This window comes from Fringilla coelebs (assembly GCF_963513975.1).
Source record: "Fringilla coelebs genome assembly, chromosome: 8".
Taxonomy (NCBI): domain Eukaryota; kingdom Metazoa; phylum Chordata; class Aves; order Passeriformes; family Fringillidae; genus Fringilla; species Fringilla coelebs.
In genome coordinates this window covers 20,119,475-20,250,407 of record NC_140066.1, presented here as the reverse complement: position 1 = coordinate 20,250,407, position 130,933 = coordinate 20,119,475, and the positions used below count along the sequence as shown (strand labels likewise).

At 39.6% G+C, this 130,933-nt stretch overlaps 2 protein-coding genes across 6 annotated transcripts; one reads left to right on the top strand and one right to left on the bottom strand.

The window, feature by feature from the left end:
- Positions 1–34,856: 34,856 nt before the first annotated feature.
- On the bottom strand, positions 34,857–78,792 carry KIF20B (kinesin family member 20B). The gene is made up of 33 exons (XM_084210568.1): positions 78,733–78,792; positions 64,876–65,032; positions 64,321–64,407; positions 64,079–64,195; positions 63,751–63,889; positions 63,215–63,399; positions 61,224–61,272; positions 60,378–60,572; positions 59,389–59,500; positions 58,861–58,932; positions 58,285–58,431; positions 57,683–57,845; positions 56,484–56,738; positions 54,560–54,699; positions 53,810–53,960; positions 52,641–52,866; positions 52,005–52,066; positions 51,708–51,827; positions 50,007–50,172; positions 45,887–47,075; positions 44,411–44,549; positions 44,023–44,145; positions 43,495–43,555; positions 42,791–42,916; positions 42,393–42,529; positions 41,270–41,425; positions 40,215–40,391; positions 39,487–39,651; positions 38,623–38,826; positions 38,167–38,244; positions 37,290–37,437; positions 35,798–35,940; positions 34,857–34,994 (listed from the first exon to the last, which is right to left on the bottom strand). The coding sequence occupies exons 2-33, from the start codon at positions 65,029–65,031 to the stop codon at positions 34,917–34,919; spliced, it is 5,466 nt and encodes a 1,821-aa protein (XP_084066694.1). The 5' UTR covers position 65,032; positions 78,733–78,792; the 3' UTR covers positions 34,857–34,916.
- Positions 78,793–78,974: 182 nt separating this feature from the next.
- On the top strand, positions 78,975–109,546 carry PANK1 (pantothenate kinase 1). 5 transcript variants are annotated; one of them, XM_084209998.1, is made up of 8 exons: positions 78,975–79,009; positions 79,122–79,234; positions 91,569–91,921; positions 100,215–100,468; positions 102,003–102,179; positions 102,584–102,707; positions 107,306–107,431; positions 108,046–109,546. In XM_084209998.1, exons 3-8 carry the CDS (start codon positions 91,586–91,588, stop codon positions 108,103–108,105), a joined length of 1,077 nt encoding a protein of 358 aa, XP_084066124.1. In that variant the 5' UTR covers positions 78,975–79,009; positions 79,122–79,234; positions 91,569–91,585; the 3' UTR covers positions 108,106–109,546. The 5 variants fall into 5 exon arrangements, with proteins under 5 accessions (XP_084066124.1, XP_084066125.1, XP_084066122.1 ...); XM_084209996.1 differs by lacking the exons at positions 78,975–79,009; positions 79,122–79,234 and adding an exon at positions 83,767–84,140 and having other exon boundaries at positions 108,046–108,145; positions 109,352–109,546; XM_084209999.1 differs by lacking the exon at positions 78,975–79,009 and having other exon boundaries at positions 79,071–79,234.
- The last annotated feature ends 21,387 nt before the right edge of the window (positions 109,547–130,933 follow it).

Sequence of the window (130,933 nt, the reverse complement as noted above, 5' to 3'; positions counted from 1 at the left end):
TGTAAGGAATTTATGTACTTGAGTATACAACCATGGCAAAGATTCATTACTTTTAATTTACACCAAGTAGTATTTTAGGAACAAAATAGTGCAGCCAATTTCAGCTGCCTGAAGGCAAAATGAGAAGCATCCCTTTGACCCTGGTTATTCATATGGTTCATTTCAAAACCTGTGTCTTCTGGACTCCAGGACAGGTGGTCCAAGAAGGACCATGGCTTGGAAGAAGTCCACAAAGTTTGCAAAAACACCATATATTTGGAAATGTAACTTCAGTGTTAACACAGTTGGGACTGGCTCTCAGGCATCAGTCCTGCACACACCTGTAGGCACTCAGCTGGTCCTGTTACCAACTGTGCAGCCACATCTCACTACTGTGCAGAAAAACAAGCAAATAAAGACAGGAAGACACAAACTGGGCTGAGTCCTGACTATTGAAGTCCATCTCCATATCCATGTTCATCATCACAGTCATTATCAATGTAGTAAACATGCCACATTAACTTAGCATACATTTGCATTAGTTAAGAGCTTCCAGTACCTAGATGAAAATTAAATTACTGCCCATCTTCCTTCTACTTCAGTAAATTCAAAGGCACCTGCCTGCCTTTTTCTGGAGAGGAGAAATATAAAAACACATTCAGCTTTTCTAATAGATAGCAACTGGTAGCAAATTTTTAACCAATAATAGCAGGGTCTACACACTTCCATTAGCACTGAAGAGATGTTGCCATCTGAGGTTCTGGCCAATATTCTCTTCACTAAGGTATAGTCACTACTGCCTTAGACAGATAATTATTATTTTAAAAATTTATCCTATTTAAGCCCTAAATATCAAAATATGTAGGCATGATGTCACAAACCAAGAGGCTTCCCCAAACAATTTTGTTTTTCCATATGCACAATATGCACTTCATTAATATTTTTTAAGACTTCAAAATCCAAGCAATCTAAAGGTAGTTCTTATTTTCAGGAACCTTGCTGAACTTTTCCAGTAAGGATACTTTTAAGAACACATCGTGATTTGAAAACTGTCTCAGAGGAACATTCAGGTTTTTATGAAACAGCTTCATGAGATTTTGAAATTTTTATGTAGTTATATATGTGTGTTCATCATACACACATAAGATAGAAATTAGAGTAATAAATAAGTTATATGGTTTATAGATTTATTATATATATATTAAATAGTTATAAAATACTGCGCTATCTTAGCAATGCATTGCTTCATAACGTGTAAAACTTCAAAAATTAATGAGGAGGTTAGAGAAGGATGTAGAAATTCCTTGGGTGATCTAAGCTGGTGGCAGTCATAGGTCACCTTTGCAGTCTTGGGTCATTCTGTCAGTACCTCAGAATGGTTTCAAGTGGTTTAGGGTGTGTCTCAGTTGGAACCACGCTTCACATTCTCCTGCCACCTTTATCCCTTCAGCAGCCATTCAGATGGCTGTGTGCAAAACTGACACTTAAAACAGGTAACAAAAAGGTTGGAGAATGGATGAGAACCTGCTTCTGTTCATTGGGCATGATTGCTCGTGCTGATGGATAGGAAGTAAGAAGAAAACACACTTTTAGAAACCCTTAAAACTTTTTAAGGATGGCAGCAAAGCCGTTCTCCCTGCATTAAAAACTTGGCTTTCCTTAAGAGAGATTTTCACCGAGCATAACTCCACTTCCCCTGCTTTAGTACCAACATTATGCATTGTTAACACAGCAATTACACTTTCCACTTCACCAGGCAGCCTGTCATCATCTGGAGCCCCGTGCCATCTGCGGGGCCAGCTGACAGCAGGGTCCCCAAGGACGGGGACCGAGCCCCAGCCGCGCGGCTCGCGCGCCGCAGCCGAGAAGCCAACGGCAAATCCTCTCAGGCACGTTCTTAGTGCCTTGCACTGAAAACAAATTTTGTCAATTAAAAGAGAATGATGAATGCTCATTCATTTAAAACAGGAAATGAATTATTCATGCTTCGAACATTCCTTTTTCCAGGCGCTTTGTCTCTTCTCATCTCGGATGGTTGGAAGCAGCCTCAACTCCCAAGTGAAACGTGGCCTTGTATGTAGTTATTCTTTCGGTATTCCTCATGGAAAAGAAGATTTTTGAAATTACCTGCTTGATTGAGGAACAGAAACCACATCTGAAATTGAAATAGGCGCACTCTGGGTTATTATGTTCCTTGTCAGAAACAGTTCTAGGAAAGAATAATGCATCAAAAAAGTTATGCCCTACCTTGAATCCCTCCCCAACTTGGCAATTTTCATGTCAATAACCAAAAATTAATGTACTGAGAAGTTTTGAATCCTGTTGTAAGACGGTTTGACATTTCTGTATTTTTAATAACCGAAAGAAAAATTATCATCATAGCTACTTCCCAGTAGGATAAATCAATTAGTAACTAAAAATACAAAATCAGATTCAGAATTTATCAACTGATGCCTCTGTGGAACCCACACGCTCTGCAGCATCAGCTGTTATTATGCATGTTCTGGTAAAGCAACTTGATTCCTCTGCATATGCTTCAGCTGACAACATACCTTCTTTTTTATGTCCTCCTATACAAGTTGTGCATAAGACTTAAAAAAATTACACTGTGAATAGCTTTCAGCTGGCAAATTCTCTGATGTGTGAAGAAAACATTGTTCAACCTTAGGTTGCCCCTAGTTCACAACAAAATTTATATTTCAGATTTTTTCAAAATGATGCTATGACTGCATCTCATCAGAGCAAGCCGAGAAATCTGTTATGACACTCTTGGGCAATGCCACTGGAGATTTATGCTTTATCTAAAAGCCATTACAGCATAGGAACAATCACCTTCCTAAACACTGAAGACTGAATACTGCAATAAATTCATCTCAGAGCCACCAAAGCGACTTAGTTCGAACCATAACTGCTCCTATACCTTTACAGTTTCTATCTGTACTGTAGAAGTACTGTTTGTACTTAAAATAGCTGTGCACAGTGATTCTTTGTCCCAGACTTCTTCCAACTGATTAACATCAGTAAAACTACTCTTACTTTTCAAGCTTTATTGCAGACTAGTTATTTTATTCATCTCAGTAAGTTCTGGGCTCTTCTAAAAGCCTGCAAAATATCTCAATTCTGACTGTGCAACTTAAACAAATACCAGGAACTATCACAACAAATTAAGTGTTTGTAAAAGCAATATTTCAGAACCAGGAAGGTTGGAATTACATTACAGAGAGAGTTCCATACTGGGACAGGACTAGTGCAATATTAAATTGAGGGGAATATAAAGGAAGTGGCAGAGGCTTGCTTAGTAAAAGTAAACCACCAAGAAGAAGCCAAGCTATGGTAATCACAGTTTGGTCTGCATACTTGCAGCTTCATTAGGAGTTCTGTGAGCGTGACAATATTGCTCATGATGTAGTGTTTCCCATAGGGAGCAGAAATTAAAGATTAGAGCATCATTTCTCTCCCAGTGTCATTCACATGTGCAGATAGCTCTCTTGCCTGAAGGGATAGCTGTTGCTGCACACCTCACTGCAGCAGTTTCATGAAAGGATACCTGCTGACCTCTTGCACTCCCCTCTGGGTCTCAGTGAGATGTCCTAAGAACTTCTTCAGCCCTGAGCTCTGAGACCCCAAGGCCAAGCAAGAGATGAAACCTGTATCTGGTTTATACAACAGCCCTGCAAAACAGAGCTTGCACTGTTTTCAAGGAATATTTCAACCTTTACAAAGCTGTGTGGATAAAGTTTCTGCAAATGATTTAATTTCTTAGCATATGGATTTCCTTTCCCAGCACAATACTGTGATTCAAGTTCCTTTAAAAACCCAACAAAAAAGCACCACCCCCAAAAATTCAAACAAACAAACCCACATTATATAAAGGCAGTGAGCTGTGTCAAGGGAGGTTTAGATCAGATGCTATAACAAATTTCTTTTCCCAGAGGGTGGTTGGACAGTGGAACAGGATCCACAGGGAAGAGCAGCACCAAGTCTGCCAGAGCTGAAGGAGCTTTTGGAAAACCCTGAGGTGTATGGTGTGATTCTGGGGGCTGTCCTCTGCTGGGCTTCTACCATCTCTGCTGCTCCTTCCAACTCAGGATTGGATTCATCTCACCACCAGCCCCATTTCTCAGTCTGCCTTCCATCATGTACTCAAATCACAACTTTAATAACCTGCTGGAAAGTGAGCTGATGCCTGCAGTACACTCTGCCTGGCACATCCATGGCTGACTGCTCCTGGAACAGCCTTAGGGAACTGCAGGCTCCTCTGATCCAAGCCCACACTGCTACACCAAGAGCTTTCTTTAACAGCAAGAAGTTTTCATTTAAGTAGTTATTATCCCAGAAATGTTTCTGTTCAATGACTCCCTTGCATACTGGAGGTGATAGCTAAAACTTTTTAACCTGAAGTTTTCACTCCAAGAAAAATTGTTCAATCTGTAATGTAGGGGGGGAAAGGACCACTATAATGCATGAACACATGGTGACTAATTTTTGCTCTTTTTTTTTTTATATTAAGGGGTTTATAGTGAGATGGATACTTCAGGAAGTGAAGATTGTAAAGGCAATCTAATGATGTTGCCAAATACCAACCTCTTTATTGCAGACTTACTCTAAGAGTCTCAACCATGAGGCAATGTTCAGAAACACCCAGTTACAGTGTGATAGGAAAGAAACAAGGAGTAAAATTTGGAGACCCCAGTCTTCCAATATATTCACTAATATTGACATGTTCCATAATATTTGTTCCACCAGCACAGGGCTTGCTTTCCCAATAAATAGCTGTTGTGTTCCTAATCTTTCTTTGGTACCATATTCAGACAAACAAGAGTGCTCTGTATAAACAGAGTGGGCTGCAGTCTTTGGCAGCAAGTAATCACTATATTAAACATTTGCTCAATATTCAAATCAAGAATAAGGGATATAACAAGGCAAGTGTCAAAGAAGCATGAAATACCAATAAAGTTTTAAAAAAATTCCTTAGAAGTCATTGATATCTGGCCTCTTACTGTGTAAGTGAAAAATCTAAATTGTTCATTGACCTTGACTGGTCTGGCACAGATGGATTAAGAATATCCACATAAATTAGGTGTGGTTAATTTTTATCACTGACAACTGTGGTGAGGAGAGATTACTGGGGAGATTTAGAAGTGGGGAGATGCTCTGAAAAAGCCATTAGATTTTTTCATAGATTACCTTTTACATTGTAAATAAAGTCTTCCCAATGCCAAGTTCCACAGGAAAATCACATTACTGCCAGGTCCACAAATTCCATTAATTGAGACAGTCATTACTTTACATTAGTAGTCCTTTTTCAGAGAAATAAGCACTTGGATAATGGATGAGAACAGCCTTAAATTATACTAAAGGTTTTTTTATATAGCTGTGATTTGCAATAGTAATTAAATTTTAAAGAAAAACACCCTACATTTTACAACAACTAGATGGCACTGTCCAAATAAACTGTTCTGTTCATGCTCATTTATCTGCTCATTAGACTGAGTTTTCTGTTTAAGCAATTAGTTATATTTAGAATAACAATTGCCAATATTCACAAGAAGAATTTAAAATAGGGTTTGCTTTTTGTAAAAAGAGATCCTATGCTAAACCAAAGCCTCAAACAAATTTTCTCTAATTTCAAGAATTGACAGAAATCCCAGCCTGACAGAACTCAATGGCAAAATTCCCAGGTGACTCAGGAAAATGTGGGGTTTGACTCATGATGCCAGCATTCATTAGTGGGATTATATAAGTTTCCTCAAACTCTGGCTTCTTTTAGTGCCTCTCCCCACCATACTAACACAAATAAATAATGATAATATGCAGAGCAAGGAAATTATTGATATTGCCCACAGCACAGGGGAGACTGATCATGTTCTCCTTCCAGCAGAAGTAGGCAAGGGTTTCAGGTGCTTTGCTGGCAGTGATTCCCAGCATTATGGGAACTGATTGTTAGCAAGAGAGAAGAAAACATAAGGAATGGACCACCAGAGTCACTTTTCCAAAGCCTTCAAGCAGTGATGTGTACAATGGGATGGAATAAAGAAAAGCTGGCACTTCTGAAAGGGCTGAAGTTAGCTCACGTTAGAGGTATTTTTGAATAAGGATTTTCTATTATTTTTCATGCTTTGCTTCTGATTTATATACATATGCACTTATGCATCATCTCAATTATTGCCTAGTGAGTAATGCAGCTGATATAAAGGAGAGCATTTGGTGCCTGTGCACAGGATTTGGGAGAGCATTCAAGAGTAGATGGTGCTCCTCAGAGGCAGGCTGGCTTGTTTAGTGTCCATCCTGTTAAACTGGCTACTTATACCCTTTATTAACTTATGTGCTTCAAACCACAAAATGCACATGAGACAACTTGTCTCGTGTATTACAACTGCTGACATGCTAAAAAAGTTAAGCTCCAGTTTAAATTAAAAAAAAACAAAACAAAACAAATGAATAAAAAAAACCCAGCACAAAGCCTGTGCAGGTAAGTAATGGCCTTGATCCAGTCTGTGTTGCTTTCTTAACTTCATCTCCTGCCACGAGGCTGCTGCAGGGGTGCACAAGGCAGGTTTCCAGAACAAGAGACAAAGAAATGGGCTTTGCTGAGAGCCCTGGCTTTCAGGCACAGGGAGAACCCCTGCAGCAGCAGGGAGGTGCCCATTGCACACAGTGACAACCCTTGTAGGAGAACGTGGGGACAAAGTGCACCCAATCCAGTGAGATAAAGCAAGCAGGGAAAAACGCACAAGGGGTTATACTGGTACTGTTCTAATTGTGTGGTAAATTCATTTGCTCCACAGACAGATATGTTTAAGTGATTTTGAGGTAGGCAGTGGTCAGTTTTGAGCAGACAGACCTTGCTCACCATAATCCTGCACTGGTCACTGCCCCAAACACGTGGGGCTGCTTTTTCCAAGGAGGACATCAGGAACAGTGCTATCCCCAGGTGCAGGGAGGTCCACTGAGTGAGGCTGTCATGCATTACTGACAGAAGCACAAGCTCAGTTCCTTCCTGCATTTGGCTGGATTTTGTCCCACACCTTGCTTATCCCAGAAACACCCTGATTGCAGGAATGCAGTGAGGTGTCCTGGCAAAGTATCTTTTCAGTATCAATGCTTTCCTTTTGTGCTTGCTTAGCTTCTCCAAACATACACAATATAGTTTAATGAGAAGTGTTTCTCCTGTACACAAGCCAAGGTCTGTAGAGAAAGAATGAAATAAGTAATAAAATTACTGGAGCAGAGAATAAAAGCTCTGTGTCCTAGCTGAAGAGCACATCCTTGCCGGCAGGCTGGAAAGTTATTCTTTTCTTCTTCCATCTGATTGCATATTTAATTTTTTTGTATAAGATAGGACAGGTCTAACAGGAAGGTAGGGCATCCTCCCAGGCAGTGGAAGAACACGACTTCAAATCTCCCACTTGTCAGGCAGTCACCTTCACTACCAGATGATTATAAAACACAGCAGCCCGTTCCTCCAGCATAACAAACACAGATTTTAGTTGTCTTTTCTTGCAAATGCAACAACATAAATTGTCCCACATGCTATAAAATGTGTTTTTCACACCAGCTCCAGACACATTCATAGGTTGTTTAAAATCTATTTTGAGTGAATGCCTTTGGTTCCTTTTTCTTCACCCCACAACAGACCTAGGGGTGGTGATGGGATTGGAAAAGAAATGAATTTATTCCCATGCACGCACTGACAGGACCTAAAGAGATTTCCCAGCTGGGTCTGCTGAGGTCTCCCAGGAGTGCTGCGAGCCAAGGACTCCAAGCACAGTGAATACAATTTTATGTGAAAGAACAGGCACAAGCCTGTGAGCTAAAAAGTTCTGTCCACACAGAGGCTACACAAAGGCTCACAGAAGCAGCTTGCCCTCTACCAGACAAACCATGTCACCCTGCTGTGGTTCACTAATCCTTTTACACACCACGAGCTTTCAAATGCAAACAGGGAATGCTTTAGGGGAACTTTGCTAGGAGTATCCATAAACTGAATACTTCAAAATATTATGCAGATTGCAAATTACTTGCATTCTGATTGACTAATCAGCTTCCTGAATAAGAGCCCTCTATATGCCATGATTACTGTCTTGATTGGAATTCAGCTTTGCCAACCTCCCCTATTTTAGCAAATCCATACATTTATCTTCATTAACAAAGATCCTGGAGCTTTTTCTTTTGTCTTGATTGCTGTGATTTTTCTTCCTTTAAACTCAGTTTAAAAAAAACCCAAACGTTGTCCAAGATCAGTAAAACTTTTATGTGATTGTGTTTAAAAAGAAACATGGTCATATTGAGACTGACAACTCCTGCAACACATTCACAGTTTGGAAAGCATCTGAAAGATTTTATTTAAGAAGAGTAAATTTTCACTCCTTGCTTGCTTCTGCTCACAGCCTGATTCTGAAGCTCAGCTGAGGCTCTTTGGCTCAGCTCTTCTCAGAAGAAATAGAGTGTTAATCTAGAAGAACTGTTGTTTTCAAATTACTTTCTCTCCTTCTTGAAAAACAGGCAAAGCTAACAAGACTGAAATTTCAGAGTTCCCCCCTGCTCCTGCTTCCTTTTATTTTTGGGAAACACTGAAAAACACAGGCAGATATATAAGAAATATGGAGTATTATCAAAATATATATATACTCAGATCAATTCTCCCTGTGTCACCTGTTTAAAGTCACATTACAAATGCTTCATTTTCTGCACCACAGCCACACCACATTTGAGGTAGAAAGACAAAAGTTAGAAAGTTATATTCTAGGACACAGTTCAAAAGGGGAAAATATACACATGTAAGGAAAGACCAAATAAGGAAAAACTGGGAAAAACAGAAAAATGGTCCATGCTCAGCAATCTGAAATATTACATATGAGACTAAAGAAATTATCCACAGAATTAAAATTACATTTTTTTGTTTCAAAAGAGCTTTTAAAAACCATCACAACCATCTGTTGTCATCATGCGATCACTTAAGCTGTAGAAAACACTTCCAGAATAGTTTTGCTACATGGAAGTTAAATTCTAGATGCTATTTTGACAGAATATCTGGATTCTAACAGGAATGAAGATGCCACTGAACTCATTTGTGTTTGGGTTTTTTGTTTGTTTCCTCTGCTTTTAGTTTCTCTATTAACATTTAAGTCTGTTCCCTTCCAAAAATTGATAAAAGTTTTCATAACATTTACTCAACAGGTCTGCAAAAGACCATGGCAAATTAAGTACAAAAAGCCTTTTTGGATGACACAGAACAAAGCAGCCAAGAAGGCAAACAGAACACTGATTGTGGGAGTGTAACTTGTGTGAACAAAATGACAGACTCGTATTTATTAACTCTTGTCTGCCCTTGGAATCTTATCAGAATAGTTATTCCAGTAAAACAGCTTTGATTGAAAAATGACTGCTCCAGAATAGCTACCAAGAGGTTTTATTCAGCATTGGAACTAGTTTAGCATGATAAAGGAGATACACCTTTAAAAGTGTATTTTCTTTTTAATGCAGCGAATGTGTTCACACATCTCCCAGTGCATGATCCCCATTCTATCACAGCCTAATTCTGTCCTAAAATGCACCATGGTCAGTGGTGGGACTCTGCTGGGCACAGGGTCAGAGCATGGCAGCCAAGAACTGCACACCTTCTGGACTAACACTTTATGGCAGAATCCAGACAAAGCCAAGGGAGGGACCAGGCAAGCAAAGGTTCCACAGTAAATGAATCTGAGCCCTGAAGAGGCAGGTGAAGAGAAAAGAGTAGCAGAAACTTGGGGTTCATCTGTCTAGGCTGGAAATCCTGGCTTGTTATCAGAGCCAAACAAAGCATATTGAAATGGCCCTTGGGGAATGTCACCTGTGTGAGGAGTCATCAGCTCTGTCACAACTTGCCTGCAGCTCCTATGTCTGCTCCCAGAAAAGGGTCCAGGCACCCATCTGGGATTCCATAATTGATGTCAGAAACAGCAAGAGGAGGAAGGCAAAATTGCATCAACAAATCTCAGAATATCCATGAATCATTTAGAATTTCAAAATTATTTAATCAGAAATATAAGCCTACTTAATAGATTTACAGATCCAGTAGAGCTTCTGTCTTGTCCTCACTGAGGTCTTGACCTACTTTTAATACAAATATTCAGTTCCAGTCCAGTGACAGGAGGCAGGCAGGTTATTTCAGGCTTCAAGGCCAGGCTGAATTTGTCTGGGGCACTGGTGAAAGCCAGCTGGCAATCTCCCTTGCCTATTGTCGTGCTTCCCTTTGCAGCTCCCCTTCACAGAGGGGGATGTCACTACAGGACACAAAATAACACGGCACAGACAAGCAGCTCTCTCAAGGGTAACAAGAGAATTTTTAATTTCTGACTCCAACATGTATAGATTTCCAAAAGTGACAGTGCATTGGAGGGTGACAGTGCCACCTCTCCAATGACACTGGACAAACCAACAGTCCATCAAATTTCTCCTCCTCCATAAAAGAATGCAAAACAATAAGTTATTTACATAAAGTGTGTGAGAAAGCTCGTTACAAGAAAGTAAACATCAGAAAGCTCACAAAAAAAAAAAAAGTAGGAAAGGTATGCTCATAGACTAATCAAGTATCTTGCCTTTGCTTCCCTCCAAAGCAGTGAATTACAAAAAATTCGAGACCAGTGTGACTGGAACAGACCAACCCTCACCCAGCAAACAGTGCCCTGAGTAGCTGGGGCCACTGCTGCTGAAAGCAGAAAGAAGCACAGGCAGAGTGCCCATAAATGCTGGAGCATCTCTGATTTTGTGTGCCCATTTGTTTTGTTCACATCTAAGGCTGCTCTAACTCTTAGAAAATTTTGTCCGGGTAGAGCCCACACATTTTGGAGCTGCAGCCTTGGGGAGGTGTGAAGCTCTGTGCAGCTGGGGTAGAAAAACAGAACCAAATCTCCCAGCAACAAAAGCAGAAATAATCTGCAGTTATGTCAGGGCAAAGTTCAAAATGGAAAAGCAACAAGAGATGCTTTATTTTTGCAGTGGCAACAGAAGTATTTGAACAGTACCATAGAAAATACATTCTCAGGAATGTAACAAAAACATTAGAAAACTAAAAAGCTCATAAGAAAATATTTATTTGATAAAGCATAGCTATGAAAAGTAGTTAAAAAAATTTAGAACTAAGACACAAGTGAAAGTATTTTGTAAGAGTGGAGTATTTTGAGGGAAAGGGCATGATTTGGGTGAGCAATGTAAAAATATACATTTCATCCCATTTTTGCCCTCTCACATTCACTTAGCTACATTGTCTCTGTAGTTCTCTTTAAAGGTAAACTTCTATTCAAGTCTAATTACATTTTTGCTGCCTCTTACTGTTACTTTTCATTTCTACTCCAAGAGTGGCGAGGCATCAACCACAAACAGAACTATTGTGCAAGGCATCACAGACAGAGCAGCAGGTAATATTTAAGTGCTCTCAGTACCAGCATATGGGAGCAATAGGGTGGAAAGAAAGGAACTCAGAGCAACAAATACAGTGAAAAATGTCACATGCAGGACTGGAGTTTGCTAGGGGCTAGATGTGGCTGAGAGGGATAATAGTCATGGGAAATGAATACAACTGGGTGGAAATGGGGAGCCAGGGAAGCACAAAGTGAAACCAAGGGGAGATGTTCAACTCCTGGCAGTTCTTCAGCTCATAAACATAGAGGCTGTAAAACTGCAAATAGTGGCTATAAAACTTGATTGCATACAGAAGCTAAATCTCAGTTGATCCAGAGTCCACATTAATCTCATGTCACTCCACATCTCTGTGAACCCACCTCTGCTGAGCAGCCACTGAGAGTCCACTGATGTGTTTATCCACAGCATCTATGATTGCCTGGTAAATTTGTTCAAACTAGGAGTCTTTGAGAACAAATTTAAACAGCAATCTAGCAATTATTTTTGCTAGAATTTCCACAGCTTTTTCCCTTATGAAGACTGTTTTGTTATCTGACGTGAACTGCTGGCCTCCCGGTGTTACAGCTGTAGAACTGTAAACAGGTTATAGCCTATAGTACTAAATAGAGACAAAGAATCATTTGTGCCTAAATTCTGAAAGCCCAAACATTGTTTTGCTGTCTTTGCTGAGAACGATATAAAATAAAGAATGAAAATTAAAAACCCTACACACGCACAAGAGCTAGAGAATGGAAATGGTGATTAAAGTATTTTCTATGCCAATTTTAAAGCTTGAATGAGAATGGTAAAAAATTCTTCCTGCAATCAACCTGCTATTCTACAGCTCCCGGTGGAGGGACTGGAATAATCCAACTAGTTTCACATCTGTGAGCAAGACCTGCTTCCCTTTAGCCTTTCCTCAGAAATAACAGTTATCAGACAAGTCAGGAAAAAGTCATCTAAGGACATAAGTTTTGCTCTGCCTACTTGGTACATAAATTATTCTGTTTGGTGCTTCCTATTTCAAAGGAATGCCATCTACATGAAGTTACTGTCCACCTGTTGGAGGAGGGAAGTTTTATAGTTTATCAGGGTTAACTGCTCTTCACACACCTGCACAAAAACGAGTAAGAGGAAAAGGCCAGATCATTCTCATGCAGAACACACTAAAGCTGGAACATAAATCAAGGAAGCAAAAGAGAAAGCAAAACATCAAGCTACTTTTTGAACCAAAGAAATAATTTGAAAGACCAGATTTGCAACAGCTAACTCTGAAACTTGTCTCTCTTGCTTTAAACAAACCAGACCCAGCCAGGTTTACCTTACTAAGGTCCACAAACTCAGCTGAAGCCTTCAGAGTTTTGCTGTTTGCTTTGGTATTGGGTTATTTTGTTTGACTGATTTAGGTTTTATTGCTGCTGTTGTTTTTACATATGCATTATTTATGTATCATTAAAATACCAAAGATATATATCCATGTCCAAATCCTCTAAGTCTACAACCACGAAAAGTCAATTTCTTCACAATCAAAAGCGTGAACAAATGGTGTTCCAAATGCCTCAGCTGAATCTGACTTAATCAGAAAACTCACTCAGTAATAGCCCTATGTAATAGAGTTTGAGATTATCAATTAATTTCACTGAGATTCAGTAGAAAACTTGAACCAGAAAAGGAAGAATAATTTTCCAGTGAGTTGCATAGATTAGTGCATATCCTGACCAGCAACAGCCAGGCATGATAGCAAGTGATATTTGCTATTGCAATCTCATCTCCTCAGAGAGAATTCCAATAGAGCAGAAAATAACTTATTCCAAGTGAATCTTATTTAGGCAATGCAGGTTAACTTTAACTACTAATTAATCCTCCAAGAACCTTCCTTCTTCTGCTCCATGAATTGCTAATCTGTCATCATTTATAATTTTTCACTTGAACAAATGAAAGGCTTATTATAAACCAGGGGGAAATACTTCATGTCAGATTTTTTCCAAGACTGTATGATTGAAAATGTTGATTATGAAGTTTAAATTTGTAATCCTATTTTTCAGTTTTGTAATATTTTTGAGGGTTTTTTGACAATTTTATGAAATTTTAAAGTCAGCCATTTTACAGCTTGCCATACTCTTGCCTTGCCACAGAACAATTACTTAGAAAGTGTTTGAAAGTTGATAATATTCTAAAATCTATAATAATTATGATATAATAAATTCAAATTAATTGTTTTGTTTGTTTTTTAAACAGTATTACTACTGATTGTCTCTATTTTTAGATGCTCTGGTGTTCAACCTGAAGCTTTCCTTAACATCATTTTGTCTTGATGAACATCTGCTATTACTTTTTATATATTCATTTTGCAAATTGCAAAGCCTTATATACATGGACAGCTTTTGTCCTCAAACAGGGGAAAAGCAAAGGCCACATCCAGCCCCATGAAGTCTTTTCATTTACATCAGGAAGCCCAGTTGTAGATGCTTTTTTGTTAAATAAAAACAAAGTGAAGCAAAATAAAACCAAAACCACCATACTAAATCACACACCCTGAATGGAAAAGCCAACAAAATAATTCCAAATCTGTGAAATTTCTACCCAGGACAAACACATAATTAGTCTTCACATTCAAGGGTAGAAAATACATCCCTGCACAGAGCTAAGAATCAGGTCCCAGGAAAAAAAAAATGGTCTATAGATTATAATCCCCTTTATTTTATTCTTCAAATTCTTTATGTAGGTTTGACTCATTCTCCCAATGTTTCCAAAGCACTTTCTCCTGCATTGTTGGAAGGGATATAATTGTGAAACCATTTGTTCAGCTCAGCTGTGTGCAAATCTATTGTATTTCATTGGCTGTTTTCAGCTACAGAAATATTCTGTGTTTGTCTTCATACCTCCAGATAAGAGGCTGGGAAGTGTTTGGCAAAGAATATTTGTCAGGATGATGACAAGCATAGCATGATCTTTTTCCACCTCCCAACTCCTGAGCATTAAGCTTTCATCTGCTATCACAGATGATGAAAATCTTCAGTGTATTTCCCATTTACTTCCAAAGGAAAAACTCCATTTGCTAAAACATTCTGAGCCATCAAGTTTAACTCATCAGAGGGTACAACCTGACACTTCCAGGTGACTGTAGTCATCTCACACTAGGATATCTGAGGTAAATGTAACATCATATTTCTGCACAAATTGTTTGAAAATTCAGAGTTAAAGACAAAAGAGGAGATTAGAGCAGAAATAGTTTTAATTTCTCTGCCTCCTGAAAAGGTGTCTTTCTATGCCTGCTTTAAATATAAATACTGAAAAAGTGAAACTATTAAGTTTGTCACATTCTTCTGTGCTTTCAGCTATTGTTTCCAAGGAAACATAAAACTAACTGTCCAGGTAAATAATGTCTCACTCAGAACTACAAAAATGCAACAAGGGAGAGTTAGCAATGGCAAAAGTAAAAGCAGCTTGTCTCATAGAATCACAGAATATTCTGGGTGGGAGACAATCCTCACCAAGAGACTAAGGGTGGAGAACAGGAGGGGAGAGGTGGAAGAACAGGTGACAGAACCCAACAACTGAGAAGGCAAAGGAGATGCCATAATGTGAAAAATGGGGCTGGCACAGAGGGGGAGCAATAAGACTGATCCCCAAAGGCAATTGTATGACCATTTCCACCTCACTGGAACTCCACAAATTTGCTGAAGGCAGGCAGGAGAACATTAGCAGACCCTCTATTTTAAGATGGAATACTGAGACACCCAATAGTGCCTGTTGTATATGAAGCTCCATTAGTTAAATGTTTTCCTTCTCATATTTAATTTTTCCATTCATCATGTGATTTTTTTAAAAAATAATCTCTGTAACTAGAAAACTTAATAAAAGCTCAGCCCTCATATCTGTGTCATATGCTTGGGAAAAAGGGTCCATATTCCCCACAACAGAGACATGACTTCCCTGAACTCAGGCAGCACAGAGAGGTACACCATTCCCTTTAATTTCTCAGGGGAATCAGAGAGTCAGAGGTTTGACCACTGCACCAGAAAGCTTTTCCCCTGTTATTATTAGTATTCTGGTTCCTACCTATTTACATTACAATTCTAGCAGGCAGAGCCAGCTGGCTTTGGACTTGTCTACAGCAGAAAAAATTCTGTAGTAGCTTCCTATTATCTCAGAGTGATTACTCACACAAGTTTTGGCCCTATTATTTTACTCATCTTTGATAGTATTCTTCTACCTAATTATTTTGCACTCATTTTCCCATTTTCATATATGTGGTCTGTTTGTCCTTGAAGTGATAGAGCTGTACCAAAGAGTTAACTCTCACTGCCAGCATTTAAGACTTAAAATAATGAGATGTGTAGGAGGGAGCTGAAAAAAAGGGAGTCTGGAACAGCAATATGACAAATGCTTTAGAACATCTTAGTGCAATTGATACTTAAAAATTATTAAAAATAGGTAACACAACAACTTATTTTCATTTCTACTTTTTATAGGTATGTACAAAAATGGAAGTTTTTAGGTTATGATTTTATGACTTATTTATTGAGTCACAGAACCCCTCTAATAAGTGCTTTAGAACAAGCTGAAAGAACAAAATAAATGAGTATTCACATTTAATGGTAATTATGCAAGTTGGCTCTTTGTGCTATTATCTCCTACACAAAGATGAAGCAGAGGTGGTGGAAATTTCTGTTAAGGTTAAGAATGGAAAACATTGACAGAGTGGCAAAATGTTGAAATTTCTGCATGCTGAGTGTCACATCTTGGTGCCAACAGCGTCACATCCCCGTAGTCTCTTGACGGGGCATTGGCAGCACAGGAGCAGCTTGCCCCATGCAGGTGGGGAAATGTGGTGGATCAAATTACTCCGAGGTAAAAGAGCTTTGAAAAGGATATTTTTAGGCTATTTTTCCCCCCCTGTTCTTTTCTTTCTCAGAGAAGTTGAAAACAAAGCTCAGCAAGAAATGTACAAACCTAGCAGCCCGCTGGAAATGGCCACAGAGGCACAGGCTGAGTCAGAGCTCTGTTTGCAGTGTTACTTCTTCAGCTTGTGGGTCTTGCAGAGTAAAGTAAACAGCAATAATTTTATTGGCATGACAAAGGCACGAGTCATTACAGGGCTAAGGAAAAAAAAACCAAAGAGGACTCCAGCGCTTCATCTTACAAATGCAAATTGTTGCATTTGCTGTCTGAATAGCATAAAATTTACATACAGTAGTAGTAACTCATCATTTACAGTCTCCTGGCTGGGGCTAACATTCTGACCCCTTGCCATGGCATGGGAGCAATGGATTTAAAGGCGAGTTTCAGACTGATAAACACAGGATTGTGAGTAATGCTCAATACAGCAAAGGCTGGGTATAAATAGGGGAAGACAGAATAGAAATTCCAGGCCAAAAGAAAATTGAAGCACCATGTTATAAATTGGTATTACTTGGCTGACAGAGCTGCTTTTACTCAACAGGGCTAAAATCCAGAGCTACGATAGGAAATTACTTAATTGAAAGCTTGCCATGAGTCAAGTTAATATGTTAGACAATTATACAGAGCACCCTTCACAGGAAGAGGAGATGAATATCACTGCAGAATCCCTGGGTATGACATGTCTGGAGACCAAGGATTGTAAGAAAACACTTGGTACTGGCAGGCAAAGCAGCACTTCCTCACACATGCAGGGGTCCTAAGTTTAAGAATGCCTGGAAATAGCAGAGCAGAACTTTGGTGAGACAAACATCCAAGGAAGTGAGCTCTGGACCCTGACAGGGAACATGGGGTCATCATTTTACCTAACTCTACAGCCTCAGCCCTTCAGCTTCTTCCCTTTTCACCAGCCCATCACTTTCTCCTGATATGCACAGGATCTTCAGCAGAAGTCCCTAAGGATATGGGTAAAGCTATTCCTGGCATGAAACAAAAAGGAAGTGTTTTATTTCATCACTCGCTTTCATAAGACCAAAATTCCACGCTGTTTAATAATAATTAATAAAAAATGAACCAAGTAAGACCCAGTTGAAAATATGTGGTGATTGAGTTTAAGGCTAAAGTATTTATTGCATAAACTACTGTTGTGCAAAACTGCCAGCTATGCTCCAAATTTCATTGGGAGCTTTTATTTTTTTCTTCAGCAGTTTCCATGACACACCCCAAATTATTATTTTTTCATAACCAGTTAAATTATTATACATTGAGTACAAGGTGGTTTCATTTTATTTTATATTACATTTTATTAATGAAAATGAAAACCAGCTGTGTTGCTTACACCAGATCCGTTGGGGAACAGAACATTACTGAGGAGGAAGAACACAAAGAACAACCGGAGTTTTTGCCAGCCTCTAGATCAGAAATATGTAAAGCTGATAAAACTCAGTTTTGAGAGTTAAATTTCATGGGAAGAACGAATGTCCAGTGAGGAAGTTTCCAGGGCAGCAGAGAGTTGTCAACACCTCAGAGGCTGGCAGACCAAGCCTCTCAGTAGAAAGGTGCTGCTGCAGGAGGAGCAGGGGCAGAATTACAGTGGTGGAGCACTTACAAATTCTTCCACAGACTAATGCACATGTGCTGTCACCTTTGATGTTGAGAGGACCAGGAGATGATGGCAAGACACGAGCAGGAGAAGCAAAGCAACGCCCTCTTCCCCTCTGCATTGCTCCTCCTCATTGGGAAAGGTTCAGTCTTGGTCCATCTTAGATTTTTTACTACCTGGCCACCACCAGCTGCTTGGCATTCTGGCTCCCTGTACCTCACACAGCCAACAAACTTTGTAGCTTCTTCACCAGTTTTATTGCAAATGGTGTTAGTGATGAAAAGTGAGTGCTCTTACACAGTACTAATTTGCAGACAGAAAGAGGCAAGAGAGGGGTTACTGATATGGATGTGAGCAGCTCCATCCCAAGAGGAAACCCAATCAATATAATTCAATTTCTTCAACTTAATTAGATTAATTTAGTGTTTAGTAGTAATATTTTTAAAGTGCACCTGCTTAATTCTCACTACCAATCCCCCAGCAAAACCATACCAACATTAAATACATACATTGTGAGAACCAGAAAGTTAAAGTCCTGTGTCTTCCACCCTACCAGCACACTTGAAGACATCTTTCTTTAGCCCATCAGTCATTTTAGCCCTCCTGTCACACACATTTAGATGCTCATGGGTATCCAGGTGAGGAGGAAAGGACATAGGCTGAGAGCTCAGGCTAACTGCAATGTTAAAAAAAATCCAAACCCGAGCCAAACCAGAAACATTAACTTTAGGAGTCAATGAGAAGTATAAATGATAAGTAGCAGCAGTAAGGTCAAGCATCCTTCAGAATCAGAGCTGTGAGTACTGCAGTTACCTAGGCAACATCTGCTTCTTCTGTTTAGAATTTCAGCCATGTACAGGAAATACAAATGAGAGTTTTCAGAAATGATTCAGGTCCCTTTAATTAAAGCCATAATATAAGTGTGACTACGTGGCTATGAGTAAGGTGTTGTCTTAAGGGGCAAGTGTCAGATTTTACACATGAAAATAGGATTTAAAAACCCTCAAACAATATTTCATGTATTAAGAATGACAAAATGTTTAAGGCACCTGAAATTAATGCCTGGGCCAAAATAGGCATCACAATTGTTTCAATACAGTGAATAACATTTGAATGGTTTATGTCTTGTATGCCTAAAGCCAGTTGGTGAATGAGTTTTATTCATGTCAGCATCTTAGATTTCTCTGAAAACAAAGAAAACTCAAAACAAGAAATAAAATTCCCCCATCATGAAAACCTGTTAAGAGCCTTGAGGAGCTTGTCAAATTGATGGGGACTATTCAGCTTAAAAATCCAATGGAGTGTGCACTGAAATATTTCAGTGTTAATGGAAGAGTTAAATCAATCACCTCTTGCAACTTGTGTAATGGAGTACTCCAGGCAGAGAAATAATATGATTGAATTTGGATTCCTTCAACACTAATATTTACTACTGTTAAAATCCTTCAGCCTAAAAAGAAAATCCTCAAAGGAAAATCTGTATCCAGGAAGACAAATTGCTGCATTAACGAAATTCACTAATTCGCTCTTGCTGCAAAATGAAAATAGAAGTTATCAGATTGGAGAACAGAACAAAATGACATTTCTGAGACATTAATCTTTACAAGATGTTAAATTACTTGTAAAAATCTCAAGAAAAACAAAGGAATTAGTCAGACTATCATTTTCTCAAGAAATGAGAGTGGCAGAGCTAATTGGATCGTGTAACACTGAGGACATAATTCTTCACTAAGTTTGGAGAGTTAGTCAGTGAGGTTCAGTAAGGACAGCTGACTTGCCATGGACAAGCAATGAAAATAAAAATCAGAAGGCTTTTGTCACCTGTTAATTTTGCCTTTTTTACTTGAAACCTGGTCTTGAGCAAGACCTTGTGACCCTGAAGAAAATATTAATGGGACAGTGTATAGGCTTTTGGAGCCAGGTGAGAGAAAGGTTTGACTACTTAAACTTTCTAGGAAAGTCTCCCTAATTATGTGGAAAATGGAAGCAGATAATTCCACTGATACTGAAAATGGATAAAAACTTGTCTCATACCTATTGGTCATGCCTTGGGATGACCTGTACCTGGTCATATCAATTTATCTGAATGATCATTGCGCTCCAGCTAAATCCCAGATAACCAAATTCATTGTCTGGCTCTCTGCCTAAACCTTAGTTATTTAGAACATTCAGACTAAAGCCTATTAAAATCTTCACCCCATCACTGTGATCTGTTTTTATTTTGCCATTATGAAGGGATGACACTCCTACCCTGTCTGACTCTTTCAGAAGCTACCTACTTTGTTACTACTCAAATGCACACTATAGCTTTGAAACTGGCTTGTAATCATTTTCCAGGAGTCCTGCTCCACTTTGCTGAATGTTGAATGATTTTTCTCGTTGCCTTTTTTTGGGGGTTCTTGGGTAGCCTTTTCTCAGCAGGTCTGTTTTTTCCTTGAGACCTTTTGTTAAGAATTTCCCTCTGGTGATGCTGTCACCCCTAGCCACAGCAGAGGGCTCTGAGAGGAAACTGGTGGCTGTAGCAGTGGACTGGAGAGTGGAGGTAGAGAGGGACAATTTTCCCAAGTGACCAAAATCCTGTGTACAAGGAAAGCTGAGCCAGGTGGTGAAGGTGTCACAGCTGACAGCACAACCCCCCCTCCCAAGCACAGCTGTGGCTGAAGTCAGACACTTGGTGCCTTTCCTAACCCTCCTTGCCACTCTGCTTTGTTCCCTAGCCTTCAAAACTCTGTCATGCCAGCCTCCATGGTGATTTCCACAGAAAACTCACTGCTCCAACTTGGGGAAAATTGTTAACATTTCAGAGACACAAATTATGTCTACACAGCCCAAATGCCAGCTCTCAAATTGCAACTGCATCTAAAATGCTTTGTGCTTGCAGAGAAAATTCTTTGGCCCTTGAGAACACAGCAGGCAGCCCTCAGGGCCAGCAGGCACAGTGCACATTACAGGGCAGTGTAGCCATTAAATAAGAATGTGCAATTGCCACCACAGAGGAGAGGTGGTGTCAGGCTCTTCAGTTAGAGAGGAAAATGTGCATGAGCAAGGTGGGATATTTATGAATCACATAAAACCCACATGCTAACCTTTGCATTTTAAACTCACACAGAGCAATGATTTACTGGATGGATTTTCTTAGAAGAGCTTAAGATCTTATACTTTTCAGGGAAAAAAAAAAAGTAGTTTAAAAGGTATCTAAACAGCTTTATTAACTGAAAATTAAGGGTGCCAAATGATTTTTAGGATTGCTCCAGGATGGCAACTTAAGCAGTATGTGAGTAGAAAAACCACATTTCCCTCTCTGAACTCTGGTCTCTTCCAGCAACATCTGACATTTCTAGTGCCCACGTCCCCCCACCCACAGAAATAAGCCTCTGTACAATAAACTTCAGAGTTCTCTTGGTTCCCACAGTGCCATCAGCCCACTTTGTAGTAATTGCCTGTCATTACCTCTGAAGTCCCACTGATCCCCCCTTTCCCAGCTGAAGAACATCTGCAGGAGGTTCACCTCCACATCTCTGCAGAGAGGAGCTGCAGCTGGTCCTTGAGCAAAGCCAGCTGGGTCTTCTCAGGTGCAAAGCACAGGAGCACAGAACCAGCAAGCTGAGACCCTGAGGCACCTCACTTTGGGCAACTCTGCAGCACTTCCATCCAGCCCCAAGTGATCTGACAGCACAGTTACAGCCAATGCACCCAGAATGACCTGCAGGCATCCTCTTTGGCTGCCATCACCTCAGAGTGCTGGTAAAGTTGTGCAAATCCCTGCATATGGTTGCATTTTCAGATGTCTGGTTCTTGCTGAAACCAGTATTGTGAATAAAGTTAAGCTTTTACCAAACCATTACTGCATTTAATGACAGAATTAAAATTGATGTGAGCAAACAACAAAGCCTTTTGTACTGACCTGTAGGTAGAAACCACCTACAGGCAAAAACACCCTTCTGCCAGAATCAGTTCTGTCCCTCCACAGGGAGACAGGGATTTCAGGGAAAATGCAAAGAATCAGTTCTGTCCCTCCACAGGGAGACAGGGATTTCAGGGAAAATGCAAAGAATCAGTTCTGTCCCTCCACAGGGAGACAGGGATTTCAGGGAAAATGCTACTGCTCATGGCTGTGCTTCCTCCTCTTGGTACCACTCAACATTCCAGGCAGTTTTTGCTTTAACCACCTGCTGAAAGTACCACCCACAGGTGTCACAAATGAAACACAGCTAACAAAGATCAGAATCCAAGGAGAAACACCTGATTTTGTATTGGCAGGGCCCAAACTGGCATAAACCAGACCTCTAGAAAGCAACCATGGCTTATTGAACACAGCTGATTTCCATGGAGTTATCCTTCCCTCCCCACCCACCAAAGGCTTTGATTCCAGTTCTTTGCTGTTTGTTCTTTTACAATTGAGATCTTATGACAATTAATGAAGAATTGTGAGAGGAATCATACTCTTCATGAAAACTCTCCCTGCTCTGGCTAACAACTTGGTATTTCAGACTGTCACATTCCAAGAGAGCCTGTTGTTACTCCCAGCCTGGGCTGCTTGCAATGAGAGTCAAAAGAATTACAAAAATCAAGCATGCTTGACAGGACTCTTACCAGAAAAGCACATTCAAAGTCAGCTATGAAACCTCAAACCCCCAAATCATTTAAACACCCTGCAGTTGTTTCACGCATTCCTCTTCAGGAGAGCATTTGTTTCAGGTGTGTTACTACAATTTGTTTTTCATACAAGTAAAGACATGAAGTGATTTGTCTGCTCAAGCTCACCACAAGGCTGGTCAGCAAAACTCTGGGTTTCCAGTCACAGTTAAGTGATAAAAAGAGAAACAAATACTTCTGTTTAATACTTAGTTACATTCAAATGCTTTATGCCTTAACAGCACCATAACGTTTACCTACACATTTATTTAAAAATCTGCTAGCTAAAATACAGAAAAACCCAACATACTGCACTTTTGAAAGCTCAAAGATTATCAAAAATTTAATGGAATTCTTAGTAGAGTATTCACTTCTCCAGCACTGAACAGACAGCCCAAGACACCAGAAAAAGCACAATCTTTTCAACTGCTCAGAAATAACTGTTCTTTAAAACATTTACTTCGGTTCTTATGTAAGCACAACAACACTCTTTGAAGTGAAATAATGTACAACAAAACACAGGCTAAATCAAGATCAGAGAATCTGAAACATCTTCAGTATTTTTATCTCTTTCTGCAGCACAGAAGATAAAGCCTACATCAGAAGCCTTCCTCAATGACCTCTCAAACAGCAGAAACACTTTTCAGATGAGGAAAAGCATTAACCTCTTTGGATTCAATAAAAGATGGAAAGAAGAACATAAACATCCAGCTCTTACCTGTCAGAGCACTGAAGCTACAGGATTTTGCTCCATGGCTTCAGCAGGGCAGAGCAGCACCTGCTCCTCAAAGCCCTCCAGTGCCACGTACTTCCCAGCACACATCCCTTCTCTCCAGCCCCAGAACAGCTCTCTCCCTACTGCTTCCAGCTGTCCTTAATACATCTCATGATCACCAATGCCTGAACAACTCCTCAGGCAGCAAATTACCCCTGCAGAGATCCCTGTGAGCCCTCACACCTTGAATCAATTTACCTCAGTATATAACTCTGCTGACAGTCAAGGAGTGGTAGTAGTCCCTAGCTCTTACATTTCCCCCTAGAAATTTGTGACATGAAAGGGACTTTTTCAACTTTATGTGATTTTCTGTGGTCAACACTGCTCCACAGACACTAAGATATTTGACTTTCCAGTCCTCAGCCTGAGCAAACCAGCAACCATCAATGGCTGGGGAGAGGGGATCTCCAGCAGGGCCAGGGCTCTTCAGTTGTCCTTTCCCCAGCCCCAGCCAGCAACTGGTGCAATCAAGGAGAAGCAAAAGCTGTAACCAGGAGGAAAAAGGGGTGCCTATCCCATCCCCAAAAACTGCATTTGAGGGAAAGGCTTTCATTGCAGAATTTAGTGCAATTTCTCCCTCTTTTTGCATTGCTGTGGTGAAGGAAGCACAAGAGAAAGCTCTCGATTTATGGCCAGGGTAAATCTATGAAGGGACCAATGATGGGCTGCACAGAAACTGATTTCTCTGGGAGCCCCAGAAGGGTTTGCTAAACACTGGGAGTTCAGCACTTCTCACTTACCCCAGAGACAAGAATGTGCCTTCAGCACTGATAAATACTCAGAGACTATCAGCTGCTGGCTGCTTGCTGTGTTTTCACAGAACTGCTCAGATTATCTCCATAGGGAGGCTGAGAGGGACAGAAGCTTAAGCTGTGTGAATTCTGAGACTGCAGCAAACCACAGGTTCAGAAATTCTGTGAGACTTCTCCCCAAAAGGAGAGAGTTATAAAGGGCAGTACAAATGCTGTACTCCCATAATAAACTGTCTGAAGCTATTCAGAGGTATTCTTTACTACAAATCTAGCTCTCATTGTTTCACAATTACATTCCTGTTTCTAGTGTTTCTATAACCTATCAATGCATCAGTGTCTACCTGAAGATTGTGAGTGCACGTGCTGTTGTGTACCTCCACCTCCAAAAGAGCATTGCAGTTCCAAGTATGCCACAAGCATATTAGCTCTTCAGAAACGTTAATTTATTAACCATTTCTGCACTTTAGCATCCTGTTAGGATTGTTTTCCATAACATCTGAGGTGCCAAGGGCACAACTAGCCATCTACCACCAAGAAATTAGGAGCAAAAAAGTTTATTGCCTTTTTCATGTGAAACTGGTACTGAAATTCTAATGTGAGTCAATTCAGATATCGAGATTGAGACATGAAGAGAGAAAAATAAATCCAAGAATTTAAATCAAGCTAAGCAAAAGGTGAAAGGGCAGGCATAATGGGACAGTCTTATAATAGCTTTTCAGAGCAATATTCTTCCCACTACGTTTGATACACCATGCTAAGAAAAGTCTGGTGACACTAGAGGGGCATATTAGTTTTTACTGAAAACATGACTGGTACAGGGTGATCCCCACATTCCCCCTCATCTCTGGCTTTTTCATCCTCTTTGCATTTCACACCACTTGCTCCCCCAACAGAGTGGATGAATTCGGCCGGATGTGCCTCTGACTAGAGCGGTCTCTGTGAAATGCCAGCCTTGTTCAAAAAGTGAGCACATTCCTACCAGACACTAGAAGACATGCCTGCCATCCATCCATCCACCCATCCATCCACCCATCCATCCATCCATCCATCCATCCATCCATCCATCCATCCACCCATCCATCCACCCACCCACCCACCCATCCACCCACCCATCCATCCATCCATCCATCCACCCACCCATCCATCCATCCATCCATCCATCCATCCATCCACCCATCCATCCATCCACCCACCCACCCATCCATCCATCCACCCATCCATCCATCCATCCATCCATCCATCCATCCATCCATCCATCCATCCATCCATCCATCCATCCATCCATCCACCCATCCATCCACCCATCCATCCATCCATCCATCCATCCATCCATCCATCCATCCATCCATCCATCCATCCATCCATCCACCTACCTGCCCATCCATCCATCCATCCATCCATCCATCCATCCATCCATCCATCCATCCATCCATCCATCCATCCATCCACCCACCCATCCATCCATCCATCCATCCCTGCACCCACTGCTGCATCCCTGTGTTCTCAAATCCCCTGTGGGCCCTGCACCACCTGAGCCTCCTCCCTAACTCAGCAGGACCCCCTTCCTGCAGCAGTGCCCACAGCAGCCCTGAGATGAACCCTCCTGGATCTCAGGACAAACCAGGATTTGCTCTGGAGGACACCCTGCAGCTGCTGAGACACTTCCATAGTTAGCTCATTCTGTGTCTGAAACAAGAATCTTGTAAAGCTGCTCCACCACTTGTCTTCAGCTGTTCACTGAGGTGGAATATTGTGGATAAGGACTGACATTAGTAAGACAAGTGACTGGAACTATAATTAATAGAATAACCTTGCTCTGTCCTAGAGGAGTCTGATGACAGCCTTTCCTGACAATTGATCTTTTTTCCCTGATGAAAAAATTTACCTTAAGTTTTATGTGCCAACACGGGAAAACTACAGGTGGAGCACATCTTGCAACAATTCTTTTTTATTCTCTCTACAGAGCAAAATTATGGTCCAGTTTACACAAAGTAAAAATCCATCTCTTGATAGAGAGAATTTTTATGTTCATTTATGTATTTTATTTATTGTTATTTATCCCTGGAGAGCCTGAAGTCTCATAGTTAAAAGCGGATGAAAATTACTTTGTTAGCTTTTTCCTTACAAGCACATAAATCTCATTACATATAGCAAATATTTGTCTCTAGAGAAAACAGATTTAAACCTCCCCCGAGATTATAAAAGCTCCACTAAAGCAAGAAGCTACACAGAGCCAAAATGACATCTAAGCTAAATGACATCTACCCCAGTCCTCTGTGAAGTGGCCAATTCTCCCCACGCCCTCCAGGTCTGGGCAGTGTCCCTGCAGGGCAAGACAGTGACTGCCCCAGGGGCACAGACCTGACCCTGCTGAGCCCTTCTAGCCCAGCACATCAGGGTCACACAGGGCTGGCAGCCACCTCCAAATCAGCCTCCAGCCAGAGCCAGGCAGCTCTGGGGAGGCAGGGGGAGCTGGGCAGGAGGGAGACCAGGAGAACCCCCCCAACAAAAGGAGAGAGCAGGGAATGAGCAGACATCTGGGATATGTGGCCTCTCAAGAAAGCCTGAACATCACAGAGCACAAGAGATGATCTTTAAATGCACTGAAGGGGTTCTAGAGGGGTTGTATCCTGGGAGGACAGAACAAGGAATAGTGAGCTGATATTGCAGCAGAGAGTTCCAGAGGGCAGGGAAACCTGAGGGTAAGGAGTTCTAGGACTAGATTTCCAGAAGGGTCTGGTCTCCAGCTTTGAAGGGCTTTGATACCAAATTGGGCTACTGTCTGCTATGGGTGCAGCAGAGAGACCTGATTAATGAAAAACCCATCTGATCCAACCCTATTCCAGTCTCTCATTCCTATAGCTTTTTTTTTTTTTGTCTCCTTTATTCAAGACATTTTGATTCCTCTCACTGATCCTTTCCCTAACTTTTTGTGGAGGTAATCCACCTTATTTTCCCCTTAATTTTCTGTTGCAAATCTTACTGAAATAGTAAAAATAAATTTTTAAAAAAAAGTACATAAAAGGCATTTGAAGTCTGCAAGATCAAAACAAATGTGAAATGTTTATGCCTGGATATTTTCTGAAGCTTATATCATTTAAAAGGGAAAAATAAATCTCACAGGGATATGCAATGTAGGGCATTTTCTGAGGATTGTTTCCCACAAAAGTTGAGTGCAGCTACTGTTGAAATTAAGAATTAGCTCTATCCTTTCCAGAGATGTGTTATTGTTTTGTGCTTTTGTTGTACCCCTCTACCAGAGACATCACCTGACAGCCTGTAGGCACTGCTAAACTCTATTACAGGAAAATTGCATCACTGACTCTAGAAAGTCTTTTTGCTGATGGGCAACTTAGATAAATACCATCTCAGATGTACAGCCTCACATTTTTATCTTTCCTAGCTTCATGGATAAATTCACAGCTTTCAGGGAATGTTTTTTGACAGAATTCAGATCAAACTGGGGAGAAGTGGAAATTCAGATTTCTGCCATGATGGTTTTTGTTCTCACTGGCTGCTGCTGGAGCTCTGTGAGGTTTCTCTGCTCCCAAAGGCACCGACACCATAACTGTATGCAAGAGAAGGTTGATGCTGAATTGTGGTGACAGACTTGCAGAACTGCTTTTTGTCAAAGGTTTGGGGTGTTCACTAAGGGCAGAAGGCTAGAAATGTGGCAGCTTTATTTGTTTGGTTTTCATCCCTTCATTGTTTGGAGTTTTACAAGGAAGCACTGCAGAGACAAAGCATCATCAATGAAAAACTATTTAAAAGATCTGAGGTAGTCTAAGCTTTATGCTTCTGCTGGTTTGAGGCTCTGCTCTTCATAGCAGCTGCCAACAGCTTCTCCAGCCCCTGTTTAAATAAAATCACTTTGTCAGCCCTTGCCTGTCATGAATCTCTGATAACACCAGCAAGTAATTGAGTACTTCAGGAGTTTTTTTTTTTATCAGCACCCATGAAACTGTAAATTTTTGTTATTTTGGCATATTCCAAGCCACAATTTTTTTACTTTTCATTCAGAACTCTTAGGCTGTGTCTCCTAAAGAATTTTCTTCTTACTACAATCCCTCATGAAACCACAGGGATAAATTCTGCTTTCAGGCAAACATTCATGGAAGCCAAGCCAACCACATAAACTTGCACTGAAGCACAGATTTTGGCACTGTGAGAAGTCAGTCAGGACAGCTGGAATAATATAGCAGCTAAAACAGACATTTCATTTACCACACAGGCAAATTGTTCCCATTTGATTTACAAATTAAATCAATTTCCAGGCTGGGATAGGATTTTCTAACAAGAAGGGATGTATGTTCCCAACACAATGATGTGGTCTCCTCTTTCTGCTTTAGTCCTTAGTGTGTGCACTCGTGAATGGCAGCAGTGGAAAGCAAAGTTGTGAGGTATGAAGGAATGATTCCTTTATCTAAAGTTTTACAATTGCTACATTCTCATATCAGTGCTCTCTGCCAACCCAGGGTGCTTGGCTGACATCCAAGGACCGAGGATATCCAAGTACACGTCAGAAGACGCAACAAGCAGAAACTGATGCTCAGGCTGTTCCACCTAAATAGGAAAAAGAACTTTTTTACTGTGCAGACAGATTGCCTAGAGAGGGTGTGGTTTCTCCCTCGCTGGAGATATTCAAGAACCATCTGGACACAATCCTGTGCTGTGTACTCTGGGATGGACACAGGGAGGGGGTGGCCCACTGTGGTCCTTTCCAAGCTGATCCATGCTGTGATTCTGTCCTAACTGGTGGTCTCAGTTCTGGAGTTCTGGAATGTCAGCTCTGATTGTAGTTTTAGTGGGCTGTCCAACACTGCATATATCATGACCTGCTCCCAACATTTGTGCTTAGTTTTAGTATTTCCTGTGCCTTTAGTTAATGCGAGAAAAAAAACCTGACAGCAACCAAGAGAAAAATATGTCTAAAGAAAGAAAAAGTAAAAGGTAGCTTTGAAGTTCTCTGCCTACTCTTTTAATTCAATTCAGTGCAGTGCATGTGGTAATAAATTAATCAGCTTTCAGTCATTTGTGTGTTGACTTTAAAAAATACTATTTAAGGGCTCATTGGATCTGGAACCCAGTTTTGGAATTAAACAATAAGACAATTTCATTAACTAAGAGAATCTTCAAAATCTCAAACATTAGATGTTAAAAAAAAGCGAGAGGTGTTATTATGCTTTAGCAATAAAATCTCTCTCAGTAAAGTTAAAAACAAAACCAAGACTGATATTTTGATTCTGCACGTAGGCTGGGAGAAAAGGAGTGAAGTGAAATAAAGTTAGATCAAAAGGGAACTGAGAATATTCAGCCCATTCCAACCGTAGTAAAATGGACCCTCAAGTGCTCTTTTACTGTAGATGATACTTTATTGAACTGTAAAACCAAAATACTGATAAAGAACATAAATCTTCCTGAGAGAACAGATAAACAGCACAATAACACTGCCTCTATTTCAAACGCTGCGACAGAAACGAGCAAGGGAGGAGAGGAAAGAGGGGTAGGGGAGATGTCCACTGAGACTTGTGTGCTCTCAGGATGGCACAACTCCAGCACTTCACAGGCATCTACGAGAGCAGGAGAACCTCAGCATGGAGTGAGCCAGCCTGTGCAGCGATTTCAGGTGCCAGGCAGGAACACCAGCCCGGGCTGAGAGCTGTGCTGGTGACACACTGAGCCTGATCCCGGGACAGCTCTGCCGCAGAGGCTCGGCTCAGCTCGGCTCAGCTCGGCTCAGCTCAGCTCAGCTCAGCTCAGCTCAGCCCAGCCATGGCCTTACTCAGATCAGCCAGGCTCAGGGCTCCAGGGCACAGCTGCCCCCCAGAGCAGACAGCAGCACTGCTCACAGGCACAGCTCAGCAGTGCAGCCATAGCCCGGCTGAATGGGGCTGCTCCTCTGATGCTCCAAAATCAGCCCTGCGATCTCACGAACCAAAGGTTCACCTGGCAAAGCTTCAGCTGCTGACCATGCTGTAGCAGATGTAATTTGCACTTTGCCTAGGAGCTATAATGCTAAGCAATGAAGAGGTGAGAAAGGTCATTTTAATCAGGTTTTTGAAAATTCCTTTGTAACTAAACATGAAATCCCAACATCTTTTGTCGCTCTAGGACACAAAATAAAATGATGCGGACACTGGAATCTCCGAGGTAAAAAAGGGACCTGTATTTTTCTGACTCCAACATTTATAGATTTCCAAAAGTGACACTGGATTGGAGGGTGACAGTGCCACCTCTCCAATGACACTGGACAAACCAACAGTCCATCAAATTTCTCCTCCTCCATAAAAGAATGCAAAACAATGAGTTATTTACATAAAGTGTGTGAGAAAGTATGTAAATATCAGTATGTAAATATCAGTATGTAAATATCAGAAGGCTTAGAAAATCTCAAAAAATCAGGGCGACAATCTTTGAGGATTAAATATTATGAATGTGTTTGAATCAAGCAGGACATTCAATGCCTGTAAATCACAAATGATAAGCAAATACAGCTTGCATGAAGTATGGCTTGCATTTCTTTTACTGGAGCAGAGATTTCTACCTCCCACAAGACTGAAATGTTTAAGTTACGAAGAACTTTGTATTTTGGCAATATCTGTATAACAGATATTTCTTTCATCAGTTATGTTTACTGCATTAGTAAACAAGAGTTACTCCTTAAGGGAAATTCAACTCCAGGATTTTTCTTTCAAAAGCTGTCATGAGAATCAAAGAGACTGACTGTACTTGCTATTTAATTTTTTATTACTTATTTGCATCACTAGACTCTGACTCTGTTTTTGAAATTTAATCTACAAGGAAGAGAAAACTTTGTGTGAGACTGTCCGAGTGATTTCCTGCTGGGAAATCAGTGCTCAGCTTTGCATAAGCAGTGTCAGCAGGAGTCAGCATTTCACTGGGTGTTTGTTCATAAGCAAGATGTTAAACAGTCAATAGTCATTAGACATGAGAACATTTATCTGATCACCTTGACATTACCAAGAGATGCTAGTGGAAATAAATGCCATGTGGTATTTCACACATGGACATGATATGCTTAAAAAGATGAAATAAATTAAGCTCAAAGCATAAACTCCCTTTTTTTTTTTCCAAAACAGTAGAAATTGTTGTTTGGAAAGCAAGGATCATTCACATTTATTATTTGGATAATAGGTTTTAGCTGAATAAACCACTTGTAAAGAAAGACCTCCAGAACATCTTGCTCACAGTTTCCACAAAGCCTTCACTTTCCTAATTTCAAAATTCTTCTTTGAACCACCTAAAGCAAGCAGCCCCAGACTGTTTTTTGGTGGCTGCAGAAAGCCCAGTGCTCTGCAATCTAAATGCTGGGGGATTTGCACTTCAGAACAGGAAATCATAAATGGGTGACTGAAAGAGAGAGTCTTTCTCCTGACCTCTCAGCACAAGTAAGGAAAGAGAAACATTTTAACAAGTGAAGCGTTTCCTGGGGCATCCAACAGGCACAGCTGTGTGCTTTTCCAAAGAGAAACACATCTTCTTCAAGTACCCACAGGAGCAGCACATTTAATGCTATCAGATCAGGCCTAGTGACATTCTTCCCTGCCATAAGAGGAATAAGTGACTTTTTCAAATACCTGTGAGCAGAGAGGTGTCTCTGTACGACCACTTTCCTCAGGAATTAAGTTACTGCCTCTACTTCAAAACCCAGAAATGCTCAAAGCATAAGATTCCTTCAAAGCCACTTTTCAAAGACTTTCCTATTACAGAAGCAGCATGCTCCTGTAGAGAGTAAATGCATGGTCCTTTTTATCTCTTCCTCATGAAGATCTTAAATCCCAGATACAAAGATAGAGATAAAACAAGTCCAAATCATCATGGTGATAAAGCCAGAGCTTCTTGGGGGAGGAAGGGAGAATGTCAACCTGTGCAGCAGCATCTCAACAATCACTGGAACCTCATTTCCCATGGATGATCATAAAAAGTTTCTTCCAATCAGGAAATACTTGGACCATGATTGCAATATTTCTTTCAAAGAAGGAAGCTGGGACCTCGTGTGTGTTGAGCAAAGCCTGAGACCTCCAAAAACTTCTCGCAAAATCTCAGTTCCAATGAAATCATGGTCTAAATAATTCATCAAAACCTGAAAAGTAACATCATGTTAAATGTTAAAAGGCTGATGTATCTGGGAATAAATGTGGGTAATTTTATTCCACTTATCATAGGGCAATAGAGAGCTCAGAGACTTTGTAGAAATGACAAGCCAGGCAGTTTATCTGATCCTTAGCCAACTGCTTTGCAGTGCCACAGCCTGGCTCTGGCTGAGAACCCTGCAGCAGCCCAGGGGGCTGGAGAGAGAGAGGAGCCAGTACTGTTGTTTGCTAGGGACTGCTGCTACCAAAAGAGCAGTGCTGAAATGAATTTGTGTAGTGATGATGTCTCTTGCTCTCATCACCTCCCAAAGAGTCAGCCTCAACGGAACTCCCTGAACACAGGGTCTCCCAAAATTGCCAATAACTTTGGATGATACCCTATTGTCACAGCAGTTAAGAGTCACAGGGTGTCAGACTGATAAAACTGCTTTGTTAAATGTTCTGTTAGTCTTTTAAGGGAAGGAACTTATCTTCCTTGCCAGTTGTGCATTATGAAAATGCACACAAATAAGTCTGATAATCACCGAACACTGATGTTTTTAAAAGGTCAATTTTGTAGCAGCAGAGCATAAGCTAACGCACTATGGGGGGAGGGGGGGGGGAGGAGAGGTGTTACACAGTGAAAAAGAGTAATTAGGCTGTTCTTATGAAAACATGGTTAAAAAAAAAGCTCTTCTGTGATATATTCACATATAAATATTAGATAGAGGTGAAACCCAACTAGCATGTCTTGTTTTAGATTGTTCACTACTATGCTCCTGCCTCCAATGTCACATAGTCAATAACTTTCAGATTTCTGGAATGGAAAAATCAGCTTAAGTAGTTCACAGAGTGCAGTTAATCAGTCAGTTTCAATGGCCTTGTGATCACTTTAAGTTAGTGTTTGATTTTGCAATCTGCTCCTGAGTCACACTGCTGGCTCCTGGAAGCATTTGTCCAGGTCTCACTAACTCTGGAAGGAGATAACTTTTATGTGATCAGATTATTTTTTTCTAGATATTTTTGCCTCCCATGTTAGTATTTTTCCCCCCTTTTCAGCGCTGTCCTAAAACCCAAATCAAAATAAAGTAATAGATGCAGCACACACTTTTCACAGTGGAATAAAACACTGATGCATCCTCTTACAGTATTCAAACTTCTGAAATCTGCTTCTCACAAAGTTCAAACAGTGTTATATTGTAACTGTCATATGTGGAACAGGTTAAAAAACCCTCCAGGATGGCTAATTTCAAATGCACCTACTTCTATAAATTCCTTGCTCTAGTACTTGCGTAGTAGCTGCCTGTCTCTCCTGAGAACATCATTCCATGGTCCCTCTTGAGATCAGTACCAACTTCCACATTGGCATCTGCATGCAGAAGTATCTGATTAACACCAAGCAGTTAAACTTAATGAGGTATTTAATTATAAATTTATCTTCTTTTTTCACCAATCCTTTTTCCTTAGAACACAAACCCTGATATCACAAATCTACAAGCAAGGAAAAACTAACTTGTACAGCAACTGTGATTCTCTTTTCTTCAGAAAATAAAACCATATTCTATTTGCAGCTGCTTTTAAGGCTTCTGTCAAGCACTCTCAAGTAACTTGCTCATGTCAGCTTACTTCCATGCTTCTATTCTTTAAGAAATTGAATCTGGAGGAGATTAAACAGGAACATGTTGCCAGCCAAGAACCTTTTAACTGGCTCATCTGACTACAGCCAAAGCGTTAAAAGTCGCTGAGGGGAGGATTAGTGTTTGGTGTTTTGCACAGAGCCAGTGCAGTCATTTCTGGTGCTGCTTTGAGGCACAGCAGCCGGCAGAGCAGGAGCTGTTTAAGGGATATTGACCAAAACCCCCGGTGCCAGGCCCTCTGTGCCCACGGCTGCCGGCAGGAGCGGGGACAAGGACTTGGCTAAGAGAACACAGCCCTGCGAGGCCCCGCTCTGAAGCCTCTTTAGGAAGCTCGGCGGAACGGGAGCAGAGGGGCTAACGCAAAGCGCAGCCCGCCCGCAGCCCGTCCCTGCGGCTGCCGCCCGTGCGCGGGCTCCCGGCGCCACCTCCCGGGCACGGACCCGCGGCCGCCTCCGGGTAAAGCATTGTGGTGGTTCCTCTCCCACGGCACCGATCAGGTTTCAAACGTGGTGAAGTATCTGCATTATCTACGGAAAGCTGTCCTATCACTGAACGATCATCCCGAAAATATTCTGCTCCCTTTTTCACACTTGAACTCAAGAAAGTCACCCCCTCTCCGATCAAATGGTACCACTGTTCCTTTCTTCTTTAGCCAAAGATAAAGGTTTGACCTCTATGAAATAGCGTCCTCACATTTTCCTTCCAGAAGCCTCCACTTCGTCTGTAACAGGAGTGCCAAAAGGATCAAAAAAAAAGTTCACCAAAAAGGAGCTGAAGTTGAGGCAAGCAAGTTTTTCAATATTTTAGAAGAATTTAAGGATATACAAGTATCAATGTCTACTAATTTCTTTCCACTCAAAGTCAAGGTAGATAGGCTGCCTTAAAAAAAGCAATTCCACTATTCCACACAGGCATAGCTCTTACTGCTCAGTGATTAAGTTATGAACACTTCCAAAGACACTGTTTCAAGTAAACAAAAAAAGTTTCACACACAAGGCTTTTTGAACTTCATCATTTTAATGGATTCAGAACAATTCTATACAACTATATACAGATTTTGAAGCATGACTACATATCTATTGCTTCCTACATAGAACAAGCTGGAATAATACAATGGGAATAGGCCCTAGCTAAGAAAACAAATACACTTTTGCAAGGTTATTTTGCTATTCTTGATCGCAGCCGTCGCTTGATGATTAGATGATCACTTTCTTTCTCTTTTTGTTCTACAAGGATCTGAAAAAGATGGATTAAAGGATGGTTATTCAGCATTTCTTCAGAGACAAATAACATTCACCTTTTAGACTTGTGTGCCCAACAGAATAGTTTTTCCCAGAATTTGTTTCCAGAGTTTTGCCTGAGTCACTTTGGTGAAATTTACCCATTCACTGAGAGGATGGTCAGTCAGTAGAAAAGGCTGGCCAGGGAAGTGGTGTAAACACCATTTCTGGAAGTGTTCAAAAAAATGTGTGGATGTAGCCCTTGGGAATATGGCTTTGAGGAGTCAACCCAGTGATGCTGGGTTAATATTTATTGTGTTTCAATCATGTCATTCCAAATCTGTGGATTCTTTCCTGGTCTCTATTTCTATTCTCCCTCTATGCTACTTATTTATATACATATATATATACACACACAATCATATATACGATAATACATACATATTTTTTATTACACACTTAGATGAACTGCAACTACTGGAAAAACAAATTAACTCCACTGCTGTAGCAGAGGAAAAGTCATCCTGCACACACTGAAAAATATCTGTGAATTCAGGTGTGAAGGTATCTCTATGGTTGCTGTATCACCTATACAGTCAGTCAGCAGTCAAAAAAAGGTGAGAAAACAAAAAAATTAGTAAAACAGCAGAAAGAAAAGATCAAAAGGAAGGGTTAGGTAGAAAAAAATATATAAATTGGTATTTTCAAACCACTTCTGCAACTTGATTAGACCTTCAGATTTGTCTTTTTCCCCTAATAGTTAATTTAAGATTACAAAAAAACACTACAGTGGAGAAAACAGGAATCTCAATCACTTACTGAAGAACTAGGGATATCCAGAGGGCAAGAAATGTCAGTTGTATACAGCTTTCTCTTAGCTCGTTTTGGCTTGAGCTCATTTTCTTTGACATTTTCTTGTTCTGTAGACTTGGGAGAGCTTATTGTCTCAATAAGCTTCTTTGCTAGAAGAAAAAATTTATCATAAATACATGTCATGGTTTTGTGAGCCTCAAAATTAATGAATAAAGTAGGCTTTATTAAAAGAGTTTAAAAATTAAACCAGTGTAGACCAAAGTTCAAGTATAAAAATTCAGAACTGGTATTTGACTACCAGTGTTCTGTAGCTGGAAGCAATTTTCTGTAGCTTCAGGTGCAAAAGCTTAAAGGACACATTTAAATAGCACATTAAAAATCAATTAGGATTCAGATCTCACTTAAAGACTACTAAGTTGAACAACAGGCTTAACTTTTGTGCTGACACAAGCACAGTGTACAGTCAATTTCTTGTATACCTTTTTATAGTTTAATCAAACAAGTACCAGCTCTATAAAGAGAGGAGTATGTGTACTAGAAAAAAATAAGAAAAATAAGAAATATGAAATACTGTTCTAAAAAGAGGGAAACCATACATGACACGGTAATAAAGGTTACAAAACAGAACTTATTTGCTCCAATTGAGTATTCAAATTAAGGATGAAATTTTTAGCAGTCTGAGTTTGGCTTCCATTGATAATAATAAATACTGTGCTCCTGGAACCAATATGACAAACAGAAATTCTAAAAAATTTCACACAGTTATTATCCAGACTGTCAGATAATTTAAGATGTACTCCATATCAGGACAAGCTTTGGTACAGGAGTTTATTTAACTGTCCACATTAAAAAATGACCAACTTACTTTTAAATAAATAATAGTGTATTTTTGAAATAAACACTGGTGATTCCTTGTGGCCCCTGCTAATTTTTTTTTTGTAAAAACACAGTGACCCAGAGATCATTTTTACTGTAGGAAAGAGTAAAAACATATCCTTCAACGGAAAGTCCAAGCAATTCATGTTCCCAAGGCTATACCTAAACCTAACAAAACCCATTAACTGCTCTATATTCAGTTTAATAAAGTCTTCCAAATATTTTCATGAGTCCCTAGCTTTCAGATTTAATAAAATTAACATACATCAAAAACATCAACAAAGTTTCCACAGGGACAAGGGATTGATTCTAGAACAAGGTAAGATTTCAAGTTTGGATTCGATCCTTGATTTTTTCACAGCAGCTGGGCAAGTTTCTAAAACTGCCTTTACATGTAAATAAGTACAGAGTAACTCCAGCATTTTAGGCCTAAAAGTTATCATTGATTTGATGATAAATATGCACATATCTCACACTGCATCTTTTATTCCATCTGGTTTATATTTCACATGTAATCTAAGTTTTAGAATTAGTGGTCCTCACAACCAAGATAATCTTTTCTTCTCTGCCATCCTATAGCAGCCAGAGAATAGGAAATAAGCCTTATTTATACTATACAAACCTTTAGAGTGAATAATAGTAGGAGAACTTTGGAAAAAATCACCAATTTTCTGCAGCGTCCCATCTTTCTTCTTAGATGACTTTTTATTTAGAGTAGATTCTTGCCTTCTTAAGGAGTATTCTTTTCTAAGAGATTGTGCAGTAGCCATCTGTACAGAAATATAGGATCATTGTTTAACCTGAAAATTAACTTAATCCTCAAGTTTCATTTCATTTTACTTCAATATTGTTTTCAAGCTGACACATTGAGCTTTGCTACTGATACCTTTGTTCAATTGAGTAATGATATCACTACAGCAAGTGATGTAGACAACCTCATTTTACACCCAAAAGAAAATCACCAAAGTTTCACAGAATACACTTAAGAGATGAGTCATACAGGAAACAGAGGAGTTCTCTTTTTAAAGGCAGACTAAACCTTGGCAAGCTAATTATAATTATATTGTATTAATTGTAAATAAAAGGATATGATGGGAAAAATAAATCTCTCATCCTCTGAACCTGCCCAGGCTACTACTATGACCTAAAATACTCTTTTTATAGTTGCCATATATGTGGATAAACTTTAGTTTTACTTCAAAGGCATTGCCTATAACATCACACTTTGATAACATGCTCAAACTAGTCTTTTTAACAACTTTTGCAACATCCTTCCCCTTTGAATCACTGTACACTGCAGCTGGGACACTACACATTCTTGGAAAATACAGACCCTTTGGCTTATAGAGTTTAGTAGAAAGACACCATAAATGTTGAAGAAACCTGCTGAAATACATTGATAAAAATAAGATACTTTGGCACAAGAAAACTTGCTCTTTTCACAAGTCTACCTCTACAGAAAAGGCTAAACTGACTTCAAAAATGGAAAAAAATCAAACCATTTTTTTGTTGCTTGTAGAAGGTGAGTCACCCATAGCAGGTTTTGCATTTCTCTTGTTCTCACTCTTCACAAAATCCTAAAGAAAAAGAGAAGATATTATAATTGATACCAATGACTGCCTAAACCAAAATAAACTATTTTATAGAACTAATCTGTAATCTCACAGATCAGAGCTGAAGACAGCAAGAAATGGCACTATCCAGGAGAGAGAAATGTAAAAGGTAAAGAGAAAGTGCAAATCAGGCCCAAGGAGACAGTCTGGATCAGCTGAAGTCTATGACCATATTCAACACAGGCGAGAGATCCAGCACTTGGGAGACATGGGGTTTAAATAATACCCTGTGTATATCCCTGGGATCTCAGCAGAAAATAAGAAGTTCAGGTTTTAATAAATGATCAGAGTAATAAACTGAAAAGCTGCACAATAGATTTTGTCAGTTGGTCGAGTTCACACCTCATTCATCTCTACACTCTTCCTTTTCCTTCTTGGCTTGAGCATTTTAACTGTAACAGGTGAGGTGCTTCCCTGGTGCTTCACCTCCATCTTATGGGGTTGCAGAGGTGTGAACTGGATTTCCATCTCTGGTTCTGGGAACCGACTCGTTTTTCCATCCTCTGTGGACACTTCAGTAGAATCAAGGACAATTTCAGAATGGTCCTGCAGGTATGTGGAAAATGTATGAAAACAAGATTTAAATTACGAGTTAAATACTATATAATACATATCACCCCCTGCCTCCCAGTGGATTGCAAAGTAGGCATTCTATTTTCTAGCTGTTAGCTTCAGAACACTTACAACAGAAGTGAAGAAACCAACTACTGCGAAGTTTAAAGCCTCATTATCTAAAACCTTTTTTGTTAAATGTTGAACTTTTTTGTATCTATGATCACAGAATGTTCCTCAACCTGATACTTTGTTTCCCAGTATTTTTTCCTCAAGGGCAGTGGACCATAGCCATTGTCTCCATCTTAACTCTGCTGCTCCTTAGGAACTAGGCAGTAATAGCAGCTTTTGTGAGAAAAATATATTATTTCTGTAGCTTATCTTTAAGGAGCTTTCTCTCCCTTCTAGAGAATTCCAGCTGTTCCTTCTTACATTGGTTGACCCTGAAGGTGAAACCTCCTTCTTCTTATAAAAAGAAAATGATAAAAGCTCACAGAAAGTCAGAGGGTACTAGTCCAACCGGCTCTGCTGGGATTCTGAGAGGGAATCCCACTCAGAATCCCAGGAGCACTGCATTCCCAGGAATTTTCAGAACTACATACTGAAAAAAACAACAGAATTATAAACATGTCATTAATATATAAACAAACATACCTCTTTGTTTACAGACTGATCAATTTTATCTTGTCCTTCTTCAGGTAAAGGTACTTCTGCCAAAGACTGAGGATTTTCATGGTTAACCTGCTGTTTCATTTCCTTTATTAAGTCATCTTTCTCTGCCAGCTGTTTTTTTAGATCTTCTATGTCAGTTTCCTTATCCTAATAAACATAGCAAAAAATGCCACAAATTTCAGGACTGTCAAGAGAAAGTAATATATCACGAGCATCATTATGATTACTTGGTCATGACAGTTTATAACTCAGGCCAAACCAGTCAGGTATCTGATACAAAGCAAATAATTTAACACCTTTATGCAAAGCGAAGAAAAGCCTTGTAAGAATCTGAGGAAACATAACAAAACTTTTAATTTTACTACGTTTTTTCGTTTTTTTTAGATTTCTAAGTTCACCTCCCATTTGCTCATGAAGTTCTTGGTGCTGTGGAAAAGACAACAAATGGGAGAGTTTCAGATATCCAGTCCAAATTCACAAGAGTGTTTACTTGAACTACTAAATATTTTCTAACTCCAATTACCATTACAAATTCAGTTGCAAACAAATGTAAAGCTTTTCTTTTTAAATTAGCTGCAAATGGTTTCAATATGATAGTGTTTAAGAACAAAAAGTGGAGCCAGAATGCAAAGAGCAACTATAATATTTTGTAGAATCAATGGATAACAAAAAACTCTCAAAAATTCACAAAGGAAAAAGAGAAAACTGACCTTTTCTGAAGCCATTACTGCAGCCTGTTTCAGCCTTTCTATTTCTTTATCTTTTTCTATGGTACTAGAAGCCAAAGTCTTGAGCTGTACTTCCAAAGCTTCTACTAGTTCATCTCTTTCCTCACGCCACTTTTGAAGATTGCTGTCCTTCTCTATGAGCTGTGCAGCAAGTCTTTCCTAAATATTAAAAAAGGTAGGTTAGAATAGAACACCACTTCCACACAGTATCTGAACTCTTCTGCTAGTTTTGTTTTGCACAGTTAATACTATTTTATAGCTTCACTAAACTTAAGAGCCTATGCAGATCTTATAAAGCTAACAGAACTAGTTTCAGTACAAATATACAAAAGTAAGCCATGTTTCACCTAGAAAATCTGTATTTATACTTATTGCGAAATTCTTTTTGAGAACCACAGCTCCTGGTTGCTCACTTGAAGATTTTATTAATTACAATTCTCAGTCAAAAAAAAGTCACAGATAAAGTAAAATTACTTGTAATCTCCTAAAAGCCTCCTGTACTGATTGCAGGTCCACGAAGCCATTGCTAACTACTTCTAGATGCAAATGTAGTTTTAGATTGCAGAAGTTCATATAATAATTTCATCTGATTAAAAAATTAAAACCTTGCTGCAGTCCAGTGAACAAATAAGGTGCCTTAGTTAGTAACTATCAGTCTCCCCAATGCTAGCACATACTACCACAGCATATGAAGTATTTTCCAAAGTAAGCTTTCTAAGCTTTTAAGGATCAATTCATTTAAGTGTGGGTTGTTTATTGGTGTTTTACACGCAATATGAACTTTGAAGACTTCATGTGATGGAATAGGAAGGAATAGGCATGTTAACTTCCATTGTGTGTTAAGATTTTTAATTTTATGAGCCTCCTATTCTTCCTCTTTCATATTGAGAACATCTCATCTAGGCTTTGTCAAATGAGAAAGTAAGGGAACTGACCAGGGCCAGCTACTGTCAAGCACCCCCGCTGTTCAACACTTGCTATGTGAATTACTCTGTACAAAAGACACTACAGGACACTGCTGACACAAAGTCACTTACAATTTCTGCTTGTTGCTTTACATGATGTTCTCTATCCTCCACAAACTTTCTCATTTCCCTGTTGCGATGGTTCTCAGCTTCTTTTGCTTGATTTATGAGTCCCATTTTTTCCTCAAGCCACTTTTTCCTGTCAGTTTGATACTTTGCCTCATTTTCCTAATTTGATTAAACCAGAAATAAAACAATAAGTAGAGAGAAAAAGAAAAAAGACTTAGAATACTATTGTATGGATTAATTTCAAAAACATAACAGAAACAATAGCACAGTTTTACTCTAGCATACTCCCAGGTACAAGAATTATACTCATTGTACAATTCTTGTTCTTCTGTATTGCAAAAAATTCTCAATTTTCAGCATTTCTTATTCAGACTGGCACATCTTCATGGAATAGAATTTTTTTTCCTCAAAGCATTCTGGGTCAATCACAGACACGTATGTCAAAAGTAGTGGTAAACAGACACTTCTACCTTACAAATCCCCAAGCTTTTATGCTGTTTTAAAGGACATGTTAGAAAACTAAACCTCTGCTTCAAGACTGAAAGGGAAACAATGAAGCACAGTTTGAATGGTAGGCAGAGACAGCATGTACCTAAGAACGTCACTTCAATCCACAGCAACTTCGTCTCCTTTTCTATCACAATCAAACCACTTGTCAGACATTTTACCACATAAGACTTATTTTCTAAGCACCTGTAAAGTTGCTCAGAAAATAAGTCTACTTTCTACTCCAAGGAGAGTTAGAGGAAAGGCCTCAGCCTTACAGGAAGGGCTTACAGGCCATGCAGCAAGCACAAGACCTTGAGAGAGAGTTTGATTTAGCAACTGACAGGAGAGATCCCTGGAACTGATATCAGGGGTTGGATTAAGACAGCTGTAAGGGAAAAGCAGCCACAGAAGTCCTGTGCATAGCAGCAGCATAACATAGGGCAGGGTGCACTCCGTTATGGGGCATCAGTGATGCTGTATGGAAAAAATGCTTCCAAGGAGGTTTCCTTTACCAGTGTAATAATTTGCCATGTCATGCCCTAGCCTCTTGAAGACAGTGACACAAAAAAATCTTAAGACTCCCTGAATGGGTGTTATGGCCTTAGATTTAAGTATGAATGATATAATTATGTTTTACCTTCAGTTCTTTTTGCAGCTTTATTAATTCCTCATCTTGATTTAGGGTTTTCTCCTCATTTTTGCTCATCTTTTGCTGCCAGTCACTATTGCACTGGTTGTTCAGCTCTCTATATTTCTGCTTCCAGGCTTCCAGTTCTAGGAAGAACACAAAATGAGTTTACATAATGTATTATTTTAAACGTGTATTTGAACATGCTCCCATACTTTTACTAAAAGTTGCTTGGATTTATCAGCTGTGATCACAGACAACAGAAGCCTTTTAGGAAATTGCTATTTGTTATGTAAAAGTAACACCTAAATAGCAATTGATAAGTAAAACCACAAAGGTAAAGCAGCTATCACAATACGCATTCAAAACCATTTTCCTTCCCTGTTCCCTCTCCATGGAGAGATTACCCAAAAGCAATCTGTTGGTCTCTTCCAATTTGGCTTCAAGCACTTTATCTTGTTCAGTCTGAGTCTGTTCTTGTTCTTCTAATGTCATCCGCATATCTTCAATTATTTTTTCCTTTGCACACAGATCTGAAAATTTGAAAATTGATTTACAAATGAGCCTCCTCCTAGTTCCCACCATTCTCCCAAACAGCCTTAGTTACAAGTAATTTCTCCACTCCCTGAGATCAAAAGCTCTATTACAAGGAAATAGAACATCTATACTGAACTTTCCAGATCCCAAAAACTGAAGTGATTCTATTCTCACCAGTTTAACTTAGATGTGTGTTTTGGTGCTTGTATGGCTATGAGAAACAAACTACTGTTCAACTCCTAAATGTTAATCAAATCTGCAAAAACTTTGTGCTGCCATACACAATAGTGTGCTGGTTTATGCTTTTGCTAAAATGGACAGTAAAATAAAACCAAGTAAATCCCAGCATTGACTAAATGAACACTAATATTTTCTCTGCTTATGTTTCTTAATCTGAGACTGTTTATTTGCTTACAAATATATCTAGTAAATACTCAAAAATTACTTTCTGACTGTGAGATTTTAATGCCTCAGTACTCTAAAATTTAACAAATAAAAATTTGTTATTGGCATGATCACTCATTATGTTGTCATTGCACACACACAAAAAAATTTGAAGAATTATAGTTCTGACCTTTATGTGTTTTCTCATACTGTTTAGAGATTTCTTCCAGCTTTTCTTTATCCAACTGTTCCTAAATATCACATTGAAAGCAAATTAAAGAAATCAGAACATGCTGAAAGAAATGAATATATATGCTAAAAATGAACAGCTTTTCATTTTGAATTTAATAAATAATAAACAAGGCATTTAAGACAAAGAGCCCAAATGAATAAGTTCTTTGTAATAGTATAAAGTAGCATTCCAACTGTTTAAAAATAAAAAGAAACATTACTACTAACATATCTAAGTGTCACTAATGAGAAACTCTGCAGGTGTTAAGTATTTATTTACTAGACCAATTGCCAAATTGTTTTAAACAGGTCCTGCAAGAGAATTTCTTTAAACATTTTTCATTCATCTGTTAAAACTCATTTCAGCTGGCTACTCCTATTTTTACTCAAGCTTTTGTAAGCTTTCTCCAGTTGCTTCAAAAACTTGTCTCATTAGTAGATTGGTTTAAAAAAATTAAGAGCAAGTAAAATTTTATTTAAAAAATACCTTTTTAAGTTGCAAGATGGTGCGCTGTTTGAACTCTAATTCGTCACTAAACTGCTTTTTCATTTTCTCAAGTTCACTAACTTGTTTCCTCAGGGACTTTTCCTGAGTTTGCATTGTACACACCTGCAACAAAAGAGCAAGGAAAACTTACATTTATGCATATGCCTTTTACAATCTCTGTAGGTTACAACTACTTAAATTAAATTTTTGCAAGCGCCTTCATTAAATTTCAGGGGCTGGTAGTGTACAACGGAAGATACTCGAAATGTATCACTCAAAATAGCTTTATTATGAATCTCTTTTAACACCCGTAGGTTTAGGTTTGTGAAAAGAGATTTTAGTAACAGAAGCCCAAACACGCCCAAGCATTTTCCCTGTGGTTACTAACCTCTTTTTGTACTTGCTGAATTTGTTTCTTGGCATCAGAAAATTTCTCTTTCAGATCTGTGTATTCTTCCTCTTTCCTCTGCAAATCTTTTTTCAAACTTTGTACAAGGGCAGAGCTTTCAGAAAGATCTTTACGTAGCCTTGGGTTAGAAATTAAGAGACATAAGAAACATTAGTCTTACATGTTAGCTCAGGTTCTTTGCTGGTTTCATTAGCAAATAGAATCTTGGCTCTATCAGATCAATGAAAAGCTTTAGAATTTTACATTTGGATTTCAATGTCTTACTATATGAGCCTGAAGTAACAAACTGCTCAGATTCACTTCTGAACACTCAATTTTTAAAAATATCTTTTTAACCACAGTAGAGCAATCATTTTTATCATTAGGTGACCTTATAGATTAGGAAAGCCCAAGGTTAAAAGCAAGTAAGTTAAAAGTTGATAACTACATCCCAGTTCTTGTAAGTATAAAGATGAATAAAAAGTGGAAAAAACCCCTAATAACACTATAATAAATCCTGCTATCACAAGTTCTGCAAAGTAAAGAATAAGTTTTATGGGTTTACTTTTCAGTGATCACATTTATTTCAAGGAGTTTCCACTAAGACATCATGGACTTTTAAACTTACTAAAGGAAGGTTTTTCAGGTCCTATAAATGACAATACAATACAAGGCCTCACAAAAAGAAATCCTTCCAAAGCTTCACCAGCACAGGTTTGGGGACCATCAGACCTTCCTGCTAAACTACTTCAGAGTATGTGCAGTACCCACAGATACAGCACTAAAGAAACCATAGTCAGGTGAAGGGCTACATAGCATCTTACAGCTATTTTTCAATAATTGCAATTTTCTTCCCATATAGCAAATAGAATCTTTCAGATGTCACCTATTTCTCACAGGTTTAAAAAGTAGAGAGTGCTGAGCAAAAATTCTACCTGTACTCTACAACCATTATTCCCTTAAGTCTTACAGTAGACTGTTCACCTAGAATAGCTATTATCAAAATCATGTTTACTCCCTAGGATTTTCTCCCCCTCCCCTTTCTTCCTTTCCTTTTGCCATTCAGTCCTTTCCAAAGAAAACATTCCCTACTTATATACAAGTTACAGGATATAATATTGCACTATGTAATTTCTTTCAGAAAGGGTCTGCAATTAAATTATTAAATCCCCAAATAATTAATTTTATTGTATGCTCCTATTTCCCTGCACAATAGGTCCACATGATCTAGATGTATATTTTTGAAAGAATATACAAACAGGTGAGGAAAACATAGACTGCAGAATATGCAAATGTAAAATTCAAGCAGTGTATAGAAATTTCTCAAAGAAGCAGTTTGGTTAATCAAGTTTATAAACATGTAAATGTGGTACGTCATATAAGGTATGTCCTTTATATGATGTTCATGTAAGGGAGTTTTAACTTAATTTTACTTGTAAAGGGTTGGGGAAATCTCATTATTCAATATTTACTTACAGTTCTGCAGACTGTATTTGCTCGCGCTCATTTTTCTCCTTTTCCTGAAGAATGTGTTTCATGTTTTCCAGACTGTTCATCAACTGCACAACTTCATCTTTCAAATTTGCTTCTCGATCACTGAGTTCTTTCAGTTTTCTGTCTACACTGGTGCATTTCTCTTGCAAAGCTACTGTATTACTTTCTAGATTTAAAATAGTAGATTCTTTTTCTTTTAGTTCTTCTTCTAACTCTTTCATCCTGTCATCTTTAGTCCTAGAAGCCTCCAAAAGGCATTTAAGATCTCTTATTTCTCCCTCATAGCTGGCAACTTTCTCCTGAAACTGTCCAATTACTCTCTGATTTTCTGCAGCCTGTTTTTCAAAATCCTGGGTTTTCTTCTGGATTTGCTCTTCTAACTGATTCACAAGATCTTTTTCCTTTACAGACCGATGCTCTTGATTTGTAATCTCATTTAATTTTATTTTTAGTTCATTATTGTAATTGTCACTATCATGAAGTCTCTTCTCTAAGTCTTCAACTTGCTGACGTAGTTGCTGAATCTGATGACTTTTTTGTGAGGAAGCCTTAATTATCATTTTGCATTCTTCCCAAATGCTTTCAATGCTGCGGTGAAAGGAGCTCTCCTGTCTCAGATCTGATGTAGAAGCAGTTTGAGACTGCATGGACAGAGGACTCATTTGAGCTGTCTCTGGTTCATCTTTTTGAGGGTCTAAGGAATCCTTCACATTAACTGCATCAATATCCACAGCATAAGATTCTGAGTGACATTTATACAATTCATCTACCTGGGACTGCATTGTTTTGATTTGTGACACTTTGTCAATTATATGTTGTTTAGCATCTTTTACTTCGTTATTTAGTTGAATAATCTTTTCTTCTTGTTCCTTATTTATAGCTTTCTGTTTGTCCAATTCAGAAACAGTCTCCTGATATTCAGCTTGACATTGTTGAAGTTCTCCACTTAAGCCAGAAGCCTTTTCTTCAGAAGCAGAAAGTTTCACATGCAACTTTGCTATCTGCTGGTTTAACCCTTCTTTTTCATTTTTTTCTCTTTGGCATTGCTCTTCAAGCACAGCTATCTGACCTTCCAAGGTTTCAGTTCTTTCCTTTAGTACCAGTATTTCCATGTAGGTCTCAGAATTATTAGTTCTCTTTTGATCAAGACAGTAATTTTCCCAACTCTGTCCTAGAAACAAAACCAAAACAACATCAAGAACAAATAAATCCCCATACAGCTCAGGTTAATTAAAATCAACAAGTCACTAGCAACACCAAACTGTAATTGCTGTGTGTAAAATTAGCACCACCTGAAAGCCACACTTTCATAGAATTTTAGAGTCTTGAAGTTGTTAGAACCTCTAAGACATTTTATATACACTAAAATGCCTCTTGGGCTTCTAGGCATAATTTGCAGAAAGATTTGTTCAGAAGATTTAAAAAATCACATTCACAGAGATAACCAGTTTCCACCTCCACTGATTCAACAATCCTTTTAAATAGAGCCAGCAATTAGCCATCCTCCATTTAGGGGACAATGCTGTCATACACCTTTCTGAGAAGTTTTATGTATGCTCTATATCACTTTACTTTTAAAACAAGGCTAAAAGTCCAGCACAAGTTTTGGTTTTTTTTTTTTTTTTCCTTTGTGTGTGGAACCTTCTCTTCTGTATTCAATACATTTCTAAACTAGATAAAAGGACATATTAATGTCCACACCTAATATGTTATATGTAAAGTTCTCCAAGAAAGATTTACAACATGTCATTCCAACCCAAAATTTCCATGTTTTATTAACTTAAGACTCTTTTCCTAAAGTAATGAGCCATTTTAACTAAAATCACATGTATTTCATCACCTTCAACACTGACTCCAGCTGTATTTCACACAAGTGTTTTAGAATCCAATTGTGTTTCCATAGTAACATGCATGCTATATTTTACTCTTAAATCAAGCCTATCTCTAAGGATTAGATTATCTCAACTATGTACAGCAGGGAGATACTATGGATTCTCATGAGTACTGCATCTATGGTAAGGTAGAGTTTGGCAGTCTCACACTGGACCATTAAGTACAGGTGTACTGCATGGAAACATCCTCTAAACAGATCCAACGAGTTGTACAGTCAATTTGAGTCACTAACAAACGGTGTTTCTAAAGCATTAGCAATAGTGTTTTGGTTTTTGAAAGTCAACAAGACACTTTTCTCCTGCTTGTCCATAGTTTTCCTATGATAAGATACATTGAGGGCTTCTGCTAGCTCAAGCACAACAGCAGCCTTAAAGCATATAAAGTCATATTTTTAAATCCTACAAGATTAAAAACTTTATATTTGGAAATGGTTTTTGCTGAAAGCCCAGTTGTGTAGTCCTAAGAAAACTTATCAGACAAGTTACAACATATTCCTCTCCCTGGACTGGAGTTTTGTAAGCTTCACTAAAAGCAAGAGGCGCTGAGATATCTTAACACAGGGTTTGTCAAAGTCCCTAGTCTTGGTTTCAAGTGACACTTGAAGTTGTACAAAACCAAAAATGCCCTACTGGAGGACAGCCTCAGCTGACCTAGCCTAATATTTTTATCTCCTTTTGCTATTACTGGCAGGCCCAGCCATTTTCTCTAGACCTTTCTTGACACTGAAGAATTGAGACAATACAACCCTGCTTAAATCTTTCAGTATCCATATATGCACCTGTTGGCTGTTAGCTTATCTATCTACATCTGCAATCTGAGAATTTGAATACCTATGGCCTCTCCCATCTTCTAGGGCAGCAAACATCAGAAGTTCAGTATTCTCTTCATGAGGTGCTTTGTTAATGGAATCATAGAAGATCCTTAGTTTAAAGGGACCCTCAAGGATCATCAAGAGCAGGGTTGCTCTCCAGCATGTCACTCCCCAGTCTGTACTTAGAGCCAGGGTTTCCTGTCCCATGTGCAGAGTCAGGCACTTGTCCATATTAACTTCATGGGGTTGGTGATTGCCCAGCTCTGTAATTTGTCTAGATCTCTCTGCAGGGCTTCCCACCATTTGAGGGAGTCAACAGCTATCATTGGCAAACTTAGGATAGTTTTGTGTCCTGCATCAAAATTATTCATGAAGATGTTGAAGACAACTGGGCTCATTATGGAGCTCTAGGGAGCCCCACACTAGTGCCTGGATGCCAGCCTAATGTTACCCCATTTACTAGAACTCTTTGCACCAAAAACTTAAAACTGATCCACCACACGGAGTGCAGCCTTGTTCTTTAACTGCACAATGTAATGACTGATGGTCCAATATTCAGTTTATTCACTGTATCCTCATTTTTCTGTGATCATATGAATTTGATAATTCTCCTTTAATAGAAGGAAAAGGCCTCTCACCTTCCTTCTGCATATCCTTTCCATAGTTCTACGAGAAATAAAGCTAAGCTGGGTCCTGAAGTCAAATTAGAGCTCTCACAAATACCATTTTGCACAAGTCCCATATAGCTCAGTCTCACTTATTAATAGATTTTATTCACCTGATAAGCTCACAGATAAAGCAAGAACAGCAAAAAGACTGAAAGCGCAAGCACAAGAACTGTACAAAATACACCATTGGTGGACTTAAGCTTTCCACTTGAATGGGAGTAAAATTAATTATTCTCCTTTGCCAGCACTGTCACCTTGAGCAGAGCTGGTGCGCTCACAGCATGCACACAGAACAAAATGTTAAGGTTCACAGCACATACCGTATGACTGAACAATCAGTAAGTCATTGACACCTTTGACGGCTGCTTAGGAAAATTTCAAACACTTGAGCAGGAGTCCAGCAACAGAAAATTTAGTACTACAAGTGTTAAGAAATTGCCTAAGAACTACAGCTGGGTATGCAGGTACATACACAGATAAGAAAAAGCAGCAGAAATGAAAGAGTCTAAAAACTAAAATTTTATTTAAATCATTTGGGAGTAAACAATATAGGGCCAGCCCTCTGCAAAATGATTACATTTAGAGAACAGTTACTTCCTTTTACGGTGTAACATAGCAGATCTCCTCCTCAAAGCATAATGATTACACCTCCCAGCTTTTTTCTTCTGTTCTGGAATAGTAACCAAGCTTTTTTTGAAGACCCCCTGTTGAGTGATGGTAGAAATTGTACCTTTCTTTGTAGGTGGCTCTTCTTCTGTGGTAGGGTTATTTTCCAAGCAACGTTTTCTTCTCACTTCCAATACAGCTTCCTCACAATCCTTGAGCTGGCTGCTTTCAATCACTTCATTAGAGTTCTTTTCTGCTAATTTTCTCTTACTGGTAGTCAAAGTGTTCTCCTGTTTTAAAATAGGATCAATTGCTTTGAAGTTGTACAAATTGAACACTTAAAAGGCTTAGTAGCTTTTTCTATACAAACATTTTTACAAGCCCTTCATGGGTAAGGTGCATAGGGGTTGTCAGACGAAAAGTCACTGACCGATCAGTTAATTAAACCAAGAGCTCCTGCAGCTTCAGATACCAAGAAACACAGTGCTTTGCATTGTACAGGAATCAGAGCAAGAGACTACAGAACCACAAAACACACGACTTTCATTAAGAGGACTTAATTTACCATCCAAAAGCTATTTCCAGTGTCAAAAGAGCTGATGAAATTTCCAATTTGTTAAAAGGGCACACAGTCTGTTCTACTAATTCATCACTTTCTGATCATGGTTGGTAGAGTTGAGAGCTTTCACATCCTTCAGCAAAGCCAAAAATCATTTTTGTCATGACACATTTGATTCAGTTTGAAAGCCTAATCAGTTCTGCAATACATACTCCAGATTTTGACTAAGAAAAAAGTTGGTCACTTGCAAGATGACAAGTGGCAAGCCGCGTGACTGTCAAGGACCAATTATTCATCTATAACTACTACATTAAAAAGAACACAATAGGCTGTAGACTTGAGGTTTGTGGTCATGTTTAAAATTTCATGCCACACAGTCTCCTGGAACCACTGGATAGTTAAAGCCTCGCTCTTGGAAGGAGCAGTAATAGTAAGCCATCACACACCACTCACTCCTGGAGCATTCCATACTATAAGCAGCTGTGAGGCAGAGACAGAACACAAGATAAAGTATGGCCAAAGCTTTGAGTTTACAGTGTAAGAGAAATGGATCAGAGTGCTGACTAAGTTTTACTTAAAATGTTCTCAAAACTACTTCAGGTTACTGGACATCAGGCTCAAATAAAAAAATCCCAAAAAACTCTGTGTGTTTTGACTTTGCTTTTTAACCTGTATATGTTGAGCCAAGCTAGCCTCCAGCATTCAGCAGATATTAAACCGCACAATTTCAAGTTTTATTAATCCTATCAAAAACAGAGATACCCACGTCACAACTTCTTAATTCAAACTCTGCTCAAAACATTCACATTAACACTCTTCCCTTGAAAGTGTGCAAGCATGTTGGGGGTGGGTGGAACACACTGATCTTTTTTTACATTCTTAAGTTCTAATTTAAACTAAAATTGACCTTTTGTTGTACCAAAACCTCATTTTCTTCCTCTTTTATTCAGACAGCGATACACTTCCTCTATTCTCACTGTTTTAAGTCCTCACAGTTTGAGGTCTTTTTAATTTTTTTAATGGCTCTTCAGAGTCTCATCTAGAGTCCTCCAATAATAAATTCAGATCAGTACTTCTGAAAGTCTGATTTACACACACCTCTACTAATATTTTGCTGTGGCCTTAGTTTCAATGTCAACTGACATGCTATCATTTGAAGTAAATAGCAATTATTTAAAGAAAATGGCAATTTTCCAAAGTCAAGTCCATTATAAACACATATTAAGATTTTTTTGTATCAATACAATTAAGATGTCTAAGACTTACATAGTCTTTTCTGGTTTCTTCTAAATGGGTTATCTGACGTTGTAGTTTCATAATCACTTCATCTTTTTGCTTCACAATGTCAATCAGTTCTTGAATCCTTTCATTCTGTATATTCATTTTCTTGAAAAAGAAAAAACAGTTCAGCATTAAATTGAACTCTATCATGCTTTTTAGAAGGAAGATCAGTTAAACTTGATAAAAAAAAAGGGCTAGAAGCACAGTCTAATAGCATTTTATGTCATTTGAATTTTGTATTAAAGCAAACAATTTTGCCCAAGTTTTTTTTGAGCAAGTTACCTCAGTTGCTTCTTTAAGTTGCTCAGCAGACTCATCCAATTTAATCCTTTGTGTCTCAAAACCTGTAACAGGAAGAAAGCCTGCATAACATGATCAGCCATCACAATTTACTCAGTAATCCATGTCTTTGTGTCTTCTGGTACTTCAGTAGTTTTTGAATACATTTATTTTCAAGTTCACTTCTACTAGGACATTTTAAAAGTTGTTTACATTTTCTGAACTGGACAATTGAGACTCACAACCCATTCAAAACACAGATTACATCACAAGATCTCTGCTGAGATCATTATAAGGTGCTGCTAGTTTTTCCTCCAAAGTTCCACATGATGCCTGAATACACTGCATCAGCAAAACATGAAGTACAGGGATTACACTACAACAAGGAAATCAATAACTTTAATGTTTTACCCCACAATTATTAAGTCTGCAATTAACAATTATAAGTTCCATCTTAAAAATGAAATAAGCAAGGCCTGTACAATTGTTTAATCTGAACATACACAAAACAATGGATTACCACTACTATACGTATGATTTGGTTACACAATCCCATTCAGTGAGATTATTATTCCTGTTTAACAGTACTTAGTAATGTCTTTTTTTGTGTCTTTCATATCACACTTCGACCCAGCTTACCTTTGGTTTTCTTTTCCAGCTCTTCCTTGGTCTCAACTAGTTCAGCAGTTATTTTTGCCAGCTGTTTTTCAAGACAACCTATTGTTTCCTGTGGGTCCTCTAAGGACACAATGTACTGGTGTGCTGCTTCTGCCTGGTTTTTGATATCAGTGATATCATTTTGCAGAGAATCAATAACACCCCCAAAATCAATGTAGGCATCAGTGGCTGTGCTGTTTTCTTCATTCTGAAAGAATTTAGATTCATTTAGAAATGGCAAATAATTATGCAAAAGCCATTATTACTACAGAAAATATGGAAGATTGTTAGGAATTCTAATATATAAGTACAGTTGTAATTCTGACTTCAAAACCATCTTGTGGGTTCATATGCACTGATTGCCAGTTGGTCTTGCTTCACACACCAGCTTCCAGTATTAAGCTAGAGCTACTTTATTTTTATAACATTTAATTACCCACCATTACATTTCCCCTTGTATCTGCACAAAAACATCCCCTCCAAGTTTACTATAAAAGTTAGCACGTTTTAAACCAATGAAGACTATTGAATGAACAAAGCAAGCAAACTGTTTTAGAAGGAATACATCTGAAATTTTCATATGACAGGAAAAGTTTGTGAGGTCAAATAAGTCTGTGGTAATTTATCATAATAAGTTATACCCAAAAGACTGACTTTACATCTTGCCTCTCTTTTTAAAAAGGGTTTCAAACTCTCAAGAGACAGACTCAAGTTAAGAGTCTAGATATGGCTTAAGTGGATGAACACTTCTCATTGCTTCAGTTGTAGCTACTACTGCCCTAAGAGAGAAGTCTGTGACTACTCCAGCACAGTCTATATGTGGGACCTAAAGTCAGACTCAGATTTTAAATAGGCACTAAATACAATGGATTTTATAGCATAAAAATTTTTCTCCCAATTTCAGATTTTCTCCCAATTTCTTTGTATAGAATAATTGTCACTTTTGTGCTGGAGAAATGCAGAAAACCCCAAAAATTCCTGAATCCCAAGATTCAGCAGCTTCATCTGTTAAGTAAAATAAATTTATCTTGCTGAGGACACAGTCACATTGTGTGCAATTCCTTGAAACCATCCCTGGTATTTCTTGAGAAATACCATGACCATAACAGGTAGTTAGTAAAAGGGACATTTGGGGCAGACAGAAAAAATACCAGAGGTCCAGCTTGCTCACTGCAAGGCCGATCTTGTAATTCATATTTTTCCTCTGCGTTTTTAGTACAACTATTTACAAGTTCCTTGAAGATTTCCATGCGTTTTTCAGCATTTTCTTCAAGCTGCTCTCGTTCATTAGAAAGGCACTTACTACGGTAGAGAAAAAAACCAAATCAGCTAAAAGCTAGGAATGAGAGAGGCTAAAGTTATTAGCCAGTTGCCTACTAACAAAGATGCTTTCTTCTTTAGTTTGGCACAACAAAATACACAAAACAATTCTGCTGCCCTAAACCAGAAGTATTTTTCACATACACCAGAAGAATAAAAGGGATTACAAATACACAGATTATGGACAGCACTAAACAAAAAGCATTTTTTCTAAGCTGCTTGAGACAGCAATGTTTGGAGTATCACTAAAACAAAAAGGAACCAAAGAATTTGCAAATGCCACTCTTCCTACAACTTACCAAAGTAGCACTTCCCTTAGAAAGAGTTCTACAGCAAAAAAACATTACTTAAAAAGTTTTACACAAACACATTCCTACCCATCCCACAGAAAAATCAAAGCCTGTTCTAAAGAGCATTTTCTCTGAGTTTATAATCCAAACAGAAACTAACACATTAACTGATGCAGTAGAAGATCAGATCTAGCAGAAGATTGTGGTCTCTTACAACAAAGATTTATGAAATAAGTAATTTACTTTTACTTTCTTAACAAGTAACTTTAAAACCACTTAAAGCCAGCTTACTTGAAATTTATTTCCCGTTGAGCAAAATAATCTGTAAATTCTTGTACCACTTCATCACGAATTTTCATTTCCAGCAGTAATTTATTTTGCTTTTCAGTGATAAGTCTGTTCCTCAGCTCTTCTACCAGATTCACCAGCATCTAGAATTACAAGTAGCATTATGCTTTTCATAAAGAAATACTTTACCACAAGTGAGGTTTTCCCCATTCCTCAAACACTACCAATTTTACTCTGCAGCTGGGAATAGTTTTTCCAGTTCTTTTATTAGCTTATTAATAAACAGGAGGATTTATGAGTGGATTGCACTACCTGTTTGGTACGAACACAGCAATTTAGGTTAGCACAGAGTGGGTATTGCCAAAGAACACCAAGTTTATAACAAAAATTCTTCAAGTTATCTTTAAAGATAGACTTAAGATCCACAGAATTTGGCCTTCTTTTTCCAGATGCCCCTTTCTGGGTATTAATGAAAGCTCCACAAAATGGTCTCTAGTCTTCTGTTCCCCTGCTTCTTGTCTTCCCCACAAGTGACTAAAATCACTGTTTCTTAAAGAACAGTGTCCAGAGCTTTCTTGTGTATAAAATAAAGGAACAATCTTGTGTTGCTCAAAAAATCAGTAATATCTTCTATGTATTGACCACAGGATACCAAAAGAAGAGAAAGCAGAATCTGCAATTCTTACTGCTTAGTTTGTACTGTGACACATTTCACATTTTTCCCACGAGAAGCATCAAGTAATCCCACTTGTAGTTCCAAACACTGGATTTAGGTAGAATAAGGTGAAAAGAGGGGAAACAGGAAAAGAGGGGAAACAGGAAAAGAGGGGAAACAGGAAAAGAGGGGAAACAGGAAAAGAGGGGAAACAGGAAAAGAGGGGAAACAGGAAAAGAGGGGAAACAGGAAAAGAGGGGAAACAGGAAAAGAGGGGAAACAGGAAAAGAGGGGAAACAGGAAAAGAGGGGAAACAGGAAAAGAGGGGAAACAGGAAAAGAGGGGAAACAGGAAAAGAGGGGAAACAGGAAAAGAGGGGAAACAGGAAAAGAGGGGAAACAGGAAAAGAGGGGAAACAGGAAAAGAGGGGAAACAGGAAAAGAGGGGAAACAGGAAAAGAGGGGAAACAGGAAAAGAGGGGAAACAGGAAAAGAGGGGAAACAGGAAAAGAGGGGAAACAGGAAAAGAGGGGAAACAGGAAAAGAGGGGAAACAGGAAAAGAGGGGAAACAGGAAAAGAGGGGAAACAGGAAAAGAGGGGAAACAGGAAAAGAGGGGAAACAGGAAAAGAGGGGAAACAGGAAAAGAGGGGAAACAGGAAAAGAGGGGAAACAGGAAAAGAGGGGAAACAGGAAAAGAGGGGAAACAGGAAAAGAGGGGAAACAGGAAAAGAGGGGAAACAGGAAAAGAGGGGAAACAGGAAAAGAGGGGAAACAGGAAAAGAGGGGAAACAGGAAAAGAGGGGAAACAGGAAAAGAGGGGAAACAGGAAAAGAGGGGAAACAGGAAAAGAGGGGAAACAGGAAAAGAGGGGAAACAGGAAAAGAGGGGAAACAGGAAAAGAGGGGAAACAGGAAAAGAGGGGAAACAGGAAAAGAGGGGAAACAGGAAAAGAGGGGAAACAGGAAAAGAGGGGAAACAGGAAAAGAGGGGAAACAGGAAAAGAGGGGAAACAGGAAAAGAGGGGAAACAGGAAAAGAGGGGAAACAGGAAAAGAGGGGAAACAGGAAAAGAGGGGAAACAGGAAAAGAGGGGAAACAGGAAAAGAGGGGAAACAGGAAAAGAGGGGAAACAGGAAAAGAGGGGAAACAGGAAAAGAGGGGAAACAGGAAAAGAGGGGAAACAGGAAAAGAGGTGAGATGGAGGAAACCAGAAGAACACATGGCTTCAAGGCTCCATGCTATAATTATTCTTAAAGTAGCCCTGGCACATACCATATATTTTTCTTTTGCAATAACAACTTCATTTTCTTCATTTTCCTGCACTGCTTCTTCTCTTGACATACTGGGCTGTTCCTCCATCTCATCATCATCATCTTCAAACACATCTTCCAAGGTTCTGTCCCATAGGATAGTAGTTCTTTTCCTTGGCACTGGCATTCTAGTGACATTAAGCAGTGATGATTCTCCTGCCAATTTCTGGCCAAATGACTGATCTTGGGGAAGAATGGATGTGTCCATGACTAAAACCTACCCAGAAAAATCAAGAACAAAAAGTTATAGGTATTTTTTAAAGCTCCATTGGCACTGTGAAGACCTGCTGCACTCTTCTAAAGGTCTCCTGAGCACCCTCCCAGCCTATCCATCCTCTGTTCAGAGTCACTACTTAGACCAGTTTCCAGCTAGAGTACAAAGCTGTCACATTATAGCCTAACCCTTCTTTGGATCCCAGGAACACCGAGTCTCACTAACTGGATAACCTACAAGAGGCAGCAACAGGTTGTCCATTTCCTGTACTTTGAGTTTCCAGTTGCATTACACAAACACAATCCCACAAAATCTATTTCTTTCACAGCTCTATAACCACTGCAGTCTGCTCCGTCTGGTATTGTACTTAACCTGCCCAAACTCCAAAGGCATGGACTTAACTGTCAACAAAACTTTTCCATGGCTTCCATTAAAGCTACAGCACTGATCCTACACACTTACTTTCCAACTTTGCCAAAATTACATCACTGCACTTATTCCTACTGACCCTGCTTCCACCTTCCCACTGAAGCCTCTGTGAACATAAAGTTGACCTTCCACACTCTTTGGTACTCAGTCTATTTTATGAGTACTTCAGATGAGCAATACTCCATGATAGTAGTAGTACAGAGAGTAGTAGATAGAAGTGAGAGCATGTTGCATCTGCGGGAGAAATTTACCCAGATCTCAGGAAAATTCTTCCAAATAAGTTTCTTATTAGGCTGGTGTTTCATAGGAATTACAAATTTTTAGTAGATGCTTCCACCCCCACACTCCAAAGGGAAAAAAAAGTCCCAATAAAGTCTTTTTAAAAGCTGTAGGAGATAAGGCTCAATCCAGTGTAATTAGAAATGACTATAGTACAAGACAAATCTAATAACTAAATTTATATTCCTAAAAGGGAGAGCAAAGTTACTGATCAACAAGATAGACTACAACACACTTACTTTTTGTGCAATGGCTGAAAACTTCAGCACATTGAGTGTTTCCTCGTATGCTGATGCACATTTGCTGATGTTTACTATCATGTACACCTTCCCCTTTCCACTGAAAAATCCTTGAAGGAAATGAGTTAACTTACTTTCCCGAAAGGGTATGTGCTGCTGCAATCTTTAAAAGACAAAAGAACAGGTGATCAAAAATTGAGGGAATTCCAGTCAGTGTAAGAACTATCCAGTCTGAAGACTTGAAAGTTTCACACTTACTATGGCACTAGGACAAAGGTGCTTTAAATACAAATTTTAAATTTATATTTATTCCAAAGTTTGCTTGATGAGCTAAGCTCAGAACAAGTAAGTAAAATCACTAACATCTATGATAGCATGTTTAAATAATGTTATAACTTAAGTGATTTAATTAAAAAGCAAAACAAGGCAAGTTTAAAGATAACTTTTATACATCAACAGGACTACAGTATAGGCCTCAGAAATCTATACATTTTTCCTACCAGAAATTTAAGTGTTACTATTGTATATTTTAAACAATAGCTTTTAAACATTGTAGGCAACACCTAAAAAACAACCAGTTGGCAATTCATGAAAGGACTTACTTTGACTGCTGACAGTTCTTGAGTGCATTAATACACTTGCCCAGAGTCAGGAGAGAGGTATTTATATTTCCACTCTCCTTCAATCTGTCACCCTCATTGCGGGTCTTGGTATATCTTTCAGAACCAGCAAGATCACACAATGACAATCTGAAAGCAGACAAGGAAAATTCACTGTATTTACCTTAAAGATGCACTAATGAGTCACTTTTAAAAATGATCACTTTTCCTCATCCTTCTCAAGTTTACTAAAAAAATTTCCCACTCTTTTCTGCTAAATATTTGCCCAACATGCTTCCTATTCCACCCCACCCACCATCTCTTCATCCTCTTCCTTCTGGAGACTTGCACAAATTCAGGCATAAAGAAGTTTGGCAGAACCTTGTGCTGAGCAGAGGTGATAAGACAACAGCAGTGACACCTGATGGCTTGAGGGAGAGGGCCAAGTACTGCATGAGGGTGGCAGTGGGGAGCCACCATACATGCAGGAGTCTCTGCCAGAGAGCACTGGGTGCAGTACCAAGACACCAACATGGAAGGTAATTGACAACTGCATCACGAGAGACAGACTGAACTCACTCATTGACTCGGGTCACCTTCGGTATTCCTGAATCTTCAATTTTCAGTAGTTTAACTGTGAATATGCTGTGACTAAAAGGAGAAATTGAAATCAGCAGAGAAGTAATAAAGTAATCAATACTTTCAAAGCATTTTTAGCTTCCACAACATTTGTTCAAAATGTCGTTTGATCTGTCAATACATCTAAGCATACACAATCAGATACAAACTTTTAAAGAGATGTTTATGCAGCATGTATTTTGACTTTTCCTCAGATACTTAAGATAAGTGCTTTATAGTTTAGTATTTGATATAGTATCGTATTTGATAAAATAGTGTGAGCTTTAGTACACGTTCACCCTACTGAAGAATTGAATCCCTCTGGCTTAAGCCATTGTGCCACACACTGCTAAAGGACACCAAACCTGAACCTAGAAATCCAGACCTTGTTAAAGCCTCTTCCTTTCCTAGAAACCATAAGCCACGTTTTAGTTTCTCCTTCCTCCCACCCATCATCCTATGCCCAGTGCTATTCAAAATGTTTCTTACCTTCTGCTGGAGCAATTATTTAGTTTCGTGCTTGCAATACTCTGGTGTTTCAACCCCAGTTTTAGAAGTCTAAAAGCTTCTTTAGAGTCAGAAATCTGAACCCACTGCAGATCTTCAGGAAGAACAAATATGATAAATTTTTAGATAACATTACCAAAATAAGTATTATGGGGATAATGCATGCACAGCAAGGACACTACATTTACTTGAGGCATAGAAACATTTTACTGCATCTGCTTCAGACAGAAGATGTGTGATGACAAATCAGATGAAAATGCCTCCTCTCATAGGAAAGGAAGGGCAAGTACATGACATCATTTCATCATTCTGTTAGGATGTTAAATAAGTTCCATTCAAATTAAGTGAGCAACCTTAGCCTTATCACAGACAAGTCAAAAAAGTAAGGTTTAATATGAGTAGAAAGCCCTATAGTCATATTCAGCAAGGCAGAACTCTACCTTCTAAATCCTAAAATAAAGAACAGCTTCTTCAATTTACACCACAGTTGAGGAGGGGGAAGGGAGGAAGGGGAAGTCATATGGATATCCTTCAGGACCATCAACTTAACTGAAAATTTTAGAAGTATTTTGCCTGCAATATGATGACCACATGTCTAAAGTCTGCTTCTCTACCAGAGAATACTGAAAAAATCCCAGAAACAAAAACCTAAAAAATGTTTGAGCCAATTATAAATACTGTTAAGAACTACTGACCTCTTTTTTTAAAAAAATGGAAAAAAAAAAATCAAGCCCCTAAAAATCTGTCATTTGTTTCCAATATTTCTCCCATTTCAAAGAAATATCAAGGCAGTGGAGTGCAGAGGCTTTTAACAGCTTCAGCCAAGAGAAAAGATAAAACAGTATTAAAAGCAGGGATACTTCTATGTATGTAGATTGTAATAATTTTATTACTGAGTTTTCTAATCTAAACATCACATGCAGACCAACTTTTCAAATAACATTTGGCAATTTGCAGGGTATTCTATTCACCTTTTACAAAAGAACATCCCTTGATGTCTTGAGCAAGGCGTAGTGTTTTTCTTTTCTTGTCATTTGATATAGGAATCAGTAAATCATAAAAACATTCATTGTAAATCTCAAAAAATGAAACCCAGACAGAAAACTTGATGTAGTTTCTTGCAGTTGTGATAGATTGTTCCAAGTCTTGTGAGATATCTTCCAAATCTGCCAAGCACAAAATATTACAAACCAATATAAACCTAGTGAGTTTCATTAAAAAATTAGTAAGTAAAAATTGATGTAACAAATCTTCTAAAAACCAATCAAAATCTAAAACTCATTCAAAAAATCCATTTAAGTTCCCACCCCATTTCTTAAATATCTGGAACTCATATGCTTAACTTACATATTTTCAAGAGACACCTACTTTACTGCTTCCTTTTCCACTTTTAAATTCTATCAATCACATAAAACTTGCTTAGAATTAGACAAATCTCTTCAACATCTTCAAACTAAACTAAACTGACAAGACACTTTATTTTAACTTTTTAAAGTAAACCTAGTATTTAGGTAGTTTTTTAAATGCTAGAATTAAGCTTATGTAATTACATAGAGGTACTCTAAAAGCCTGTCAGGATACCACTAGGATCCACAGCATAAGTGGCACTACTTTTCTTTGCCAGAACTTCAGCTCATTTAATGCCTGTTCAGATACTCTTCTAACCATTTCATCCTTGCTTTCTGCCCAGATTATTTGCTCACTATCCAATTCACAGGCATATAAAACATTTTATTAGTATATGCTAGAAGTCAGTTTTTGACCTTAAGAAGGCTTATTTGGCAGCTTTAACTGCAAAACTTTTATTTAAAACATACCCTTAGAATCCATAGGTGCTTTGTCCCTTGTGTTAACCTGGTAGTCTACCTGCAAAAGAAAACAAACTTTGAAATACACTAACTTTGACAGTAAAGTCCTTTCTAACCACTCTACTGTATTACTAGATGGGAATAGAGCTTGGGTGCAATATGCCAATAGAAAGGGCCAACTGGCCTGGTTACACACCAGGTCTAGTGCACCTGTACACTGCTATTGACAGGGCTGCTCTGACCTCACACACACCCCTGCCTCTCCCCTTACATCAGTATATAGCATTGCAGCTTGCTGACTTGGAAACACTCCAGCCACAGAAAACAAGAGGGGTAGGAACCCCTCACATTAACAGGGTGATTCAAGAGGATGATTTCAGGGCTCCAGTTGCAGATTTACCATTAGTCTTAACCTTGTAAATCATGGGGACTCTGAATTATTTTACTAATGGTATTTTGCTAATATTGGATTTCATATTTTTCCAGCTTACTTGGCTAAACCTTAGAAGTAAGGGGTAAATGTAGAACACTCATTCACTTAAACTGAAATGAGCAACTTACTGCTTTTGATACATGTTCAAAATAAATGATAGAGTTGAAATAAAGCCCAGGTTTTACTAAGATAAAAACAATTTTCTTTTGCTATTAAAAAAGTAAATCAAACAGCTAGAGCTTTGGAGCTTCATACATTCCCTTCCAAGTCTTGGTTTTGGTTAGCTAGGTTTTTTTTTAGACACAGAACTGCAAATTGGATTTCATTTCTTTAGGTACTTCATCTACTGAAATAAGCATCCTTAAGAGAACAAACATGAAACAAAAAACAGGTATAGTTTGGTACAGGTTTACTTAGTGTTCTGTCAAGGGTAAGTTTCATAATAAATTTTTCAAATAAAAATTTTAGGTATTAGGTTTTACACATATAAAATACCCACACAAACCTCTGTTAGAGCACATGCAAACTTTGCAAGCAAATTTGTAGGTTTAAGTGCTGCTCTTATGAACAGTTTCAGAAACTAGAAGGTTGCATTCAAACACACACAAGGTTTTTCTCAAGTCCCTTCTGAAGGCTGACAAGAGCTAGATTTAACTTACTCCTGTGCTTCTGAAGCTAAGTCGCAGAACTTTGCTGCCACCTACCTTCCACACTGGAGCCCAGTCAACCAATGCATAAAAACCAAGACAAGAGATACATACATTCTTTTTTCCTTTCAACACTAGCTATTATAACTTAGCATACCACAAGGGAAATGCTTAATTCTTTTTGTAAAGAAAAAGAAAACCTACTTCTCTAGTTCCAAATCCCCATATATGCTGAGTTTTATTTTACATCACTCCACTCATTTCAGAATTAGAAGACATCAAGAAAAAGGTATGGTTATACAAAGTAAAAATTCCCCATAACTGTAACTAGACTTAACAGCTTTAGAATTTCAGTCAGCTTCTAAAACTGAAGTGTATAACAGTGAGCTGTAAGAAAAAAGCCCAGCAGAAACCCATCTTTAATTCAAACTGTTAAGTCCACTAGCTTTTTATCTCCGCTGCTTCAAACAGATTTTTGCTTCCTTTAAGGATATTTGTCCAACTGAAAGGGCAAGAATGACAAAATTATTGATTTCTTCCAAGTATCCTGAAAGACAGTACGTTTTTTAAAGGATCAGACCTACTAGCATTCTCACAGATAATAACTGAATGAAATAGTCCCTTATTTATTATGGACCAGCAATCCCAGAGGATAAATTATCAAGTGCCCAAGGTACAGGAAAAACAAAAGCACTTGGTTTACATGCCCATGAAATACCGAGCCACAAGACAAAAATCCCCAGGAACAGGGGTCATCAGCTCTATTGCTCACTTTACTGCTGATCTGAATGGCTGGCTGCCAGAAAACAGACACATCCATGGTTAAATACAGCCAGTATTCTCTTCCCACTGCAAATGAAGAACATGGAGCTATCTAAAGATGCATGTACTCATCAATATAGAAAGAATGGCTCCTCTACCTCTTTTATTAGTCGAAGTAATGAATTTTTAATAGCAGTTTCTTCTCTCACTTGGTTTTCAGTCAGCTTTATATAATCTCTACACCGATAGGGTTTGAGATCCATTGCTGTGTACAGCTTTCCTTGAATACTTTTAAACAACATATCCATAGTCCTTGGCAGAATACCACCATCATCTTCTGTCCCTGAAAGAACATACAAAAAAAATCCAGTTATTACAAGGTGTACAGATAAATGAGGACTGAAAGAATATAAATCTCAAGGCATACACAAAGAATTTGAAGACAACTTACAGCATGAAGCAGTGGAATTTTCTTTGTATTCTCAGGGTAACAAATATCATTAGAGAGTTTTGAAAAGTATTTGGCTTTCAGGAACAGTTCATGCTCTATATCAGTAATGGGTATAACATAAAAGAAAAGCTACTGGAGTATTTTGCATAAGCTTAGCCTTAAGGGAAAATAAAACAAAATAAAAACCACCCACGGCCAACAGACATTTGGTAAAGATTTGCAATTTTTCATATCTACTTTTACCTTGGAAAGTGTAAGTTTTCCCAGCATTTGTTACACCATATGTAAAAACTAGACGATTATATCCATCTAGGAAATCTTGCACTGGTTGCTTCATGGTACCTTCAAAGAATTCTTCTTGGGTTGTTTCAGGCCCAAACACCTGAGCATTACGAAGAAACAGTTATACTCTGAGCAATTATTAGAGATTCTTAAAGAATCTTTTAAATTTTGTTAGTTTATAATCTTAAAGACTATAAAGTTAAAAAATACATTATTGAACACAAAGCAGACTGTAAGTTAAAACAACCTGTACTAAGAATTTACAAACATTTAAAGACAACTTATTTACTTGTGAAAAAGTGAACTTCTGTAACATTGGTCCTGAAGCTTTTTCACTTAGTCGATTCAAATAGTGTTGGGGGGGCTTCAGTACAATATTTGTTGAGTCTTCAAGTGAAACACAGTCCTATTAAAAGGAAACAGGCAATACAGGCATGAAAAGACTATAAAGCGCTCAGCTTACAGGAAAAACAAACAAAAAACCCCCACAAAACAAATTTTAAGTATTTTTAAACTAAATAAATGTCACACCTGTGATCCATTTTCTCTTTCCAATGATGTAAATGGCCTGATACGCAGGCAAACTTGTATGTGTCCCTTAGACTCCAAACTGCTCCTCTTAAAAGAAAACACAAAAAAAAAAAACCCAGTTAAAAACCAGTTAGAAATTTGATAATTACCACATGAAACCAGTTTTATTGAATCAGGCTGTTTTGAACAGACTTATTTGATAACATGGGAATCAAAACTACTTCACTAGATCAGCTTTGACAAATGCTTCAGCCCCTGCAGAAGCTTGCTGTGGTAAGTTAATCTTGCAGCACATTTATGTAAACACTGCATTCAGAACAACAAAAACAAACATTCTATAAACTGGCAAATCAGTTTTTTGTGAAAGAGGCTGATGTGCCCAATATGACATCAATGCGCTGCCACACAACTTAGTCTAAATCCTATGCATCTCTTTCAAATTAAAAAACAAGAAGAAGATTTTCATCTTCTCTGTAAAATCTGACTATTCCTATCTATGAAAGGATTAAGCTTATGTTTTAAAAAATAAAAACCCAAACAGTAAAGTTTTCTTACCTGGCTTGTGTCCGAGCCTGAAGAAACCAAAGAAAATTCTGAGGAGAGATCTGTTTTAATATCTTCCACACTTACTGGCCCTGCTCTTGGAGATGGCTCAAAGCTAACAATATAGGATGGTCTGTAGAACTTCCCATTATCCAAAACCGGTTCCATGCTGCAAGATAAAATAAAACTATTTCGTGCTCTCTGATAATATAACATATAATATAGTGTGTGTGTGTATATATATATATATATACACACACACACACTCACATATATATATAAAATGCATACATTGCCATGCCTAGGTTACAGGAAATCATATAAATTGTTTTACTAAATACTAATGGAGAACATGTAGTGTTCATTAAAGAAATGGGCAAAGCAGGATTGGTTCAAAACCCTTTTTCTCAGGAAGAGTGTTGGTTTGCTGCCAATAACATAGACCCATTACAATTTCACCCAGCATAAAACCTGAGAGGTGTCTGCATTTCAGTGCCAAAACACATAAGGGCTCAGTCTTCCTATGTAGGCTGTAAAAGCCAGAAACAACTTCAAGCAGTGAGACAAACGCCACCAGGCTGCAAATAAGATAAAGCTATACATAAACTAGCGCCAATGTTTACTTTGTAATCTAATGTTTCTTCTAACCGAATTTATTTTTGGCCGGCCTAGCATCTGTATGAAAACCAGCAAAAACTCAGCCTGAAATATCATCGTGGCTTGAACAAAGACTGACCTGTGAATAAGCTGCTGTTGGAAAGAAACATACCTGTGCTGTCACAAACTGGAAGTCTTATTCATTAGTTACACAAAGGCACACCGCAAAACTCTTATCAGTCCTTTACAGGAAACATACTTATTAGATGACTGGCATTTTAATTGCTTTAAATCTAAGCTTAAAGTGTGATTTGTCAAGATTATGCTCTCCTGTATGTTTTTCCTTAAGAAGTACAAGACAAACATTAAGCTGTGTACACAAAGCCAGAACTGTAAGTGTTCACACAGCCCAGAGGTCAGAACAGCGAGGTTCAAGCCCTTACAGGGTGCCCAGCCCAACGTGCAGAATTCCACGTTGAGTCACACAGCCCTGTAAATACTGCAGGTATTTACATGCGAACAACTGTACTGCCCAGCTGCAGGCACTATACGTACTCGTGTCCCGGGATGTGTTATTGCAAGCCTGCTAACAGCGGCAATAGAATTTAGAGCTGTGGACCCTCTCAAAGAAGGGGATCCCCAGAGGCGCACACAGCAAAGCCGCAGCTCACACACAGCCCGTGGTGCTGCCAGGCAGCACAACAAAAAGCATAACGAGCTCCAAACCACACAGTGAGCCTGGAAGCTTACATAAAAGCTAAAGCAACAGCAGTAACACCTTAAAAACAAACAAACAAACAAAAACAAACAAACAAACAAAAACCACCAAAAGGAAGGTTTCTTCTCTGCAGGTATCAACCTTTCACTTCCAGGCTCTGCGCTATTTGCCTGTTCTCTCGGGACACAACCAGGGGGATTTTGGCAGCAGCGCAGCCCTGGGGGAGAGCTACCCAGGCCCTGTAGGCCCCACCGCAAACTGCTCACACGCCACAGCCCCTCCCGCGTAAGCGGGAAGGCAGCGGGGTGAGCTAGGGGAGCGGGCCCCGCTACAGAGACCCCCCCACGCCGCTTCATGGCCCCACGACCCCCGCGCCACAAGCACCGCGACCCCTCTGCCGGCGAGGGCCCCACGCCCCGGCCCCACGGCCCCGCTCACCCGCCCGGCCCCGGCCGCTGCTGGGCTCACGCTCCGCTCCGGCCGCGGCTTCTTTTCGAATCCGACCAATGGCAGCGCACGGCGCCGCGCGGCCTCCTGGGAGGACGCCGCGGCGCAGGGCTCGATGGGAAGTGTAGTCCCGGAGGGGCGGGGCCGCCTGTCCCGGTTTGCCCCCGGGCGGCGGCCGCGCCCCGCTGGGTCGCGGCGCCCGGGACGGCTGTGCGGAGGCCGCGGCCACACGGGGCCGCCAGCGCCCGGCCCCGCAGCGACAGCGGGACCTCGGCTGCCGCGGGAAGGCGCCCTGGCCCCGCCGGGCCTGCTCTCACCTGCCTGCGGCGCCCGGCCTCGGCCTGTCTCAGGTGCGGCAGAAGGACGAGTGTAAGTTGGAGCTTGCGGGAGCTCTCGGTGATCCCAGCCTTGTGCTGGCTGCTTGCAAACGGGATAATCATTGTTTGCAGGTGGGCAGAGGGAGACCAGTGACCTGCTCGATGCCTTGTACCAGAGCAGGATCAGCTGAGTTGGGAAACTCCCGGTTTAAGGTCAGGATGTGCTGGTGCCTTGCCCTGGGTTCCAGTCCTGGCAAATGACAGCTGGGCAAGACACTTAGTGTGTGTGGTACCTGTGTTTAAAAGCTTCCCCAGGCAGAAATTGTTGCTGGGTGCCAGGTTTGCATGATGGGCATTTAATTTCTTAATCAGCCATGAGAGAAATTCTTTGGCTTTGTTTTCTAAACAATGTTGTAATGCAAATGAGATCAGCGGTTTCTGGAATGTCAGGGTATGGAAATGTACAGAATTTGGTAACAAAAATCAGCATGAGTTTCTCTTTAGAATCAGACAGAAATTCTTTGAACTTTAATAAGAAATGTCTGCCAGTTTTGAATTGAAATAAAAGGACAAGTAACTTGAAAGTAGTCAGGATCTGCCAAAATCAAATGTTTGTTTTTCATTTGAAGAAAAGACTGCTAGCAAAATCACGCAATTCTGTAAAGGAGTAATTCCGCACAGATTTTGTATCAGCTGCTTTCATGAGGTTGTCTTTAACATTAAATCCTATCTTTCTTTAAACAGAGGCTGTGTCATATCAGTAAAAGAGGTATACTAAAGGATTTCAGTTCAGTTGTAGGCCAAATTGTAAGAGTCAGTTTGTTTTAACAGCAGAAAATGATGCAATGTTGAATTTGAAATTGTTTGCTAGCAAAACTGAAAAGCTCTTGAAATCATACTGTAAAAGTCTGGGTAACATTTTAAAAATAATGTTGGTTTCTGTCTTAAGTAGAATACAAACTACTGAACTTAATGCCAAAACACCTTATTCATACTGGGAGAGGACTAAGAATGCCTCTGAAAATAAGGGAAAAAATTAGCTCCTGGGAGAAAACATGAAAGTTGCTGTACGCTACTTGTTGGAAAGAAAAACTAAGTATCTGGGGATATTTTGCATATTCCTAAAAATGTTGGGTCTATGACCTGCAGAACATTGTTCTTCCTGAGTCGGGGCATCACAAAGCTCCTTGTACAGGCAATATGTTGATTTTGTTTGAATTTTGGATTTCTGAAACTGTTTTTATGATACTTGATGTGCTGCATAAGTTAAACTAGAATCTGAAAGGACTCCTGTCAGGATACTGAAAGGGCAAACTAAACCACAACCTGACATGTGTTCCCAGCCTCACACAAGCCATGGTAAAGAAAACATTAGGTCAGCATAACCAATCCAGCCTGCTTTGGAGTGGGAGATGGTGAAACTCCATCTATGTAAATAAGCTTTATGGCTTTCTACCAAACTATTTTTCTTAAAATGGTTTGTGCAAGAACACCAGTTGCAACAAAAATATCTGCTGCTAAAACAGCATTCAGTAACTCATTCACCCCTGAAATTTGATTATGTTTCTTTTCAAATTCTTTACAACTTGTGTAGCATGTTTGGCACTTACGAGAGGAAAGAAGATTTTTATTAAGGACTTGTTAGAAACTTATGTTCCTTGTATTTGAGACAGGATTCAAAAGTTGTGGGTAGTCTACTCATGAAAGTGAGATGATGCCCTATGAGACAGCACATCTCAGCTTGCTTTTCCATTGCTGTCAGAAGTAATTAGAGACACAGTCAGCACTCCCCAGCATCCTTCAGCACATCTGAGTAGCAGCCAAACCAGAGGTGGCTTCAGTTTCTTTGTACTCAACTCACCTTCTGCAGGGAATTACCAAGTGCTTGAGTTTTCTCTCCTCACTCTTGGTTTTGCTGTGGTTCCCCATGCCCTGGCAGCGCTGCCTCTCATCCTGGGTGCAAGCCAGGTCCTTCTGCAGGGGTCATTTGGAGCTGACTGGCAAGAGCACTCCTGTTCCTTGTCACAGAGATACCTTGGAGGGAAGTGGTGCGCTGTGTAATCCTCCTGGTAGTCTGCCAGCCCTTTTGAATTCCTATCTTTCAGAGCAGTACATGTCAATTATCCTGTTACTGGCACAGTCTGGTGGATGCATTTCACACTTTCATTTGATCCTGTACCCTCATTGCCCCACTCTCATCAGTTGCCTTCAGGCTTCTAATGCACATACAGCTGATTTTATGGACTCATAATATTGCAGGCTGTTGATTCATATTTTTTTCTTTAGCAATGTAGGTATGTTTCCCTTCATCATCTATTTTAAGCAATGAGCTACTTCTTCAGTCTCATGGAAGGCTTTGCCCTGGGGGACAGGTGGCATTGGGACAGAGATCTCTGGTGCTGGACTGAGAAGAGCAGTTGGCTGAGGCATCAGGCCCCCCTCTCTGGGGAGGCAGGAGCTTTCTGTCTTCAGTCTGCAAGTACTGCTGCTGTTTTATAGCCAATGTTATAACTGAGTAATTGTGGGGTGTCAGGTGGGGTAGGAGGAAACCCTCTGGAAAGAGCTCACAGATGGTTATGAGGCTATTCCTTTGAGGTGCTCTAGGAATGTAAAATACTGTCTGGAAAATGAATCATAGGCTCACTGCAAAAATGGGCCTTCAGGGGCATATTCAAACATGAGAGAGCCAGTCAGGATCCTGGAAGGGAAGGAAGGTTCACTGATGGGCAGCTGAAGGCACCTGGAACACCTGCTGCTGGACTTAGGCCTTAATGCTTGTCCTCTGGACCCTGCCATGCTTGTGCTTCTCACAGATGGAGAGAGGCCATCTGTTCTCATGCTGGTGTTTTATGTAATGAAAATGTCCTACATGTGCTCAACATAACATTCTTAAATCTTCAAAGCTTCACATGAAAATCTGTGCATGGCAAACTATTACTCCTTCAGCAAGAGCTGTGTTGTCTTAGATAGGAGGAGATTTGAAATATGTTTTCTGAGATGTATTTCATTCACTTTGCATAATTCAAGACTTTGTCTTTGGAAAGAGTGCAGTTGAGACAAGAAAAGCTTTGCTGTGTCCTCCTGTTTCTCCCCCCCACCTTCTGGAATTCCTTCCGTCCCTCTTTGAATTATTGCATAATTCTCTGATGAGCCAAAGAGATCATTTCAGCTGTAACCAACCTTTAAATCTTGTAATTAAGCAAAAAACTTTCTGTTATTCTCTGTAATGCTTTAATGCAAATAATCTCTGCTTTAAAGGTCAGATCTTGCATTTTGAAATCAGAACCTTCTACCTCTCATAAATGGTAAGAACTGTTTTCACATTGTGACACAGGTATTTGTCCTGTAAATGTATCAGCTGTTTTTTCTAATAGTCATGTGGTGAAATGGTGTTGTTAGTTTTTAGGGGTTTAAGATATGTGCATTCAACAGTAAAACTATTTCTAATATAATAATATGTAATAGCATAGTAAATAAGAATAGAATGAATGAAATATACTGTCAAAAATTTTTTTCTGTGAAATTCTGTGTATTTTTATGAGAAAAGATGACTACTCTTAAATTGTGTGCTGTGTGATTTTTAGGAACAAGTGTGCATAAATGGCTTTTCCATAGCTAAATGGAAAAGTCTGTGGGGCATTTGTTGTGCCCCAGTAAATGAGCACCAGCCCAGCTAGTTGGGTTGTGATTATGCTGAATCCTGTAAGCAAGGCATTTTTGAGTTACTGGTAATCACATCATTGGAAATCTTGACAGGGAGTCCACGAGTAGGAAGACTGATGGCTGGTATTGAATAGTTGGTTAATATTCTTTCCTCCTAATCAGCATTATACTGATACCTCAGGACATACTCTTAGAAACGGCTCTACAGGTGGAATAATAAATTTAATATTGTACTTAGAGTAAATCAGGATGAACTTTGGCACTTTTTTCCCATAGTCTGGATCTTGCATCTTAGTTTTCCTGTGAATTTCAAGTTCTTATAACCTTTTGTCATAAAAGTTGAGTGGTATTGTTGATACAGATGATACAGTCCAGAAACACTGGCTAATTCAGGAAGTTTTTTTTAATGTATGTTCCTTATATTTCATGAAGGTTATTTGATGTGTGCATCCAACTTTTCTTTGGTTTCTTGAAATAACCTCCTGCTTTTTTGTTTGTTTTTTGTTTTGTTTTTGTTTTTTATTTCTAGAGCTGTGCCTAAGTTTTGCAAAGATTTGCTTAATGTATTTTTTACTTTCCAGGTCTGAGCCCAGGTATGTTGCCACTTTTTTTGTATACATTATGTTAACTATTTTATTTGCAGACAGTGTGCTAGCTCCAGGTTAAGGGCTGGAGGTGCATTCCAAATCTTATTAATAAAACTTTATTTCTCCCCATGTGTTATTGATTCTTTTTCAATCATTTGCTGAGCTGTATAAATACCAACAAGGGTAACTATAATTTGAAGGTAAAATCTCTGGGTTGGCTTTCCCTAAAATGAAAACATATGTTTGAGTTTTATTTCAATTGAGGTTTCAAAAATTTTACTTCAGTTCCAAGCTGCTTGTGGAAATTCTTCATGGTGTAAGAAATTCAAGCTTTAATCCTTCATATTACTTTTTGAAGAATATTGCTAGAGGCTTTTTTTTTTTTTTTGTAGTGCTGTGTAAGATGCAGGCTCTAAATAGCTGTCTAATGGTCCCAGAACCTTCAGAACAGCCCCAGAAAACTTTACCAAAGACATTCTGTTAAAAATTACATTCTGAATTGCTACTCTTATCATCTTACTAAAAGCTTAACAAGATAAATAAATTGGAACATGAATTCAGTACTTATCTAGAGTAATGCAATTCTGAATAGGAAAACTGGTCAAGGTACCACTAAATATATATCAGATATATAGCTTTTAGGTGAAGAAGCTGAGAATTCCAGTAAAGGAATGTACAAACATCTGTAAGTTCTCTGTAGAAGCCAGAGGACTGGACAATTTCTGTATCTCAGAAATACAAGGTGCCTCTAAAAGAAGCGGATCAAGAGCAAGAAGTTTGCTGCTCAAATAACATGGGCTAAATCCAAGGAGCAGGCAATGTTATAGTGTAGTATTACTCATCTTGCTGGCTCTGACACCCAGAGAAAGACAGTTTCTTTTCTTCTTGCCAAATGTCAACCATCTGTCTTGATCTCAGGAATTAGTGCCATTCCCTGACATTATATACCTTTCTTTGGAATGTCACCCTGGCTTTGGGCACTCAGGACTTCTGCTCTAACTCACGTGAAGATGTGATTGGAGTGGGAAAGTCACACCACTGACCTTCAGATGTTTTAACTTGGCCTTCCTGTACAGCCTGTGCTCAGAATGGATTCAGGCCTGTGTTAAATTCTTGTTCTGGAAGTGCACTTGAACTACATGGTACAGCTAAGCTATGTAATTGTAACCCAAATTACCCTTTGGAGGAGCCTTGCTTTCTTCACTAGCCTCTTAGCTTAGATATCAAAATTGATGTCTAGTTTTGGGGAACATGGTTATCCTACAGCATGATAAAAGGGCAAGGAATGAACATAGAGAAAACCAATTTCTTAACCAGTGACATACCTTTAAAGGACTGAAAAATAATGATTCTTTGAGAATAGCAAATGGCCAGGGCTTACATTTTACTGTATTACCAGCTGGACATTGGCCATCCTGGAAGAAAAACAAACAGAAGGCAGAGAATAATGCATGCTAGACATCTGCTCTGCATAGAACAAAATCACAATCCTGAATAGAAGAGCCTGCATTTGTACCATGCAACTGGACTACAGTGCTCCTTGCAGAGAAACACAGTCTTCTTCACTCAAAGTGGACCAGCAGATGAAAGGCAATGAAAACTCATGAAGTCTCAGTTCTTCTCAAAAGGTGGATTAATGAGCAGTTAACTTTTTTTTGGACACTTTCTTATGCCATTATTTTTAGCCAAAGCAGCCAGTACCTCTGTGTGGCCAAACAGATGCTGGGGCAGCAGAAGAGCAGGCAGAAATGCTGGTGGGACAGGAGGGCAGAGCTGCTTCTCTTGTGTTAGGCAGTCTTGGCAAGGCTAAACTGTTTGTAAAGTTGCATGTTTGGCAGTTCTTCAGCAAGGACTTGAATATGCAGGTGCCTGCCTGGATTGCAGCCTTTGAGCATATCCAGACTTGCAGAGTTAGAGAGTATTCCCAAAGGTAGTTTAACATCTTGTTCTCAATTTGATGCTGCCCTGCCTGATGTTGTCACAACATGCTGCAGCCAAGGATAAGCAGAGTTTTGAAATGGGTCAGGCTACCTTACTGAAACTTTACTCACAGCTAAAATCTGAAGAAACTGAAAGGTTGAGTGGTACTAAGTACAGGCTGATCTGACCATCAGTACTCAGAATAAACCCTGTTTTGCTAAAATTGAGAGGTAAATGGTGAAATTACATTGTAGCTAATTCAGTTTTGTGCATCTGAATTTTCCTGTCTTGTTTAAACAAATTGTAGGATCTGACTTCAGTTTCAGTCAGGTGCTTTGTACAGTGTTGCCAAGTACTGTCATACTGCCTCACTTCATTGTCTATGTGGACCACTGAAGAGCACACATACATTTAAAAATGTTAGATCCTTCTGGGTGAAAGGTATTATAAAAATGAGATAATTATTTCAGCATTTGATCCAGGTATTCTATGTAAAGCACATTTGGGCATTAGAAAAAGAACCAAAACATTTAAAAATTTGGGGGGAAGAGAGGAGTCCTTTTTATTTTTAAGGATAATATTAGTATAAAATTAAAAATGAGTCATATTCTAACTAATTTCTAACTTGGTGACTCATGCTCTTGGCAAACTAATTATCTAAGAGAAGTGACTCAGAAATAGATGCAGTAGTTTTATGGCTATTGCTGTTACAACAAAACAGGAGGCGTGATTTTGGGTATATAAAATGTAGCTATATCCTGCAAGTTATGCCATAGTGCTGGTTGAGGGTGTATTCTGCATGCAGATTTCTTCAATCTGATGTGTTTTTTTTTCCTTTTGAGGTAGGATGTGTAGCTAGCTTCTGGGTGTCTGAAGCAGCCATGGACACCAAGAATCTCAGGAGTGTATTTGGACAAGGAAAATCTAATCTGGTATGTATTTCTTTCCATCCAGGAATGGGTAAAGCCTCACCACAGGAGCATTTCTTTGATTAAACTTTTCACTTCAGATTCTTAATAAATCGTTTGATGAATATTTTTGAGGATGTTGATCTGGAGATGATGGGAAGATTCATGCCATATTTGCTTGGGATGAATACAGTACCAGCCTGTTAGCCATAATTCTCTCTCTGTTTTGTTTCTTTTTCTTTCCATGCCCTCCCTGCTCCTCCTTGGCTGCACTCTGTAAAGTACTAGCACAGTGCAGGTTTGATCTGATGAAACCACAACTAATGCCAATGCCTGCCTCTGATGGGAAGAGAACCCAGACTATAAACTTGGGATTTCTGGCCTCTGAATAGGCAAGTCTGTTGCTCGTCTTTCCCTTTCCCCACCGTGGATTCCCTTTGTTCTTCCTCTGTATTAGTGACTCACATTGAAGTTCAGTGCTACTGTTTCCTGGGAGCCCAGTTTCATTTGGGTGTACATACAGTCTAAAGAAGTCACATGTTACCTCTATGGTGGGAGTTCATCATGCAGCAAAAATAGAAAACAATTTTGTTTTAATAGTTCTGAATGATTTTCAGCTGAAGCAATGAAAAGGAAAGTCAGGCATATTTTAGAGAAAAGTTCATGTTTCTCAACTACGATTTTTTAATTGAGAATTTAAGCTTATAGTAACATTAGAAATTAATCATAATTATTGCAGATATCTATACAGCCTTATTCTCAGAAAGTAGGCTATTTTTTAAAATAGTTGAAATGATTCCTGTGGTGAGACAGGAGAATGTCTTAAGCAGGCTGCACTGAATAGTAGTTTGCATTCTCTTTCTCTTGTTTGGTTATACATACAGTGGACAACAGATGAAATAATTACTGACGCAGAGAGTAACACAAATCATGTCAAACAGGGACTTCAAACACCGTGCTTTGAGGTCAATTACCTGTGTGCCTGGAACTTTGATCACGCTGGTAAATGGCCAGATGACATAACTTGGGTTTATGTACATGTAAAGATAAATAGGCAGCTTTTCATTCAATTCTCAAGCAGAAAGAGAAATATCAGTGAAGTGAAGACGTGTATTTCTAATATGCTCAAGGAACTTCAACAAAGGAAGCTAATACTGATGAATTAATTTGCTGAAATTGCAAGCAAGGGGGTTTGTTTGTTTGGTATTTAAACTTAAATGGATCCTGTTTCCAATAAGCAGCATGAAGGGGGAGTATTTCCAGGGCACTGCCATGCCAAATGGAACACAGCATGTTCTCTGCCTGATGAAATGTAAGTTTGACTGCTAATCAGCCTGCCTAATGCACTGCTAGCCAGTTTTCCTGAGAATTCAGCTTCTGGGGAACTGAGGCTGTTTTCTAATTTTTTTTTTAAAGAAAAATAAGATATTCTGATGTTTTTCAAATAGAAGTCTTTCAGATTTCCATTTCAGCACTGACCCTGCCAAGGCAAATGAGTTAAAAATCTGAGAATGACTCTGGAATTCTGCTACTAAATTTTTCAGTTGCGGGCATGGACATTTAAATTTCTGGTTTGGGTCAAACTGATCCAAATATAGCTTTCATTCTGGAAGTGAGACCTGTCTGCAAGTTCTTTCTCAGCTCTCTTGCTACTTTTTATTTTAGCACTGTTGCTTTTTTTTTTTCTTTAAATGGAAGGTGAGAAGAGCAGTTATTCACAGTTTGTAAAGGGTTTGAAGATCTGTGTGCACAGAGCACCATGTAGGTGAAAATTATTTAAATTCAGAACTATGTTTTGTCTTCTTCCTTTTTTCCTTATGTCAGTCTATGCTGTGACTGAAGTCAATCTGCTTATAATCAAATCTTAACTTGGTTGGTGATTGGGGGGGGTGACTTTGGGGATTTTGTTTTTAATCACAGACTTTCTAGTTCACTGAAATTAGGGTTCCAGCCTGATTTCTCTCTGCAGGAAAGACAGGGTTTTTTTCTTAATGTTTTCATTAATTGTTTGTATTTGCCATTCCTATGAAAATACTCATGATGAGTCCATCACTGGTGCTTTTTGCATGTGCTTCAAAATATGAGAATGAATGTTCTAAAAATGACTTTGTGTATGTCTCTATATGTTCTGGGAGTATCTAAGGTCTGAAAATTGTTGATGATTAGGAGGTCATAAATCAGACAACTTTATTTTTTGTTTAGAATTTTAGATCACGCATTGATTTCAGCTTGTATCAAATTGCAGTTGTGCCTATGAATGAAGATTAATGTCATATTTGTGGGCATTATGTTATGTGCAGTCCATGACCACTGATGCCTCATAAGCACTGTGTCAGTACTTTTCTTATACCTTTATCTGTTGTGGTATGTGCACCTTCCTTCCTGATCTGCTTGTCTGTTTGGTCTGCTTGTTCTTGTCTTGTTCTCAATCTGGTTTTTTGTTGTTGTTGTTGTTTGTTTGGTTTTTTTTTGTTTGCTTTGGTTTTGGTTTTGGTTTTTGGTTTGGTTCCCCCTTTCCTTCTAAGAGGAAATGGAATGAAGATAAGATACATTTCCCCTCTGATATATTAATTAAATTTTATAAATGAAGAAAAAGTAAATCAGTTGGTGCTTACTACTTTTAGAGCAGTCAGGAAAAAAGGATGAGGTAGATGTCTTTGCTGTATCAGTTCTGTTTTCAGTGGATATACAAAGGTTTAGTAAATTGAAGAAAAAGTATCTTTGTCTCCTGTTTAACAGGAGATACACAAGGCTTTTGTTTTCTCATTCCATGTGTGAGATCACTGGCACCAAATGGAACGGTAGCTTCTTTATCTGACATCCATGTCAAAATGAAGGTTAAATGCAAAAACTTTGGTTAGCAGTGTTCATGAGATCAAGGAGTCTGATTTACCCTTTTGGGTTGAAAAGAAGAATAAATGTGTATAATCAGCACACTGATTGCACACATTTATTGTGAGCGAGTTTCAAAGTAACGTCCCAGAGTGTTACGCCGTATGTTAGGAGATAGAAAATCTTTTGTGCTCCATGGTACTTGGCATATGTTTCTTAGACACTTTCATGTTAATAATTGATCCAAAGAACTTGTTTTGATTACCCATATGGTATCTTTGAGTCTTAAATTCCCATTAGACCAAGCATGTGTTTGTATTAGATATGTTTTATTACTAGGAAACAAATATTTTGATGACACAGAGATCCCTGCAGTGAAATGCAAATTGCCTTCTATGCAGGAGATACCCTGAAAGTTGCTTTGAATGGTAGAGGGTATTTTCACAATATATCTAATAAAAAACCAGAAGTCTGTAATTCTATAGTCTATAATTCTATACAGGAGTCTGTAGTTCTGGTTTTCTTTTTTAGTGTATACATAGTTTGTATTGACCTTGTGAAAGCATGCAAGCTCTAAACTGGCCTCTTGAACATAATAAAATGCAGAGCACAGAACATACTTACTTTAAGGTAAAGTGACTAGTTCCAGAAATATTCAGAAGATATAACTATAGCAAGCCCATACAATGCTAGCATAAGGTTGTTTCCCTTTTTTTGTAACCAGGTAGTTGGAGCATTTAAGGACAAATTGGTCATTTGTAGCATAGCTCCTTCCAACACAAGACTCATTTTTTGCAAACATGGATTACAAAGCTATTTTTAAAAATAATAGCATTTGTATATTATTGTCTGTGATTGCAACTTAAACTCACAAGGATATACTAAATGTTTTTTTAGCCTAAATACATCTTTGGTTTATCTGTCTGAAAGCAAATATTCTACTAAATTTTTAGCTCCAGGTGAGTTGTGGTATTTGGACTTAAACCCTGTGCTTAAATGTTCTTTCAGACATAACACTTCCTTGCTATTGGAGAAATAATGATGGTGTGGAGTGTTTCCATTTTACACAAATTCCCATCCTGGGGTTAGTTTAGAAGAAGGAAAATTAAACCTGTGTCCTTTCTAGGCTTTGATGGGCACTGTGTGTTCCCTCCTGAGTTAGAGGAGTAAGCCAGTTTTGTCTGCATTGGAGGTATGTTTGTGCAGCTAGAATAGTTTAAAGAGATGCCTTTATTATCTCTTCCAAATACAGGCATAGGAAGTAAGATTCACTGTTGTTACGGGATTCATTTTCATTAATATCCATGGAAATTTCATGGATTTTCATCATTTAAGCTCTGGGAGTAGAGACCAATGCAAGTAAAAAGTCTCTTGTGCAGCTGACTGTTGATAGGAGAATCAATTTCTCTTCCTCTTTAGATGTGGCAGTGCTGAATAAGGATGAGGTAGTCTTTTGTACTTGGTAGCCATTCATTCTTACAAAGGGCTTGTTTTGAAACTGTCACTTACCTCCTGGTTGCATTGTGAAAGACCACATGAAAATGCTGAGTTGAAAACAAAGTGAAGACATTCAGCTGAGCTAAACCAGTATGTATACATACATGAGGGTAATTGCCTGTGGGGGAGCAGTCAGGAGCAAAGGCCATTGGTTTCTCTAAGTGCTCTGCCACTTGTTGCAATAATTTATTTTTTATGATGATGAACATTATTTCTCAATCAGTGGGTTGTGAACTTGCATGTTTTACAATCACATTTTGTATATTTAAGTTTGATAGTTTAAGATAAGCAGCAGTACACTGAGCCAAACACTTGGGTACAAGGTAGATTTTGTGGGGCAAAGGAGAGTGCACTGGAAATGAGTTTTTTAGTGGTTTACATACCTAAGAGTTTGAATCCGTTGCTTGTTTGTTTTCTTTGTTAAAAAGTTCTCTGCAGAATAGAAACTGTGGCATGGGAAAAAAAAGATTATTCACCTCCAACAGCTGCTTTATCTTCACTGTCTGGTACTAGTAAGAAACAATCAAGGACCCTAAATGCTACTAATGTGGGGAAATTTATTTGAAATGTCTGAACTAAGGCACTTATATTTTCTGTTTCCTGTAAAAGGAGAGTACCAACAGCTCTTTAACTGCCAGGGATCAGTCAAAGTTGGAAAGAGTAAGTGTGAACTAAGTTCTAATCGTCTACTTGGACATAGAGGTATTGGCAGGGAGGGCTTCAGAGGGAAGGTTATCACTGCCTTGTGACTGCAGCTTGCTTTTTTTTTCAGTTGGGATGAAAGGCAGCAACCACAATCCCTAATCTCATCTCAGAACTGCCAGAGGAGATCTATAGAAACCACTTGGACTGCTGCAAAGTCTGGCCACAGGGATGGGCAAGATGGTAAGACCAGCCTACACCTATGTACCCTTCTGACCCTTATTCCCTAGTTTGGCTGTTGTTAGGTGTGTAAGCCATCTATTACACAGGCACATAGTGATTAGCAAAGGGGGACAGAGAAGAGATTTACATTAGATGTTGTTAGGAGGAAATTCTCTACTCAGAGGATACTGGAACACTGGAAAGGGTTGTCCAAACAAGTTGTGGGTGCCCCATTCCTCGGAGCAGTCAAGCCAGATTGGATGGGGCCCTGAACAACCTGATCTGGTGAATGGTATCCCTCTGTGTGGCGGGGCTTTGGAACTAAATCGTAGTTAAGGTTCCTTCCACCCCAAACAATTTGTGTCCTAGTGCAGACAGCATTCCAGGTAGCATTCATGCTGCCTTGCCTGGCTGCTGGGCCTGGCACTTGGACTAGGAGATCTATCTATGCCCTATTTGTCATCAACAAAGAGAAAGAACATTCCTCCTCAGGGCTCTTCAGACTGCCAAAGGAAGGTTCCAGCTTAGGCAGAGTGCCTTTTTCCGTGTTTCTCTCCCTTGAGGGGGAGATGAGCTTCCCCTCTGTGCAGGGCTTTTCTTCATACCACTGACAGGTTTTCTGTAAGTGCCACAGAAGGCATAATTGAAAGAAGCCTGTACTAATAGGTGGGTGAAAAGGGAAGGAACTGACGGTCTCAGTATCATCTTTCTTGGCCTCAATCTGACAAAGATTTAGGCATATGACTAAGTTTATGCCATTTATGTCCTCTGTCATCTGCAGTCAGTTTCCCCTCTCAGGTGCATTAGTGTTTGGGGGAAGCAAAATTCTCATGTGAGCTAGCTGTTGGAAAGTAAGACTTCCTTAGTTTTCCTGAGTCACACCAATAACTCCAGAGGTCCTTATGTCCATTTTAAATACTCTGACGTTGCACTTCCTAGATAAGAATTTTACACAGTTTTAGAGCTGCTCTGTCCCTTTTGATTTACACATCTATATTGTCATTATGTAGTTATATTTGACTGTTGGTCTTCTGGCCCTGCAATTTATGAGAAAAAGAACTTGAAAAAAAGATGTGTCTACCAAAGGTCCTGCATACACCAAAACAGAATGGATTTTTTCCAGTTCTGAAGAGAAATTGAGAATAAATACCAGATTCTTAGGCTTGGCACTTTCTATTTGATACGTGCAATATATGAAGATACCTAAAACAAATCAACAGTATCTCTTTTTTTTTTTTTGTGAGAAATATTCTAAATAGTTAATTTATTCTGCTTTGCTGCATTCACTTTATTTCAAAGAGGAAAAAGTGAGTAAGAACTAGTATAACTGGCCTGCAGTATAGAAACAGGATAAACATGGAAATAATTAGAATAGAAATATAAACAGGAATGGCAGAGTGCCAGCAACTGCTTGAATATAAATCCTCAGGCAGCTGTAGTAGAAGTCTCTTTCCTTACATTCTTCACATTGCATAAAACAGTCTGGGTAGTTTGAGAAGTTATGTTCATTTGTCTTGTTACCACTTCTCTCCAAACCTTTATAGCTGGTTAGCTTTGAATTAGAATAACACCACTGGTGCTCTGTAAGATTTTTTTGTTGTTGTTGTTTTTGGATAACAGATTTACCTGTTTGATACTTATTTTAGCTTAGCCTTATGCCACGGATATAGGAGTCCCATGGAATGAAGGAGGGAGATATAACCCTTCGAGGTTCCTAAAAAATTTCAAGTCAGGCTGCCTGAAGATAATATGCCTGAAAGGGTGGTGTATTTTGTTTGTTTGTGTTTGTTTGTTTGTTTGTTTTTCCAGTTCCATTGGTTTTGAAACTCACGCCTGGAGCACAGCACTTTTGATCCATGGCAAAATATCCTAAATGCAAGGGAGTCAGTAGTTTTCTGAAACTGACTGAGCTAGAGAATTATAGACTTGCCCTTTGTGTTTATAAACAAATAAAAAGAGGTGGGAGAAAGCTGATTGTCTGAAGCACAGGCAGGTATGGAATAATCCATGAAGTGTTGGCTGTACAAATGTGTAAAATTTGTGAATCAGTATAGCAGACTTTTTCAGTGATCTAAGGTCATTTGTATTTTGGATTGTTCAGCATACAATGTGTTTGTAGTCCTTTTCCCACCAGATTGCTGGATTACAGTGAGATATATAAAAAATATTTTAAAATATAAACTAGGACCTTCCACCTGCTTCAGTTGAAGAAGAAAGACAGGAATATGGAGTAAATGTTAATTGTGCAAGAACTGAAATCATCCTTGACTTTGTTTGTCAATATTGCACATAGATTCTATTTAGATTGCCTTATAAGTTTAACTGAAAACTGAACGGGCAAACAGGGTTTGTTTAGAAAGCTAGGGTAAAAGGAAGAGGAAAAATTTACTTTAGTTGCACCAAGGTGTTAGAAACTTTACTTGTAATACATGCCATGACTTCATTGACAGATTTTATATGCTCTAGTCCACTTCTATCTGTGGCATAATTGTGCAAAACAGAAAAAATGTTAGGGTAATACTTAATTGGAAATAAAGGATTGGAAGGAACTTCAGAAAGGTGCCTTATCCTTGCTTCAAGTCTGGATCAGTTCTACATAAACCATTTGTCCACAGATATTTAGTTTCTCCTCAAACCAGCAATGAACAGTCAAGTCTTCTGATTCAGTCTACTCCTTGTCTAGGTTCATGCTAGGAAATGTCTGCCTCCAGTGGAAAGTAAATTTCCTTTCCTGCAGTTGTGACTTACAAATTTTCTTATTTCTCAACAACTGTGATGATTTCCTTTGCTGCTACCTATTCCAGAATGTATACCCCTTCAAATCTTTCATTTCACAGACTGAAACTTGATGTTTTCACTTTGTTCTGTTTGTTATTCCAAAAGTTTTTTAGAAGCCTAAAACTGGACCCAGTACTTGAGTACAGTATTCCAGTGAGTCAGTGGAAGGACTATTCTGCTAGCAAAACGAAATTTACATGTTCAATTAAAGGTGCTCTTGCTTTTGTTGGAGTAAGGTAAAAAGTTGCCACCCTTCAGCTGAGATACAGTAACTGCTTGTGTGTCTGCTCCCAGCAAATGTAGAGACAAACAGGTTTGATCTCCTCTTCCATGGGGCTGGCTGTATGTGCAGTCAGTTTCTGTGAGAAGGGACAACTCTTACCAGCTGGGGACAGTAGCAGCAAGGATTCCTCATGTCCTAAGAGGTTAGACTTGACAGTTTCATAAAGTGTGCCCAGCCAGCTGCCTAGATCTGCTGTGAAATGACATGGTCTCTGCCAGTCCAGGCAGCAGCCTTCTGCTTTGTAGTTTAAACATAATCAGGTAAGTTAGGGACTTCTCAAGGAATTCCACAGTTTTGGAGGTGCTAAACCCCCATGTAGCAGTAAATGTTTGTAGCCTGTCCTTCTTCTTACCCTCTTTAGGGCAATCACTTTCGGGCTGGTAACTAACAGTGCTTATGCATAAGAATATTAAGAAAACTCTAAGTATTTAAATTGTCAAGAATATTACTTGTAGGCTTTTAGGAAGAAAATTTAACTTTGTTCTCAAACACTCTTTCTTCATTTTCCCATCTTGGTGTGCATGTTTTTCTCTTGCTTGCTTCCAGTTACCTAAACATAATGTTCTGGTCCCAGCCAGGAAGTGGAGAGAATGCCAGATTGCCTCTCATGAAGCCGTTGCTTAATGCAGTATTCCTTTCTAGAGGCAGTTATAATAGTGCTGAGTTCTTGGTACGTGTTTTACCATGGAGGCCCCATGTCCTGTACTAATTCTAGGTATAAGAATAAGCCACTGTGAGACATGTTTTTACCTTAAGGTGACTGGCTGTTTGTATAAAGAAATGACCTTCATGTGCAGAGCAAAATTCAATTAGTGTTTCTTTTCAAGCCTACACATGACACCAGAGCACAGTTCACCCAGTTTCCACTTGATAGTTGATACATTCCATTCACAAAATGCATTTTTACACTTGAATATCTCAGCGGTCAGAGAATAAATCGCAGTCACACGATTATCAGTGCTGTGCAGGGAAAGCCAAGATACTAAAAAAGTATGAGGTCAAACATTCAAGGTCACACTAGTCCCTCTAAGCTGCTGAGTGACAAGTGACAATGTAGACAAAAAGCTGAACGTTCGTAGACAAAAAATTGAACGTTCCTACCGATGCATAAGTAACTTTGTGCGGGGTGCAGGGCGTACCTGGGAGCACACGCACCGAGCCTTCCGAGACACAGACACTGAGTGACTGGAGCGTGCGCCATGGTACGCCGAAGCGAAAATGACCTCGCAGCCGGTGCCAGGGGCAGCCTGCTCAGTGCGCACCAGCGAGCAGGGTCGCGGGAGCCGGGCCACGCCGCGCTTGTACCGAGGGCAGCTTGCGGTGGCCGTGCCCCGGCGCCCGCTCCGGCGCGCTCCCGGGGCCGCCGGCGGAGCCCGCAGGTGCGGGGCGCGGCGCCGGGAGCGCGCACGTTGCCCGGGCGGGGGGGTCGCCGCGTCCCCGGCGAGGGCGGCGGCCGCCCCTCTGCAGCGCGCTGCGGGCAGGACGCCTGCGCCGTGCGGGGGGGCGGGCGCCGCATCCCAGCGCTCGGAGCTGCGGGCGCCGGCATGAGCGGAGGCTTCGCCGCGCCCAGCCGGACCTGAGCCGGGAGACAAAGGGGAGAAGCTGCCGCCATGGGCGAGCAGCTCCGCGCCCAGCCCGCCGCCTCGGCGGGGCCTCCGCCGCCCGCCGCCGCCTCCTGCTCGCTGCTCGGCGGGCTGCTGCAGAACGGCTTCCACCCCTCGGGCCCGCCGCTCAGCAACGGCGGCTGCGGGGAGCCGCCGCACCCGCTGCTGCTACGCCCGGAGCTGCCGCCGCTCAGCCACGGCTCCCCGGCCAAGAAATGCAGGCTGCGCCGGAGGGTGGACTCGGGCCGGCGGCACAGGCCACGTAAGTGATGACCGCGGTGGTTCTGCGGAGCGGCGCCGGCCCGGCCCCCGCCGCGCGGCGCTGCCGCAGCCCGGCCCGGTGTCAGGCGGCCGCGGGTCCCGCGCCGCCTCCCTCCTGCGGAGCGCCGCCCGGCCGGGGCTGACGGCCGCCCGGCTCCGCGCCGCGGGCGTTCCGCCCCCCAGCGCCGGCTGCCGGGCGGGCGGAGCGAGGGCCCCGTGCCGGCCAATGCGGCGGCGCCGCCCGGGCACGGCCCCGCTCCCGCGTGGGCCGGGCCCGCCCTGCGCCAATGGGGCGGCGGCGGGCGGGGAGCGGCGGCCCGGCACAAACGCGGGCGGGCGGCGGGCGGCCGCTCCTTGCCGAGCAGCGCGTCGGGCGGTGCCCAGGGTCCTGCCCCGCTCGCCGCCTCCCCGCCGCACGCATGAAGCTCTTAGTGCCCAAGAAACACTGTGAGTAACGCCGGGCCACCGGGGCGCTCTGGAGCGTGAGAAGGCTCCGCGAGCTTAGCGTGTGCTCCTTTCCCTAACGTTAGAATGAAGGAAAAAGTGAATCTGGGAACCCGGTGGGGAAAAATATTTGTAAACATCTGAAATTTGTAATGTGCTTCTCACTTAGGAAGTGTTCGTGAACTGCTTGTCTATTTCAGGGCTGAGACTCAAACGTCCTATTTGTTAATTCTGTATTTCCTTAATTCTCTATGGTTTATTGATTAGTAGTCTCGCTTACGTGGAGGTATTGAATACTTCCATGGTGAACCCTGCAAGTAAAACAATCTAGGGGAAAAGGTTTCTTTTCAATCTCACTTTGGTAGCCCTTCACATTAACCCACAAATGTTTGGTTCTTTGTTGCCAGTTCAGCATGTTCCAAAAGGATAATAGGGATAGTCAGGATCAAACTGCCTGCTGCCAAAATTTAAAGATGTTTCTACTCAGTAGGAAGTAGTGTCCATTCAGCTACTCTGGGTTTTGGGTTTTTTCCTTTGTTTTGAAGTGAATATTTAAAAAAACTTTTGTGGTTTAAGCAGAACAAAATATTCAGAAACAGCCTTAAAGAGCTGCACCTTTCACAGGACTGTGTATTAGCCAGTGCCTTTTCTGACTTTTACAATGCTTTTGGTGAGCTACTCATGCCACTTTCCCTTAGAATGTTCTCTGATTGATTAATCATGTAGTGCTTACAGTACCTGTTGATAGTTAATTTAGTCCTCTATCAAATTTAACCTATCAATGACCAAGTTGTTCTCTGTCACAAACTTTTTGTAGTTTTTGTCCTGCTTCACGTTTTCTTCATGAACAAAACCTGCAGAACTTGGACTGGCTTACATTTTGATTTGGTGTAGCTAAAGAGAGTCAGCACTTGCATATCAAACTCTCCATAATAGTTAAAACTATTTTGAAGCAAAGAATAAAGCTTTTAGGAATTCATGCAATCACTTGATTAAGAAAGAATGAGGGCTTTGGAATTTCCATCCCATCTTGAGGGAAAAAAGAACCCATCTAAGTAAGAAGCATAGGTGACTGACTACATTGCCCAAGATGTATGACAACTGAATCTTCAGCTGTGGAGTTTTAGTGAAATGTAGCTTTAATGAAAACAGCAGCTGAGGGAAGTGCTTTGTAGAATTATTTTCTGGGCAATTTATTTGCTGATTAAAATTCATTAATGCTTGCTGATATGCTTTTTTAATATATATGGTTTATTTTGTACAAGAAAAGGTTTGAAATTTAGTATTGGTCATACAGGCAATAATGATAGCACATTGTCACCATCTTAAAAAATCCATTACGTTATTATTCAAATTGTCTTGGTACTGCATGCCTTTCCACTGCATCCTCCTCTAGTGAATACTACACAGTACCATTTTTACTGGTTTGTTTGGTGCTTTTAATCCTGACCTTTGCAGGTGTTTGTTCTTTTCTTAAGGACAGATTGCAAAATGAAGTGCAGTTGCCACATGGCATGTGAGAACAGTATTGATTGCAGGGTTTGCTTTGTGTGGTAGAGCAATTAATGAGCTAATTGGCATTTCCCAATATTTCAACAAATGAAACCTATCTTTCTGCAGCAGTTATTCCTTTAAGCCCTTATTTTCTTGATTGTTTCTACTTCCTAACAAAGTAAGGTAGAATTCTATGTTAACAAGTCTTTTTCCCCTCTCAGAAGGGGAGATCCCCCATGATACCAGTGTGCTTTGCTGATAAGGCTGCAGTAAGGGAGGACTCCTGGTCCAGCCTCTGCTGGGAATCCTGTTTTGGCTTTCTTTTTTCCTTCATTTAACTAGATGGGTTGTCAGGGATATTAGGCTTGCTCCAGTTTTCTTTTTCAAATCAGTTTGTGGTAATATAACTACATTTGTGTGGATGGTCACACCTTTTTAACAAAAGCCTCTCTGCTTTTGGGTTTGAGCTCTTTGTGGGGTTGGTTGTAACTTTTGGGTTTTATCTGTTCTTCTGATGAGGAGGAAGACATTCAATATGCTCCTGCTACTGAGGATGAACTGGAAAGCTTCACCTGATATGTGTGCATGATTTAGCTCTAGCTTTTTAAGGTTTGAGGAAATTTTAATTAGTAAGCAGATGTAATACCTTTTTTGAGCTACCTATTCTAGTTTCATTCAAAGAAAAAAAGATACTTCTATTTTATTTTTTATAACTCTGTAAAACAGGAAGTAATAATTGAAAAATTTGTGTAAGCTATTATAGCTTTATTTTTTAATAAAAATCAGCTTTCAGAAGCTGTAAGAATACCATGTCATGCTATGTGCGTGGTGTTTTGATTTTTTTCCCCTGTTACTGTTTTTGGCTCTCTCACCTCTTCTGGACCCAGTTAAGACAGGAAGTTCCTAGATCATCAAAGTGTCAAACAATGCAAATGAAATGTAAATGAAGTAATGGGATTTTAACATATGTGTGTTCAGACAGAAAAGCAGCTGAAACTAAGATATTTAATCTGAGATACTTATGACTAAGGTATCAGAGTATTGATACCACCATTCAAAATATTGATTAAAAAATTGAAATATTGTGTCTGACTTTGAGGAAATACAGCTATTGTAAGGGAGATGTATAAGTTGAAACAGTTTTGGCAAAAGAAGGAACTGCTGCAAACTGGTCAGGAATAAATCTGGGGCTCAGGTAGAGAGAAGAATGTTCTAACCAGCAGGATTCAAGCACAATCTCTTTCTGAATGTTGAGGAGCAAAAAGATTCAGCTAACCTTATGTGGTGGTTGGTTAAATGTAAGAAAATGATTACTCTTGGTTATGTTCTTTAATGGGGTAAATGTTACTTGATGACCCAGGAGTTCCCTCTCATTCTTGCTTCTCCTGAGCTCTTGTCTATGAGGAGGATGTTGTGATTTGATATTTACTTTCCACATGCCCTCATTATATTGTGTGTTCACTTTTAAAAATACAAGGTGTTGAAATCTGAATATAATAATGCCTTGTAGGAATAGCCTGATACTCTAGAGTTAATGCAGAAACTAGGTAAAATGTATCATGGAATTTCTGGTGAGTGAACCTTTGCCCCACATACACAGCTGTTGGTGTGCATCAGATTACCTACTTATGCAATGCTGTAGGTACCTTCTGTTTGCATTGTCACATGCTTCTGCAGCTAAATTTTGGACTAGTACAGATTTTTATCTCACGATAAGAAACCGCTAGGTAGTTGGCACAGTTTATTACCATCAAGAGAATTAATTTCTTACATAGATAAGTAGAGACTTTGATTTATGCTAGACTTCTATGAACACGTGATGCATCTTGATGCTTTCTGTATTGGTTCTATGGGATTTAAAACTAGATTTTACAGTGTTATTTTTGACTTACTGCTGTGTAGCAATGCAGTAGAATAGTTCTGGTTTTGCCACAGTTATAGATTCAGCAGATCCAATAGGTATTTTGCATACCTCCTGGAAAGAGAGAAATCAGCTCATTAGCCTTATCAGACAATTTTAATTTAGAAGTGCATTTTTTTACATTGTGAGAATATTTTTGCAGCATATCTGGTGTCTTTACTACTCACAGTAAATCACACAGTTTTGACTAACTGTGATCAACCTGAAATGTGGGTGGGATGAATTTTACTTTCCCCTTCCTTGCTTTCCTGTCTTTTCATAATTCAGGGACACTTATTCAGGTCATCAGTGAAGTGCTGGACTTCCAGCTTCCAGTTTAAAACAAACCAACAGAAAACCTCAAACACTGCTTCCCTCCTAAACCTCAAACACTGCTTCCCTCCTTTCCCCCCCCTCCCCCCACCCCCCCAAAAAAAGAACAAAACACCTCCTCCACATTCTCCCCATTTTCTTCCCATTTTCCCTCAAGTCTGTGGAAAGCTTATCTACACAAACACTTTTCTTTCATACCCACTGGTTGTAGTACTGGGCAGGCTCTGTTAATTTTGATGGCCTCTGAATCATCTTATTCTGTATTCACAGAGGCAGCAAACCCCAGGAGCACCTTCAGTCTGTGTGCACACTTCCATTTAGCACCCCATTCAGTGGCACCAGGAAGTTGAAGTGTATAGGTACCAGTTGAGATGAATTTTATATTGATATGGAAAAGAACTGATGGTGGATCAGTGGTGCATTTTGATTTGGAACATACTGATAGTAACAAAAGATACAATGGATACATGTTAAAATAATCACTGGAATACAGAAGTGTTTCTACTCTCACTCCTGTTGTGCAGAAGTTATATGAATTTCAGTATGATTTTTTAAAAACTTTGAGACTTAGTTTAATTCCTGTTGGTCAACCAGTCAAGATGGTTGTTGAATTATTGCAAGTAATTCCAACAGAAAGCTGGTGTTAGAAATTGAGAAGAAAACTAAGCTGTTCTTCTGCATCACTAAAATATCTGGTTTTGTTGTCTGATCCTGGGCTCTTTATTTGTGCTGAAGAAAACTGCTGGTGTTCTAAAAGCAAAGTTCCTTTCTTTCTGCAGCAGTCTATTTGGCTCACAACAAAATGAAAGGAACTTAGATTCACAGAGAGAGTAAACTAAAAAAAAAGTGTCTTGGTATTTCTGCTCACTTTATAAATGCAAGCATTATGTGTAGCTATCCCAAGAATTATGCAGAGTTGAAGAAACTTCAGAGTTGTTTTCTACAGTACTTATTCTTTGTGAATTATTTGGTTATAACTCTTTAAAATGTTAAGATGTAAAGTGAAATGTCTTGGCAGTCATTTATGAATAACTCTCAGCTGTTAGTGCTTACTTTAACACTTTTATTGCTGGGCTTGTGTTTGATAGGAAGACAGAACACTTCTTGCCTCTTTTAAAGAGGAAATCTACACTATGGCTTTCAAGCAAATGTTGGTGCCCATAGAGTGTTGCAGGTTTTATGCCCTTAATGAAAAATAGTGGAAAATAGCTTATACTTAGCTACAGGCTGGTTCTGTATTGCATAGTCCAACCATGCTGCTTTTAAAATTAATCTTCCTGCTTGCATAGTTAAGATATATCTGAGGAGGAGACTTACTGTTCCAGTGGGACAGGTAATTAAAGTTCTCAGTAGCTTTATTAAAGATTTGTGTAAATCACTAATGGGATTGGCAGCCTGAGCTCCACTGAATTGCAATGTTGTGCAGTGTGGATGAGACAGCTTTCACATAAATATTTACCTTGTGCTTTCCCAAGTGTTTGAGTTGCAGGTTAGTCTATAACATATTTTTCTTCTTTAAATAAAGCTTGTTTTAAACATGCTTGTTTTGAATTCTTCCAATTTCAGGGAACTCTCATGTATTTGCATAGCATGATACATGAAACTCAAATTAGACTTATTTTCACTGTCTTTGTGCAGCTTGCATAGCATGGGAAAAAAATGAGACCTTACAACAGATAACAGCTACTTCATTGGAGTTTATGCATTATGCCTGCCTTGTCCTTGGGGAACTGGGAGGAGAAACTGATGATTCAATTTCTTGGCATACATCAATGAAGTGAAATAACTGTTTTAAATGTCTGACATTTAAGGATTGGTTTGGGCAGGGAGAGCATATTAAAAATTGGAGAATTTAGACTTAAAAATTATTCAGCCAGCTGATGCTGAGACACTTAGGGTAAGAAAAAAAGACTAAGCCTCTTTCAGCTTGAAGATGAGTAACTTAATTGTGATCTGTGATCACATGAGGAAGGACAGTGTGATAAGTACCTCCTATGCTTATTAAAGTGTTTGCCCCAAGTTGTTTATTTTTAGGTTCGCTGGCAGAAAAATCAGCTATGCATATGGTATTTATGGTTTCAAGTTTGTATCAACACTAAGTTGGGATGCCCTAGTTGGTAGAATCATTTTTCTAGCAAGTCCACCTGATTCTCCCTGAAAAGCAGGAAGGTGACTGTATGACTGCAAATTTAGAAGTGTGTCTTAGATGTTAATCATATACTCAGTACTTTTAATTTTATTTTTCTAAGAAACATTGCTAGCTCCCTCCATCTGCAGTGCCTGTGTATAGATTTTGTATTCTCAATTCTTATTCTTTCATAAAGTTACCTGGCTTACTATTTAAAATGTATGCATATATATATATTAGTGGAACAGGTAGACCAGCTTGATTCAGTTACTGTCTTCGGGTGGGTGTTCTCCATAGTCATTTTCTCCTGCTATTAACAAAACAAAGATTTTGGAGGACGGGGGCCAGCTGTGGTAAGGTGAGAAGCAAAGAGTGGCATTTCTTATATAATTATGTGATAGACTAGCACATATACCTGCAAAGGGAGTCTACACTCAAAGGACAGGTCTGTCAGTGGTAAACACTGAACACAAGCCAGCTCACTTTTGGCTACTATATACAAGTGTTGCAGTACAACAGAGCTGCTGGTTCTGGTGGGTTGGAGTCTGGAGGCCTCCAGCATAATGGGAGCTCTGTATTGCTCCTCTTCAGACACAGCCTTGTGATGGTGGAAATTCTGACTGAGCTTGGAAAGGCAATTGTAGATGTTACACAGTGGGAATATGACTTGAGAAATCTCCTTCTCCTGTTTATTTTCTTGTTTCTTCTTCCTCCTCGTCTCCTTAATTCTTAGAATTGGAGCCAGTTGGGTGAAATACAGTTTCATTTCATTTCTCACCCATTGGTGCCAATTGGGTGAAATGCAGTAAATGTGCTCTGTCAAGAAGTGGTGACTGAAGAGTAAAATGATTTCCTGGGAAAAAATGTTTTCATTTTATTAAAGCCTGCTTCTTCAGACAAGAATATTTTGAGATTTTCTTTGTTCTTTTTCTTAACTGAGGCTTTATTAAGGCTTAACCTAGAGATGTGTTTAATGCATATGAGTTGGACATGACTCCCAGTTCTCAGGAATAGATGCTGCTACTGTGACTGCACTGAATTGTCATTCAGCAAATGTTTTAAGTGATTTGTCTACCCTGTATATTTATAGTGACGTTCTCTTTTTTCCTCCCCAAACCCCTTGTTCTTAGCGTTCCCATGGTTTGGAATGGATATCGGTGGAACGTTGGTTAAGCTGGTCTACTTTGAACCTAAGGACATTACTGCAGAGGAGGAGCAGGAGGAGGTGGAAAACCTGAAAAGCATTAGGAAATACTTGACCTCCAATACAGCCTATGGTAAAACTGGCATTCGCGATGTCCACCTGGAACTGAAAAATTTGACTATGTGTGGACGCAAAGGAAACCTGCACTTCATCCGCTTTCCCAGCTGTGCCATGCACAGGTTCATACAGATGGGTAGTGAAAAGAACTTCTCCAGTTTGCACACTACGCTCTGTGCCACGGGAGGTGGAGCTTACAAGTTTGAGGAAGACTTTAGAACGGTATGTGAATAGTTCACATGGGTTCACTGGGAGGTACTTTGAAAAAAAACATCATGAGAGCCCATCTATTAAAATTTGCTGGGAAAATAACTCTTTTTTAGTCCATCCTAACTGATTAGGAGCAACAGAATCAACTCACGTTTGTTAATTGGTGACATTGCTGAGAATGTGGAGGGGTGAGGGAAGGGTATTCTACTTGCTGGGTATTCTACTGAAGTATTGCTATGCAGGATGTTTTTAGTAAAGGTGGAGTTTTTTTAGACTATGGCTGTGATGATCAGATGCTTCATAATCAGCTGAGGGTATGCTATGACAACCTAGAAGCCTGACACTACAGGTACTTGCAAACTGGTCATCTATTGGAAACCAGATATCAAACCATACAGGCTAGAGATTTGATTCTGGTTCCCTTCCTTTTGTATTAACCTTGAAACAGACTGAAGTCAAGAGTCTGGAAGACTCTTGGAGCATGGGGGAGAGACAGTGTGTGGGAACATAATACCAGCAATCTTTTGATTTAAATTCTGTGAGTGTGCCATTTAAAGAAAGGCAATTCATGAGATGAGTAGGTCTCAGATCCCCAAAGATTTAAAAATAGCCTTTGCAGGGAACTCCAGAAGCTGATGTAAATGTGAAGTTTTGCACTAGAGTACTCTTCAAAAATTGGTTGTGGTGCAGAAGCATCGAAGAACCACAGTAGGAGGTGAGTTTTAGTTCTAGTGAGTGTGGCCTCAGTTGAGGTGTTTTTGAGTATCTTATGTCCTGGGAATGGTTCAGGCCACATTCTGTAGTGACAATGGGAGGTCTCTTCAGGACTTTCTGAAGAGGCATACTATTCCCTTGGAATGGTCAGTCTCTCCAAATTCATTCTTCCTGCATCATGTAATAACAGCTACCATTGTTTAGTAAGGAAGTTCACGTCCCTCACTCCCACAGCTGTAGAATTGAACTGGAAGTTACCTGGTGGCTCTCATAGCTGAACATTTCCCTCTGGAGCTTTGGCCTTACAGGCTGTAAATATGCAATCCACAGCGAGGGATCAGTCTCATCTCAGCTGCAATATAGCAGGGGAAGCCATGGCTGGAGGAGTAGGAACTGTTTTGCCAACTATTGAACACAAGTATGAGGCCACATAGCAAATGACTGGTTGACTTAGGCATGAAATTCCACACCTCTGCAGTGTTGTTAACATCCTGTGTGCTACAACACTTGTGTCACAGACGTGTTTTATGAAAAATCCTTTCCTTAGGAGTTTTTCTCTTGAGAAGCTGAGAGGCCTCAGAAACAAAATGTAAACAATGATTGTCTGCTGCTGTGGAATGCAACAGGTGCATCTGTGATTGGTCTCATCTGGTTGTTTCTAATTAATGGCCAATCACAGTCAGCTGGCTCAGACTCTCTGGGAGTCAGGAGCTTTTGTTATCATTTCATTCTTCTCCTTTGCTTGCAAGCCTTCTGATGAAATCCTTTCTTCTATTCTTTTATTATAGTTTTAGTATAATATATATCATAAAATAATAAATCAAGCCTTCTGAAACATGGAGTCAGATCCTTGTCTCTTCCCTCTTCCTGGGACCCCTGGGAACACGACCATACACTTGTAGGTAGTTTAAGACAAACCATATAAAGGCTGGCTGGGGAGTTTTCTGGCATAAAGCTATCAGTGAAGTGCACTTCCACTAAAGTGAGTGCTTTGGACACCTCTTACAGCTATCCAGTTCCATAGCTTCCTTTATAGCAAGTGTTTCTTGGCTCAAGCTGTAATATCCTTAGAGAATTACAGAAGCAGAATATTATCCATTACATGGAAGTTTCCTTGCTTAATCTCTCTCAAAGGGCAGTGTGTTCTGGGTACAGGCTCTTAAGTTGTCACACTTCATTAGCCATGGTAACAGCAGCTGGCTATCAGTAGGTTCTGCTGTGTGTAAATTGACACTGGACAACAGCTTCAGGACTGCTCTGTGAAAGTTCTGAAATACCTGTTTCAAGTATTTGACCACTAATTCACCTCTAGAAGCAGAGAATATGTGCCAATATCTTGCTACTGCAGGTTTCAGTATTGTAAAATGCCTTATACGCTATTTGCTACTTAGAAGCAGTGTGGAAAAACTAAGGTATGTTTGTGAATGTTATTTTAATTAAAAAATCTGGCTAAATGTTAGTAAATTCATTTGATCTAGCTAACATGCTTTTGTTCTGGCCCTTTATTTTCCTTTGTATATGCTTTTAAGTTACTTGTCTTTTCACAGTATTTCTCAATGTGACTGTAAGATTGCATGGATTTAGGACAAAAGATCCAATACATTGCAAAACGACATTCAAATCCCAAGGAAGGAAGCTTTCTAAGTTTATAGAAGCTTTTTCTCCTTAAAATAGAGAGGCAAATACCCTGTTGTTACTTGTCTCTGTTCCTTTGTCTGGGTTTGAATCCCTAAATGAGTTAAATAGGTTTGATCTAGACATCTCTGTTGTTTTTGTGTATTAAAAAATAACAAACAAGGGTGAGACATATTCTGTTTACCTTAAGACTGTTTATTTTTCTATAAAAAGGCAAATAAATCTACCAAGGTACCTAGGTTTAGCTATTTCACCTCCTTCATATGATCTGCAGTGTTGGAGAGGTGGATACTTGAAGAAGTCTCCATGGTCTGCTTGCTGAATGCTGGCAGTATGTTAGGTCTTTTGTCAGTCAGTAGCTTGGCAAATCATGTGACTCATTCTGAAGATCTGAGTGCTTACCCTAGAAGTAGGAAAATCGACTCTATTCATTAAACTAGACCACAGAAATAATTTTACCAACCATGTGGTTATACTTAATGTTCATTGAAGAGAGCATCAGTAAGTAATTCACCAAAAGGACTGTTTCCAGCCTAGGGGGGTTTTTCTTGCATTTTTGTTCTTTTTTTACCTCCTCTCTGCATGACTCTGAATTGTCTTTGTAGCTGGCAGTCTTTATTTTCAGGTAACAGCCGTGTTAAGGCACGGATGAATCTGCAACCTAATTCTGACAATCCTTCCTCCTTTGCCCAGCTATGTCACTTCACATATTCTGTAAATGCTCAAGTAACCACTTCTGTGAAACTAAGGAGTATTTAGACTTACTCCCTTATCAGCTGAATCTCTCTGTGCTCTGTGACTCCTCCATTACTTGCACAGAAATTTGCTGTTCATGTCATGAGGAATAAATTTTTAGGCTGCCACTCAGTTTTGTAAAGCAACTAAATGTAAAGCATGGGCAGGATGAGGGGAGGAAGGACTTGTCAGATTTTTGATTAAAACCGGCTCTATTATAAAATTTCTGTTGATTGTAGTGGCTCAAAGGTGGGATCTCTGTATTCCTTTCCTGAACAGACACCTGCAGAACCTGGCTTGTTTTAATAGAAATTTTATTGCTGTCTTCAGTGGGAGCAGCATCTGTGCTAAAAATGCCCAATCACTTAATCAGGAACATTTGGGACAGGGGAAGGAGGAAATCTCTTTACCAACAGAAACTCAAACTCAGGCCTTGACCTTCCTGTAAAGGAAAATGATTTAAAAGTGAGTTTGGCTGTTGGATAGTGATTTTCTTGTGCCAGTTATTAGCTAATTCTAAGTCTTGACTTTGTGCTATGAGCTGAATGCCTGAGGATGACTTATAGACTGTGTTCATCTTAAAACAAATAAACTCACTGTCCTGTGTTGTAGGATGAGTAAGCTGTGTAACTCTTTCACAGTTAGTGTGAGACTCAAAAATCTTCTTGCTGAGGGGGCTGGAGGCAGCTGTTCAGGCTGTAGGGGCTGGGCTGGAGTTGACAGAGGCATCCAGAGAATGGGTAAAGTAACCTCTTCAGAGGGAATGGAAGAAACAATGTGCATCTCTTCCCTGCCAAGAGAGAGGAGAGATCCTTAGGGCTCTCTGTGAAAGGGGGCAGAGCTCTGCACAGAATTCCTGATGAGTGCTTTTTTTGCCCAAAGCTGATACAGAGTGAATCTTCTGCCTCAGTGGATGTTGGATGTCCAGTTTTTTTGCATTTAGACTTTGTCTTGTTTGAATGTGGATAGTTATTTTCAGCTCCATAAAGTAGCATGGTTGGGGTTTGAAGTGAAGATACTCAAAATATAAAGAAAGCAAAGTCTTTATGAAATAGAAGAGATGGAAGGAAAAGCTAGATTGTAAGCTATTCTAAGAAATAAAAACTGAAGCAATGCCCAGCAGACATAAAAGCCACATAGTAACATAGTAAATGAGGCTGTTGTAATTGATAATTAAAAAATAGCCAGATGCTACGTTCCTAACAGTTTTTTTTTACAGAAAAAATATCATATTTCTCATTGAAAGTCTAAGCGAAAAATGGACTTGCAACTGCATCTAGGTTTAGACTTTGCTGTGTTCTCCAGAATACAGTAAAAGTGGGTGAAATGTTTCATGAGCTGAAAATTGAAAATATGTCTGCACACCAATGGTGATACATTGGACTTCAACCCCAGAGCATGTATGTCATGGCTGCCCTCAGCTCACTTCTAGAGGACTGGGCTGTTTCACTTCACCTTGCTGAAGTGGATGCATTTGCTCACCTGTAATAAGAAACAAATGGGACCCAAGTCTTTGACATATGTGCTTCCATATTTGAAAGCACAGACAAGCGGGTACCATGTTTTTTCTTTTTATACTGCTTGGTGCTTGAATACAGTTATATATTTTTTTAATGTTATGTTATTATACTATTTAAAAAACAAACAAGGCAAACAACAAAGAAATCCAAATCTAAATTTCATCAGGTAACACAATTTTCCAGCACTTCTTGCAAGAGTACAAGAGATGGTCTTTGATTTTTCTTGGAATAGCATCTGTACACAGTAGCAACAGATTTTTTGTATCATTAAATCAACTGTGTTTCAGGAGTGTGGTATTTCAGGGTCATAGGGGGAAATGTTGGCTATTTTCTTTTGGTGTGTTGCACCTGCTTGCAAGCATGGTTGAAGTACTAAGTCGCTCCTTTTGATGGTCCTGAAGAGTTTCTTAAGGTCTAAAGTGTTTTGTTCCCTTCCCCAGTATTTAAAAAGCAGTCTTAAAAATAGAGGAATAGCTACAGTCTGGCTATAATGCAGAAAAGTTATTATTTAAAAAAATGTCCATGTGGTTCCTCTGTAATCATCATAAATTTTCCCTCCAGGGTCCTGTATACTACTTTGTTCTGCAGTTATTCTTCTCATAGCACAACTTTCTGACATAACCTCTAGAGAGGCACTGTCCTAAATATAGTTGCAGGAGCGCAGAGTAGGGTAAGTTGACCATTTTGCTGTCTGCCTTCACGTTAGGAATTGTAAAGGGCCAGAAAATATCTGCAAATGCATTTTGTAAATGTTGTAGGAAAAACGTCCAAATAAAATATGCTTCTAGACACAGCTTCCATTTTTGTTATCCCTATTTGCACATAAATTTTGGTTCCTCTAAAGAGAAGAGGTTTGAACAGCTGAAAGTTGAGGGTGAGTAGAGTGTGGTAGGTCAGGTTATGGCAGCAGGAAGAAATATTTGCCTACTTGTAAATTAGTTACAATGGTTCCAGGTACCTCTATTCTGAGTGCGGTTTTTTGAGACATTGTGAGCAAATACACAGTTGTGTATGCAGGCAAAGGGACTGAATTGTGACTGTGGCTCCATTGTGCCTTCTTGTACAAGACTGGGTTACTACAGTTCTTGAAACTTTGCCCTAATTTCTGTTTAGAAATAAGAACAGTGTTGGCTCAGTCATCTATTTGGAGCCTTGGGTGTCTGGTGGATGCAGAGCTTTTGGTTCTCTGAAGAAAGGTGGATTGACATAGAATACTGATGCCTGTGTTGATTATTCCAAAAATCAAAACCAGACTTGCAATGACACAGGAAAATAGTTTTTCAGTCTGCTATGAATATCATACATAAAAGAAAGCAGTAATAGGACTCTGCTTACAGTATATCAACTGTTAAATATAGCACGGAGCTATAAAAAGCAGAACAAATTTCAGTGTGTCTTTTATACGTGGAGGGCTGGACCTAATAAAAGCTTTATGTGTAGTGCTTGAGAAGGAACCTGATTAGTTTCTCTTGTTCTGTTCTTAAAGAGTTGGTGAGGTGACTGGAGAGTGTAGAATCAAGGGATTTATCTGTGGTTTTGTACTGGTGTCAAAGTGTTCTTCTTTGATTTGTATTACTTGTTTGTGTCTTGCAAGGTCTCTGACTGGTGCTTACCTGTTTGTAAAAGTGTAGAATGGATCAGACAAAAGCAGCTTCTGGCTGGTATTTGGGTTGTATTAGAGTAGGGGTTTGGACAGTAGGGACCATACCCCTGCTAATGACTCATCTGTACAACAGCTCCTGGTTCACTGCACATTTGTGCACGTGTTGGATTGTGTTTGCTCGTGCTGCATCCAACTTACACACCAAGGTGAGGAAACTGCCACTGTACAGCACATAACCTAGGGAAAGATCATGGGTAGTACAGAATATTTCCTTGTGTCATCCAGGTATGTGCAATGTTGGTTGAACTGAATAAATCCTGTAAGGAGGGATGACTTAGGGGACTCCATGCAATGTTCATTGTGATAAACAGTGCATGAAGGGTTTATTATGTTGATACCTTGCATCATACCTTGTCTTGTGTATATCTTGGAGCTTTTCCTCTTGGTCTAATAGTTAGAAATTGATTAAACCCAAGATATTTGCAAAGTGCCCCTAAGAATTTTGTAACATTTCTTGAAAAACTTTTTCTCATGAATTATGCTTATTCTATTTGCTAGCTAAATGGTTCAAGTCTTTTATGCTGCATGTCTAAAATTTTAATTTGTGTGGCAATGTGGTAACCAAAAAAAAAAAAAAGGTATTGCAGAAGTTGCAGTAAGAAAGACAGAAACGAGAGGAAATTATTTCCACCTCTCTCACTTGTCTTATGAATAACGGGATCTATATTGAGGTCTTTGAGACTGCTGGTTTGGGGTCTTTTTGTTCTTATTTCTTTTCCCTGGTTACAGGATTTGAGGAGTGGCAAGTAAAACAAAAGGACAGACCCAAAGAGTGGGATGGCTTTCACTTAGGGCAAGCTAGAGCTGTGTACAAGTAGAGCAAAGTCTTAACAGGGGAGATTTAAATAGCTTAAAAGAATGTAACCTATTGACCATGGCTGCTCCACAGAAATATCTTCCCTCTTTAGAGTGACTTAATATAGCTTCCAGAATTAAAAATAGGACATAGTTACCCATGTAAATCTTCTCCATTAGCTGTTATTAAAACATACTGCAGGATGCAAATGCTGAAGAACCAGCTGTGTACTGTGTAACTGTGCTGCCTTTTTTTTTTTTTTCCAGAAAGTAGAGTTAGGCATGACCTGCTTTGCATGCATGAGGATGAAAATGACCTCAGGATTTGGATGGGCATCTTTACAGGGTTTTTTTGCCTTCTCCTCTACTTAACAATGGAAAGGAAGGTTTCTACAGTTGGTCAGAGTATCCTGTTTTGAGAAAGGGATGTTATTTATAATTCTAGTGAATAGAATGCTGTGGCAAGTAGGCATGTCTGTTGAAGTACAGTCATGGTGACCTGCAAGATCTCAGAGGGAATGTCTTTTGTCAGGTTTTGTTACTGGTTATCTGCCTTCTCTTTAAGTTATGTTCTGCTGGGGGCATGGGCCTGAAAACCTTTTTATTTGGATTTTTTTGTATGTTTTTTTACCAAACATAGGGGTTATGCCTCTCTTTTTCATGTGACATTTTAAAGTGCTCATTGTAATTCAAAAATTAACCAGAATAACTAGTGACATGTAAAAAAAAAAAAAAATCCACTGTATATTTAATGCATTTACATAACATGAAGATCTTAATTCTTCTATTGGAAATTTTATTAAATTGCTGAAAAATGTGGTTGGATGATGAGCTAAAGTACTTTGCATCCTGAGGAATGCTGCTGTGTAAGCATATGTCTGATACCTCTCAAAAGCTGCAGAGCACAGCTCCTCTTGGGCTGGGAATTAGGGGGAAGATATTTATTGCATCAGAACATGAATGAGGAGAAATATTTCCTGCTTGCAGAGCCCAGAATGTCTCAAAGGCAAAGGAACTTAGATGGCATTACTGTGTAGCACATCATTGTTTTGGGAGGTACCTGTTGTCAGGCAGATAGTGAATTTTTATTTCAGACTTCATGCTTAGATCTTTGTACTGCTTTAATAGCATAATGTGTTACTATTAAAGTGATCAAAGTGCTTCACTGGAACCTTTTGTCCTTCTCAGTGTTGTGTTATGCTAGGAAATGTGTGTTTCTTAATTTCTTGTTATTCTTTTACAGATGGCTGATCTACAGCTCTATAAACTGGATGAATTGGACTGTTTGATCCAGGGCCTCCTTTATGTTGATTCTGTTGGTTTCAATGGCCAACCAGAGTGCTATTATTTTGAAAATCCTACAGATCCTGAACAGTGCCAGAAAAAGCCTTACTGCCTTGATAATCCATATCCTATGCTGCTGGTTAACATAGGCTCAGGGGTCAGCATCCTAGCTGTGTATTCTAAGGACAATTATAAAAGAGTTACAGGATCCAGGTAAATTTCCTTTTGTTTTTTTTTTATTTGTTCTCTTTTCTCCTTCACAACTGAACAGGTGAAATTAGAGAATGTGATCAGTAGCTACAGCTCCAAATTGTGCATGTATTCCCATTTCTTTTAGGAACCTACCAGTTACAAGGCTGAAAATATCCTAGGATACCTTCAGAGAGAATCTGTGTCAGGGAAATCATTGATCTTTGCAACTTTAGACCTGCCTTAGTCTCTTGTTGGTGTTCTTACCTATTTCCCATCTCTTTGAAATACCAAAATAAAACTGTCCCAGCAAACGAGTCTTCTCTCCCCTGCTTTCTGTTTTTTGGTACATGATACATATTAAAGTTTCTTCTGTATACTGCACATGATGTGATTATGTATCTTCTATTGCCTTACCTAGGGCATACCCTTGCCACAATGGTAGCCATGAGCCATTTTCTATCTGCAGTACAGATGGGTACAAGTTCAGTGGGAGGCATTGGATTTCTTGCAGTTCTGGGTCTTTTTCAAACACAGAGATTTTGGCATCTTTGGTAGACATGCTTCTAATCCTTTCCACTGTGGAAGGGAAAACATGACTGCAGTGTTGTCGACTTGTTATAGGTGATGAAATCAATACTGTCTTGTGGCTGGTGTGCAGAGCTTTCTACTGTTCAAATACTGAGTATGCTACAGTTCTGTGAGATGTGTTCTGAAAAACCCAATAATCCAAGAGCACAGATTAAATAGTGCTCCTATGTGACCTCCTGTGCTTTTTTCATGAAGTGCAAGTGTGGTGTCTCACGGATCCCCCTGTTTTCAGTGGCTTCAGTTGCTGTGACTGTAGTCACTGCAAATAAGCTAACTTTGTCAGTGGCCAAGAAAGAATGAGGGTGTAGAGGTTAGTAAGTTGAAGGTCATGTCTGTAAGACTGAAAAGTTCAAAGTAGAGCTTTAATGGGTTAGCAACATGTTGTACACAGTTAAATAGTCCCAGCTAAATTTATGTAGTCAGTAAATATTGTACTTGAGCCTTTACAAAATATTCAAGTGAGTGCTCCTTGCTCAGAGTTCTTGCAGGGAAAGAACATTCAGGCCTGATGCTGGCTTGCTTTGAAAAGGAGCCAACCAGAATGCTTTCTGCCATTGGCTAGGGGGACAAGGTCTGTCTTGGCTGCCAGCCCTCATAGATTTACCTTTGTTCACTGCTCATTCTTTCCTCAGTCATTTGAGTGCTCTGCTGGTTAATTATTCTTGTGCAGAAAACTTGTTAGAGTGCTGCAAATAGCAAAGTGGTATCTGAGGTGTTGGATTGGACCTTACTCTTAGCTAACCCTTAAGTACAATTCTCTTATTCAAGGATTAAAGACCCAAGGCTAGTTTGGTTAAGACCACCCTTGTGTTAAATAGGAGCTCAGCGCAGTGTCAGTGTTGGCCCCTCGAGGGAGGGGTTGTGAGATGCAGTTGGCACCTGCGTGCAGCATGTTGCAAATGGCACTCTGAAGGTTGTGGTGAAAGCTGGTTCGAGCTGCTGGGCTGAAGGGACTGTGCTTTTGCAGCCTTGGAGGAGGAACGTTCCTGGGCCTGTGCTGTTTGCTCACTGGCTGCGAGACGTTTGAGGAAGCGCTGGAAATGGCCGCGAAAGGAGACAGCACCAACGTGGATAAGCTGGTGAAGGACATCTATGGAGGAGACTACGAGCGCTTCGGCCTGCAGGGCTCTGCTGTAGCCTCAAGGTGTGTGCTAATTGGGCTGTTTGTAAGCAGGCCCTTGGGAAACTTCCTGTGCATGCCAAACTGAGTGCATCATCCCTGGACTATGCACTGTGTCCATGTGGAAATGTCACTCCGTGTGTCATGAGGTTTGTCCTTGGATCTCTCATCTACTTCTTGCTCTTTTTTTTAAACAGGTATAAGTAATGCCTGATGCAGTTTGCTTCCATTTAAATTACAGTTATTTTGGAAGTGTCCTTACTCATTGTTCTGCCTTTCTAATGAGATCCCTTTTCACATTTCAAATCTACCACAAATGAATGGTTATCAAATCCAAGCAAAGCTTGCTAATTGCTAAAAATTTTAAGGGCTTTTATTACTCTTGAATATCTCATGTTAAAAGACATGGTCTGGTCTTCCTCACACAGCTTTGGTCATATGATGAGTAAAGAAAAGAGAGATTCCATCAGTAAAGAGGACTTGGCCAGAGCTACTTTGGTGACCATCACCAACAACATAGGTTCTATTGCTCGCATGTGTGCACTGAACGAGGTAAGTTATTTACCATGAGCTTAAAATCTTTAGAAACAACACAGTGAGATTATCAGGATGCAAAAATGCAAATTGCTGACATAGTAGATGTGTCACTGGCCTTGGTAAATATGCATGTATTTAATGTCATGTCATAACTCTTGTGGCTTGTTATGTGTGTGCTTTGATGCATAAGGCTGTTCAAGCTTCAAAGCTACGGAAGAGGGGAGAAAAATTGCCTGTAAAGCTCTCTTTGAGGCATTGAGATTTTCAGCCTGGAGTGTTCACTTGTTCTCAAGCTGTAATGCATAAATATTAATGTGTTTTTAATACTAATTATTACTCTGTTGCTTTGTAGTTATTTACAGGTTTTACTGTAGCAAGATGGAATTTATTTTGAATACTATTTTGCTTGGATTATTTCCATAGCAGGATGGGTTGAAATTGTGTATTGTGTTAAATGTTTGGATAGATGCAAGTTCCATTGCATTGTGTCAGAAAAAAGAAAATGCAGTTCATTTTCCTTCCTGAGACTCCTATCTGATGCTTATTATTTTCTTTTCATCATGATAAATAGGGATGGATTCTTCCATCCATACACTACAGCCTCCAGCAGTTTAAAAAAACCAAAAGCAAACACAAACCCCACCACAAACCCAAACATTCAGGCCCTTGCTTTTATCTGGTGATTTCATCCTTTACCATTATGTGGTAACTAATACCTTTCATCTGCTCTGGGCAGATAATGAATTTATGTGATTTTTTTTTAATATGTAGGTGCTTTAGCCACACAGCATTCTGTTGGTAGAAAAAATTGCTGCCGCTTTTATATTTTTAATCAACAACACACAGAGCCAGAAAAACTGAACAAAACAAACCCAAGGAACTTGCCAAACTCCCATCTAATCACTTAATTTGGTCCCATCTAGCTTATGGCTTTATCAGAAATAGTAAATAATTAATGATTAGTGCTTTTTGTGGGTGTGGGTTTTGATTTGATTTTTAATAAAAAAAAATCAACCTTTGATACTTCTCCCTGTTGGTCTTTCCAAGACAAAAGGTCTCCTTACCTAAAAAAAGACACTCTTTTATGCACTGCTTTGTTTTGTCTTTTTAATCTTTTATGGTTGTAATTTTAAGATTGAATTATCAGACCTTCATATGATATTCAGAGTGTGGTCGCTCAATGAATTTATAGATAAATTTTGGCATATGGATAAATTTTGTGTTCAGAACTCCTTTACTAAAAGTTCATAATATTTCATTTTTGTGAGCATGGAACTCATTTCTAAGAAATCATCAACAGTCCCTCTATGGTATCATCTTAAAAGTGGCTAATTAGGAGCCCCTATCATTGTGTCTGCATAATCAAGCATCTTTCCCCCTTTCAGTTGTGTCATTTCACTTTTTAAATTTGAACTTCATCTGCCATTTTTCCTCAATCACGCGATATAAGTCTCTTCAGCACTGCTAGGCTGTTCATTTTTTATTTTCTTTAGATTTTGTATGCCATTATTATGTTTTTTGCTCATATTCCTCTCTGGAGGACCTGATCAGCACAAGTTGCGGTGTATGCCCCTGTCAAATGCCACTGATAACCTTACTTCATTGTGAAAAGTGGCTGCAGACTTTTTTTTTTCTTGACAATTCAACTCTTTCAGTCAGGATGATTCTCTTTCAATGTTCTCTTTGCTTTCAGCTTCTTTACAGTGTTGCCTTGTGGCATGGAGTTCAAGCAGCATTGTACAGGGCTATCAAAGCATGGAGAGTTGCAGCAGGGAACCACAGAGGAGGAGACAGGCTGCTAGCGAAACTGATGCTTCTGAGTCACTGTGAAAAAGTTCCTACCATCTTTGTTCTGGGGACAGGCCTCTTAAAAACTGATGTGGTCCATAGAATTTGGTGGAGGAATGTGAATTAATGTGCTAAATATTCTTCATGTCACAGTGTCAAAGCAGAATTTCTCCAACACCTGAAGTAAATGATTTTGTAGTTTTAGAAAATGAAAACTTCATTTAGTTGCTTTACATTATATTCAAAAGAAAAACATGCAGTATCATTTCAAGTAAGCTAATCTTCAGATAGCTTGCTCTTGGGGAAAAAAAACTAATGCTATCACTCTGCTAGTTATCTAGACACCTAAATTGCCTTTGGGAGACATGGCTCTGACTTACAGCAAGCCTGATGAATCAAATCCTCAAATAAGAGCTAAATAAACAGTTGAATATGATATTCTTTTGTGGAGCTTGTATGTATTAGATTAGGGTTATGCTAAAGCTCCTTTCTAGGTTGACAGAATCAATTTATGCCCTGAAGCATGACATTTGCTAAGTTTTTCCCAATGATTGCAGCTTTAATATTGTGTTGAAAATGACTTGCATATGTGCAGGAAAAAATGAGGCTGGGGAATAAATGAAATATTCTGTCTGCAAAACTTCAAAGCAAATTTGCTTGCACAAAGTTGGCAATGGGATAGAAAAATTCCATAGTCTGGAACCATTTGGCCACAGACCCTTTGAAATGGCCTGTCCTAGGCACAGGACTGATCTCCTGGTTTATACTTTTCTTACTCACAGAACATGTAAGTTTGCATCTGAACCAGCTGCCTTGCAAAAATATATGCAGGTTTTTTATTGTGTTATTGATATAGATTTCCCTATTCAATTATATTGGTAAATACTGTGAATATGCAATGTTAAAGCTATGCTATAGCTTTCTGCTGCAGGGTAGTTGAATAATTTAACAAGACCCCACAGAGTGAAAGAGTGCATGTCTTTTCCAGGTTGCTGTAATTTGATTGGCTTAAATAAGCATGTCACCACCATCTCTTCAGCAGTTTAAGATTTCTGTCCTTCAGCTTTGAAAGTTTCAGCAGTGGACAATTTAAAAGTAAATTGACAAGACTCCCTTAAGAGTAGTATTTCAGCTTCTGAAAAATGTTAAATTTGTTTTTAGTTCAGATCAGAAATTTAGGAAAGTTTATATTATTAATGCAGTTTTTCACCTTGTCAACTCAAGGAATGTTTGAAACAAAATTGAAATTTGCATGTTGGTCTACACTGTTATTCTTGTAGATATGACTAGTACTTTTAGATTCAAAATTTGCAGTAATTTTTATACTCTGTGTTAGGTATTGCTTCTGGTAACAGTAGCTTTGTTTTTATATTCAGAAAAAATCATACGTGAATTTGAAATGTAGATTCTAATCAGTTTTATGCTCTGGCATTACAGGAAATTAATTAGCTGGGTATTTGTCCTTCCTTTATCTGAAGTTGCTTACTCAAGGATGCAGGGTGCTCTTGGCCATGTTCCATAGCAGCGTTTTGAAATTTAAGAAGTTCTTATTTTCATTCATAAATTCCTGAGTATGAATGCATGCTGATGTGGCTGCAGAGTCTGAGGAGGTAGATGACTGAAGGGAATGGTTTCAGTAACGTTTGTGCTGCTGTTGGGTTTGAGGGCAGTCAGGGCTGGCCCTCGCTCAGTCGGCGCGCACCGGTGCAGGAGCTCCGGGGTCTGGGGAGGGGCTCTGCAGGCTACTCCAGTGAGGATGTCCCCTGGGCTGTGACACAGGCACAATCCTGGACATGGCACAGGCATTGCTGCAGAGCCAGGTGTTGGGCTTTATAGAGCTGGATCAGTGTAGAGGGGTTACCCTTGCTAGTTCTGGTCCCTGTGCAGCCTTTCCGGCAAACTTCTACAGAAGGCTCTTGAAGATGCATTCCTAGGGCTCTTCAGGACTTCTGTAAAAGCTTTTATCTGCAGGATGTGGCCTCCCACTGAATCTTCTAGACCACTCCTAGTGTCTGGTGAACATCATCTGGTACTTCAATGCAAAATGCAAGTGCAATTTTGTGCATACCAGGCAGAACTGGCCTTGGTAAGACAGGAGCATTGTTTAAACACCACGCAGAACCACTGCTTACTGCAGTGGTGTACATACAAGTAAGGAAGGTCTGTGGCTTTCTCATAGGCAGCCCAGTACTGATGGTTCAAAAAATTCTTAATTTCCTGTGAAAACTGAGTTCAAATGAGCTTTGAAACAAAGGAATGCCATACATATCAAGTATTATTATGTTGTCCCCATTTCACTTGCTTTTTGAAAATGGAGTCGCAGTCCTGATAATAGATAATGAAAGATGCTCCTTCTCATCTCTAATGTAATCCTTCTCAGATACCCTTCAGAGGTTCTCCATCTGGATTTAATAATCCTAGTGATCTCTGGAAAGTTGCTTCATTTAACATGCAGGGGGAGAAAGATGTCTTCAGTGCAGCCATATACAATTAAAAATACCAAACACCACCACCAAAATGCTTATAATCTGAGTCATGTTGGGAAGGTTGTGACATTATTCAATATTTTAAACAAATATTCATTATCTATGATAATAGCCTCTCACTTTCTTTTGAATAAAACTCTGCACCTCTGTGCTCTTGCAATGTCTCCTACTTAGCCATCAGTAACTGCAATATTTTTTGACTTCTCAGTTTTAAGTATTTAAATGTTACCTTAAATTCCCATTTAACTCTGTATTAGAGGCAGAGGTACATGTTAAATGAGGCAAATAAAGTAGCTGAATATAATTTTTCTGGTATATTTTTCAAATTCAATTTTACAGAATATCGACAAGGTGGTGTTTGTTGGCAACTTCCTCAGAATTAATATGATTTCTATGAAGGTGCTAGCATATGCTATGGATTATTGGTCCAAGGGACAGCTAAAAGCTCTGTTTTTGGAACATGAGGTAAGAAAATACGTGTCGAGCTTCCATTTGTAAGTACAAAATTCTTGTAGTTCTTTTTGGTGAACTTGAAAGGAGAGAAATGCCATTGCTTTGAATGCACAAGCTAAGTTCTGCATTAATGTTATTTAGTTTACTAATTCATTTGAAAATACTACTTGTTACCTCCTTGGTTTGATCACTAATCTTGTGATATGTGTTGTTAAACATTGCCCATTTCTCGTATTTGATTTCTGACTCTGATATCAACAATGTTCATTTGTGTGGGCTGGTATAAGGCAACCTCAAGTATAATTCATTTTTGTAAGCAAAATTTTGAGGTGACTACCAGAAGGACAGGTCCATAATTGAAACTGCCCTGTCTCAGTACAGCATCAGTATTATGGTGTTGTAATTTTTTTTTTTAATAATTTTGGAGAACTATGTAAGACTTTTTCAGTATCAGGCCCTTTTTTCTACCTAAGGATGATCTTATTAAATCATATTTTAAATAAAGCAAATATTTGGCAGGGCTGACATTCTTTTAGTTGTCTTAATAGAACTGAAAACTTTGTGTTCATGTTATGTCTTATTTTGGAATTTGATTGGTTTTGATTTTCTTTTGCCTTTGTTCAAAGGGTTATTTTGGAGCTGTTGGGGCTCTTCTAGAAATGCTTAAAATGACAGATGATCAGTGATGAAGCTGTCTGAAGAGATTCCTACTGCAGGTGCTGCTGGGTAAGAGTGAAAGCCACTACAGGGATGGAAATGAAGCCATTATGGTAGTCCTACCTGCTGGATTTGTAAATAATTTAAAATCCTTTTAGCTGATCTTTAATTTCTGGGTTTTGACCTTATACTTCAGAATTCATACTGGGAATTACGAGATTTTTTTTCTGTACACTGTATTTTATAGGGGAAAATGTGCAAAGTGGCCAAACAAACAGATTTTATGGATTTATTTTAAAAAATGGATACTGTTTAATGTAGGACCTGTGATATGAGGCATCTGCTTTTCTTCTGGGGTTTACTGATTAGTGTGGTAATTTTAACTTCATTTAGTAATCACTCTAGGAGATTTTTTTATCTTATTTTCATGACGTTTCATGATTTGTTCTTGGTTTCAAATGAAACTACAAAGCTGATGCATTTTACTGTGAAAACTAGTCATTGATTTTTTTGCCTTTCCTTTCCTCATTAGATGAGATACTTTAATATCTCTCTGCCCACCCCACCCCCCCAAAAAAAATTTGCAAATCATTCTGTGGCTAAATGCATTTCTTCAGAGGACTGTGAGAAAGCTTCATAATAGCAGGAGGTTTAAGATTGTAATTTTTCAGTGGTCATGAATTGCAACACGAAGAGACTGCCAACTGGTTTTGCAGGGCTGATTCTTCTTTATAATAAAATATTTTAAAGAAGATGTGAACTAAAATTTTAATTATTCAACTGACACTAAAATGAAAATCTGCTTCTGATGAAAACCTCTGATCAACATGAAGAGTTCTGTAGTAAAGAGATATTCACACTAATACCAAGTTATTAACTTGGTATTAGATGGTAAAGGGAGATTGTCTTCAGTTATTTTTCTGTAGTCTGCAAGTTTTAACTTGTTCTTAATTGAAAACAGCTGATAACAGCATTATTAAAAGCCCAGTTACTAAAATTAGAAAAATACTGACTGGAGTATTTTCTGCTTCTAAACTAATGTTAACTTCCTCTCCAGGACACTAAAATTTGGGTGTTTATTCGAACACAGTATTTTCTACCTTTTCGGATTTGTGGACCTCTCTAGATTTGTTTTCCCAAGTCGAATTGAGATCCCTTTGAAATCCATGTACTTAGGTTGCTGCAGAGAATGTATAAACTTGGTCTCCCTTAGACACCTTGAGGGCTCACAAATGAGAGGCTGAAAAACAATTCATAAATTATTTTGTCTTGCAGGACTGTATGTGATGTCACATAAAGTAAATGACTCATCAGAGGGACAGTATAGAATTCAGTATATTTTTGGAAGGGGGTATATTTTACTTTTTTAAGTCATTAACTTACATATCTCCCAAATGTTGAAAGATGGTAATATTAACTGAAGTGTTAACTTGTGTGATGGAAATAAAGACCACTACTGTTTTGACAGTTTTAATGTATCTGTGGAATTCATTTCTTGAAAGCAATGATTTGACATACATAACACTTTTTTTGTGACCACTTATTTCCATGATAAACATTTGATTCTTGACATGTTTTTACTCTTCGTAACAAAGCTTTGGTCTTTGAAGCCTTTTGCCTGCTTGAAATTGACTTTAAAGGGCTGTAAACAAAAATATGAGATAATATTAGTATGTTGAAGTTGATATTTTCTGTAATATTGAGCTTGAGGTAAGTGGAGATGGTTCTGCTCAGTGCCTCTATTTTTTTAATAAAGAAAAGAAAACTTTGACTGAGGTTATTGGCTAAGTTTTGCCTTCAAATAAAGATTCACTTGTCCACTGTTTTGGTTTTTTAAGGAAAACTTTGGAATGTTAAGAGGTTATTCTTAAGGTAACCAGTAGAGGGAAGCACGACATCAGCCATGTGACTGCTCGTTTCAGAGAAAGATCCTCTCCTTCTCTCCATTGTCAGTTTTTGCAGGGAATTTGACATGGGAATGTCTGTCACTTAGATGTTCTTGCATTCCTCACATTTGGAATTCTGAAGGAAGACAATGTTTAGTAAACAAATACAAAAAAAACTGCAGTTTTTTAAGATTGAAATCCTCTCCTTCTCAAAAAAAAAAAAACAAAAACAAAAACAAACCAACCCAAACAAACAAAAAAAACCCACACACATAGTAAAAACCCTAGCAAGCCATTCAGAGAAATATATAAGGGCTTTAAATGCACAAATTGAGACTGTGTGGTTAAAGAAGAAAAGCACAATTGTGGTAGCCCTGAAGTTAGCCCTAAAATTCTAGGGACTGTCAGGTAAGTTAATTACAGTTCTAAGAGAAACACAAAATAAAACTTTACCTTAAAAATGCTGATTTGAAATTTAAAGTGTTTAATAGGTGAATTTCTGTAGTTAAAAGAATGAGAAAAACTACTCTGAATTGTATATTACATAAATGAGTACACCTGGTTAGGAAAAATATTAGCAGACCTTAACTAGGATGGAGAGTTGTGGAAAATCACAAAGTAGGAAAAAATTAGAGGAAAGTGACACTGTATGTTCAATTCTTCCCTTCCTGAGGGAGAAAAGCCTAATTTCTTTGTTGCCTTGAAATCTACAGTTGAGTACTTTTTCCTGTTTCCCAATCAGTACCACCATATGAATTTGCTAGTACTGTAACTTGCTTCTTCACTTTCAGACTTTGCCTGCCTCCGCTAATCCCGGCTCTTGGTTTCCTCCTCCATGTCCCCCTTCTGTAATTAAGGTACTGGATAAATGACAGTGTGGTTGATTTCTGGCACTGTTACAATATTTTTGCCATAGGGGAGTGCCTTGGGGCATTTCTGAGAGCATTGGTGTTGTCTCCAATTTTTCTGCTTGTGTTTGGGATCCAGTTGCTGCCTGCAGTCACCTGTTGGAAGGGGTTCCCCAAGGTGCCCCACTTCATCAGTCATCCAGAGATACCTAGAGTCTGAAAACATTCTTGATCAACTACACAGATAAACCTCCACTATAACTGGTGCAAACTGGAAGTTTGTGCAAGCAAAGTTCAACTCCAGCACTATCCATGAGTATTACTGAGAACCTAGAAATATCCAGATTATTGGATTTTCCTGTTGGATTCTTGTTTTGGAAATGGTGAAGTTGAAGAAGCAGATTTCCCTAAGTCTGCAGATTTAGTACATGTTGAAAATACTTGTTTTGGTATAAATTGAAGAGACCAAGCTTTGTTAATCTATTTCTCTTTCTGAAACATGGTAAGGTAATTGTTCAGGTAAATTGGAGCAGAATGAGTCAGACTCATCACTCTCAATTGTCATGGCCTGATTTTCTTTAGCACTTGAATGTTTGTACTTGAATCACATACTACTCTCTTCATTCTCTCCCCACCACCAGCAAGACAGCTCAATTTTAAATGGTTTTGACAAAAAGTCTAATTACATCCCCTAGGAAAAAGGGTCTGTGTTCTAAAGTAAAATTTTTGGACTAAAGTATTGGGGGAAAATCCCTAGTGCTGGATGAAGAGTGAGAAACAGCTAAGAGTGTTTACTTTATCACATATGATAGAGAAGGCTAGCATGGGGTGCATGGGGGCAGTACAAGAATCTGACTTCTAGGACAAGTGGGGTACTTGCAGTTCATTCCAACCTCAGCAAAGCTGTCCTGGTGTTTCACTGTTATCAGCACTTCTGTTCCCATTAGACTGTCACAAGATACTTGCAAGTGATTTTTGGCAGGACACAGCAGAACTTTAGAGATGGGAGAACCATATGGGGTTGAACTGATGACAAAATAAACATCCATGATTGTTTCCAGTTGGATGAGGAGTTCTGCTGGGTTCTGTTTTTAAAGTACAAGGTGTCTTTGAATTTGGAATTAAATGAAACACAGGCTATGAAAAACACCACAGTCTCTTTTGTGTCGTGGTACCTGGAATGAAGGTGGGTAAACAGCAGAAATGGCATCATGTTTTACTTAAAACAATGTGTCATTCCCTTTTCTTGAGTGGTTTTGCTTATTTTGTTGTGATGATCAGGGCACTTCCAACTTCAGAAGTGTCTTTCCAAGTTGACAACTTTGTCATTTTCCAGGTTTTTGAGTGGGTGATCCATTAATTTCTTTTCAAACTTAAAAGTTTCTGTGAATCTGGGCTTTTAATACAAAGCAGAAGTTGCCCCTTAGCAAATGCTGAGGTACCAGAGCAGCCTTGGCAGTGCATGTACAGAGTAAAGTTTACCCTTGTTACTGAGATTTCCATTTATGCCCATCCATGAAGATGTAGTCTCAGCTAACCATGTTACCACTTTCTCATATAAAATGTCAAGATTTTTTTTCCAAAATGGCGTGCTTTTTTGGGTTTAGAATCTTTTGTGAGATGAGCTTTTCCTTGCAAGGAAATACACATTTTCTGTTGCATCCTTGAAAGCATCAGGGAGCAATGCTTAGAGCAAAAAGTCTCATCATGGGGAGACACTGGTTTGATAATGCATTTTGTCACAACAGACATATCAGTGCTTCAAGCAACAAGGTGATGTGGCCACTGGTGTGCTGTGACTTGGTCAGGGGGTTTGTTTTGCATTGATATGTTAACAAATAGCACAAAAATAAAACAGCTGGTCTCAGAATGTAGGAGTTTCTAATGCAGATGCTAGGTTAGGTGGAAGTGGAAATGCCTGTGTTTCAGTAAGGATGAAGAAATGAGTATCTCATGCCCATAGGAAGGATGCTGACAAAATGCTTTCCTACAAGCTTTTAGAACAGCTGCATGAGTTAGGAGACTGCAATGGAAATATTCTCATGTAAGGCAGTAAACCATTACCAAGCTGTAGATGAAGTACTGAGTTGGGCTAGTGGTGTTATCTCTACCTGCCCCCTCTGTCCTCCCACTGGCATTGCCCCACTGACAGGCTGACTGTCAGCAGGAGGGGATGGAGGCAGCACAGCAAGGGGGGTCTGTGAACATCAGTTCTGTGCAATGTGGGCAAGGCAACTGAAGCTATGAGAGGCTTCTCCTCTGAAAAGATTGGATAGGCTTCACCTGGAGACAAAACCTTACTATTGCTATTGATTTGAACAGTGAAAGCACTCTCTTATTTTGAAAATTGCTCTTACTCTTTTTATATTTTAAAAATTACCTGTGAAATAATGCATATTAATTGAAAAAAAACCCTAAACAAATTAATTTAGCATTTTCACGGGTGGCTGGCCAAATGAATCACAAAATGCTGAGTGTACTTCAAAAAAATTTAGTTCCTTTTAGTAGAATTGTTCTGTTTTTTGAGCAACTTCACCCCTACTGCTATTTGAATAAGTAAACAAAAACATGCTGTTCCTGTGTCCTAAGCATGGAGCATGCTGTTACCCAGCTAGCTTTCAGCATATTGCACTTGGCTACAAAAGGCTGTGCACAAAAAAATCCAGAAGTATTTACAAGATAAACCAAAACCACTCCCAAATTCCCAGTGTTTGTCACTTCTGTTTTAGCTTAGAAAATAAATTTTCTGTTCTCTTCAGTTATAGGAGGTTTGTAGACTTCTCTCCAGCAGGTTTGCCTGTGCAGTGTAGCAGCCCCCAAGCATCATTGGTTTGCCCCTTAGGAGGGAGAAAAGCAGTGCAAGGCAAGCTGAAGTGGCTTCCTGATGGTGGCTGCAGGCTGTCCTGTAACACACTTCACACCTGCTCGTTTGCACCTAGGGCAGAAAACATGCAGAAACTAAATTTCTCTCCACTACTTGCTCTCATCACATAAGAAATTGTATTAATAAATAAAAAAGAAAAAGGCAGAAAAGGCACCAAACCCTGCAGACTAATTCACCAATTCATTAATTCACTTATTCACTGGACAAATCATAGAGGTCAGTTTAGTTTTAGTCAAGAAGACTTCTTTTTTCAATTTCTAATATTTTCCTCCTCAATTTGGATCTTGATTTTTTTAAGGTGCCGTGCAATGTATCTCTCTATTCCAGCTCTCCTACCTGAAAGGCAATTATAAAAGTACCTTTGTGAGGTTTCTGTGAACATCTGGTTCCCAGCATTATGGGAATTTGCTGAAGTTTGATGTCATGTACATTACTATAAAGTTCTAAGACACCAACTCTGGCATTATAAGGCCCTTGATCAGGCTGGGAGCAGAAGAGCTGTTCCTGATACTGCTCCGGAGTCCACTGATTCCAGAGCAGTGTCAGCATGAGACACTGTAGCAGTTTATCCTGTGTGTGGAGATTGTTATGCAATTAAAATATCTTTATTCACAGAAGTGTAAGAACTAGCTCTTCCTTTTCTAGCCTATTGCCTTGCAGACCCACTGGAGGAGAGAGGGTAATTTAGAGTCAGTTCCCTTTCCGTCCCTGACCATTCCATTTCCCCGGCTGTGCTAGAAAGCAGCGGTGTATGACTGGCAACTCAGTAAAGGGAAATTTAGGACACACACACACACAAAGGCAGTGCAGCAGAGAACTTTTTCAAAACACAAACAAGAAAATACTGTACTTAAATATGATTCAGGCTTGAATCAGAACTCTGTTGATGAACTGTTGTCACCAGTTCCAAAGTCAGCAGCACTGGTTGGAGAGCAGTGAGGTGGTGTGCAGTGCTGCTGCCCTGGGCTGCCAGTGGCAGTGGCCACGTGGCTGATACTGAAATGCAAGGCCATGGATAATCAATGGTGTAATATTTACCAAAATATTGGGCTACTCTGAGCAGATAGTTTCTTTTAGTTAGCTCTGGTTTAGGCCTCTGTCTGTACATGCATAACTCACAGAGAAAAAAGCAAATGAATGGGGGAAAAATTGTTGTACCAAGCACAGGTGAAAAAAAATTATCTGCAGGATTCTGTGTTGTATAAGTGGCCCTGGAACTAATCTGGTACATCTCCAAATAAAACAGAAATCTTTGATGCTTGTAACTTTCTGTGTGGAATGACAATAGTTTCTGTGTTTGTTAACTGTGTAAATGTTTGCTGTAGATACTATCAATGGGAATATTTTATTTGAAGTAATGTATTAAAGTTTAAACCAAAGAAACTTCTCCCTCAGCCTGTGGACACAGCAAATACAACAAATAGGTAGTAAAAACTGAATTGAAAATAGTCCCTGGTGTTAAGCCATGTATTTTACAGGTGAGCTGGAGCCAAAACCTGTCCAGAGGCACAGTATACCCCAGGCTGGGTAGGAACTCTCTCTGAAAGCCCCAGCAGCAGCAAAGAATTTTGTTTCTCACCAGCCAGAGTTTTGTCTGAGGTGCAGAAAATTCTTGCCAAAGGACTTGTTTTCTGTGCTGTGGAGGTGTGAAGAATTGCTGGTGGTTTACTCTCTTCTCTTACTTGGTTTTGTGTGCTGATTTGGTGAACAGGGTAAAGACCACCAGCACTGCCTTCAGGCCTTGATCCCCAGTTCACCCTTCTTTAGCTTGTGCATACTTGCCACCCAGAAGAACAAAACCATAATTCTATGAAAAGCTGTAGAACGATGGAAATTATTAGGTCTCCTCAGACTGGAGAAATTGCAGCCTATATTTGGTGTCAGCTTCCTGCATGGATTGAAGTAGCCCAAGCTTCTGGTCCACAGTTAGGTGAATATGGAAGAAAAACTGGAATAGCTGTGCAAAGGCTTGCTTCCAAGTAAGACTAATTCAAATTTATTCTTCCCATGCTGTGAAAAATTCCAATGTCTAATTAAGTTTTTCTTCTGATGGGAAATTTCAAAATGCCTACATTTCATTTCACTTTCTCCACCAAAATAAAGCCTGCTAGCAAGGAAACCTAGCAGGCTGCCAAAAGCAAGTCATTTGAAATATAAGGGGTTTTTTAAAGCTCCTGCATTTCTACAGCCAAATTGTGTTAAATTTTATTTCCATAGGACATTTTTAGTGATTAATCTGTGTTCTCCAGTGAAAAAATATTGCATTTGCTAGCTGGAATGCAGATCTTTGTAAAATATGTGCATATAAATGTGTCCAGAAATCTTACAGTGTGTGCTTGGAGCAAGGATTTCGTGACATGAGGATAAAGAGTAACAAGGCAGAAGATTTGAAATCTGACAGTTTGTAATCAGTAAAAGGAAATGAATCATCCTCTTGTTCAACTACTATTCAGTATTGATCTGCATATACTTATTTCATATCGACAAAGAGAGGATGCTTCTGCCAAAACTTCCCAATATTCTGAAGATGATGCACTCTGTAGGTAGCAAGATGTACCCTCATCTAGTTTTGAGTGTCATTAGAAACTGCCTGGTTTCAAATGCATCTTTTGGTCTGATGCCAAATGATGGTCTTATGTTCCAGCAATTGCCAGTGTCCATGAAAAGTGAGGAGGACATTACATACCCTCCTTTTTCTATCCCAGGCTACATATATGACTTACACAGCCACATATTTTTAGGAATGCATCAGTGTCTTTTGATCCTTTCCTAAAATATTGTCAGTAAGAAACAGAGCTTGTCTTCACCTCCAGAAAGGAGCCTCAGCTCTCAAGTGGGGGGTACTTCACCTTCTTGCCTTGGAGCTGGCAAAATTTGGATTATAGACAGAGAGGGGGCTGAAGGAACCACAGGAATTCGTAGTTTCCCCAGTCTTTGCCTTAATTTTTTAGAGATTCCCAGCCAGGGAAGCTGGGTTCCTCTGGCTATAGAATGCCAAAGGTTGTAGATCCAACTGTTAGTGACCAGATCTGGGAATGTTCCTCTGAGCACGCTGCTGCAGCATGTCCCTGCACAGCTGCTGGCTGCAAGTGCAGGGCTGATGGCTCCCAGGGAGAAGGGAGAGGAGGGCAGTGGAAGGAGGCTAGTGAGGTTTGCAGTTTCCAACAGGTATTCGTATATAAAGGTTCAAATTAAGAACATTCATTGTGTAGGAAGGCCATTCATCCACTGTTCCATGGCACCTAACCATTCTCCAAACTGCAAAAACTTTTCTTTTACCTGTTGAATTCTATAGTATTATACTTTATTTTTGTGGTTTGCAAAGTGTGTAAGAGTGTAAAGGAATTACTCTTGTGTGCACAGGAACCAAACCGAAACTAGCCCTTGCTCAGTTGTGTTTTCTTTGCCTGGTCAGGCACTCCAGGTGAGGGCATGTGCTCCTTTCCCATCTTGATTGCAGTTCTAGAGAAAGCAACATTCATAGTTTTTCAATTTTGGAAGGATTAAGGCCATTATTTGTGACTTCTTTTGTGTTACTTTGTCATTTGTGTGGTGTCAGCAGCTGAAACTTGCATGAGAAAAATTAGTGACAAAAGGAAGCCCATCATGAATGTGTAAACATGTGTGTAACCCAAACTCTGGTATTTCTATTGGTGTCAGAGTTTTGATCCAAGAACCATATGAAGTCATGCATTTTAGTTTGGTGATATCCAGCTTCTGACACTTCAGTGCTTAAAATGAATTTATATAAAAATTAACTAGCACAGAAGTGTTTTAAAGTTGTTGTTGTAGTGCCGAGGGCAGGTCAGCAGTGTGAGTGGTTTTTCTGCCTGAGTTTCCCTGGCATGTGCAATGCACAGTGTGGTGTAGTGCTCTGACAAGATCCTTTCCACACCACAGAGAAGCATTACCTGTTGTTTTGCCAGATGTCAAAATGTCAGCAGCCAATACAGATAACCACTGCTGTTCTCACTGCTGATGGGGAGTTGTCATAGAGGTGCTGCCAACCAGACTTGCAGAGGAAGTTCACTGCAATGCTGAGATCCCAAATCTCTTGACCAGGAGCTTAATGCCCAGACCATCTTGTTCAGAATTTTATCTTCCAGTGTTAAGCAGTTCAAATAAAGTCTGCTACGCTTATGTTACCAGGGTATTTTGGCAAAGGAAATCTTCCAACATGAAGCACAGTCTAACACAGGTAAGATTAAAAAATCTTTCAAAAATATTAAAGAACAATAAAAAAAGATGGGCAGGGGGAAGGGGGAAATCAAAACCTCAACAAGAAAGTAAGAGCTGCACTTCTTTTGTTCAAGGACAAGTTTTTGTCACCCACATGCATGGTGGGGGAAACCTAGCCCCTTTTCTCTTGGACTGCTGTGGGCCACATGCCACAGGGACATGTACTGGTGCCAGGGAAGATGTGCATAGGTGGTGTGCAGCTTCATGCCACAGTGTGCAGAAGGAGGGGAAAGATCAGTCTCTCCTAGCTCTCTTGTGCTGCTGTATGGCACAGAGTAGCTCTAGAGTCACCTAGAAAGGGAAGTCTTTTCCAATTAATAATCTGCCCTGAAGCTGCCATGCTTACCCAAATCATGTATGCTTGAACTTATTCTGAAGACCAGCAGAGCAAAAACTCCCTGTGACCTTCCTTGCACACTCCTGGCAGCTTTGCACTTGCTCTTCATAGCAGCACTGAAAGGCAGCAAGGTCCTGGGGAAAGACAAGGACCAAGCAGCTCTTGTCTGGCAAAAAGAAGATCCCATTTTATCTTTGTTCTCATGGAAAGTGTCACAGGATGTTTAATGTCCTTTCTGAGCAAAGACCTGCTGATTTCCAGTTCTTGCCCGAAAACACATGCAGTATTCAGCAGGCCACTTAGTTTATCTTTCTTGGATAAACAGAAGGCTGCTGGAATTTGAAACTTGTTCCAAGAGTCTAGGGTCCAAATCTGCATGAGTCCTTCCCCTGCTCTGGGGTTTTGAACTGCGTTTGAAAATTTAAAAACTACCAAACAGCAGCATGATTCCTAAGGGCAGGAAGGGCTGGTGTGTGTCACAGAGGACCATCCATATGCACAAGTTCTGGTTTTATTTCCACTCTTGAATGTTGCCCGACTTTGGAACCGTTTAAAATAACTTAAAAAAGCCTGAGAGCGCTGATCCGCAAATCCCAGTACTGACTTTGCCTCGATGGGAAGAAAAAAAAAAATCCCTCTAATGCGATGAAAGCTCCCGTGGCACTGCTGAGACGCACTTCTCCTGTCGGTGAAGGTACCACGAAGAAGGGACTGCGGCTGCCTCCGAGGACAGCTTGACGGAGCCGGGCGAGGGGCAGCTCTCCGCCGGGCCCCGCTGCGGGGAGGGGCAACCAGCCGGCCAGGTGGGCGACCGGGGCTGCCGGGCAAACTCCGCCGGGGAGGGGCTGAGCCGAACCCGAGCCCTCCCCTGCCTCCCGCGCCGGGCCGCGCTCACGGCCGCGCCGGCGGGCGGGCGCACCGCCCCGGGCCCGCGGAGCCACCGCCCCCGCGGGGCAGCGCACGGCGGCCGGGGGCTCCTCCCGGGCCGCAGCCTGCCGCGGGGGGCTGCAGCCTGCAGGTAGGGTCTGGGGGCTGCAGGTAGGGTCTGGGGGCTGCGGGCCCGGCAGCAGCCGGGGGGGCGCAGGGGGCGCACACGGGTGGCCGGGGCGCGGAGCGGGGCGGGAAGCGCGCCTCCCGGGCGGCGCGGCTGCAGCCCAGGCGCTTTCGTGCCCTGCCTGTGTCGCGGAGCCTTAGAACTGCGAAACCTTGAAAAATCAATAAAAATCACTGTAAACGCCAGTATTTGATGACGGAATGTATATACGAGCATATATCTATACCTATATCTACATATCTATATCTATATCTATATCTATATCTATATCTATATCCATATAAAAGCTGTTGGTTAGGTAAGATGCCGGTCAGGTAAACAGCATTTAAGGATAAACAGCGTTTCAAGTTGCGAGACGGTATGAGGAAGCTCAGGTATCTTTTATTTCTGTTGCATAAGCAGAACAAATGTACCTGTTCCGAGGCAGGTGTGAGAGGCAGGGCTGCGCCTTGCCGCCGTCCCCGTGCGTGCGGAGCGCGGCTGTCACCGGGATGCCCGCGCACGGTTCTGCGTGTGTGTTCGTGTGTGTGTGTGTGTGTGTGTGTGTGTGTGTGTGTGTGTTTGTGTTCGTGTGTTCGTGTGTTTGTGTGTGTGTTTGTGTGTTTGTGCTTGTGAGCGGCTCCCCGGAGGGCTCGGGCAGCCCGGGCACAGGCTGCTCCGTGACGGGCTGCAGGGCTGCCCTCTGGCCTTCCGCTGGGCCAGTTAGCTGTGGAAGTGGCTAATCACAGCCATCCGTATCCTGAACAGCCTGGATATTTCTTCTGGGATATTAACACAGTGTATTTCCAGAAGAATTCTTGGTCTCTTGTAGGACAGCTGGGTGTGCAGTAATAGGGCTAAGTGGTCTTGTAGGAAATTGTGTGTTCACAGGCTGACTAAACTCAGGGAATCTATTCAATGAAATGAAGAAGCCAAAAGATATAGTGAGTATTATCCTTATTTTGAACTTTCTGATAATTTGCCGCTCATGTGTCGACCTGTTCTGTTTAATATCTCTACAGGTAAGTTGTTAATTAGGTATTTGGGCTGAATTTGGGTTTTTGTTATAGCATTCTGACTGAATTGATTTCATTAAGTTAACAAGCTGGTTGGGACAGCTGAGTCTGTTGGTTGTTTTAAGTCCACTCCTGCCATGGCAATGAGGAAACGTTTCTGTTAGTGCTGGGAAATTGGAGGATAACATGAAACTTAATGAAGTGAAACAGGATTGCATTTTCCTCGGAGTGATTCTATTATGCCTCATTTAGGGCCATGTTATGGCTCACCTCAAATCATTAGCTGTTACCGTCTTTTTGTATTTCTGTTTTTAGTGCTACAAAGTTCATAATTTGTTCTTGTTTTATATTTTTTTCAGTTGCATTGTGTTTAATGTTTACTTTTCCATTTTTTGCAGCAGTGTAACAGAAGCTGTATTTTAATGGAAGGTTTCTCTGGGCTTCCCTAAGGGGTTTCCACATTAATGCCTTTAAAATTCAATCATTAACTTTTGCCTTCACCTGAAGGTGGAAAGCGATGATGAAAAACAATATAGCACAGCGTGTAATTTGATTTCACGAAGCTTTATCAGAATTGATTCAGCTGATATGTAAACAGGGGAAAACTCAGGAACTTTCTTTTTGCCCCAGCTTGCACATTCCCTTCAGCTTCAAGCTGTGCACCGTTCACCTGCAGCTGCCCTGCTGCAGCGCAGGCTCGGGGCTGATGGGATTTGCTGAGCTGGTTCTTGTCCGCAGCTGTGAGGAAGGGGACGAGGACACCCCCAGGGATCCCTTCTGGATCCGTATTCCCAGGCCAAGGTCCGACAGACCGGGCACAGGGGGGGAAGATTTTTCAGATGCTTTGGTGCAAACACAATTGCTTCCTGAGGGAGAGATTTGGCATGAGTTTCCTGAGAGAAGCGTGCTTGCGTCAGCAGCCCCCTGCCACCCTCTGAGCTGGACGAGCACGACCGTGTGTGGGGCTCCTGGGGAGCTGCACTGGGGGCCTGCACTGGGTTCAAAAGCACCTTTTCTTCCTTTTTATTCATAACTTTTTACCCTGATCTGACTGTGTGGCTGCTGTGTCAAGGGCTGAGAAGGTGGCCTGAAAGGAAAGAACACATGGCAGGGGGCAGGAGGTAAGGGCTGTTTCTGCCGGCATCACTGCTGCTGAAAGAAATAATTGCTTATCAAACTGTGGGCAGAGGGGGATGATGACATGTGGTTATGGCAGTTGCCTGGAAAATGTAGCTCAGATATCTTAATGCAGTTGTGTGCACGTGCAGTAAGTTAGCTCTGTACACAAAGATATGATTCTCTGTTTCTGTTGTAACTCTGAGTTTTCACCTAATGATTTCTTTTTCATGATGTATAGCCATGTGTACAACTTAAGGATGCATTGCTTATATTATTCTCTCTTGGAGAATATTCTCTTTTTTCTGGAAAATAGACCTAGGCATCATAGGAGTATGAATTTTATTAATCAGAATATATTTAGCTGGAATAGGTGAATGCCCAAAACTCTAAAAGGGAAGATTAAATCACCCCTAAGAGGGTGCCTCTATTCCTAGAGAGCATAATTGTTACATGCATGCACTTTACTCTGTTTTACATTTAACTAAATTGTTAAATATGCTTTGGAATGTAGTGTAGACCTGCTGTTAAATTATAAATGTCAGAAGCAATTAGATAAATAGCACTGTTTTAATTGATATGGTGAGTCTAAGAATTCAGTTTAATGTAAGATTACCATAATCTGCTACCATTTATTTTATTCTGAAAAGCAGAAGTACTTTTGTGCATTGTTTTAGGACTTGTTTTTGCTCCTGCTTTACACACTTTGTTTCTCTGTCATGATCCTATTGTAACCAGTAAGAAAACACAGCACATTGTCCATTTAGCAGGAGTGCATATTTAGAGGATGATAGTGCATGTTCTTGTTCACAGAATTTGAGGGAGAAATTACATGCTACTAGTGTCTTTATTCAACAGAAAAAATAACCTTTTCCTTTCACCCTGAAACAAGAAACCTTATGACACTGAAGAAAAGTATCTTACCTTTTCTGTCCTGTGGTGAGTCTCTACAGCTGCAGTTTGGATTATCTTTGTAGAGTCTCCTGTAGATTTAAAAAAGCAGATTAAAAGAAATAAAAATCTCAAATTTATCAATTTTTTCCTAAGAGGGTTTACTTTACAGCAGCCTTAGGAGAGCAAAAGGCCTATTTTATGAGCTATATTGTTGCCTGTGGTAATTGGCACACATTACTGACTGTGAGCAGTAGAACTGCAAGCTAAGCTTGCCTGCAGGAGGTGGGATGGAGACATTTGGAAAGGTGCAGTTTTTAAAAACCAAAACTGAAGCTGTCCGAGCTAATCACTCTGTTTTTCTTCACTGGAAATGAAGGTGGTTCCTGTGGAGCTTATTGAACTGATAGTTTTGTTTTCCTCTCTGGAAGCATTCTGCACTTGCTGGGAAGTGGGAGAGTGAGTAAGCTGCTCTGGGTGAAGATACCCAGGTGGAGACTCTCTTTTCCTGGATTGGCTCCTTGCCTCTCTGCAGCTTGTAGGATGCTGGATATAACTGCATGCAGGGAAAGCTGTGGTCTTCTAACTATGAAATCTTCAGCGTTCAGGTCCCCCATCCTCCTGTTTTTGGAAGAAGCATTTTTCAGCACAGGAGGGTGGATGCTGCTCAGATGACATTTGTCTGGCACACTGTGGCAGTAGAAAGGAGCCCACAGAACTCAGGCATGGCCAGGAGGCACTTATCTTCCACTGTAAGATCAAAATCCATCACTTTGGTCTCTGCAGCAGTTTAAACTGTGCAGGCCCCTGAGGCAGCAGATAATCTCTTCAGCAGGGAGATGAGCTATTCATTTGTAAGATTAGCCATCAATTTGTGGCAGATTTCTTCCCCAGAGCCTGCAGCAGCTGGGAGTTGTAGAACTGGCTTGAGGGCATGCAACAATATACTTTGTGAGTTGGGATGAATTTACTCTTACTTAGTAAAACTCTATTGGTTACTTTGCATACAATGCAAATTCTACTGAATAGTTGTTTCTCAGGTGCAGTTCTCTGTTGGACAACTATAAGTTATCCACAAACTAACATATTCTTGCTGCTTTTACTTGACTTAAAAAAAAAGGATCAGCATTTTTTATTCTTATTTGGTTAATGTGTCATATTTATCAGTTTTTGCTGGTTTTGTTTGATGGGATAATGAAGTGAGAAAGAAGTAAATGAAAGTCTTTCGTGTTTGCTTTTGGATGACATTACTGGTTTGCACTGAAAAACTGTTGGTCTTTTTTCTTTTTTGGTATTTTATTGTAATGTGATTTTCTGGGCTTTGGTGTGAATGCTGTCTCAGAGCATTATGCAAATAAGAGAAAAAGGAAGCAACTGTATTTTTTAATGTGTGTTGTATGTCTAGTCTCTGTAAAGGATGCACATCCATTCTTATATGCACCAGGAATCAGGCTTACATTCTGCATCAAATGGCAAGTTGGGTAATGCTATTTAAGTGGATAGGATTAAAAACTAATGTAAAAACAAGACATGGGAAATAATCTGGGCTCCTTTTACTATTAAAAATTATTTTCTTTAACTGTTCTCATTGTCAGTAGCATCTATTCAGTTTCTGGGGAATACTGTCCTTGAATGCTTTTTGAATGGTAAATACATTAGTTGCTACCAGAGGGTTGTCATAATTGTCCAGAAATAATGAACATGGGAAGCCCTAGACCATATGTGGATATTTATTTATAAGGTACATATTTGTTCTTTTAACCTGCTGGTAGGTAAATTATAGAGAACCCATTTGCCACCTTTTTCCTTCCAGCTCTCCAAGTTTCTTGTGCAATCTGTGACTGACTGGAATACCATCAAAATTATTGCCATATCTTGCCAAGAGATGTGACCAAACTTCAGGGATTCCTCAACTTTTGTCACAGACTGCCAGTGTACTTGCCTACATACACCATTTATACTCCATTTCTTCTGGGGTAACTGTGTACCTAATGATTGAAATCTTTTCTCAAATCCATTTGAATCATTAGGTGAGGGTGCAGAGGAACATATGTTAAAAGAAATTTCAGTTCTCAATTGCAATGTCAGAAGCAAAGTGCCTGATAGAAAACAAATAGAAGAAGCAAACATTTTCTTTGGATATTTAAAAAATGAAAGCTGTTTCCCAGCTATTGCAGAAGGTCCCAGAGGCAGGTTTTGAGTATCAAAACAGAGAAGATGTTTTAGCAAGCAAACACAAAATTCCTGCATCCCCCTTTCTGAACAGGACCTGGAAGTATTTTTGAAGTTGGGAATTCAGCTCCTCAGTCCTCAGCAGGACAGTGCTGACATTTTTCTCTCGCTCTGTTCAAGATGGAAATGGTCTGTCTTTCACTTTTTTTTTTTTAAACACAAAGTTTCCTTCCTTTCTGCTATTTCTGGGTTTTTCTAAATGTTGATGTAATGATTCACATTTCCCAGATGTGAAATGCAAACGTAGGAAGTAGGATCTTTCCCTTGCCTCTCTAGGGGTTTCTTGTAGTCTCTGGTGCTGTTGGGTTTCCTAGTTAACATCTCTCCTGATTCAAATGGCTTTCCTGCCAGCCACAGTGTTTTGGGGGCTGGTTCAGTACCTAATAAGTCATAGAGTGTTCATTACAAACACATCTTACACTAGGTTGGCTTCGAGAGCTTCTTGAAGACCTCCCAAAAGTCCTCAGTTTATTCTGTAGACATAGTCAAATGCCTGCTCTTGTCTGTTTTAGGCCTTATCTCATCAAGCTGTTGTGTTTGACAGTATCAAGCTCCTTTGGCAGAGGAGTGCTTGGAGCTTGTTCAGGCAAGCTGCTGGTGAGGGCACAGCTGAGAAGGGGCAGTGCAGGGCTGTGCTGCTACTCTGGGGTCACTGTCCCCTCTCCTCTCTGCTCTGTCTTTGCTGATACTGCAAGATAAAGATGGATTCCATGTTTATCTTACTCCTATGCATTCCCAAAAGTACCAGAGTATTTGGATTGGTAATTTCTTGACTTTGTGTTTATTCCCCTCCTCCAGAGACCTCTGTTATCAGGCCTTCAAGCTCATCACCTTTATTTTCCATAAAAGTCATTAACAGAACAGGAAAAAGAAGGCCTGAAATAAGGAGAGTCAAACCCAAAATGGTTCCACATCCAAGTGGCAACTTCATCTTTCTGTCACCGAAATGCTGAATCCAGTCTCTCAGCTATTGAGGTTGAAATTTTCTGGGCCAGGGGCATCACACTCAACCTTGCCTATACCAATGTGCCTCAGTGTCAGTGTTCAATAAATATCCCCAACTGGTTTTAAAATTAGTTAGTGCACTGAACTTGATGGGAATAAAGTTTTCCCTTTTCATCATATGAGCTAACTGGTCTGAGTTGGCCCTTGCAGAATTGCTATGCTATTGCCATTTGAATAAGTTGATGTTGTTACACTTCTCAAAGGCAGCTATTTTTCAGTTTTTTAAAGAAACAAGCATTTCTGGTAGTTAGCTTTTTTGTTGTTTGTTTGTTTTTTAGCATTGCAGCCTTCCAGATGCAATCCTGTCAGTTTGGATAACAAGCCACTGCCTATCAGTGTTGACCATGATCATGTCCTTGCTGCCACACGTTCCTGGAGAGTTCTTTCCCTGTTGACTGTCTCTCAGCAACCCTGCTTTCATGCAAACATCTCCTTAAATTACACTTTCTTCCATAGAAGCTTGAAAGATACACTATCTGACCTGCTTCATCTAACGAGCCAACACTACTTGTTTTGACTAAAGACCATTTGGAAGTTTCTCTGTAAAGTGTCCTCTGCCTGATGATTCCCTTTTGCTCTCTTTCTAAACTTTTGTAATATTTTTCTTCCTTTTTCTGTCTGTCCTTTGGGCAGCTATACTGTTATAACACCAGCAGAAATTCAAAGTGCATTTTTAAAGGGACTGAAAAAAATTCTCTCCTGTGGGAAAAGAGAATATTGGAATGGAAATCAGGTGAGCAAGAAAAGGCAGCTGAGAGGAGCAGCACTTTCCCTCTTGAAAGGACTGAGTGCCTGCAAAGACCAGGTAGTTTCTCCACTTGACCAATATCAATACTGTGCTCCAATAGCAGCTGGAGTTTTTTGTATGAAAGCTGTTTTCATTGTTAAGTATAGAATTAACAATTTTTTTGTTTCCTCATCTAAATCGGTTCAGACTATTTCTCTGTGCATCTGGTATTTTGCATTGAAAGTGGCCCAAATATTTAATTTGGGAAATTCAGCTGTCATAAAATACAATTGGATGGCAGCAGAAAAATTAGTATTGGATGAACACTGTGTTGATTGCGGCATCACAGCTGATCACCAAGGACCCTGAAACTCTCAGCCAAAATATGCAGTTTCTGTCATTATTTATTGAAGGACCTGGCTTCCACCCCAAATACGTGAAAATCTAAGCAGTCAAAACAGGATGCAGTTGGAGAACAATTAAGTTGGTCGGATTTAATTTTCATTTTTGCAGGTTGGCACGTGGCTGTGATGCAAATTGGCAAGGCAAAAATGCTTTGTTAGCAGAAACATCCCTGTGAATCCCAGCCAGAGCCAGCTTCCTGCAGAAGCAAACACTGTTATTTCTGTACCCTGTTTAGCTCTGTAGGGCACAGCACAGATCCAAAGCCTTGAACAGTTCCCCTTCTGCTTAGCTTAGGGATCCAGATGTAGAGTAGGCAGGGCAGTAGAGCAAAGCAGTGCAAGTGAGAACAGGAAATCTAGGATGAGCTGTGACTCATTCCCTGCCTGCTCCACCATCCTCTGCTCTTCATGAAGCCAGTGTTTCATCTCTTCTGTGTGGTCAGAGTTCTTTCTATCAGTGCCCATTTAATTTAGCCTGATGAAGTAGCAAGTTGGAAAGAATAAAAAGAATTATCCCACACATCTGGTCTACTTTCAATGAAGTTAATGGAGTGGAGAGTAATCTCTGAGGGGCTGCCACCCATATGATGTAATTCTGCATTTGGTTTATGGTGCAAGCTACATAAAATCAGCTTACACATGACTGATAGTAAAATGACACTTGTCAGTTTGCAGGCTTTTTCTGTTTGCCAGAAAGCATGGGTTAACAAAGTATTTCAGATGAGAGGTCTTGCATGGGCACCTTGGGTATGTCAGCAGAGGCACTTTGCAGAGTACTCCTTCAGTAGGCAATTTTTACTGTTACCTAAATGAGAAACTAAATCTTGGGTGACCGTTGTGAAAACTTGGTACACAAAGCAACTCCTAGAAAATAAAAAAAATCCCCTAGTTTTATTGCTTCTAGAGAATATAGCAAGCATGTAGATGCTGTTGTCAGTGTATCAATGCCTCCTGACAGGAAAGGCACCAATGCACCAACTAAAACCTGTCTGGGGAAAAAACAGAGGGTGTGAAGGTGGTGACAGACAAGACAGTGTGTCAAACCAGTGGAGTGTGTTTTAGGGTGGCAGTGGAGGTGGGAAAGGAAATCTGCAGATGCTTGTGGACTCATTAAAAGTTTGTTGGGATTCTATATTTGCTTTATGTGAATTTAGAACTTTGTAGCAATTTAAAACTTATTAAATGCAACCTGCCGTAACATAAAATGCCCACTCAAGAAGAAAAATTATCTAATGGTGAATGATTTGGAGCATGCAACAGAGCTTTTTTTTAGGTAGGTTCATAGGCAGGTGCTGCTGCCAACATCTTGCCAATATTTTTCCAGGTACCAAGATACACCAGTGGTACTTAATTGGAAATGGAAACTTAACTCAGTGAGAGATCTTGTCACTAAAACAAAAGATAATAATTTAATTGGACCTTAGTTTTTGTTTATTAGTTTTAGTGTGAGATCAAGATTATCTTTTTGTTATTATAGTACCAATGAATTTATGGGTAAACCAACTTTCCCTGTAACAGCTTTTCTTTGGGATTCTCCAAGTTTCTTTTTCAAAAAATTCAGAAGATGCAATTTAAATAACACTATCTTGATAGTTACAGTTTGTTCCCTATAGGGGGTGAATTTCCATTCTAAATAGAAGATGTTCTTGAAAAAATCACTAGGGCCTGTTCATTTTTAGAGAAAAATATTAACTTCACAGTGAGAAGATTTTAAGGAATATTATCCTCTGTGTATCAATACATGAACAATGGTTTTAGAAATGATTTTTGCTTTCTGATAATTCTTGAGTTATTTTTGCTCCTTTTTCATCCATGTAGCAAGCAGTTTAAAGTGAAACTGATCCCACTAAAAGGATTATTGATAACGAGCTCTAGGTAAGAGACAATTACAAGGTTGGCTGGAATAACAGGATAAGAGGATAACTGTGGGGTTGTCCTGTTAAATCTTGTTCTTTCGTTCCCAAGCTGACATGTGGTGAGACTTTGACCAAGTGATACTCATATGACTGTCCAGTCTAAACAGGCAGCAAATGCATTTCTTCACCATGGCTCCTTGACCTGTAATGTGAATAATGAAGCTGAGAGTGAAAAGCCAGGACTATGTTTGTTTTTTAAACTTTTTTATAACTTGTATGGAGTACATCCTGGAACATGGTACCAGGTTGAAAACCTATACTTAGTTCTACAGTCTATTATTGAATTTTTTAGCCAGGTTTTTGTTTTTATAAACTTTCCAATTCAGTGGTTCAAGAGCTATGATAAATGGCCAGCAAGCTGGCCTGTAGGATCAGATGAAAAAGCAGAGGCTGCATAGTTTGATTCTGAAGTGTTTCCATTTGAGAGTTTGCTCATAAGAGCCTTTGGGTGCTTTACAGGAGATTTGGCAGGCTGTGCTGGTTCTGGGGGCGTAAATATTCAGCTGCTGTAATTAAGACTGGGTTTAATAGGAAGAAGAAACAGAGAATTTTTACCAATGTTTTTATAACCAGTTCTTACATAAATTTCTATGTTATTTTTCTTAGATAGCATCAGCCTCTTTCTTTCCCTTTTCAAGTACTTTAAAATTTCACCTTTTATGAGCTCTCTTATCATTGCTTTCTAACATTTAACAAGATGACTCCCTGATGTCTTGCTCCTCCAGATGGGCTCTTTTCCTCCTTCTTTTATAGCTGTCTTTACATTGTAGATGGTGAAAAGACAAATGTGCTACAATCTGGGGAAAGCGGTTTCCTGTTTTTCTACATCCTGTCTCATTTACTGTTAGAGTAACTCAAACTTCTATAAAATTTCTGCCCTCACTACTTACAGGGTTTTTTTCCTGCCAGAGGCATCCTTGGGTCCCTTGGTGCAAAGCTCTTGGTCTCATGCTTTTTATGAGTTACGATAACCCCCTGCTTCTTTTGGTCAGATATTTTTCCAAATATTCTTTCCAATCACATCTCCATCACAGACTTGTTTGAACACTTACTGTAACATTCTGCTTGCTGACAGTTCTGTGTATCTGTAGAGTGAGAGGATACAAGCTAAGGATATGTATGGGAACATCTGAGAAAATGAAAATGGAGACTGACTTTTAAAGAAATTAAAATAGAAATCTGGAGAGTAATGGTAAAACATACTTAAGGTATAACAGGGTAATTTTCTTTCTGTGTTTCACTTACCAAAGTGAAAACATTCTGAGAAGAGAAATGTTCTTTAACATAAAATTGAGAAATTATATTCTGGGCTGCAATGCTGACTAGCAGGAGCACACCCTTAAGTATCATGGAAAGTTCCTGCTGATCATTTCTGAAAATGATGTAATTGAGCAGCTGCACCAGTATTCACTCGGCAAAGGGAACCTGGGGCACTTTTCTCAAGGCTTTTAAGTTTTCCTAAAAATTAAAATACAGTACTAAGCAAGGATCTAGTTGAAACATGGATGGCTCAGTGAGGCTGAATGGAAGACTGAGCATGAAGAATGTGCTGATCTGCCCAAGACACTTTGGTTGTTTTTTAACTTGCAGCATGTGATTTCACCAAAACAGTTGCTTGTGAGTAGATGCATATTTCACTGAGTGCATGCTGTCAAATGCATTCTTCCTGGTCAGAGGTATGTTTTGTATGGCATGCTAAGAGTTCTTCCTCTTGACTTCTGTCTGTTTCCTTGTCTTTCATTTTAGTATTTAACGTTTCCTTCCCAACTTAGTAGCTTCCTTTTTGTTACTTTCTGAAGGGTTTGTGCAGGGACACACATGTGAGCCTACTTGTGCAGAGATGTGTTCATTGGAATGTTCCTATCAATCTATTATATTCTGCTTTTTTAATAAGGTGAATGTGTTTCTGCAATGACTTCTCAGAAATCCCTAACCCTGTAAAGCCTCATTTACCGCATGCTTTTGAAAGTCTGTTTCAGGAAATGACAGACATCCTGTTTTTTTGTCTTGAACAGTTGTCTGTCCGGTATTTAGAGATATTTAGAGGTATTTAGAGATATTCTACCATTCCTGCTGGGGATTATCTTGATGCACAATATACAATGTACAATGATTAGAAATTAACATTATTAAAGGAAAAATAATTTGTGGCTCTGACATGATAGGGCTATCTGTTTTTTTTTTACAGAGTTTAAGATTTCAGCTGAAAACCCCCTAAGACAAATGATAGTCACAGTGACAGTTTGCTATCATATGGTGCATATTGTCCATTAGAAGAGCAGGCATGGCATCAAGGATCCTAATAGCTTTGTTTCAGAACATA

Coding starts and splice junctions, on each gene's coding strand:
- KIF20B (XM_084210568.1), bottom strand. CDS start 65,031: ATGGAACCGGTTTTGGATAATGGGAAGTTCTACAGACCATCCTATATT. Junction 44,146..44,410: donor TTCAGCAAGTACAAAAAGAG/GTTAGTAACCAC, acceptor CTTTTGTTGCAG/GTGTGTACAATGCAAACTCA. Junction 40,392..41,269: donor TAAAGCAACAAGCAGAAATT/GTAAGTGACTTT, acceptor TTTAATATTTAG/GAAAGACTTGCTGCACAGCT.
- PANK1 (XM_084209996.1), top strand. CDS start 83,885: ATGGGCGAGCAGCTCCGCGCCCAGCCCGCCGCCTCGGCGGGGCCTCCG. Junction 100,469..102,002: donor AAAAGAGTTACAGGATCCAG/GTAAATTTCCTT, acceptor GTGCTTTTGCAG/CCTTGGAGGAGGAACGTTCC. Junction 102,708..107,305: donor GCATGTGTGCACTGAACGAG/GTAAGTTATTTA, acceptor TCAATTTTACAG/AATATCGACAAGGTGGTGTT.